Source organism: Populus alba, chromosome 11 (genome assembly GCF_005239225.2).
Source record: "Populus alba chromosome 11, ASM523922v2, whole genome shotgun sequence".
NCBI classification, from domain to species: domain Eukaryota; kingdom Viridiplantae; phylum Streptophyta; class Magnoliopsida; order Malpighiales; family Salicaceae; genus Populus; species Populus alba.
The window spans coordinates 18215372-18332260 of record NC_133294.1 but is presented as its reverse complement, the minus strand read 5'-3'; the positions used below and the strand labels follow the sequence as shown (position 1 = coordinate 18332260).

The 116889-nt window shown below is 32.0% G+C and overlaps 14 protein-coding genes, 1 long non-coding RNA gene and 1 other non-coding gene across 26 annotated transcripts in view; 8 read left to right on the top strand and 8 right to left on the bottom strand.

The window, feature by feature from the left end:
• The first annotated feature begins 2277 nt into the window (after window positions 1-2277).
• LOC118031333 (heat stress transcription factor A-2b) lies at window positions 2278-4123 on the top strand. The gene is made up of 2 exons (XM_035035706.2): window positions 2278-2747; window positions 3593-4123. Exons 1-2 carry the CDS (start codon window positions 2448-2450, stop codon window positions 3923-3925), a joined length of 633 nt encoding a protein of 210 aa, XP_034891597.1. The 5' UTR covers window positions 2278-2447; the 3' UTR covers window positions 3926-4123.
• A 2891-nt stretch (window positions 4124-7014) lies between these two features.
• LOC118031332 (pentatricopeptide repeat-containing protein At4g21705, mitochondrial) lies at window positions 7015-9301 on the top strand. Its single transcript, XM_035035705.2, has 2 exons — window positions 7015-7335; window positions 7837-9301. Exons 1-2 carry the CDS (start codon window positions 7090-7092, stop codon window positions 9073-9075), a joined length of 1485 nt encoding a protein of 494 aa, XP_034891596.1. The 5' UTR covers window positions 7015-7089; the 3' UTR covers window positions 9076-9301.
• Window positions 9302-10636: 1335 nt separating this feature from the next.
• LOC118031331 (monothiol glutaredoxin-S17) lies at window positions 10637-13591 on the bottom strand. The gene is made up of 3 exons (XM_035035704.2): window positions 13322-13591; window positions 13164-13238; window positions 10637-12065 (listed from the first exon to the last, which is right to left on the bottom strand). Exons 1-3 carry the CDS (start codon window positions 13490-13492, stop codon window positions 10833-10835), a joined length of 1479 nt encoding a protein of 492 aa, XP_034891595.1. The 5' UTR covers window positions 13493-13591; the 3' UTR covers window positions 10637-10832.
• A 3579-nt stretch (window positions 13592-17170) lies between these two features.
• LOC118031330 (putative nuclear RNA export factor SDE5) lies at window positions 17171-24311 on the bottom strand. Of its 2 annotated transcripts, none has more exons than XM_035035701.2 (12): window positions 24097-24311; window positions 22136-22715; window positions 21767-21792; window positions 20851-20928; window positions 20045-20118; window positions 19650-19900; window positions 18611-18708; window positions 18263-18319; window positions 17999-18066; window positions 17747-17853; window positions 17597-17667; window positions 17171-17471 (listed from the first exon to the last, which is right to left on the bottom strand). In XM_035035701.2, exons 2-12 carry the CDS (start codon window positions 22701-22703, stop codon window positions 17355-17357), a joined length of 1515 nt encoding a protein of 504 aa, XP_034891592.1. In that variant the 5' UTR covers window positions 22704-22715; window positions 24097-24311; the 3' UTR covers window positions 17171-17354. The 2 variants fall into 2 exon arrangements, with proteins under 2 accessions (XP_034891592.1, XP_034891594.1); XM_035035703.2 differs by having other exon boundaries at window positions 19650-19897; window positions 24097-24310.
• Window positions 24312-28363: 4052 nt separating this feature from the next.
• On the bottom strand, window positions 28364-28437 carry TRNAV-UAC (transfer RNA valine (anticodon UAC)). Its single transcript has one exon. It is a non-coding gene; the product is annotated as a tRNA-Val (tRNA).
• Window positions 28438-31903: 3466 nt separating this feature from the next.
• Window positions 31904-34057, top strand: LOC118031329 (tetraspanin-19). Of its 2 annotated transcripts, none has more exons than XM_035035700.2 (6): window positions 31904-32376; window positions 32791-32890; window positions 32987-33067; window positions 33160-33264; window positions 33616-33700; window positions 33793-34057. In XM_035035700.2, exons 1-5 carry the CDS (start codon window positions 32210-32212, stop codon window positions 33688-33690), a joined length of 528 nt encoding a protein of 175 aa, XP_034891591.1. In that variant the 5' UTR covers window positions 31904-32209; the 3' UTR covers window positions 33691-33700; window positions 33793-34057. The 2 variants fall into 2 exon arrangements, with proteins under 2 accessions (XP_034891591.1, XP_034891590.1); XM_035035699.2 differs by having other exon boundaries at window positions 31921-32376; window positions 33524-33700.
• Window positions 34058-35983: 1926 nt separating this feature from the next.
• LOC118031327 (sphingolipid delta(4)-desaturase DES1-like) lies at window positions 35984-39140 on the bottom strand. The gene is made up of 2 exons (XM_035035697.2): window positions 38729-39140; window positions 35984-37254 (listed from the first exon to the last, which is right to left on the bottom strand). The coding sequence occupies exons 1-2, from the start codon at window positions 38891-38893 to the stop codon at window positions 36424-36426; spliced, it is 996 nt and encodes a 331-aa protein (XP_034891588.1). The 5' UTR covers window positions 38894-39140; the 3' UTR covers window positions 35984-36423.
• A 6130-nt stretch (window positions 39141-45270) lies between these two features.
• Window positions 45271-49103, bottom strand: LOC118031326 (E3 ubiquitin-protein ligase AIRP2). Of its 2 annotated transcripts, none has more exons than XM_035035695.2 (5): window positions 48791-49101; window positions 47250-47400; window positions 47080-47146; window positions 46744-46978; window positions 45271-45703 (listed from the first exon to the last, which is right to left on the bottom strand). In XM_035035695.2, exons 1-5 carry the CDS (start codon window positions 48877-48879, stop codon window positions 45493-45495), a joined length of 753 nt encoding a protein of 250 aa, XP_034891586.1. In that variant the 5' UTR covers window positions 48880-49101; the 3' UTR covers window positions 45271-45492. The 2 variants fall into 2 exon arrangements, with proteins under 2 accessions (XP_034891586.1, XP_034891587.1); XM_035035696.2 differs by having other exon boundaries at window positions 45501-45703; window positions 46649-46978; window positions 48791-49103.
• A 7461-nt stretch (window positions 49104-56564) lies between these two features.
• On the top strand, window positions 56565-59578 carry LOC118031324 (uncharacterized). The gene is made up of 3 exons (XM_035035693.2): window positions 56565-58618; window positions 58829-58919; window positions 59227-59578. The coding sequence occupies exons 1-3, from the start codon at window positions 56639-56641 to the stop codon at window positions 59415-59417; spliced, it is 2262 nt and encodes a 753-aa protein (XP_034891584.1). The 5' UTR covers window positions 56565-56638; the 3' UTR covers window positions 59418-59578.
• Window positions 59579-59851: 273 nt separating this feature from the next.
• LOC118031325 (CBS domain-containing protein CBSX5) lies at window positions 59852-62017 on the bottom strand. Its single transcript, XM_035035694.2, has 2 exons — window positions 61554-62017; window positions 59852-60858 (listed from the first exon to the last, which is right to left on the bottom strand). Exons 1-2 carry the CDS (start codon window positions 61910-61912, stop codon window positions 60036-60038), a joined length of 1182 nt encoding a protein of 393 aa, XP_034891585.1. The 5' UTR covers window positions 61913-62017; the 3' UTR covers window positions 59852-60035.
• A 9177-nt stretch (window positions 62018-71194) lies between these two features.
• Window positions 71195-80915, top strand: LOC118031323 (splicing factor U2af large subunit A). 3 transcript variants are annotated; one of them, XR_004684512.2, is made up of 19 exons: window positions 71200-71403; window positions 71525-71700; window positions 71889-71996; window positions 73065-73132; window positions 73763-73845; window positions 73933-73977; window positions 74068-74127; window positions 75045-75105; window positions 75204-75316; window positions 75987-76102; window positions 76310-76408; window positions 76769-76844; window positions 77095-77183; window positions 78830-78896; window positions 78973-79071; window positions 79460-79541; window positions 80120-80187; window positions 80332-80640; window positions 80741-80915. XR_004684512.2 is itself a non-coding variant. In XM_035035691.2 (18 exons), the coding sequence occupies exons 1-18, from the start codon at window positions 71335-71337 to the stop codon at window positions 80467-80469; spliced, it is 1617 nt and encodes a 538-aa protein (XP_034891582.1). In that variant the 5' UTR covers window positions 71200-71334; the 3' UTR covers window positions 80470-80662. The 3 variants fall into 3 exon arrangements, 2 of the variants coding, with proteins under 2 accessions (XP_034891583.1, XP_034891582.1); XM_035035691.2 differs by lacking the exon at window positions 80741-80915 and having other exon boundaries at window positions 80332-80662; XM_035035692.2 differs by lacking the exons at window positions 73933-73977; window positions 80741-80915 and having other exon boundaries at window positions 71195-71403; window positions 80332-80662.
• Window positions 80916-84724: 3809 nt separating this feature from the next.
• Window positions 84725-88595, top strand: LOC118031321 (subtilisin-like protease SBT5.3). Of its 2 annotated transcripts, XM_073412450.1 has the most exons (12): window positions 84726-84891; window positions 85102-85211; window positions 85279-85376; window positions 85485-85649; window positions 85988-86090; window positions 86191-86473; window positions 86555-86722; window positions 86866-86963; window positions 87045-87287; window positions 87384-87495; window positions 87632-87845; window positions 87955-88595. In XM_073412450.1, exons 1-12 carry the CDS (start codon window positions 84811-84813, stop codon window positions 88509-88511), a joined length of 2232 nt encoding a protein of 743 aa, XP_073268551.1. In that variant the 5' UTR covers window positions 84726-84810; the 3' UTR covers window positions 88512-88595. The 2 variants fall into 2 exon arrangements, with proteins under 2 accessions (XP_034891580.1, XP_073268551.1); XM_035035689.2 differs by having other exon boundaries at window positions 84725-84891; window positions 86191-86722.
• Window positions 88596-94736: 6141 nt separating this feature from the next.
• LOC118031322 (subtilisin-like protease SBT5.3) lies at window positions 94737-98560 on the top strand. The gene is made up of 11 exons (XM_073412452.1): window positions 94737-94852; window positions 95117-95226; window positions 95294-95391; window positions 95500-95664; window positions 96011-96113; window positions 96211-96742; window positions 96887-96984; window positions 97066-97311; window positions 97408-97519; window positions 97643-97856; window positions 97966-98560. The coding sequence occupies exons 1-11, from the start codon at window positions 94772-94774 to the stop codon at window positions 98520-98522; spliced, it is 2316 nt and encodes a 771-aa protein (XP_073268553.1). The 5' UTR covers window positions 94737-94771; the 3' UTR covers window positions 98523-98560.
• Window positions 98561-107735: 9175 nt separating this feature from the next.
• Window positions 107736-109024, top strand: LOC118031320 (stem-specific protein TSJT1). The gene is made up of 3 exons (XM_035035688.2): window positions 107736-108069; window positions 108172-108412; window positions 108512-109024. Exons 1-3 carry the CDS (start codon window positions 107858-107860, stop codon window positions 108824-108826), a joined length of 768 nt encoding a protein of 255 aa, XP_034891579.1. The 5' UTR covers window positions 107736-107857; the 3' UTR covers window positions 108827-109024.
• A 1324-nt stretch (window positions 109025-110348) lies between these two features.
• LOC118031319 (uncharacterized) lies at window positions 110349-112447 on the bottom strand. Its single transcript, XR_012171281.1, has 2 exons — window positions 111879-112447; window positions 110349-111517 (listed from the first exon to the last, which is right to left on the bottom strand). It is a non-coding gene; the product is annotated as an uncharacterized lncRNA (long non-coding RNA).
• A 662-nt stretch (window positions 112448-113109) lies between these two features.
• LOC118031318 (mediator of RNA polymerase II transcription subunit 16) overlaps window positions 113110-116889 on the bottom strand; it is an 11009-nt gene continuing 7229 nt past the window's right edge. For all 5 annotated transcript variants that reach the window (XM_035035684.2, XM_035035687.2, XM_035035685.2 and 2 more), the window contains 5 exons: window positions 116598-116769; window positions 115823-116346; window positions 115383-115559; window positions 114848-115216; window positions 113110-113822 (listed from right to left, as the gene is read on the bottom strand). In XM_035035684.2, the coding sequence (XP_034891575.1) occupies window positions 113673-113822; window positions 114848-115216; window positions 115383-115559; window positions 115823-116346; window positions 116598-116769 (1392 nt within the window). In that variant the 3' untranslated portion in view covers window positions 113110-113672. The remainder of the gene's footprint in view (window positions 113823-114847; window positions 115217-115382; window positions 115560-115822; window positions 116347-116597; window positions 116770-116889) is intronic.

Below are 116889 nucleotides of genomic sequence, written 5' to 3'. Positions count from 1 at the left end.
GAGGGAGCCTAATCTCCTGAGTATATATGGTTGTTAACTTTTTAGAAGGAAAACATGTTCCATCTTATGGTTTCCAATACTTTCTATCGACTTTGGATAAATGCATAGTTATAAAGCTAGTTTGATTATGATTTGGTTCTGGATTATAAATTAGGTAAGTTAACTAGCGGGTCAAAGAATTGATCCAAGTTTATCGAGTTTTTTTATTATTTTTTAAAATAATGTTATTTTTTATAAATTTAAAAATCTAAAATAATATATTTTTTAAATAAAATTAAAATAAAAATTCACTAATTTTCACTCGAGTTATGAATTAACATACTGAGCATCTAAAAGTAACGAGGTCAACTCTCTTGACGATTCAAAAACAAACCCAACCCGAACTAAGTTTTGAAATTATGATCATGTTTGGGAACGTGGTTGAAACCGTGTTTTTTAAAAATTTTGATTTTTTTATTTAAAATTACTTTTTTATTTTTTTTTGGATTATTTTGATGTTTTGATGTCAAAACTAATTTTTTTAAAATAAAAACATATTATTCTAATACATTTTTAAATAAAAAATATTTTAAATAGCAATTACAAAGGCTGTCAAAAATATTTTTTTGACACGACACGGAATATAAAATATAAACTCGAATCATAAACTTAAATTGTAAAATCATAAGTAAAATATTTTAACTAATTATATATTAACAATTTCAATCAAGTAGTAATTAACAATATAAAAAATAAAAATAAAAATAAAAAAAAAATCCAAACACTTTTACTTTATTCACATTGATTTCTCTATTTCTTAGACAAATCAACCTACTTACTTCGTCATTTACAATAAACGAGTCCCTTCAAATTTGATAGACTATTTAACATTAATTATTCCAAGAGTCAAGCATGCAAATTTACAACTTTTATTCTATATAATTGCCAGCTAAAACAAAGTAATATATCAATTAATATGTTAATAGTTTACATAACAAAATTATGAATAATAAATGTGTATTTTAATTTTATGGAAATAAAATCCACAAATAACTTATATAATTAAAAAAATATATAATAATTATAATCAAAATTAAGCCTTTGATTATCAAATTGTGCAAGTTTTGCAAGATATAAATCTAAAACAATAAAAATGTTAAGATATAGATTATAAGAATGCATAATTTTATATTTTTTTCAAACTTGTAAAATCGGTTCGATTTTCCTGAGTTTGAATGAGTTTGACCGATTTTACTAATTTTAAAATTTTTATTTTATTTGACATATTAAATATATATTAACTCATAAAATTGTAAGATTTTAAAAATAAATTCGTTTTTTTTTTTTTTTACAACATTGGCAACTACTATTGTATTTCTAAAAACACGAGTCACTGTACTGACCTAAGAAGACGTTCCGAGTTTGATAAGTTCGGACAAATGTAGTAATCACAATCATACAGTGAATCACAATTCAATAATGGCATAGGCAGACATTATAGCTTGTAGGGACTTCTAAAGTAAGGTCAGAGTTCCCGGCCCTTCTTTTGATTAATTTTGTATTTATTTGACCGAGGGATTAGTAAATTTCTTCAATTTATTTATTTTTATTTTATTGGAATAAATTCAGAATATCACATCAATAATACGTGCGTGTTCAGTGTTTAAAAAAAAACAGTTTTTCTTTTTAATTTTAGTTTTTTTTTTTCCTTTTCAATTTTTCCTTTCTAATAAAAAAACTAGAGAAGATGTTCATTTATTGAAAACGAAAACAAAGTTTTTCATTAAAAAAAAATACATCAGAATTAGAATTGTATAATTCATAAAAATCAAAACCATAATTTATAATAATAATCTTAATATTTCATATCTATGATAATCTAACTACATAATATTAATCTTAATTATTTCATTCAAATTAAAAACTATAATGAAAAAAATTATATTATCAACTAAAAAAATCTTCATATTAGATTTTCAATAAAAACTAAACTTATATATGAAACTAGCTAGATAATATTGAGATATATATATAGAATTAATCTTTTAACTTGTACATAAAATAAAAAAAATCGTATAGTTCATGCTTTCTTTTCATTTATATAGATTTTAAAAAAACTATTTTTTCAATTTTATAAATTGAGAAGTATTACATTTGAAACTTTCTAACAGTTTTTCATTTTTTTTACTCCATTTAAAAATAAATTTTGAATTATCGCCCATTTTCTAGATAATCCCATACAATGTCCCATGATTATCTCCTTCCAACATCAGAAAGTTACATGCACCTAAAGAAACAAAAGGATAAGAAAATATTAAAATTAAATTCAAAAAAGAAAGAATAGAAAAGAAACATTCCACCTTCCACGGTGCTAGTAGTTTCCCAAGGCCGGTGTTGAAGATACAAGTAGAAAGCCTTGCCATTAACGAAACCTTTCGGATAATCATAAATCTACCTTAAGCTTAAACATGGCGGCCACTTTCTCTCAGCTTGACCAAGACACAACAAGCAAGAGTTCTTCAAGCAACACCAGGTCTCCAGGAACAAAATGCCCAGCTCCATTTTTATCCAAGACTTACGACTTGCTAGAAGAAGGCGGGGCTCATGGTAGCGATGATGATCATCCTCATGGCAAGAGAGTTGTTTCCTGGAATGCAGAGGGAAATGGGTTCGTAGTGTGGTCTCCATCTGAGTTCTCAGAGCTCACTCTGCCTAGATACTTCAAGCACAGCAACTTCTCCAGCTTCATCCGTCAGCTTAACACTTATGTGAGCAATTACTATTACTATATATATGCTTTCATCTCTTCAACATCCGTCAGCTTCTCCAGCTTTATCCTTCTTATCAAATGCTAGCAACTTTCCTCTAGACAAAAATGATCCCCTTTTGTTTTGCAGTTAGTTTCTTTTAGGGTTCACCATATAATATACAGGGAAATTCTTTTTAGCACGAGATGATGGGAGTTTTGGAATATTTTTTTATCTCCTTTTTGTTAATGATCTAATCCAAGTTAAGGATTATCGATGAACACCATGAATTATCATGATCTGAGGTGATTGATTGTTCTTATTTGACTGCTTAAAGTATAGGGTAAACAATGTCCTACTGCTAAGTTTAATGTAGTTGTTGTATGACTTTTACAATTCAATCATGTGGTCAGAGCCAGTTTTTCTCTCTTCTGACAAGGACTTTTTTAGGGAGCAAACCTGTACTCCATTTTTTCTTTAGAAACCTGCGCTTCAATTTATGCAAGCACCACAGGCTAGTGGTTATACTGTTTTTATGATCTACGTATAAGCTACTGTATATGGATTCACTTTTTGTCTATTTCTGTATGTTTTAGAGTGTAGGAAACACTGTTGTTTAAAGTATAAAGTATTATTTATCTAAAAATATATCAAAACAATCTTAAAATACAAAAAAAAATTAAAAATTTCCAAAAACGCTCCAGACATCATCTTCATCTTCATTTAATCTGGTGTCCAAATGGGCCTTGGTGCTTTAGTATATGTCTTTCATCTGTCAAACCTGGATGGCAACATTTTAGGCTCGGTGCCATGAATCTCGTGACCTTGTGATTTTATAGTGAATCTAATCATCTGAATTAAAGCAGGGATTCAAGAAAACATCATCGAAGAAATGGGAATTCAAGCATGAAAAGTTTCAGAGAGGGAGGAGGCACATGCTAGTCGAGATCATTCGGAAAAAATGCGAGCCTAGCATGTTTCCAACATATTTAAAGGCTTCTTCTAATCAAGAGAATGCAACAATTGACATGGAAGAAACTAATTGTTCGATGCTCATGGCGGAGAACAAGAACCTTAGAAGAGAGAAACTTGAACTGCAAATCCAAATAGCACAATTCAAGGCTCTAGAAACTAAGTTATTGGACTGTCTTGCTCAATACATGGGAAACCACCAGAACAAAACCAGGAGGCTATGTTAAGTTCTGATGAAATTACAAAAAAAATGGCGAAGGCCTAGGAGTGCTCTCTCTGCGGGTCTCCTTCCCCAGTATATTGCTTAGTCTCTAGTTTTACTTTTCCCTAAATATTTGTAAAATTAATGTGCTGATGAGAGAGAGAGAGAGACATGTTTGTAGTTTTAGTTTTTTAAGTAGATTTATGTAGAGTGTGTTTGGCATTGCGGTAGCTGTTGTGGTTGTGGTTTGAAAAAAGTTGTTTTTATAAAAAGTATTTTTAGTTGAGGTTGATTTGAAAAAATGAGTGTTTGGTTAAAACTGTGGTTGAAATTGAGGTTGACGAAAAAGTAGTTTAATGTGTTTGGTTTAAAAAATGTTTTTTCAAATTGAGGTTATAAAATAATTTTAAAAAATATATATTAATATTGATGGTTTTAAAATTTAAATATTGTAAAATTAATTACTCTTATTATATCATGAAAAAAATAATACTTTATATAAAATATTTTTTATTATTCTATTAAACTATTTATAATTTCATTACGTATAAAATTCATTCGATAAAAACTACAAAATTGATATTACTGTGCGAGTGAATTTAATTCACTCTATACTAGTTTTTCAAGAAAAAATTTCGAGAAAAAAAATATTATTCACGTCGCGAACGAATTTAATTCTGCAAACTAGTTTTTTTTTTTTAAAAAAAACAATATAATACAATTAACACATTAAAAAAAAAAAAAAAAACCTGCGTACAGTGCAAGTGAATTGCACTGTTCACGTGAACAGTGCAATTCACTTGTGAACAGTGTAATTCCTTGTTTTTTATTAGCCGCAGAATTCATGTGGGTCCCATACACAGTAAATCACTTTTTTTAATTATCAAACGACTACGAACTGCGATTTAAATAAAACACAGCCGCAGCCACGTAGACAAACGGACTCGTAATCTAGTTCTCTTGTGCGTTTTTTCTTCTACGTCTACGAATGTTGCTACTGCTTTGTTATTAAACCAGGACAACTAGGTAGCTCCAGTCGTAATTAAATAGGTCACTGGGTTTTTTTTTTTTTATATATATTTATTTAAGAAAAATCTGGGAACTATATCTTTTTATCCAGCTCAAAACTCATAACCTGGCTTTGAATTGGGTTATAGATTTATAGTTTCTAGTTAGATAGGTGATTAGCGCTATGTTATAAATTGAATCAAATTTAACTGAAAAAATAAGTTATTAATATTATATATGTGGAACGAGAAGAACAAAAAGCATGTTATAGAGTCATTGCTTTTTGCCGTGACACCATCCTACAACAAGAAAGAGTTCGCTAAGATGGTAAAGGCTACACGATGGCACCAAAATATACCATACATGCTTTTAAAATAACAATTTAAAAAGTAAATTAAACAAAATATTATAAAGTTAGTATCTCATAATTATATTTAATTAATTATTTTAATTTAATAAAAAATATTTTAAAAAAGCTAAATTTAACAAAGAACGATAAATAAAAAAATTCAAGATAACCCAAATTATTTACAAATTCAATGAAAAATTTTATATAAAGAAAATAAAAAAAAATTATACAGCCCAATATTCAATTAAATAAATGTTAATGAAACTGAAAAAAAATATGAGCTTAAAAAAAAAAAAAACCCTAAATAAAAAAAATCCACAAAATTACAACCCGTGATAGCTTATACCAGAACTCAATCAAGAAGCTCAATCCACAACCAATTTAATATTAAATAATAAAATTGAGAAAAAAAATTTAGAAAATTTACCTAAATAAAAAATAGCAATAAAAAAAATGATGATGAAATATGATAGGGTAAAAATAGGAGGAAAAATCATAAAAAAAAAAAAATTTAATTGTAAAAAGTATCTCAAATAACAATCAAAATAATAGACACCAAATTTGACAAAAAAAAAAAATATTAAAAAATGATAAAATTGAAAAAAAAACTAATTTTATAAATTATTTCAAATAAAACAAATATTAATTAAAACAATATAGATCAAATTTAAAGGAAAAATAAATTGAATGTTTTGAAAATTTAAAGGGTTAGACTCGAAAATCAAGGAGGAGGGAGAAAAAAAAAAAGGTTGTTGACACCAAATCAAAAGTCAGCAAGTCACATGGGCCATCTAAGGATGGAGGAGTGCCAAGACAATTCAAACGCCACCTTGAAAGCCATTGTTTGGTCGTCAAATTCCTCCTCACGAGTTGCTTGAATAATGCAACCACGACCTATGAGCTGACACTTGCATTGTATGTGTCAATCACTTTTGTAAATAATATTTATATTTATTAAATTGTTAAATTTGAAAATCTAGAGGGTTCGGGTCAAGAATGAAAGAGAAAAAAAAAAAAAAAAAAAGGTTATTGATATCAAACTAGAGGTTAGGAAGTCACACATGTTGTCTACAGATGAAGGAACTATTGAGATGATTCGAACATCACATTGATAGCCACCATTTAACCGCCAAACACCCCCTACAAGCTGCCTTAATGGTGTGGCCATAACCCACGTGCTGACGTATTCAATACACGTGTCAACAACTTTCTTAAATAATATTTATATTTATTTATTAAATTATTAAATTTTTTCTCGGTCAACTTGATGATAACTAAAAAACTAAGATGAAAATACAAAAAGCCCTTAGAAATTTTATTTTTAAGGATAATTTAGTTATTTCATTATATTATAAAAAGTGAAAATACAAAAAAGCTCCTAGTTGTTAGGTTATTATTATTATTATTTTACTTTTATGAGTAATTTAGTTATTTTAAAGTATTTAAAAATATTAAAAGATCGATTTATCCTCTATCAATATAATAACCATTAGACCATTGTAAAAAGACCATATGACCTTCATTGATTTTTCTTTGAAAATATTAAAATGATAATTATATATTTTCAATTGTAATGAATCTTGATCTGAGCCTATTATTTTCAATTATAATATATATATATATATATATATATATATATATATATATATATATATATTGTTTTTTTTTAATTTGTGATCATTTATCCTTAATTAAGCTAACTTGGAAACTACCGCTGATAGCCCAATAAAAGCCCAGCCGAGCTCTAAGACCCGTTTCTCTTAAACCCTACTGGCACAGCAAAAAAAAATCCACTGTTTCTTTTACCCTGTCTTTGCTGCGAAACCCTTACAATGAACACAAAACTAATCTCTAAAACCCTAATCCAAAATCAAAATGCAATCATTTCCAGATCTTACTACACCAACAAAACTAATAAAGCTACCCTGTACTCAAAGCTCAGTCCTTTAGGAAGCACCCCAAGTTTGGAGCCTGAGCTTGACAGTTGGATCCAAAGCGGAAAAAAGGTCAAGGTTGCCGAGCTTCAACGCATTATCCACGATTTTCGCATGCGAAAACGGTTCACTCACGCCCTTCAGGTTTTTCTCTTTTTGGGTTTTTCTTGTTTCTTTAGTGTTTTGTTGATTTGGATTTTGTTTGGCTGCTGAGAAAATGTGGGAAAGGAAAAGAAAGGAAGGTTGAAAATTAAACTAATTGTCGATCACTTTGCTTAATGGTCAATGCCATGTTGGAATTTTGCCTCAAAATGAGTTTTCACAGAATAAATGCTTGGCTATGTATGGATTTTGACCGTATGTGCATCTCAACCGTGTTGGTGGATGGATTGCTGCCTTTTTAATCTATATATCTTTCTTTATGAAAAACACATACAAATGTTTTTTTTTTGGTTGATAAAAGATGCAATGTTTATAAATGGAGGTAAATGAGAGCATAAATTTTTTATTCATTTGAACTTTTTGTTATTAATGTTGGCTACCAAAGAATTATTTAATTTAATTTTCTACTCTTTAGAATTTTTGTTCAGGTAATATATACTTTTATTGTATTGCCTCTAAGTTTGTGGCACTTTGTGGGTGCAGGTGTCAGAATGGATGAATAAAAAGGGCATTTGCATATTCTCACCAAGTCAACATGCTGTTCAATTGGATTTGATTGGTAGAGTTCATGGGTTTGTTTCTGCTGAGAACTATTTCAATAACCTGAGGGACCAGGATAAAAATGAAAAGACATATGGTGCACTTCTGAATTGTTATGTTCAGAAGCGTGAAACTGATAAGTCCATCTCGCATTTGCAGAAAATGAAGGAGATGGGCTTTGCCAAATCATCTCTCTCTTACAATGACATTATGTGCCTCTACACGAATGTTGGCCAGCATGAGAAGGTTCCTCAGGTCCTAAATGAGATGAAGGAGAACAATGTTTCACCTGATAACTTCAGCTACAGACTTTGCATGAATTCCTATGGTGCTAGAGGTGACCTTGAGGGAATGGAAAAGATGTTGAATGAGATGGAGCACCAACCGGACATTGTTGTGGACTGGAACTCATATGCTGTTGCTGCTAGTTCCTACATCAAAGGTGGCCTTACTGATAAGGCCATTGATTCCCTGAAAAAATCAGAAACAAGGCTAAATAAGAAAGATGGAACTGGTTACAATCATCTGATTTCACTCTATGCTGCACTAGGGAAGAAGACTGAGGTTTTGAGATTGTGGAATCTGGAGAAATCTACTTGTGAAAGGCCTATAAACAAGGATTATATCAACATTATGGCTTCTCTAGTGAAGCTTGATGAGTTTGAAGAAGTTGAGAAAGTGCTAAAAGAGTGGGAAGCATCTGGCAATTTTTACGATGTTCGGGTGCCAAATACCCTTATTATTGGGTACTCTGGTAAAGGCTTGTATGAGAAAGCAAAGGCACTGCTTGAGAACTTGACCGAGAAAGGAAAGGTGACTCTCCCAAACATTTGGGGCAAAGTTGCTGCAGGATTCTTTGACAAAAATGAGGTGGCCAAAGCTTTCAGTTGTATGAAGGCTGCCCTCTGCCTATATGAGGAGAATAAGGAATGGAAGCCAAATCAAAAGGTGATCAGTGGCATTTTGAGCTGGCTTGGTGATGAAGGTAGTGCTGAAGACTTAGAAGCTTTTGTGTCCGCGTTGAAGAATGTCATCCCAATGAACAGGGAAATGTATCATGCTGTATTGAAGGCACATATAAGAGCTGGGAAAGAAGTGCATGGACTGTTGGACGACATGAAAACATACAAGATAAAGGAGGACGAAGAAACTAAGAAAATCTTGAGCATGATGCAGAAGTAAATTCAACAACCTAAGGCCTTAATGTTATTCCATTGAGAACCACAATAACTCCCGTATTCAAATCAAGTTTGTTCGTGAGAGAATCATGCAACTGATGCAGCACTCCATTTTGTTTGTCTTGTTGCGTTGAGGCAATTGGTAGTTCACATTTATCAAGATTATTCCCTTGCTTGCTTCCAGTTGTCCATATGAAATTGTTCAAGCTAATCGTGATGGGTTTTATTCATATATGCCTGGTCCATTTAATTTATCAACAGCCTTATTTCATGCATAATGCATAGGCTGGAGTGCTGCTTGGGATTTGCTGTCTCTCCGTTCTTTCTGGTTTGAAGATAGATTTCTACCCCCACACAAATTAAAGGTGGAAAACAATCCTTCTCCCTTAAAAACTACTTAGAGTGTGTAGTTAGCAGATAATCCCATCCTGTACTTGTTCTTTTTTTCTTTGTAGCATTGATTGCTTAAAAACTTCAAAGATGCAAACATTAGATTTTAAGCTAGCAACAAAGCCAGAATTTGACACATTCAAGAAGGTAAATGCTAAGTCATAGAATACGAGGCATAATCCATGTCCAAGACTCAAAATACGAGACACGAACTAAGCCTAAAAATAAATGGGCTAGGGTGTGGATCCAAGCCCACAAAACCAGAATGTATTTTACCTCTTTTAGATATATAAACTTCCATGAACTAATCAAGACTACATCTTCATATTTTCAGCATCCTTATCACCTTTTTCATCATTTTTCTGTAAAAATTAACACCTTGTAGCCTCTACGACTTTGTTTCTCCTACAAGTTTACAAATTCTAGCATTATAGGGTCCATAAATTCAACAGATAACTTGTTTTATAGATGCTCGTGATTCTCAGTAATCACGTCAATTCATTTTCAACATCTTAACCTATTACCAGCTTAAAAGATATTATGATCGCTTGTGGTTTTCTTTAAATCTCCCCAAATACAAATATTATGTTCTATTGATTTTCAATATCATCTGTGTTTTCAAGTTTGCTTTAAAATTGGATTTTAAAGCTTATTTCCTTAGGCCTTTGAATCGTATTCTTTCCATACCTCCTCTGGGTTGTCATAAAAAGTTCTAAATCTATGACAACTGCAAGGACTTCAAATGCTTCCCTTAGGGTCTACAATCCGAGTGCATCCGAGCAAGATTCCTTCGAAGAAACTGCGCAATTATTAAGCATCTGTTGCTTCGTTCTTTTTTCCCGTAATGAATTTGTCAGAGTTCTTGAAAAATCCTCGTGTAAATAGAAGTTCATATGAAATAAATCGATTCTGTAATTTTCTGCTTCCTGCTTGGACTTCTAAAGTTTCTAGTGCAATACATGCTCTCATCCAAGCATCTGACCTCGTCAAACAATTAATAGTCAGGAAAACTTGTCTGTGTATTTGATTTCAGTTGAACTGGCAATATGACCATGTGATGAAACCACTTTCTTTCATCTTGCAAAGGAAAGCATGTACATGCCCTCCAATATTACCAGCTAGATTCATCCATCGTAAAAGCAATCCAAATCATACTTGATACCACTTGAACCACGTTGCAAGAAAAACTTTCATATTATAGCTTAAATCTATGATCTATCAGAAAACCAAGCAAGGCATCAGAACATTGGTAAGAAAGTATATTGTGCAATCTTCAGGCTCATCACTCATGTATAACATCAACAGATATCACTAACATGAGTAGAAAATTTAGGTTTGGCTGGTCATTATTTGAAAGAATCGATGTCAACCCTACTCGGATAGGGTGGATTTTAGTTCTCCATTGTCTCGCAGCTCCAGTATAATATCACAACCGCCTATTAGCTCACCTTTGTAATAAAGCTGAGGAAAGGTTGGCCAATTCGAGAAGACCTTTAGTCCCTGCCTCACGTCCTCATCTGATAAAATATCAAAGGACCCAAAACTGACACCCTTCTCCTTCAGGGCATTCACAACTTTGGAACTGAAACCACATCTGGGGGCATCTGGGGTGCCCTTCATGAAGAGCATCACTGGTGAAGAAGTGATCAGGCTCTTTAAGCGATCTTCTAGAGTCTCTTTCTGAACAATCCCTTTCTCAACCAAAATCCTTTTAAGTTCCCCACTTTTCTGCATCTCCAGCACAATGTCTGATCCGCCAATAAGTTCACCTTTGATGTACAGTTGAGGGTAACTGGACCAATTAGAATAGACTTTAAGCCCCTGACGGACTTCTTCATCGGTGAGAATATCAAAGCTCTCAAAGGTCACCTTTTCCTCTTGAAGGATTGCTACTACCTTCCCACTGAAACCACACTTTGGCTCGGTAGGTTTTCCCTTCATAAACAACATAACTGGGCCTGAATTAATCAGGCTTTCAAGTCTGGAGGTCAAGGTTGTGCTCAAGCCAGGGGATTGTGTACTGCTGCCCTTTCCATTTTCACTTCCACTCACTTTTGCCTCAACAGAACTAATAGCATCAATTCCATGATCTCTGAAAACTTCTTTTAATTCACCACTCTCATGCATTGCAATTGCTATGTCACATCCGCCAAGAAGCTCTCCTTTGCAGTACAGCTGAGGAAATGTGGGCCAGTTCGAGAACAACTTCAACCCCTCACGAACCTCATTGTCAGATAAGATATCAAAAGTTCCGAATTTCACAGTTTCATCCTTCAAAATATCAATAACTTTTTGGCTAAACCCACACCTAGGAGCTTCAGGATTCCCTTTCATAAATAGCATGATAGGGTGAGAGTCAATCAGCTGTTGCAATTGATTTTTTAATGCATCACTGAGGCCAGGTTGTGCTTGGTTTGCTTGTGCGGAGGAGCCATTTTCTTTGACAAACTCTTTGACTGTTTCAAGAACAGTAGGTCCAGCAGCCATTTCAAGGCTGGCAGGGGCTGCAGGTTCTCCAGGGTTAGCTGAGCCAGCAACTCTAGCAACTTTGTTTGCCAAACTGGAAGGATCTGCACCTTCCAATGTATCAACTGTCTTGCCATCCTGATGAAGAAAATGCATGAAATCGCTGGTTAGTATTCACAATGAGAACTATGTTTTCAGGAGACAAGAACAGCAGTAATTCATTCCTAGGTTGCTAAATATACATGAATGTAGACAATCTTGCAAAAACTAGAGTATAAAATTGAAAATTTTCAGGTCATTTTCTAATTTTTAAGAATAAAAAGAAGATGAAAATAGGCCCTTTACGGTAACTTGAGCGTGTGCTACATATCAAGAACTTTTCTGGTTTACATGGCTCGGAACTAGACATTGTATATCCATCTCCTTGCCGGATGCACAGTTCAGCCCAACTAAATCCAGACGTAGCAATTTTAAGGATTTCATAATTCGTTTGGTTTTGAGAAGTTTTGTAATACATGATTAGGCAGGCAGGTTTCGAAAATGAATGGTTTTGGTTTTGAGAAGTTCGGTGGCCTGATTAATCAGGTGGGTTTAAAAAATGTTCCAAAGCTAAGCCGCAAAACCCACAAACAATATCACATGAGTTGGATGCAAACTTAATCCAAAATTTATACGAGTATAAAATAACTAGCATCTTTCCACAGGATTATTAAACAGCACACAATAAAAGCATGCAAAGCATACAAAAAAATCACTACATCTCGTCTTTGTCTCAAAGCCCAGACAGCAGTACCATGTATTTCATGAATTCTAGATAGTTGTTCTTAAGAACCGATTTTACTTGGCATTACTCCTTTCATTTTACAGACTATAATAATGTGCTTCATGGATTTAATTTTGACCCAAATAAGAAATCCTTAAACCTGCAAGCTAAATGACTACACACTGCTCCACCAAATTATCACTTAAAACCATACGAATGACTTGCACAAGTGAATTAATAATTCAATTCAGTAATCCATCTTCTACAAGAGACGATTAGAATCATGAAACCCATTAAAACAGAGCAAAGTAATCAGTATTAACACAGCCAAAACATGTCCTTTTCTAAGACTACCATTACAGCCTAAATTTCAACAACAAAGCTGGATACGGATACTTACAAACAAAACATCAATAACAACCCAAAAGAACATAAAAATTTCAAAACCACCCCCTTAAAGAAAACGAAGATACCTTCACGAAAGCAAAATAAGGCACAGAAGACACTGAAAAGGCCTCTGATATCTCTGGTTGCTCCTCTGCTTCAACCTACGAAACAAAACCCACATCACCAATTCAAACAAAAAACAAAAACCCACGAACATGCAAACAAAGAAATTCACATTACATACCGTGAGAAAGTGGGTGTTAGGAAAATCAGTGGAGAGATGAGAAAAGACTTGGTCCATTTGTTTTGAAGCATCACACCATGATGCCCAGAAGTGAATGATTACTGCTTCTCCACTTTTGGTTATGTTATCAAGCTCAGCCTTTGATTTCACGTCCTTTACCGACCCCCTCATTTTTTTTTTAATTCCAGCCTGCAACCACACACTCGCAGAAATTTGCAGACACGCAGCAGAACTTCCCTTTCCTTTATTTATCAATAGAAACCTGTCTCTTTGTTTTTTCTTTTAAAAAGTGATTTTAAAATTTTTAAAATTTTAAATTATTTTTATAAATTATTTTAATATACAACTATTAAAAATAAAATTTAAAATATATATATATATATATATATATATATATATATATATATATATATTTCAAATTAAAAACAATATCACAATCTCAAACACTATTTAATATTCTTTTATTTTATTTGGATTTTTTACTAGACTATAATTTGACCCCATAAAATTCAACAAGTTTCAAATTCATCCCTTCAATTTAAGATTTCTTGTTTTAAGATCCTAAAAATCTCCAAAAGTTTCAAGTCAACTCCTTAATGTTAAGCAACTAGTCCTGATTACCATAAGTCCAAAGAGAATATTTTCTTAAAAAAATCATTGAGTTTATTTAAAGAATATTATCGAAATATTTTTTGTATTAAAAATATTCTTAAGATTTTAAGATTTTTCTTATTGAAGGGGATGATTTTTAAAATACTAAGGATATTTTGGATACAAGAGAATCGAAAAGAGATTTTTATAATATTTTTTTAAATGAGGAGAGGTATTTATAAATTCTTAAACTTTGATATGGTTTTGAGTATATTCAATTTTCAAAAAAAATAAAATTCCTTGATAGGGTTATTATTTTAATTTGTTAAATTTACTTTCAAAATATAATTGAATCTCATCTATGTAACCCAATAATAAAGGCATATTTGAATTGTATGGATTAAATGCTTGTTTTAAGTTTAATGTTTAATTTCGTTATTATTAACTACAAATTATCTGATACCTGACAAATTAATATACAGATTAGTGAGTCAAATGGTTTGGATATCTCATCTATGTAACCCACTAAATATTGCAATAATTTATTGTTATATGTTTCCTTTTTTTTATTTAGTTGCTTAAATTATAAGGTAAGTGCCTTATGTTGAAAATTTAGTTTTAAGACATTGTTAATTAGTATATTTGAGGCTAAATTAAAAATGAAACTCATTCATTTTTAGAGTTCAAATTTTGTTGAAAATTATTCATCATCATAAAATTTTTAATATGAAACATTTACATAAATAAATAAATAAATAAATGATCTTAAAGAATCATTGATTGGCAAGTTATGGAAAAATCCAAAACTCTCTAAAAACTTTCATCCCATGTAGAAAAGAAACAAGTTTTCTTTGTTTTTATATAATAAAAAAATAAAAAAAATAAAATTTAGCACAAAAAAACACTTACACTTTTAGAGGAGAAATTCTATAAACAAAATGGATTATGAATTTAAACCTAAATAGGCTCTTGCTCATGCTTCCGATTTTTGAGGCTATAAGAGATTATTTATTGCTATTAACCTTTTTTCTAGGCTTGGATTTGGGTTAATAATTTTTTGATCATGAAGAATTATTTTTCTCGAGTCCATGTATAAATCTCATTAACAAAGTTGATAAGTTTTTTTTTTAACCTAAATAGTATTTGGACTATTTATTAAGCTAAAAATACATCATATTTAAAGTCAAAATTATAATATTTAGTTTTGATTTATGAGAACTAATTAAAACTAATAATAAAAAATATATAATTTTGATAATTACTAATATTAATTTTTTATTAATTGTGGTTGCAAAATCCACTATAAAAAGGAAATTGAAAAAATAATTTTCAACATTTTTTTTCTTTCCAGATTTTACAACTCTTCCTCACCTTATTTTTAGTGTTTTTCCTTTTTATTTTTAACTTATATTTTAAGCTTTATTTACCTTCCAATTTTGAGCTCAAGTTTGGTTTTTTTAAGAGATAATTAAGTTAATTTTTTTATATTAGTTGAACTTATTTAAAAATATATCTAAACAAAATGATGTAATAATTTTAAAAGACTTAATGCAAACATGTTATTTATATCAAAAGATGAGTAATAACATTTTACAAAAAAAAATATTTATCCTTGACAATAAAACTTAATTATATTTAAAGTGCTTTAAATATCCTATTTTTATGTTTAAATTAATATATTATATGATTAATATATATGCTAGTGATTATAATTTCTTTTATATATATATATATATTAAAATATTTTTATTATAGTAAACAAAACATCCATGTCACTAGCCTAGGTAGAGCCCCGTGAAGTGGCATGTGATGATGCACAATTTGTTTTACAATACTGGTTATCTCTAGTAAAATTTTAAACCGGTAATTTCCCTAGGAATTTTTAAACGATCTAGTAATAGATTTAACTCAAGATTTATAAATTATAAATTTTGATGGGGTTACTTAATTAGCTCAGGTTCATTTTTTTAAAAAAATAATCAAAATAATATTGTTTTTATTAAAAAAATAAATAACCAATGAGTTGTAAAAACTTAGATTATATTATATTAATTGAATCATTTGAATTTTCATCTTCAATATTTATTTAAAAATCCGGCCTAATTTAAACTCTAAATCACCAAGTTCTTTATCAACATGTAGGCCATTGAGTTTTAAAATTGCTAAGATGTGCACGATTTTCCTCTACCGTACCTTAAACAAACATTAATCCTTTATAGGTGGCTCTAAATATGCCAAAAATATTATATGTCTAACAAATTCATAAATTCAATAAAAGATAACTTTTTAGAAAAAATAAAACAAACAAACACTAAAAACTAAAAAAAATACCCATCAATTTATGAAGTAAAAAAAGAGCTAATAAAAATTACACAAAATATTATATATAAAAAAGGGTTTGAACTCGGGAAAAAAAAAAATACATATGATGCTACTTGCAAATCTTTCATATTCAGCCGTTCATAAGGACTATCATGGCACCTTTTTTTTTTTCTACCTGTTTATTTGGAAATGTAATTATAATTATATTTTAAAGTATTTTTTATATTAAAATATATTAAAATAATATTTAAAAAAATATATATTTTTAAGATCCTGCATTAAAATGCTTCAAAATATAAAAAAAATATTAATTTTTAAAAAAAAAATTAAAATTTTTAAAAATACAATTTGCTTTTCGTTCCAAACATATCTTTTTAAGACAAAAAAACAATCACTTTTTTTTTTTTTTTTCCCCGAAGAAGCTCTTAGTATCAATTTGTTTTTATCCCAAATTGTCAGATAATTCAAATCCTTCAAGTCCTTGCTCAAAACCTACGAAATTCTCCCACGATCAAATTTGTAAATCACAAGAATTCCCAATTTTATTTTTATCTTTTTCATTAATAATTCCCAATTTTAAACCAAAAGGCAGCTTCAAAAGACAGCTTCACTAATCACTATCAAATAAAAAACCACCAAGAAGATTAGCTTTATGGAGTTGCAAGAATTTAAACAGAGAAATGAACTTAAATTCAGAAGTTGATTGAAGAGTAGAAACATTATTTATGCTCATAATTATATCAAACTTAACTTTTGATATTTTACTGAAAACCTGATTCATTAAAAACAAAAAAAAAAATTAACAATCATTAGGATACGGTTAACCTTTTTCTAATGCCATTAAAAGTATTAAGCACCTCAAGAAGGGAGCTAAAATCAAGAAAGTTGAAACATATTACTGGATTACAGAAGACGAGTTGAGAATACATCAAAGAATGCATCAAATGTTATTCTTCATTGCTTCTTTATAGCGTTTACACGGTCAACATTTTGATAAATAGTAACTTGTCAACAAATGATCATGAGTCATGACAATGATTCTCAAAAAACAAAAAAAAAAAAAACAGATGGTGGCTGCTTGCCTGCTTCTCAAGAAACCCACTTGATTCCATGTTGTGTACTATTTGTTGGCGAAACTCAAGCGCTTAGGGTTGATATCATCCAGTTGAATTAGTATTGTTCCAACATCTGCTCCTTTCGTCCAGTTTATCGATTCCTTCTCTAATAGCTTCATAATCTGCAAAAGTAAAGGGGGTAAGATATAAATTCTGTTTTGGATCCTTCGGTTGTGATAAGTAGAACTTGAAAAGGTGAATCATTTTTTGTCCAATCTCTCAAATAAAAGGATCAAAGCAATCTTACCAATCTCCTACGAGCCCCTTTTGTAACATCCACCTCATTTGTCTCAATGATGACTTTGAGGTACTTGAATGCTGAAGCAAGAAAATGGACATAGATAAGATGCATGACGAGGAAATTATGAGGGCAAAAGAAGGCATGATGATAGCTTACATGGGATGCCTGAGAGTAAGAGAAGATTACTCCTCAAGGAGCGTATTGCATCTTTTGCACCATGTTCATGCAGATCGAGCAACATCTGGTCTTGAGTCTCAACATTTCTGATAATGAAAGCAACCAGTAGATTAGAAAAAATGCGAGGGAAGCAAATAAAGATTTATAATGCAAAGAGAATAGAAAAAACAAAGAGTGCACACCATTAGATACTAAATGAAATGGAAAAAAACATAGACAAAAATCACTAACTTGGTTCCAAAAATCTTCTGAGTAGATTCCTCATCTACCTCATAAGCCTTGTCACGAAAAAAATTTCCCTGACATTTATAACTAAAATTATTATATTATCCAACAATACCTTCTAATTGAAAGTGACACAACTGAGATGCTGTTGAAACCAACAGCTAAAATAAAAAATATGTATCTTGAGTGCCGATGATGTTGCCAGAGAAAACAAAAACGTGATGACTTGTAAACAGACAACTTGCTTTGTGAAACAGTCAGAAACCTTACCTCGTCCATTAGTTTGTTTGCTCGCTCATCATCTCCCTTTGCAAACGCATCACCAGCCTGACAAGGAACATTCTTATTTTAGCATGACCAGACTAAAAAGGTGATAATACAAACCACATTGCAGATTTCTTATGCAAAATCCAGTCTGAGGTATCAAATTGCGGTAGCCTGTAGCTATTAATATTCATAGGAATTTTTTTCTCATGTTACTAAAATTATTAAACCATCTTACAGTATCATGACATACATAACCAAATTGATTCAGGAATTGCAAATTTACAAAATATGGGTATAAATGCCATTATCATAGGAGTCCAAATTTCAGGAAAAATAGAATTAGCAACTTACAGCTTTGTAAAATTCATTCATTGTGGTCCGATACTCCTTCCAAGCTTTACGAAGAAGATGGTAACTATCATCTTCATCTACATCTTCAACTGATAACACTACTTAGCATAAAGAGAAGAACATTAACAAACCAACCAAGAAAAAATTAACAAACTGAAAGGCCCGTATATAGCATTTTAACAAAAAACAAAAGTCTATACAGTTCACACACAAAAAAGAAAAGAAAAGAAAAATATATAAAGCTCAACAAGACAGGATCAGAACCATTTTTTTGCAGCAAGTGAAGAGGTCCATAAGCAATATATTACCTTTTCTTTTACAAACACGGATTCTTACTAACCCCACATGGTAACATATAAATGTCCATAGAGATTGTTTTTTGTTTCTTCTGATGAAAGAAGTAAAATTTATCAGTGTCCGAGACCTATTCAAAGTGCATCATATTGCTATTAAAAAATACAATATTTCAGGGGGGGAAAACAAATAGAATTTGCAACATGAGTTTACAAGCTGCAATGATAGGCCTGGGAGAGAGCACAGGCATGCCCATTTACAACATTTCAGAGCAACCAGAAAAACACCTGCCCTGAACTTTATTGCCTGATGCATCCCTTAGTTATCATCAAGCCATAAAATAAGAAGGAAAGAATGGTGCATATCACTGAATCAGTGCTTTAATTCATCCCAGAGAGAAACATTACAAACAGGCCATCAAACAATTCTAACTCAAGTGACAGTGAGCAAATATGAAAGAGAATTGTAAGTTCCCAGATCCATGCAAGAATATTTCAGTTTGTTTTTTTGTTTCTTTGGTGAAGGGGGTGTTAGGGACTAGCAAAAACATACCCAACGTGTTGCTCAGCGCTCCATGAATTAAAAAGCAATGTAGATGCAGCGAAAAGAAATCTAGTCCATAGAAGCCAAAAAAGGGGCTCCAGGTCCCAAATTTCTTCTGAATGAGCTACTTAAAGCATCCAAGCCTTCTAACTTCCTATACAAATTACTTCGTTAATGAAGTTCATCTCAAAAGAGTTCTTACCATGGTCATAATCTTGCAGAGAGTCCATAAAATCAGTCCTGTTCTCTAAGGTAAAGTCAGTAGGAGGTTCAACCACTGGCTCTCCATATACTATTGACCTCCTCTCAGCCTTTGTTATTCTTCCAGATAACTCCCCAGATCTCTCAGCACCATTAAAAAGTGAGGCCAAAACTTCCTTCTGGAGGTTGTTTCTCTCTTTCCCCTGGCCAGGTGATCCTCCCCCATTTGCATTTGAAATTCTATTTGCACTGCTGAGCAAATACAAGCAAACAAATGTATTATGACGTAAAATAATCAAAATGATAAGCTGATCTTTCCTTAATTATGAGAAAAGTATCCTATAGCTTAATAAAAGCAAATTATTTAACTCGCTGGAAATTTTGCAAGTATCATACCCTCCATAGGAACTCATAAACTGTAAATTTTTTTGACATGAAGGTCCTCCACTATTTGACTGTGCATCTGTGAACTGTAAGACAAAATTGCAAGAGGAAAAAGATATGTAAATCAAGTATATCATTATAACCCTTAAATTGGAGGAAGTTCACTTAATTTCAAAGATAATGTGAACCACAAGACAAATACCAACTTGTTGAGGGAGAAAAAAAGCAGCACAATTGAACAATTGACACATCCATATATTTCAATTGAATAATTAATTGCACACTTAAAAACCATGAAGCCAGTCATCATGAGCTTCTTACCACTAAACCTCTTCTTTAATACTAGGAAGAACTGTATTCAATAGACAACAAATTATTGAATTATAATCTCATACCAACCAAGAAGAACAAGAGTAGAATTTGTATCATATAGGACAAACAGGAAAGCTTTGGCATGTAAAATACTCTCCCAGCTTTACTCAAGCCTGTTTAGGAGTGTGGTGGCTTCTTCTCGGATTTTTTTTTTCATTTTTGATATCACCATATCAAAACATTGGAAAATACTAAAAAAAACATTAATTTAATACATTTTCAGAGCAAACGTGATTTTGAAACGCACCCAAACACAGTTGCAAACTCAATGCCAAACAGGCACTAAGATGCAAGACTAGTAACAGCTGACCTTGCCTAATTACTCAAATACTCAAGTTAACAACTAGTACAAACTAAAAGTTTCTCTGTAAGATATGCACTAAATGGTATGTACAATGATCCCTCAATAAATGAGGATTTTTCTAAACTGAGCTGGTCATGCTAACCTTTCCGGTGGATCTACCAACATAATTGTTCCTTTTGTCCAAAATCACTGCTGACATATTAAGTAGTTTCTCCATGCTCTGAAAGGTACAAAAAGAAAGAAAGATTTAGAAATGCTTAATGATAAGATCACATTAATTACAAACAAACTAAAACACGCAGTATCTTCATGAGTTACTTCATCATGCATATTAACTTAAAAGTTTCATCCATGTTCATCAACGATGTTTAAACATAGGTTCTTTGATACGCTCATTGAGGAAGATCAGGGTGAAGTTCATCAGTTGAGGCATCCTACTAAAAAGAACAGAAGCTTTAGCACGTGTACACTGGTAACACTCAAGTAGTTGGTTTGGTCATGATGGGTGGTTCCAGTTACATTCCACTTTAAAATCCCTCACAACAAACACCCTAAATATTATATAAACTTTTACAAGGTAGCCATACTTGTGGGCAAAATAGCATACTGAAAGAATGGCTTATTAGTCTAAAATATAAAAAACAACCCATGCACCAAAAAAACATTAATAGTTGCACAAATTTTAGGGTTTCTTGAAGGCGATCATGGTGTAATCATAAATTTTAACAATTAAAGCCCAAGCCTTGTGGCTAAAAACTCTAGCCTACTTTTTAAAGGCCTTTGTTCATTGTCACCGTAAATCAGTGATGCCTTTTAATCCTCTCAGTTAACTAATTTATAAAGCTCAACCATTGGAAGCAACCAAAAGTATATAATTCTGAATCCTAGGCAAGCAACAAATGCCAACCTACAATATGTCCCACCTATGAAAGCATCGTTTCTTTAACTAGCAACAAGTGTAATCAAGATTTGGTTGTGAAAATAAATGATAGAAAAGAGGGCATTTGGTAAAAAAAATCAAAATAGTCCTTGAACATTGAAGAGGACATTATACATACCTTTTGCATATCATACCCACATGTATCTGCAAAATCAACATAAAACCTGATTAGCGATCTGGTTGGATAGTTCATTTGCATATCATAGTGCAGGGTCGAATCTTTCAAGATCTAAATCCTCCATCCCATCTCAAATTTAAATCTTTAATTGATTGAAGATTTATGTTATTTACGAAATCATAGAGAGTAGGTTACACAAATCATATAGAGGAGATCTCACTTTTTATTAGAGAAAATCTCATCAATTTAAAACAGATTCCACTCATTCCAGATATTTTTAAAGGTAGAAGTTACAAAACAGCCAATTACTAGGGAACAGAAGGTTTCACAACAATATATGATTGAGAAAAGATTTAAAGCATTGTTTACCTAGAGCTTGTCGAATCATTTCCCTATCCAGCTGGAAGCCATCTCCTAGCATTTTGAATAAAAAATCTTCCATATCCTTGTGCATACGATCATGCTTTGATTGGGTTTGTTTAGGTTCTTCTCCCCAAAGTTCAGACATTGGGAACTCCTGTGCGTCCAATTTCAATGGTTTGGTTGCGACAGAAGAGCCATTGCCCGCTGTCATGGATCTAATGTAACTTTTTCCAAGAACACTTGAAACAGTGCCTCCTGAAACTGGACGCCATTTTTGTTTTACATTTCTGAACTTTCCATTTGCATCACATTTCTTCAAAATATAACCATTGGATGACTCAGAAGATCCTTCACTCAGCTTAGCCTCTCCACTGGATGAATGACTTGAAGAAGCAGAGGCACCTCCCTCCATATCTTGAAGCATTTGAACAGTCAAATCTGCATTTTGGCCTGCCTTGCAATAAGCAGATGCTATTTGTTCAAGAGAAAATTTAGAACCAAATGCCTCAAGCAAGCCCTCCAATGCCTTCTCCTCATCATCACATTTCAATATGTTTGAAGTAGATACTTCCATTTCAATGCACTACTGAAAAAAGGAGAAAGAAAATTTTTGATAATCAATTCAGCATATTTAATTGGAATGGAGAGACCATTTCAGCATTCACATAAACTATGTGAGAAAGGAATTGAACAATAGCCCTCACCAAAACAGCAGATGCATACACTAGAAAAAAGGAAAAAATGTCAGATTCACTAATTGCAAATTCAACCTCACATCCATACTACAGGCAAGACATGCTGTTTTCCCATCTGCATACACCCGCAAAACATCTAAGCAATAACAAACATGATTATAAAGCATTGAACTCATATGGGCCAACAGAGCAAGAATAAAAAAAAAAAAATTACCGAAATCAAACAAAACTATCAAAATAATGATACCAGTAACAGAAATGAATTTAATGAGGGTGGGGTGTCACAAAGAATTAATTTGAGAGAAAAATGCTCCATGATGCAAAAAAGAAACCATTAAAGCAACAAAAAATGAACATAAAAAGAGAAGCTAAACCCTTCCTAAATAAAAAACCCATCTCCCAAATAATGCATTCTGCATATAGTCTATACGCTTAAAAAAATGTCAATGAAGAAACAAATCACCATGAAGATGCAGCAGAAGTTGTGAAACCAATCAAAAGATCTATAATTTATATCCACTAACTCGTCTTTCTATTGAAGCAATCAAATGTAATTTAGAAGCAATTAAATTTACACTAAAACTGGATTCTACTTCCAACAGAAACAGACAATAGCATGCAGAGAAAAAATCCCAATTTGTTATTTATTTCTCAGAGTCCTGAAACATGTAAAGAAAATTCACGACCATTACATCCATATTATCAAACAGAACAAGAACCAAATTAAGCCAATAATAAAAGCAATAAAAACAGTGTAAATGAAAGGCATTCCAGTAGTGCTATAGAGGCTATGCCCGCGAATTCGACTTTGAATGGTAGCAGACAGAAACAAAAAGATATATCTTAAACTCCCCATCCCCCCCCCCCCCAAAAAAAAAAAAAAAAGTATGGAAGCCACTAAAAGGAAACAAGAACTGATAATAAACCCTCAAAAAAGAAACCTCATTTCTCCAAAATGACTAATTCAAAATCAGATTACCAGAAATGTAGTCTACTTATTTGACAAAATGTCCAAACCAAAAAAATTTGAATCAAATCGCATCAAACTTTGTATCCAAGTACCAGTCTTCGGCTACCAAATTAATCAAATTTGATTGAAAGCTATTAAGTCTACATCCATAAGTCATAAAAGATTCAAATTCCAACAGAAATAGAAGAAGAAAAACTCGCTTCCCCACAAGAAACCATTTTCACAAAAAAAAAAAAAAAAAAAACAACTGAAACCCAAAAAAAAATTATTTTTTCTAATGAGTGTGAACTGAAGCAACTAACCAGAGAGGCTTTGGCGTTGAGAACTTGTAGAGGGAGATAAGCTATTGGGCTCAAGAGAGGTTCTGGTCAGGGGTATGGTTTATATATATATAAGAAATGGAAAAAACATGAATATTGATTGAATAGCATTTTTATTTATTTATTTATTTATTTTGAGTATCAGTAAAAAAAATAAAAATGAAGAAAACAAAATGATTGCCTTTTGGCGCTCAATTGAAGAGTGAGTACATGTTTTGATTCTATTTTTATTTTAATAGACTTCCTTTTCGTTTACAAGTTGGGTTCTCTCCTCTTCCTTGCCGTCTCGTCTAAATGTGACAAACGAGTTAAAAAAAAAAAAGTGTTTGATAAAATTATTTTTTAAAATATTTTTTTATTTAAACATATATTAAACTATTATTTTTAAAAAAAAATTTATTTTTAATACTGGTATAATGAGACGATATAAATACAAAAATAATAATTAATTTGAATGCTACATGGAATTTAAAAGAAATCATGAGAAAGAAACTTCTTACAAAAGTTGCTTGGACGTGAAAAATTTTGTTGAGAAAATGAGTGCAAGGGTCAAAGGGGGCTCCATATGCATGACTCTTTGAAGAGGGCAAAAAAAAAGTGTTCAACACAACAATTATATGCATGTTACTTGGATTCAAAGATTACAAGTTATTCAATCATTTTAAAAGATAAAAAAAAAAAATAAAATTGTAGTGTTTGATTAAGTTGCTCTCTCATGTTACCGAGCTTTTGAAAATACTATTATAACTATATTTAAAAAAAATTAATTTTTTTTTTGTTAAAGATTAATTTATATATATAATTTCAATCGTTTTGATGTACTGATCTCAAAAATAATTTTTTTAAATATATATATATATATATATATATAATTTTGATGCATTTTGGCATGAAAAACACTTTGAAAAACAATCACAACCACACTTCCAAATATATCTAATTAGGTATACGGTATTGTGTTTCTCATTATGGTATTTTTTAATTAATTTTTTGTTTAAAAATATATTAAAATAATTTTTTTATTTATTTTTATATCATTACGTTAAAATCATCAGAAAACACTAAAAAAACATCTATCTAATATTTTATCAAGCAAAAACTATTTTTTAAAAAATAGTCAAAAGCATAAAGAAAAAACATTCTCAATGGAATTATAGTAGCTTCTACTTTTTAAAATATTTTTTGTTTAAATAATTATTAAATTAATACTTTTTTAAGGTTTTGTTAATGTGTTACTATTAAAATTAAAAAATAGTTATTCTATTATGTTTTTAATTAAAAAATATTTTTAAAAAAATATCATTCCTTCAATAAAAGATATTAGTTCAAGCTTTGATCTTTGATATATTTTTTTAAAAAAATATTTTACAAGGGGAATTCGATCTTTCTAATCAAAGTTACAATTTCAAGCTATCTTGAAAATCCACACGATTGAGCTTTGTTCTTTGATCATCATAAAAGCAAACACAACTATTAGTTTATCACTTTATTACACATTGATAAGAGCATCCATACAACATGGCACCTAAATTATCATTCAATTCTCAATCGAATCCAAAAAAAATTCAATTAAGTCCCCATTCTACCATACATTACTTGATCAACCTCTTATCAGTACCTTAAGATCATAAAAAAAGAGAAAGATTTTGTATTAAAGTGACATCATTTTTTGTACAAATCTTTGATGACGAGTTATTTGGGTAATGCTAGTCTATTCGATGGATGGAGGATCCAATTGGAAATATTTTTTGTTGGCGTAGCAATTTGAGAGTTTGGTGATAGTTGGGGAACAAATGTATTGTCTTCCCAAAGAAGTCGCAGCCTGATAATTATGGTCGATATCGCTGGGAAAGCATAGGGTCGGCAGTAGAGACAAGTAAACTGAGAAAATTAGAAAAAAAAAATAAAAAAAAATAAATTATGAAAAGAAAACTAATTAAATCTATTAAAATATTTTAAAAAATCAGCTAGTTCGATTCAGTTTTATAAATCTGAAATAAAAAAACTAAACTTAAATTGATAAAAAAACCAAACGGAAAAAATTGAACCAAACCCATTAAACCGAGTTAAACCGAAACTAAATCCATTACAAATTACAAAAAAAAAAAACCTAAAAAATAAAATAATTTTTTTAATAAAAAATAATCAAATTCAATTACAACCAAACAAAAACTAATTAATTAAGTTTTTGTTTTAAAATAATAGAATCGAACTGAAATTTTTTAACCTGTTTTAATTTTTTTTAAAATGTAAATTTGATTTGAATTTTTTTTTAATAAAAACCAAATCAAACTAAAAAACAGGTGTAAAAGCATGAAGGCATGTTGAAAATGACATAGAGGCAAGCATCAAGATACCTTCAATATGAAGGTGCTTCAACATACGGGGAATCTCCTTTCGCTTTCTTTTGACATATCCATCTGCGTTAAGGTTCTTCTGTGCTGGCTTCCTCCTGCAGATTTCCTTTTAGGGATTAATTGGAAGATTTCGTAAATTAAATCATTGCTCAAAATGATCAACGATTCTGAATATGGCGTGGTTCATGTATCGAATCACGTTACTTGCTCCTGCATGAACGTATAAAAATAGTGAAAGCATATTAAAAGAAAAGGCTAAAACATGTGAGACAAATATTGAACATATATTTTGATTTAATGTGGAATATAATAATGAATTGATGATTTTGCCCTTACAAAAAATCACAATGAGCTATTGCCTTTGAAAGGGTAAAATAATCTTTTCATTTTATTCATTTATACAATAAAATTACTTTATTACCTTTTAAAAAAAAAAAACATTTAAGCTTTTTTTATATTTCACTTTTTTGCTATAATATAATGACTCTATTGCCTTTGTAATTAAATTTTTAAAAGCCTAATTAAAGAGCTTATTCGTCATTTCAAAACATGTATTTTTTTTTGTAATAATTTCTTAGCCTTGGGTAATATTGTACTTCAATAAATAAAAATTTTAAAAAACTGCTTACGATTACTTTGCCGTCTTCAAGCAGCATATGCGATTGACTTTAATAATCAAAACTATTATTTCATCGTGTTATTTGATTTGTCTTGGCCTTCTTTTCATTTTTATTGTCATGCATGGTCAATGAATCTTCAATGCCGTGAAACCATCTTTTTTCTTTTCTTTTCTTTTCTCTTTCCATCTAAAAATCCACACCAAGCCTCCAAATTTACAAATCAATCCTTCGAGATATTTTTAATTTGATTTTGTCCCTCCTTTTTTATTTCTTTTTATTTTTAATCCTTAAAGACTTATATAATTATTAATTTTAAGACTCGTAAAATTAGTTGAGGTACACACAAAATAGTTCGGACACAAAATAGTTCCTTTTTTATTCCTTTTTATTTTAATTAATCTCTCAAATTTTATTTTATTTTTAATTTCATCATTATTTAATTTTTAGTCTATTAGATTTGATCTCTATTATTTTTATTTCTGTTTTTTTATTTAAGATTGTTTTTTAATTTCTTTTCCTTTTAATTTTACCCTCCTTATTTTTTAATTTTTTTCATATTTGATGCTCATTTTTTATTGCTATTTTTTTTCTTTGGTAAGTTAAGTTTTTAATTTGCATTTGGGATCTTTTTTTCAATTTTATTTTTTAATATTAAATTAATTAAAAAATAAATTTTTTTAATTGAACTTGGATCTGTAATTTAACGAGCTATGAATTTAAAATATTAACTCAAATTTATAAGATTTACTTGGATCAATTATTGTGGATTGAAAGAATTAATTTACTGTATTTTCCTTACAAAAACCTTCACACTTATTCTCCTTCAATTATTGTGCATTAGTCATTTTTTGATTAATCAAGGTTACTACTATCGTTTTACATCTTTTATGCAAAGTTAAATTGTTAGAATGTTCTTTAACAGAAAATAACAATTAACTTGAGTCTAATGTATTTTTTTTTTTTGAAAAAAAAAATCACTCTTAAAGCTTGACTTTAGAAGCTTAATAATCTTGGGAGAAATTTGATCTTTTAATTAATATTGATTTTTGTTACTGGTGCATGGTATACTTGGATGAGGACTGAATCGATCTAACAAGCGATTAACTACTCTCCAACGTGTTACATTTATGCATTCAAGTTCAATCTGCCATCTTTACCATGCATTTTTTCTATGACATCGATGAAATTGTAAGAATTTTTCTGGTTTGGATATTTAAGTTAGTAAATGTATAAAAAAAAAATATATATATATATATATATAATAAAAAGGAGTGTTGCTGCCCAGGATCGAACCTGGGGACCTTTAGTGTGTAAGACTAACGTGATAACCACTACACCACAGCAACCTCTCTGCCACGATTTCTTTTATTATGGATCATATATAATAACAAGCAACTCTCCTCTGCTGTTATGGTCATTTGCAACCATAATGCAAGGCCATGAATTGTTGCGAGTATCTATATACACACACGCACATACTGCATGCCTTTGATAAGCTTATAAAATTTTAAACTATAATTTGAAGTCTCTGTGATAATCTACAGCTCAAAATCATGCATGTGTTGCCTAGACATGTTCTTGGGATATCAAGATTTGATGTGGTTGTAACAATGGATGTAGCCACTTTGGATGATCGATAAGATATTGTAAGGAACAGAAAGGTTCACTGGTACACCACTAGCAACCATCTGGTGAGCCTCTTACTATTTTATATATATATATATATATATATGCCCTGCAAACCTAACAAATTTATCACCAAATCCTCACAGAATATGACAGTTCCTAAGATTTACCCTACGACACCTAGCACAGAGGAAGAATGGTCCGAAAGAAAAACTTAAGGTGGGATAGCTGAAAGTTATTCTTCAGTATCAACATATGCAGAGACAGAAAATGAGGCTCAAAGTGAAGCTGCGATTCTCCGAGAACTGGCACAATTTATGCGGGAAGTTACAGTTGACGTGGAGGAAATTGAGGCTGCCATCAAAGAGATTTCTGATAACATTGCTGAATTGCTCAAGACGACCCCTCCAGCTAGGTCTAAGGAAACTTAAAATCTGGCTCTGGCTCTGACTCTCACTCTAAACTGATCAGCTTGGAAGCTTGAATGATTGCATTTCATATTCTTCCGGGTGCTGGTTGACGGCAATATGTTTATGTTTTTTTTTTTTTTTGAAGTAGTTTTATGTTATGGGTTTTAAGTTGTGTTTATTTTCTAGTGCTGTGTAGGATTTCTTGAAATCTTAGGATGTAGTTTTGCATTATGAAGCTTTTTACCCCTATTTTTGTTGATGAGAAAAAGGGAAGACCATGTTCGGTGGATATGTGTTAGTGTATGACGGATAATGTTAATAGTTGGATGATTTTGCTCGAATTTATGCATGATGATAGGTATGATAATGATTTTTGTGGTTTTAAATCCTGAGAATTAATCCTGCTTTTATCCCATTAAGCACAGTCTTATAGCCTTGTTAAAGATTTTGAACAGGATTGTCATTTAAGGATAGAGAAATTTGAAAGAGGCAGAGCTGTTGTCCCTGCATGTGTTCTTCGCAAACAAGCTAATGAATGCATGAATGACTTGTTTCTTGACTTCCATTTTGTTAAAACATTTTGATTTGAAGGTGAGAAGAACTGTCACATTGATAGACAAATTGGAGATTAAGAATCAATAGTTCACATGGGCCAAACAGAATTCACAGAATAAATCCTTTCACTTTATGTTATAGAGAATCTCATAATGTGCTTGTCTTTACTTCATTTGGATATAAAGGAACTTAAGATGGAAAGATTCAAATATCTTTTGTTGATATTGAACTGTCCATTTTATTGTTAATCTAAAAAATAGATTGCAGAATTCCTTTATCTTGAATAACTTCTGTGAGGCATTCTCTTGTCTGATATTTGCTAAAATTGGGATCTGATCTGATTTCATATAACTGTTGATTGTATTTGTTGTTTCATGCTCTATAGCAGTGATTGAATCCTGCTGTTCTTTTACTAGCGAATGAAATTTGATTCATTTCGTCAAAGAGAAAAGGATAATAATGTTTGATTGATCAGAATGTTAATGATGTATTATTACAAAGGCTTGATGAACTTCAGGTTCGGAATTTGAAACTCCTTTGCAGGTTCGGTTGGATTAATTGATAGCTTGTTCAAGATATGTTCTTGATTATGATTGATAGGTGCATCTCTGCATGCATTTTGTTTTGTCTTCAGATTTTATGTAGGCGTGCGTTTTCTTCAATAGAAATGTCTTCAGGGGGCAGACATGCCTTAAACTTGTATATCTATCATATGAATATATGCACTTTGATAAGGAAAGTCTAATTGTTTTTAATATACATGCATATTTGTGTTGCTTTGAGGTTAATGGCTTGTCCTTATCAAAAAGGAGGAAAATGCTCCTCGGACAGTTTATCTGTTGGCTTGCTGTACTAAACAGGCTCACTACAGAGGTCAGACAAGTTCATCTGGGGAGAAGTCTCGATCCTACTTGCATGTTTTGTAATGCCCATCCAAAAGATGTTGGCCACATATTCTTCACCTGTCAATTTACCAAAAATTTATGGAATGCCTTCAGCAGGAATGAGGCATTTACAGACAGATTGGTAATTTGTTGTGCGAGTTCGAATGGGAAAAGCAGAAATCTTAAAAAATGGTGCTTTCTATCTGTAGAACTTCTCAGGATTTCTTCTTTTGCATATGTTTAAATTGTTTGGAAGGAAATAAATAGCAGGATCCATGGTGTTTATCACTCCACTTTGAATGTTTTATTCAATTAGATTGTCAATGTGGTGGAATTCAGATTGAAGAAATCAAGAACTCTTCAGGAAGCTATGCAGAGTTCTCACTGTTCTTGCTTGTTAAGTTCCTGAAAATCGCAAAGTCATATCTATTGATAGCTGTTTAGCTTGTTTTCTTTAAGTTCCCGTGTTCCAAAATTCTTTGACAGTACGGTGAGATGTGGTTGAAACTGTGTTATGTCTTGATCACAGTTTTGAAAGCACGTCACAATTTTGCATAGTTCTATTATTGAAAACTGTCTCTCTAAACCTTAATTACCAAAAAGCTACAATTTGTTAAAAAACTTAAATATACTTTTTCAAACACAACCACAGTACTAAACACATACTAATAGTCTTGTATAAGGAACATTTCCTGATTCATAGTTGATTTTGCTATTGAAATCAAGAACTCTTCAGGAAGCTAAGCAGAGTTCTCACTATTCTTGCTTGTTAAGTTCCTGAAAATTGCAAAGTCATATCTATTCTTGCTTGTTAAGTTCCTGAAAATTGCAAAGTCATATCTTGTTTTCTTTAAGTTCCCGTGTTCCAACTTGTTTTTTCTTGACCACAGTTTTGAAAACACACCACAATTTTGTATAGTTCTATTATTGAGAACTTTCTCTTTAAATCTTGATTATCAAAAAGATACAATTTATAAAAAAATTTAAATTTATTTTTTCAAACAGCAAACACAATACTAAACACATACTAATAATATTATATAAAGAACATTTCCTGATTCAAAGTTGATTTTGCTAATGAAATTGCCTTCATTTATCCAATCAAAATGTCAACCATCTCTATTTCGATGATCCAAAACCATTAACTTCATTGAATTTAATCTTGTTTTTTTCACTGCGAAGTTACGAACTTTGTCCAGTTGCTATACATAACGACAAACATAATAAGAACTCCAGTCCCTATTTGCCAACTTGGAAAGTGAGTCCAGCCAAATACTATAAAACAGAGAGTTTCCAAGAAATTTCCTAGCCTTATCATTAGTCAATAATGGCTCTTTTCTGTAAGCACCTTGATCATATCACATTACAGGACTTGAATAAGAAAAAGAAGAAAGAAAATCCAAGTTTGAAACTTTGTGTGTTGCTTTTACTTAACCACTTAAGAAAAAGAAGGCCCAGTTCTCCATAGCCAGTGAGAATTTATTTCCTAAGAAAATCATGAAAGCTTGAACCATTTTATGCCGGTTTTTCTTTTCTAAGAAAATTTCTTCAGTCCTTACCATTTGATTACTAAAATTTTAAGTGGAGTTTGTGCTTTGAATTCCTGCAAGTTCTTGGAGTATTGACTCTAGACTATTACAGCAATGGCAAGAGTTGCAAGGACTTGTCTGCGGTCAATATTGAAAATTGTGAATTCGACTTTGGGACTTGTTGGCATAGCAATGATTCTCTATGGTTTTTGGATGCTTAGAGTATTGCAGAGAGACATGGAAAGTCCATCTTTTGATGATTTTGATTCTACTGCCCTATGGTAAAGGCTCTCTCTTTAGAATGCTCTTTACTCATGTTTTTGTCTGTCTGGTTTCTCACCATTCGAATATTTTCACTGTACTGTCCCATAGCAGCTAGTCTACCATTTTGATGCTTGCTTTTGCACTTAATTGAAACAAGATCCCCGTAGAAGAAAAGGATATTTTTTGCTGAAGCTTCTTTTCCACCATGTCTGTCACCTGCTTGCCATATAGAGTGGAGCTCTCTGGCAATTTCTTGGCGGAGTAATTGATTATGAATCTAGGAATTGTTCCTCCTCACTACTGCTAGAAAAAGTTAATTTGTAATTTATGATTGTTAAAAAGTTTCCCTTTTTTGTGCACTTATTAAAGACCTTTTTTTATATAATTATGTAAATTTCTGGAACTAGCTAACAATTCTTCTAGAATTGCAGGTTCATATATGCTTTTCTCAGCATTGGTGTTGCCCTGTGCCTAGTTACATGTCTAGGCCATATCTCTGCAGATAGCTCAAATGGGATTTGCCTTTCTTGTGTATCCTTTTTCAAGTCTGGTGAATCCAAATACTACATTTCATGATAACCAGAGATTTTGAAACCAAATAATGTTGTTGGTCTTAATAGAACATAGTACATGGTGATTATCTTCTTACTTCTCTTACTGGAAACATTAGTTGCAGCAGATATACTCCTAAATTCTGACTGGGAGAAGGTGCACTGCTCTTTGAACCTCCTCCTACTTCCTATCTTCCATGATCAACACCCTACGTATTTTTCATCTTATACTTGGAGTTGTTCTATTAGGATTTACCTGAGGATCCGACAGGGAGGTTCCATGATTTCAGAGAGTTTGTGGAATCTAATTTTGACTTCTTCAAATGGATAGCCATGTTCATCATCTTAGTTCAGGTACTTTCCTGGTGTTTGATTTCTATATTTCAACTGAGCCATTCAGAAGTTTTTTCAAGTTGCGGGAAGCAAACTTGTTGATGAAAGTAATTTCTTTTAATTACCCGACTAACCATTTGTTGATGGCCGTCTTCCTCTTTGGAAAAGGAAACGAACATTGATGAAAATCCTGTTTTGGCACACGATTTTTAAATAGATACGCTTGGCTTTTAGCAGTTAGCACCCCACTATTTACGTCCTTTATGGGTCTTGTCTGAAGGGATTTTCTATATTATTGGCAATGACTTTAAGAGCTCTTGGACCCAACAATGGATCCAAATATGACATTGACGAGGAATACACCTCCGCCAGGCTTCCACTCATCAATCCCCATTCACAAACACCTCCGTACGTTGTCGGCGAGCCACGGTTTCCGATCAAGAATGATGCATGGAATGTAAGGATTCATTTTCAGTTAACTATAGGTCTTTTACTGGTAGCTTGTGATGTAGCAGGCATATAACATATATTTCTCATCCTTCTTCTCAGGCCAACAAGTGAAGGAAAACCACCGTATTGCAATCTGCAGTTTGATACAGAGAGGCACGAGAGCAGGGATCATTGTCGAGACAGCCATTTTGGTTCGGTGGAAGAGCTTGGGATCGAGAGAGGAATTGATGGAAGCTACAGGCATTTTCTAGTTACTAAGAATTATGAGCAGCACCTCAGAAGCTTTTAATCAAAATACCTAGCCTGTGGTGTGCATCACCAGCACTTGAAATTGTTTGCAATGCTATGTTGGAGTATTTCTACATCTCTAATAGTTTAAATCCCAGAAGATTTAGTTGCAGAGAACACAGAAGATAATACTTGAAATCTATTTGTATGCTCCAAAGAAGCAAAGCATTGAGGCAGGCACTCAGGGACTGCAACTACCAGTATGAGCACTTGGTTGCACTAGAAACAAAAATAATTTCAGCATCAAAACAAATTCAATTCGGAAGGAAATCCAACTCACAACAAATAAGATTGTATCTCAATTGTGTTTGGTGACAAGAAAACAAAAAAATAGTGATAAGAGATTAAATAAATAGTCAACTCGGTTTTTAGTCTAAAACTATAGTAAAAGAGACCAACTCCTCAAGAATGGAATCTAAAATAGTAAGTTGGCTAAATTAAAAAAAAAATTATACTGAATTTGAGCCAAACTAAACTTAATCCATGAATTTATTTTTTTTAATTTGAGTAGCTCAAACTATTTTTTGTTAATAAAAAATAGATCCTTATGTTAATTTTAACAATATATAATAGTTTAGAAACATGACACATTTCGTAAACACAAGTGATTTGGAAAAACAAACAAAAACCTGAGAGAAAAAAGTAATGCATGACATAAGAGATTAAAAGAAGTAATATAGAGAAAGAAGAAGCCAAAGAAAGAGAATAAAAAGCTGAGGCAGAGAAATAATGTGGTTTGAAAAAGTTTGCAACTCTATAAATTTAATTTAATTCATCAAAATATAATTATAATCTTAAAAAAGTTACATCTAAATAATAAAGCTCAAATCATAATTAAATTTGGATTTAAAACTCACTAACTAATAAAAGTTCAACAAAAAAATATAAATTAAAACCCAATAATAAAACTAAATAACAATCAATAACTTGAACTTGGATATCCTCACTTTCTCAACTAAAGAGTTAAGAGCTAGGATATCCTCCATCATTGATGATTATGCAATTTCATAACCTATATCTTAGATTTAGTGTCTCCCCAACTCTTTCACGATTGACAAAACTCAACCTTATTTAGAGAAATTGAAGGCATCTCCAATAATGCTTTCAAGTATCATGATCATGTAACGAGTTGTCTCTTTGATAATCCAAGTATAGTACTATAAATCTGGTCATCTAGTCATAAAATAAGGTTCATTGAATCTTATCATCCCTAATAAAAACAATGTGTGTATTCAAGGTAGTATTAATGTTATTTTATTTTGTGACAAAGATAAGAATAACAGTGTAAGGGTTTAAAAGAATAATCATTAATAAGATGTTGTAATTTATGTATAAATATTTGTCTGGGTAATTGATAACAATTTAGATGGTTGACTAATTTTTAAATGATATTTTTTAAGTCTAATTTGTATCGTGAAATAATCTTTAACATTAAATACATCATGATACTCAAATAAATCAACTTTAAATTTATATTGTTCGTTACTTGTATGGTAAACTCTACATACAAAATAAATAAATGACTCAAATATTCTAGTGAAAAGATACATCTTGCATCTTAAGTTTGTGACCATAAACATTATATAATTGAGAGTGAAATGGAACAAATACTATTTGAATCCTAGTGAATATAGATTGGACATAACACAATGAATTAAGACCTTCATTATCCTTCTTATCATGAATAAAAGGTAAGAAACAAAGCATTTGGAAGCTTGGGAGTTTATTCAAAATCTATGAGATGTTTGATGCCAAGTATAAAAGGTGAAGAATCAAGGTGCTGAAGGCTGCTCAAAATCTGACATATTAAGTGTAGAGCATGGGAGGCAAGGAATTACTTTATAAGCCCTAAAAGATCAATTAATTTTAAGAAGAATTCTAAGCCTATAAAAGATATTAAAAGTAGTAAAGAGGAAAAAAAAAATCTAAGAAGAAGAAGAAGCTAAAGAAAGAAGAGAAGATTGAAAAAAAAAAAAAAAAAAATCAAATAGAGGTTGGAAAAGTCTACAACTTGCAAATTTTACATTACATTAAAAAAAATTGTAATGTTCAGAAAATTACATATAAAAATAATAAAATTCTAATTAGAATCAAAGCTAAACTTAAAACTCATTAAATAATAAAAATACATAAATTAAAGCTCAATAATAAAATTAAATAACCAAGGCTTAGATGTACCCAATCTCCCAACTAAAAAAATACAAACTGAGCTATCCTTCATCATCGATCATATATGTGCATAACTCATATCTTAGGTTTGATGTCCCCCACCAAGAGACCTGTCTTTTACCAAAAATAGTTCACGATAAAAAATTAAATTCACGGACTAAGTTCAGTTTGAACCAAACTTCCCGGCAATTTTGAATAATTTATCATAGTAAATTTTGCTAGTTCCTTTTTCTTTTCTCTCGACAGAAGATTATGCACCGGAGATGGGAGCAGCTATTCAGATTTCTTTGCAGTGCCCGGCGCCTTTCTCTTCATCCGGCTGAAGGGTCCAACCGTCCTGTCCATAAGATACATGTATATGACCTGGCTCCAAGATTTATACGACTCTAAGCCCTCGTAATATTCAGGTGCAATATCCTTCACCTTGTGAAGCTTGCTCCCTGGAATCCTCGGAAAATCATGGTGCTCATTATGGTACCCAACATGCCAAGTCAGAAGATTAAGGGGGCCATAGTAAGAATATGTCTCTTGCTCTGGCTTGAAGACATAGTGTTCTGAGATGAAATGACCAGCCATTGGGTGCATACCACCTCCTACGAAGGTGGAAAGGATCAAATAAGCCAAAGATCTCCAGCCCCAAAAATAAACCACGGCTGCATCAAGGGCTATCTGGATGGAAAAATTAATGAATTCCCAATAACCAGGGGGCTTCGGTTTGATAAATAGAGGTCGCAAAGCATAGAAGAAGAGTTGCAGCATGACCCATATGGATTTTGCGACGACATTTGTCACAAGAAGGGTTTCGGCACGGCTTGGGATGTCCATATCTATGCCATCGACTCCTTGAAAGCGGTGGTGCTCAAGGTGATACTTTTGGAATGTTACTGACATGGGCACACCAACAGGAAGATTAGCAAAAATACCAAGACACCTGTTGTAGACTGGAGTTGAGAAGGCGAGATTGTGGGAGAGCTCATGGATGGCTAAGAAAAGGTTGTGGTTGAGGAAAGAGCCAAAGAAGTAGGCTATTGCCAGCATCTTCAGCCACCCAGCATCGTGAAGTAAAGTAGCGGTCCAAAGCTGGAGTGAAACAACCACAGTAATCTGCAACACCGTGATGTTAACATCATGAACCATGTAAAGAGCATACAGTAACCAAAACAATTTTCATTTATGAGTGTTTCCTCAAAATAGTGTGCATAATTGATGCAAACAAACTAGGTTCCAAGCACTGTTTATGTTTTTATGTATAATTGCTCAACAGTTCTAAATTCATCTTGTACAAATTAAATGGGAAATCATGCAATAGAGAAACACAATTGGTTTTAATTATCTCCTCATTTATTTTGCAGGATTTGGTATTAAAACATATCAAACCAATCCACAGAAGAAAAATGAATGGCATTGCAAGGCATATGTCAGACACATTGTTTGTTCCCTAGTAGAAAGGAAAGGGAGAAAAGTAACTTGAGGGTGATGTCTACTTTAAGATCTCGTTAAATCATATAAAACCTTGCATGATTTTGATCGAAGAAATGCCTTGTTTGATTCCCTCAGAACCTCAAAACATGTCAAACCAAAGAAGATGAAAAGTCAATCCAGAAATATTGGAGAAACTAGAGGACAAGGCAATTAAAAATCAGAGCTAGTTCTTTGATGTAAAACCGAAAGGCAACCAGATGCATTCCCAGTTCAGCAAACAATGCTTAAATGGTTCAATCAGAAATTATCCAGTAATTCCACCCATTTGGATTGTATGCACAAAAAGTAATAAACGAATAAAAAACTGACATTCTCGTGCTCTCAGAAAATAAAAAGGAAAACAGGTCAAACTAACACAAAGCATTATGGAAAGAAGTTGCAAAACAAAGCTCTGCTATTGCAAAAATATGAAAGAATATATGTTCATGTAAATAACAAGAAATCTATAGGAGCAGTTGCTCTGGGGAATTATCAGCAAACAAAAGCATTAACACGATGAGGCCACATATGCTTGGCTTCATATTTCCGAAGAAAATAACCAGGTAATTTGAGAGGCTATCCTATATTTTGTTATGAATTTACATCATTACGACATGCAAAATTCCGAATCCAAACAAAAAGAAATCTCTGTATTGACAAAAAAGAAGAAGAAGAAGAAGAAGCACTGTTAACCAAATGTTAACAGAATATTTTAGCACATACATAAATAAAGCAAGTGCTCGTTTTAGAACTTGCAAAACATCAAGCTGCAAAAGAAATTCGAGCCAAAAACAAAATGTATCCATCAAATCTAGCCAAACATTAAACACCCTGATTCAATTCTCTCCAAAAAGAAAAATCCCAAGAATAATAAAATGCCATTGAATCTGAAACCAAAAAGGGTACCATTATAACGAATTGAATGTACAAGACAACATGAACAAACAAAATTAACAACTTTGACATCCATAAACATCAAAGCAGAACACACGGACAAACAAACAACATTAACTTTCGAGATTAACCCCACAAATCCACCAACATTATCTTAGATCTAAACGCATTTAATGAAACCAAAAGGAAAAACAACAATGCACAGGAAGAAAGAGTAGGGAACCTTAAAAAAAGCCCAAGGATCAGGTCCAAAAAGCTCTTTAATTTGAGGGTATTGAGAAAGGATCTGTCTTCTCCTAGAAGCATGAGGTTCATCTGTATAAGACCAAAAGAAGTCAGTTGCCATGACCCCCTCCTCCTTCTGCTCCATCTCCTCTCCCATCCCCATCTCTCTCTCTCTCTCTCTCTCTCTCTCTGTCAAGTCTGGAACTTTATTTCTTCCTCGATGTTTTTTTGGCTCCTTGGATTATTTGCTTATTTTTAAATTGGTGGAAAGGAGAGGAGAGAATTAAATGCATGTTAGCATGATTGACGGTGATGATGATGTATGCATGTGAGTCTATCCTCTCTCCCCCTTTCCTACGTTGGTGTCTGTAATATCTGAAATTGCGGGGTTTCTAGTTTTTACAGGGTGGAAGTAGGGAGGGGTGTTAGCACTTTGCTGCGTTAGCATATAGCCATTAGCCAATAGCATGGACGTGAGGAGTGCTGCTGTCTTAGCCAATAGCATGTTCGGTTTTGGACACGGACGCCTGTTCCTTTTCTCGCTACCCTACATCATGACCCACTGACGTGAGGGTGAGCTTCCTTTTTTGCGCTTCTCGCTTGTCTTTATCATTTAAGATTTTTCTGCCACAAATTTAGGTGCCTCGCACATCACGAATGTCGATGGGTGTTTTTCAAAATTATTAGACTAGTCATAAAAAAAAATAAACATAGATTGTGTAGATTGTCGTATTAACAAAAGTTATTTATAAACATATTAGTGTTTATATAAGTTTAAATATATTAAATAAAAATTTATGACAATATAAAAATATAATATTAGATTTCTAACATGTATATTAATTATACATATACATGTTTAAATTAAAACAAAGAAGGATAGTTATTGAAATACTTTAAAATAATAAAATTTTTACTATTGTTAATGATAAATCACGTGTTTTTAAGGCTTTATTATTTATAATTTAATGCAATTATAATATGTATAATAAATTTTTCAAGATATAAATATTAACTATTTTATTTTTTATTAATTAATAAATAATAGATACTCATTGGATAATCAAAACTTAATTGATATTTAAATTTTTTATTCTACACATAATGAAGAGTATAAATAACAATAGCTCCGACATGTTTATACCCATTATCATCCTTAGAGCTAATGTGTTTTTAAAAAATCTAACTCTCCCATAAACACAAATCAAATAGCTCAAATATATTTATTAATATACTAAAAATCCATACAGACGTTATTATCAAAACTTAAGTGATTGTACTAATATACTAAAATATATTTATTTTGAATTATATATTTATGAACAAGTGATTAGAGCTCGAATCTCACAATGATGGGAGCTCCAAACATTAAAAATTTACTATTGTTTTCAATGAGCTTGAAATCCTTTTACTTATAGTGCTATAAAAAAAAAGGATGTCCTTAAACCGTTTACAATTTATTAAAGATTTAGATTTTCTTAAAGTTCCTCTCTAATTCCTAATGAGACTTGGTTCTCAAAATGAAAAAACAAATTCAAAGCAAGTGACGTTATTTTACCTGTTTTTATTTAATAAATAGCCCTAATTAACATGGAATTTACTAAATTGGTTATATATATTATTTATATATATAACTATTTTCTTTTTGCTATACAAATGAAAGGCAGCTAATTCTACCCTTGATATAGGATCGTTATCTGAAAATTATCTACGAAAATGTCTTCGTGATTAATGAAATCAAGCGCGTATGAAGTTTTCAGATGTTATTTCTGGTCAATAAATGATAAGTTATGCTGCTGTGGATTAGTCAGATTAATAGTATATTATTGCAAGCCATGCAGTAGAAAATCTCAGGACTTGAATTACTTTAAAATTTATTTGTTTTTGTGATTTAAAAATAATTTTAAAAAAATAAAAATATTTAATTTTTTTATTTTAAAGCAATATTATTTTTTGTATTTTTAAATATTTTAATACACTAATATAAAAAATAATTTTTAAAAAATAAAAAAATATATTATTTTAATATATTTTCAAATAAAAAATAATAATAAATATATTTTCAAATACACTTTAATATCTGCGTAGCCGAATATCGAAAAGTCACCTTTCAAACATTTATTAGGAAAAGATCAACAGGGAAATTTCCAAACTTTTGAAGTGGGTTATCCAGACCTTTCTAGAATCAAAGATTCATGAAGAAAACTTGTTTTTTTTTTTTTTTTTTTTTTAATCTTCTCGGGAAAGGGATGAAGAACACAGATCAAGACAGAGTCAAACATTTAGAAAAGAAGTTTGATAAAATGAAAAGTCAACAGGGTTTAAAGTTTGATGAAATTCAAAGAGTTTAAGTTCCATCATGCAAGATTGTGAAATGTGAAGAAAATCTCAAGTTCAAGTTTTGAGTATACCGTCACACGCTGTTGGAGTCAATAAAAAACTATTTTTAAGTATCAACCAACAATTTAATTTTCTATTAAATGCATATATATATGTATATATATATATATATATATATATGATGTGGTATTAAAAGTCTTGATAACAAAATAAAACAAAAAATAGTATTCAATCTGTGGAAGTTTAAACATAATTTTTTGAGTCGGTAATTATACTTCTTTGATTCAAAAAATACATCAGGACTTTTGTTTCTCTAGAATCACTTAGATAATAATAGTTGAAGCATGGAGTTTAATTGACACATCTTTTAAACTCTTGCTAGAAATTCATCGAGGTCGTATAGGGATTGTTTCACATGTCAATTAGTGAAGCATAAAATCATGTCAATTAGTGAAGAACACTGCCATAAAATCATCAAATATAAATAAAACAAAAAAACCATCAATAAATTAAAGTGATATTTACTAAAAGAACATAACGTCATTGTTTTATGTAGTGAATATCGAGAGAATTATATATGAGAATCAGGAAATGAAAAAAAATAAATAGACAGGTACCCCATTTTATTTCCTCAAAAAATATTACATGTCAATATTATAAACAAAATTACTGAAGAAAAATAACCGTCGCTAATATTTGTTAATGAATTCATTGGTAATATTTAAGTTATAACCTACGATTTTTTATCCCTCTCTTTAATTTCTTTTTTTTTTAATGCAAGAAAAAAAAAGCATCATTCCCTCTCATTTTGTCATAAATCAAACTTCTCATCATCATAAATTTAACCACCCCAACTCTTAGTTTATCAATATTTATATTTTAGTTTAATTTCTTGAATATTCACTACATCAAGTAAGCAAACCTACTCATTTTTTGTTAATATTTTTTTGAAGTAATATTCGTTCAGTTTCTGCAAATCTGGTATTTCATCATCTCTTTAGTTTCTGCAACTTGGTATTTGCATTTTGTTTATGTAATTTTTTTGTTTTAGAGTAATCATATAACTTCGAAAAGATATCTGTTTAGTTTCTGTAATTTGATATTTTGTTTTTCGTTGCTTTTACATTTTGGTTCTCTGTGATTGTTGATTATGGCTACTAAAAGAGATGATTTGTTTCAGTCTATGAGTGTAAGGTTGGATGGAAAGAACTATTTGTATTGGAGTTATATAATGCAAAATTTTCTTAATGGTAAAAATATGTGAGGATATGCCAGTGAAACCTATGTGGTACCTAAAAATACTATAGAGAGAGTTGTTGTTTTGATAAATGCATGAAAAGTAAACAATGCAAAGATTATTACTTGGATTAACAATTGCATTGAGCATTTCATAGGTACGCAGCTGGCGAAGTATGACATAGCAAGTGAGGTGTGGGATCATTTGCAAAAATTATTCATGCAATCAAAATTATTAGACTAGTGATGAAAAAATACATATGGATTGCGTAGATTATCCTATTAAACAAAAGTTATTTATAAAAATTTTAGTGTTTATACAAGTTTAAATATATAAAATAAAAATTTATGACAAATATTCTTTTAATAAAAATATAATATTAGAATTCTAGCATGCATATTAAGTGTGTGTATTTAAATTAAATTCAATAATATTACTTGTTGAAACACTTTAAAATAATAAAAATTTTATTGTTGCCAATGGTAAATCACATGTTCTTAAGGCTTTATTATTTATCACTTGATGCAATTATAATGTTTACAATAAATCTTTCAAAATATACATATTAACTATTTTATTTTTTATTAATTAATAAATAATAGTAGATAATAGATCCTCAAAACCCAACTAATTTTTAAATTTATTACTCGATAAAAAATGAATAGGATATAAATATCAAGAGATCCGACATGTATTAATTCATTATCACCCCTAGAGCTAATGCAATTTTTTTTAAAAATCTAACTCTTGGCGCAGAATACAAATCAAATGGCTAGTTGATTCATCAAAACTTAGGTGATTGTACTAGTATACTAAAATATGTTTATTTTGAATTATATATCTATGAAGTGGTTAGAGCTTAAATCTCAAAATGATGGGACGCTGTTTTTATTTAATAAATAGCCCTTAATACGGAATTTACATATACACACACATACATCAAACATGTTCTTAATTTACTAGTTATTTTTTTATATATTTGAATCGAAAATTATTTAATCTGTATAATACTTGTGTTGACAGATAAGCAAAGGGAGGGGGGGGGGGTCACACGAAGCTAGCTTATTTCTTTTAAAAACACCTTCAATGCCATTATTAATATCTTGACTGCCCCTCTTATTTGTTTATAATGCTCATTTTTCCTTAAAAAAATAAAATAAAATAAAAAATATATTGTTTGTTAATATTACAGGCCTAAATTCTGATTTTTTTAAAATCCCAAAAATTGACATGCACGTATCAGTATCCAACCCTGCTCCCCGGAGCGTGAACAAGGGAGGCGTCCCCGCCTTTGCTTCTCGGCTGCCACGCCATGAAAGATGGACGGTGTACCTCAAATTCATGGGCCGCGAGTCCGTGACGCTCTGTGAATCTGTCCCTGTACTCGTACAAAAATTCGATTCAGCATGATCTTTTAAAAGTTGAAAAGGGCCCTACGACATACCATTAGGCTGCTGTATAAAATCTCTGAAACAAGATACCACGTTGAGCTTAAAATAATTAAAAAATATATTAATTTAAAATAAAAAAAATTCAAAAAATTTTTAAAAATATTTTTGAAATGAAATGTCAAATACACAATTTATCTGTTCGTCCAGTATGAGCTTCACTTCCAGTTGACATGCCGTGTTTTTCGTGAAATTTAAGTTTTTTTAAAAAATTAATTTTTTTATTGTTTTAATATATTAATATAAAAAATTGGAAAGTACTCTAAAAACTACAGTTTGTGAACTAGATTTCTTTAGCTTTAAGGAACAACCTAGCAAGTTTACAGTGAATCAGAAAGAGATTTTTTTGTCCCAAGAGGTTAAGTGAGGTGGAGAGAAATTGCTGAGCTTTTATAATCAAGCTTCAAGCCAAGCCAAGGTTGTTAAAAGCCTAATTTAACTAAATATAAGCTTATGTGTGAAATCATTTCAAAAAATTAAAAATAAGTAAAATCGGATTGAAATAGGAGTAAAATTATTAAAATCAGTGAAATTATATAAAATCATGATTTTACCATTGATTTAACGATTTTATCATAATCTAGTCTCTTATCAAGCTTGTTTAGCAATGTGGTTGTAGTTGTTTTTTTAATAATTTTTCATGTCAAAATACATGTTAATAATTTTTTAAAATTTTTTAAAATTATTTATAATATTAGTACATCAAATTATAATACTAAAAATATATTAATTAAAAATTAAAAAAAAATTAAAAATATTTTTAAAATGCAGAATACGTGTGCGGTTCAGTGGTTGCTTGTCTCTGTACTTTGATTATGCAGCAAAGGACGTTTTCTCACAGCATCACTCTTTTGCTTGCCACCTGTCTTCTTTTATTTAGATAATATAGCATTTGCTTTTGTGCTGGGATATGTTTTTTAGTTGGTAACTCTTTCTCCCTTGAAGAGTTAACAATATTCCTCGATGATTAATATAATTTGATAATGCAATGTATGCCAAGGTGATAAGTGAGAGTTAAACCACAACATCGATGTTCGTCATCAACAATAAAAAAAAATGATTTGTTGGATTAGAAAATTAATCACATGAGAATTTTATTTTAAAGCATTAACCCAACGTGGTTAATTGTGCTTGGATAATTATTAATATTTAACCTTAAACGAGTTAAAATGAATTAATATTTTTAAAAATTGATTAAAAAATTAATAAAAACAATAAAATTTATTTTAATTTATATAACGTCCCAACAAATTATTTGTTTTAAATTTATTAATTATTAGTTAATAAAAAATTAAACTTTTTATTTGAATCATATATTTTAAAATGCTTCGAATTATATATGAATTTTTTTATAAAACATATATTTTAAAATATTTAATCTATATATGAATTTTTATTTGAAATATAAATTTTTTTTTAATATATTTTTAAAATTCCTTCTAATTTTAATCCAAGTTTATTTTATATTTTCTTAAAATCACGATTTTGAGAGACTTGCTTCAAGCTATACAAGGATGTACAAATGTGCTCGATACAATTTTATAAAACCCTGTCTTTAACTAAATCAACTTCACCTGCCAACCCACAATAACTCGGGAAGCGGGAAGACACTGCTGAAATTCTTGGCGCCATAACTTTTGCCAAATGAATTCCAGCGATTATGTTATATTATGGAAAGGAAGCGTACTGCTCATCCAAAGACCATATCAGATGGCGATTCCTGGCTGTACTCGTCACCTATCTTATATGAGAATCATACAAGTCGAAAAGGTTGTCAGGAAGAATCAGCGGCAGCTTATCTACATACATGAAAAGCCTTCTAAGATTCTCTCTCGTCACGGTGGCCGTGTCCACAATGTCCCGGCTGTCGGTAAATACCCAGAGATCTCCCGAGTTTACTCTCTTGAGACTGTCACGACAGAAGGGGCATGTCTGGGACCTTGCTCGCCTGCAATTCATTGCAACATATCAGTATTTTCAGGTATGGTGTAAACATAAAGAAACAAAGCAACGACCAAACACAGCATAGAACAGAGAAAGAGCTAGGCACTTGCATCTGACAAATACACCAACCAGAAAACATAATCAATAAGAACAATATTCAACTGATGAGAATTCGAGGTGGAGCCAGACACAAAAACCTTCTGCATTCTCAGCCTGCAGCAGGCCCAACAACTACGCATTCCATCTTCATGATGAGCTTTACAAGTATCATAGCGTGGGAAGAAAAGAAGGATGATAGTCAAGACAGACAAGGTCTAGAAACCTATCATAAATCAAGGTTACAAAGATAATGATGGTGAAGCCATGCCACTTTAACAAATTTATTTGAGTGACTAGAATGACAAGGCTTTTTGCACCCCAAGAGCAAGCAAGCCTCAAATTGCAGAATCAATTTCATGGTCTAGGCATTAGCCAGATAAACCTGCCTGGTATCATTATTGAATTCTTACAAAATTCCAACTTGAATTACCTGCCTTTCCAATGATTACAGAAAAACGAGTGTAATGGGATCACTTATACATGTTTCCTCGGAAATAAAAATGATATAATTCTAGATAATTCGCTGATGAACCTGCGGAAATTTATCTCCATTATTTCAGGCTGCTGATAGAGTCCTCCGGTACAATGCACAACAGTTATTATAGCATTTCCTTTAAAGTCACAGCCCAACTGTAAGCCAGGATAGGATGCCAAGGATCTTGCTAAAGTCAACTGCCATGAGCAAGAACACCTTATCTTTCCCTGGTCAGGGATTCACTATGATACATGTAACTACAAATAAAACAGAATTGAGCAATTCTAGTTTGCTATTGTATTTCACATTTAAGTGTAGAGATTGAAACCTGCATTATCTAACAGGATAAGAAGACAGCCTAATAGAAGCATATACCATGTGGTTGACACAAAAACTTGGCCAGCCTCAGAAAGCAGCAGGCTAACTCCAGTACTTCAAGAGGAAGGGAGAGACAGGGGGGGAGAGAGTACCATTCCCGGTAACATTTCAAGCACATGGCATGGTTGCAGTTGGGCAGTACTATCTTGCTATTCATCTCCATGCATATTCCACACTCTTCTTCTCTTTCAATGTCAATGTCAGTATGCTGCCTATGTTCCTCATCATCTCTTCTTCGGTACCTTTCCACGCATACTGCCTTCTGCTTCTTATCTTCTGTATCAGTGACCCCTCTTTGAAGTTGCAGTAAAGAGGGATAAATCACAGCTGGCCATAGTAGCAATGCAGATTATGATAACATGGAGGAACTAACTTATGTGATTAGAAAATATATTACACTTTAAAATATTTGGAAGATAGAAATTTACCATAGAACTCCTTGATGCTTGCTTTTCTTTCGTGAGTGAACATGGTCGTTGTGCCATCCACATAAACCTGAGGCATGGGGAAACAACCAAGTTCAGGCTTTTCTATGATTCAGTTAATTAATACTAGGGAAAACAATTCCACTGACTAATCTAAATTAACAAAGTTCAACCTTATAAATTAGGATCCTTAGCAGTCCAAGTGCACCTGCAAGATGGCAGTCTGTCCACTGAAAAAGGAAAAGAAACAGGTTTGCTGCTGGAGCATATGACATTCTCATCTGAAGACAGGCTCCATCATAATCCCTTGAAAAATCTGATGCCCTGCGCCAAAGATTGAAAGATAAAAATTTAAACAGACATAAAAATCTAGCAATAGACTCAAGTTAGCAAGCTCATAATTCTTGTCAGTAAGATACAGAAACTGGTAAAATGTATGAGCATGATAAAAGATAAAAGGAGAAAAAATTCAAAGCATACTTAAGCATAACCCCTGCCCAAATCCATCTTAGTTTCCCTTGACAATTTTTGGCATATGGGTCCACATTAATCAGGAATTTACATGACTTAACATCAAAGTTTTAAAACATTTTAAATATGTTGTGAACGGAAAAAATGATTAAAAAGGATGCTCTGTGCAAAAACATCCATTCTGAAAATCCCATGGAACCGGTAAAGTCTTCAGCTTTCAAAAACTTTAAAAGAACTGGTTGGGTTGTCCTTTACACAACTTAACTCACGCTCCAAATGACAACATCTCTATGATCCAGGTATCATTAACAAGCACATCTAAATACGTGACTGCATTGAAACATGATAGGTAGGAAGAGGGGGCGGCAATAAATAATCCAACCACGGGGATCATATCATTATAAACAACACAAACACAGTGATGACTCTGTTAAGGAGGTGGATCCCATAAATCATGTGAAGCCAAGTAAACTCAGCTTATCAAGATAAAGAAACTAGCCCCCTCTATCCTTCAACACAAACACAATGCCTTACAATTGCTAAAGCAAATGCAAAATGCAAAACCCATATGGATATTTTCAACCGGGACATCTTTGAAATGACATTTCAAGTTATAGGCTAACACGGAAAAGTTCCCAACTTTAACCACGAGAATCATTGCAACAATTTCACATATCACAAACTAATAATCCAGGAATTAAAACAATCGTGCTTGATGCTTGCCTTTATCATGAAATACAGCCACGCCAAACACAAAGTGAACAATCTAAACTCAAAAGCTAACCGCAAGAATCAAAAGCCGTAAAAAAATCCATCTTGAAAAATCTAAATACACAGAGAAGACTTGCAACATTTCAGAGAGAGAGGGTAAAAAATAACTTGAAATTAGACTTTGTCAAGCAAATTTTTCATAACAACAACAACTGGATATGTTAAATGACAATTCATATAACTCATTCTGAAAAAAAAAAAAAACGAAAAAAATCAGTAGTAGTGGTAGTGGAAGTTAAATTCAAATAAAAAAACAAAATTTAAGAACAAAAACCTAAAGAAGTTGAATTTAAGACCACAAAAAAATATATTTTAAGAACAAAAAACCAAAACTTCATCAATAAAAATGCAAAAAGTCAAATACTTCTATCATTCCATTCAAGCACCAACCAACAGAGAAAAACAATTCCGAAGAAAAATTCACACACAAAATGTAACAAGAAAACCCAGGAAAAAAAAAGGAACAACTTACAGAGTATTAGCATGTTGAAGATCAGCTTCAAGAACTTTAATAGAGTCCTTAAAAGACTTTGTCATAGATCCTATATACATATCTCTCATTAAAAACCTCAAAGCAACCGGATTCTCTCTTTCGGCTAAAAACCCTGAAAATTTTTCTTCTTTTGTCTCCACCAAAACCTCCTTTTCTTGTTGTGATGGTGGGGTTGGTTCTTCTCAGAGGAGCTTCTTCTACTCTGTTCTTGAAAGGGAAGCCATAGACAGAGAGAAGACACGTGGATTAGAGAGTGGGATGTCATGGAGCTAGCGTTGAAAATTTAAATTGTTTTTAAAAAGGAAAGAAATTTACTAATTTCGAAGATGATTCAAATGGTATTTAATTGAAACCAACAAGGGTATAAGCGTCCATTAAAAAAGGACAGGCTGATTATTTAATTCCTGACACATTTTAGGATTAGGTGGTGTTTGCTATATTCATAGGAGTTACCTGCTTCCCCTGTTCTCAACAAAAGAGACAAAAATTGTTTTAAATATTTTTTATTTAAAAATATATTTAAATTTTATTTTTTTTATTTTTCAAAATATTAACATATTAAAATAATTTAAAAATATTAAAATAAATAATTTAAAGCTAAAAAAAATTAAAAATATAGTTGAACCGTAATATCAAACAAATTATTCCCTGTATTTTTCATTTTCTTTGTTTGAATTTTAAAGATAATTTTAGAGCAATTTTCTTTAATGAATCAGGTTATTAAAATAATTTGAACATGATATTTAATTTGAATGAATATTAAAAAAAACCTCATAAAATTTGGTTTAAATTACAATTATTCATTACCATTTTTAAGTTTATACACACATTCACACTTAATATACTTCTAGAAGAAAATTAACAAAAAATATCTTATTATTTACAAAAAAAAAATATTATTATTTAATGACTAAAAAACTCATATTAAATATTACAGCTTTGTCATTAGATTAAAATATATATATATATAAAAAAAAAACAATAGCCACGTCCTTCAGTTTTTTCTCCTCTCTTTTCTAAATTCTAACCCTAAATTCCCAAATAATTGCTGGAGGAGCCAAGAGTTACAAATAATAATCGTGGAATAAAAACATGCTTTTTTTTTATTTTAAAAATATTTTTTAAAAGAAATTAAAAATATTTTTTTTTTTCTTCATACTAATATTTTTTTATATTTTTTTAATTTTTTTGATGTATTAATATCAAAAAATAATTTTTAAAAAAATAAAAAAAATATTATTTTAATATATTAAAAAAAAAAACCACTATAAAAATAACAATTAAACACGTAATAAATTTACGATGAGGCTGCGGGATTGTGGTAGAGCACATGCCATTTTTAGCGCCAAACACAAGATCGGAATTCCTAGCGCGCGCGCGAGAATCCTTTCCTTCACATACCCGGATTCCCCTTCAAAAGGCCTAGATTCTTATTGTTATTGATATTGGGATAGTTATTAAATCCGGTCTAGAATTGATTCAATTAAAAGAGCTTGATTTTTAATTTAAAAAAATAAAAAATATATATTTAATATTTTAATATTTTATATAAAAAAAATTCATGTGAATATAAACTATATATATTATAAATAATAAAGTTTAAAATAATATTTTTAAAAAGTTTTTTATCTCACATTAAAAAAACATAATTTTTTTCTTGTGAACCTAAAATATATATATATATATTAAAAATTTCAAATTTTCACATTAAAAAAATAAATTTTTTTTTTTATGAACATAAAATGTGTGTTTGTATATTAAAAAAGTTTCAAATCTCATATTGAAAAAGATATTATGTTATTATTTTAAGTTAAGTATTTAAACCAAAAATATACTTTTTTTCTTGTGAACATAATATATATATTAAAAAGGTTTCAAATCACACAATAAAAAAAAATTTTTTTAAAAAATATAAAATATATATACTAAAAAATAAGTTAATTTATAACTTCACCGATCTCTTAATAAATCTAAACTGATCCAATCATCAAGTCTTAAATCAACCAGTCAGGCTGGTTTTGCTGGTGCGAATTTAATAAATGTATATACAAGTGTCATCTGGATTTACTTCTCTCGTCTCAATCTCTCAAACTCTAAATTCAATTTTTTTATTTCCTTAACTCGGATTCTTCCTTCCTCGAATGAGTTTCAAAACTCATTTCTTGTTTATTTGATGATAAGACTGTAGTTGTTAAAAATTTGTTTTGAATATATTTATTTACGAGGGTATTATAATTAATTTGTTAAATATAAAAAGTTTTTATTGATTGAATACATAAATTATAATTTTTTAAATAATAGCAGTTAATCATAATTTAAACCAAAAACCTTTTATAATTATTGTCAAAGAGTTATTTTAACTCAAGACCTTAATAATAAAAATAGTAAAATTCAAACTCATAATTGTTTGGTTAATATAATTTTGATAAAATATCAAATAATTAATTTAATTTAATAATTTAAATTATTAGGTGAGATTCAAGATATGATTTATATAGCTTTTTTTTACATTATTCTATTTAATTTTTTTAAAAAAGAGTAAGTTAGTTTATGGCTTCATTTGTATGATTTTTTTATATGGAAATGCAGGCTGCACCCTAGAATTATAGAAAAAAAATATTTATTATATAAAATTTGATTTCTATGCGTGAGTTACTCTAAACTAGTATTATGTGTCAATTCAATAAGATGGAGTGGACAAAATCTACAAAGTGAAAGGATAAATTCTTATATATAAGAGAACACCTATATGTGAGAATAAAATAAAAAGAAAATTGACAATTTTATTAAAAATTCTCTAACCACCTTGTTTACAAAGATTTTTTTAACTTGCATATTTAATTGGATGAATTTTACAACTCGGTATTGAGTTATAAATACAAGATCGGCTTATAATATTATTTTAGATACTTAGGAATTGAGGTTTTTTTTATCAAGAAATTATTATTAATAAAAATAATAATAACTCAAAGTTCGCATTAGTTATTTTATATATAGATAATATACGTCAAGATAAATTTACTTTTTTTACAATGATTGGTGTATTTTACTTGCATGACTTATAAGGCTGGAGTAATTTTATAAAAAATAAATTGAAATAAATTATAAAATTTAATTTTAAATAAATTAAATATTAAAAAAATAAAATTAAAAACTATATTGTTCTAATGAACCATTTTTATGAGGAGAAAAACAATGATTTACCCTCCTTGGGACAAGATAAATATACTCTTTTTTTTTTTTTTTTTTTTTGTAATGTCTAGAAGCACAGGGGTAATTTACTGCCCCGGCTCCTAACAATTACTTTACCATCTAAGATTAGTATTTTACTAGGCGATTTTTAGATTGATATTCATGTAGAACTAAGTTTGAGAGTCATGTAGTCCTAATAAATCCCATCGAAAGCTTAGAAAAATAAATTGAAATCTTAATTTCACAATTTAACATGCATAAAAATAATTATTTTAAAATACCAATATACCCCATATCATGTTTTTACTAGTACAATCATTATAACTTCTATTTGACAAATATAAGGGAACATGTTTTCTTTTATGAGAAGGGGAAGGTAAACTCCCTAATGAAAGTATGGTTAGCAACTTACCTTAACTCCTAAGTTACACCAAACATTTTTTTTTTTAAACCATTTTTTCCACCAAACAAACACAGCTTTAAGGTAGGAATTTGTAGTGCAGTAAAAAAGATGCATCAGTCCATAACTGTACATATAGTCTTGAAACCCGGTACGGCTCGGCAGGTCAACCTAGAATCCTACCGATCTGAGACTGAAATCAGACCGAATTAAAAAAAAATAGAAAAAAAAAACTCAGTGTAAGCCAGCTAACCTAGTTAAGATCTAATTTTAAATTCATTGATTTTTATTTTATTTTATTTACTAAAATGATGTTATTTTAATTTTTTATTTTAAAAAATTATCTAACCAATTTGATAATCTAATTAAAATTTAAAATCTAGATCTCGAATCGAATCAGTTACTCGACCGGATCTTAAAACTAATACCGCACGCTATCCATTTTCTCTCGTCGATATAATGGGAACACCCGCTTTAGTTGACTCTGTCTACCACTTTTACCCTTGCTTTCGGTTGCCTCCAGGAACTACTGATCGTCACTTATTTCCTCATAGTCGATTATTGCCCTACATTTCCAGTTTATTTGCTAATATACCCTTCACCCCTAAAATTTGTTTTGTGACTTTTGTCTCGAAAAAAACAAGTAATGAAAAATTAAAAATTAATATTCTTTAACAATCAAGTGTTTAATTACTGTCCATAATTTACATTTTATTATTGCAGAAAAACTCTAAATCGTATGGGGTTTTTATTATAGCCCATGTTACTCTAATACCAAACATATGGTACGGTGGATTACCGCAATGTTTTATTTTTTCTTTTGTTATTAAACTTTTTTTTTTTATATATTTCATCTTTATAAGACCAAATTGTTGGTGGATTTAAGTAAATTTGTTAAGAAATAATAAAATTTAAAGATAAGGAACTAGAGTTAAAAAGATTGAGAAAATAGATGACATTTTTTAAATTAGTATTAAAAGTTTACTTTATTTTTATTTTTCAGTTGATACAATTTTTTATTTCTTAGATCTTTTAAAATTTAATTTTGATATAATTTTTTTTTAATATATTTTTCCATTCTTGATTCAAGAGAGAAAATAAAAACTTACTGAATTTTAATTGAAAAAAAATCTTGGTTAACAACAATTTCAACTATTAAAAAAACTTAATTTTGTTATTAATGCGTTGTATTTGACGAGAGAGATTTTTTTCCTTTAATAATATAAAAAAAGAAATCAAATATGAGAGAGTATTTTGTTTTTTATTTGGATTTAAGTTTTTATGATGTATTTGAGATTGTGGCAATAATTATGATTTAAAGTGTTTTTTGCTTATAAATATATAAGATAATAATTTTTTTATTTTTTAAATTATTATTGATATTATCACATCAAAACATTAAAAAAAAATTAACAAAAAAAAAAATATAATACACGTTCCTAAAATTGTCTTCTAGAACGGTCAAAACTTAAATTTTACATAGTTTTATCTCTAAAATTTAAAATTATTAAAGGCAAGATATTTTATTATTATTATTTACAGGGGCTAGCCTCACCCTGTCTCCATCCCTATATATATGGTGAATAATTAATATATATATATCATCTCGTGAATAAAATATCATTGTCGGATAGATAAGCATGTCATTGCATTGTCCCTTTCGCTATTTTCCCTTTATTATCATTGTCTGATAAACCGATTTTATTACATTTATTATTATAAAAAAATATATTTCTTTTCAATCTAACATCACAACTAACGAATATAAAATCCGGGTTGGTTATAATTTTATTTAGTTAATTCGAGCTAGCTTACTTTTAAATTTTTAAATTACAAGTTTTTCTTCCTAATTTAATTAATTCAAATTAATTTATTATATATATATTTTTTATATTTAATTTTATCATTCTATATTTAATAAAATGAGAATTCAGATACATCACTTATTTTTATTTACAAAAATATTTTCTCAACATGTTATCATTATTATTTTTTTAATTTGATATATTTATCATTATTATTTACTTTTTATTGCCTAATTAAAATAAAAATAATTTATTTAATTTAATTTAATATACAACTTGGGTCGTACATTTTTTATTTCTTTGTAAAACATATTTGCACTCCATAAACATAATTTTTAAGTAAAAAAAACTTGTCCTGTTGCACAACGAGACACGACTAGTAATAACCATGCTTTAAATCATTACAAACATCCATTAAATACTCATTGGTGTTTAAAATTAATTTTTTTATATGTTTTAGATTATTTTAATGTATTGATTTTAAAAATAAGTTTTTAAAAATAAAAATTTTTAATATATTTTAACATAAAAATCATTTAAAAAAAAAACTATAATTACACTTCCTAACATCTGTAGTAATCAAAATAAGGGCAACCATGTCTTTTTTTCTTTCATTCCAAACTCTTGCCAAACTAAATGCATGCTATACTTCGCAATTATTGATCAATCCTTTTCCTTTTGTGATCCCATTCTCCTTCATCAAGTTACTGGATGTAGAGGCATCATTCTCAACTGATAATTGAATCTTGGTAGATAGCTAAGCTCATCATTGTTCATCATCAAACTCATGATGGATGATTAACCTTTGAGTGAGTTCATTCGAATAACAGAGTTAGGAATCAACCCTTATTATTTATTTATGGTTATCAAACTTGATCCAGGATTGATTAGATTAAGAGATCGGGATCTGAGTTACATGGTTTGACCTGTGTCAATATAAAAAAATAAAAAAATATTTAAAATTATAATATTTTATATAAAAAATTAAAAAAAAAATTCATGTTAATAAAATAGACTATATATTATAAATAATTCAAGTTAGCACAGGCTTATCCTATTTTAAAAGTGGTATGATCCATAGGCAAGTGAAGTGGTTGTGAGGAGAAGTCAAGAATGAAACCAGGCGATGCATTGGGTTTAGCCAGTCAAGAGCTGGGCCTGACCGAGACTAGTAGGATGTAAGCTTCAATTCTCTTGCGGCCCGTGTGGCATTGGCTCATGCTTGAGGGCCAGATCATGCTCCAAATACTGGGCCCTTCGTAAGATCATTCCTAAATAATAAAAAAAAATCTTTAGGGTTACAATAATTTTTTAAAAATATATCAAAATAATATTTTTTATTTTTTAAAGATTAATTTTAATATTAAAATATAATAACATAAATAAAAATTTATTTTAAATAAATAAAAAATTTAAATTTTGATTTGAAATGGATTAAGTTGACTCAATTATAAAAAATAAAAGATTTGAAATGGAAAACAAAGAGTTAGAGTTAGAATTAAAACTAAGGAATCTAATTGTTTTTTTATAATTAAAAAATAAAAAATAAATTTGTAAAAGAATACGTGAAAACATCATAAATATATTTTTCAAACTTAGTATATTTATAATCTTCTAGTTCTACAAATTAAAAAAATATTACATTTGAATATAAAATCCAATCTTTTCCTTTTCTTACCCTAAAATTTTAAAATATTAGAGAAGTACTTAATTCTAATCAACCTCTAGTGTTTTTACGAGAGACTACAACATTTACCAAGGAAAAATATGACAAAAAAAAATTAGTTTTTTTTCTTTTTAATTACAAGATAACATGCGAGAAATACAAATATAACATCAAAAAATATCAATTGATTATTTAAAAATTATGATAGATATTATTTTTTAAAGTATTTTTTATTTATAAATATATAAAAATATATATTTTAAAAAAAATTAATGTCAAAATAATATAAAACATATAATTTTTTACTTTAAATTATTATTATTATTATTATTTAAAGAATAGCGGGCTTGTAATGAGTAAAGGGCTGTTTAGGAACGCGGTTCAACCTGTGTTTCTAAAAAATTTGAATTTTTTTTTTGCTAAAATTGAGTGCGGTTTGTATTTTTTGGATTGTTTTGATGTGATGATATCAAAAATAATTTTTTAAAAATAAAAAATATATTATTAACATATATTTCGGCACGAAAAGTTATTTGAAAAACAATAGTTATCATACTGTGAAAGACGCTATAAATTACGAGGGTAGAAGCAGAACATATGATGTTCAACGACGTGTCGTCTTCTTTGTTTCCCTCTGAGGTCCCTTCCTTCACTTCTCTTCTCTTTAAATGTGCCTAACAAACTAACCAACTGAAAATTCCTCCTGGGTTGCAAGTGTAACAACAAACAGAAAATTTCCACTTCAAAATCAACAAAATTCCCAAATGAAAACCCTAATTTTTATAAACCCAATTAATTGCGCAGCTCCACAATCCCCTCCTTCAATTTTCCTCTTTCATTTTCAATCACTTTCTCGAGAAAATAAAAAATCCCTCCTTCGCATTTCCCATACAAAAAACCCTCTGTTTACTCACAAACCCCGACATTTCTCTCCAATCCAAGCATCTGCTTCGGACACTTATAATGGCTGGCACGACTTGGGACTCATTGGTGGTGACTCCGTCAACTCGGGTGAGTCAGCCCAGTTGAGGAATTTTCTAGTTTCTATAGGAATCGATGATAAAAAACATGTCTTTATGTTTATATTGGGTATTTTTTGTGCCCTTGCAATTTCTAGGGTCAGGGTTTCTTCAATTATAGTGTTTCCAGCTTCTGTTTTGGTTTTTGCTGTTGGGTTTTCCTTTGGGTTTGTACGTGGGGGGAGTTTTAATGAGTTTAATGTGAATGCAATTAAGAGAAAAGCTAAAGAGGAGTTTTTTAGGGTTTATAGTGATAGGTTAAGGAGTTTAGTGGGTTTTTTTGATGGTTTTGATGTTAAAGCTAGTGACTTGAAGAATGATATACAGAGAGCTATTGATTCTAAAGAAATTAAACTGGGTGATTTGGAGAATTATGTTGATGTGATTCAATCGATAAAGGCTTCGGCTTTGAATGCGAGAAATATTGTCCAGGCAAATATCGTTAATTCAGGAAATGTTAATGGTGTGTTAGTTGAGAATCAGAAATCATCTTCAAGTATGAAAGGTAAGGAGATTGGTGAAGTTGGGTTTGAGTTTTTACAATTTGTTGGGGGTTTGTTTGGAGAGAAAGCGGTTAGTTCAAAGAGTAACAAAGTGAAGGAGAAAGAGAAAGAGAAAGAGATTGCTAAGCAGGGGACTGCGAAGGGTGTGGAAAATGATCGAGCTCAAGGAAATAACTCGACGCCAGTTGTTGAAGAAGAGGTTCTTAATGCTGTTGATAATGAGAAAGCGAATAGGGATTTCCTTTTTTCTCAAGGTTCAATGAATAAGTCTGCTTTGAATTTGGATAGTCAAAGGACTAGAATTTCGGAAAATGGAAAGGTGAATTTGGGGGATGTAGGTGGGGATAGAAAAAGACTTGTTAATAATGAAGAGTATCGTTACCAAAATAACAGGTTGCAGTTCACAGGTAATGATGGTGTTTATTGGAAGATGGATCAGAATAATGAAACTGAAACATGGAAATCCCAGGATAATCTATTTGATTCTGTGGATTTTGGTGTCAGTTTAGAACAAATGGAAACAGAAACTAACTTCGTGCAAAAGCAGATGTACAGGAAATCCTCCAGAGCTTACAGATCCTCGCACACCTGGAAGATGAGTGAAGATGAGAGTTACAGGTCTCAACTCGAAGAAGGGTGGGTGGATGATGATTTGCATTTAGGTGATCACCAGTCAGTACCTGATAGTGAAGTTGTTTCGTCTTCTTCTTCTTCTTCAGTGGTTTCAGATGACGTGGTGTTTGATAGGCACCTTACAGAAGCTAACAACCTTCTGAAACAAGCCAAGGAGTTTCTAAGGGGAAGGAGTGATGAAGAGCATGTAGAAATTATTTTGCACAAGTCTGCGAAGTTACTTTCCAAAGCCATAGCCATGAAGCCCATGAGTCTTTTGGCTGTCGGCCAATTGGGCAATACATATCTTCTTCATGGAGAACTAAAATTAAAGATTAGTCGCGAGCTGCGAACTCTCCTCTCAAGAAGGGATCCGTTTTATGCAAATGATCATGGTGGAATACTCAAAGGTCTAGACGAACAGGTAATGAAGAAAGATAAAATAGCATCTGTACTTGTAAATGTGTGTGAAGAGTGTGAAGAACTCCTAGTTGAAGCGGGCAGAAAATATAGGCTGGCATTATCGATTGATGGGAATGATGTGAGAGCCTTGTACAATTGGGGCCTTGCCCTCTCCTTTCGTGCTCAGTTGATTGCAGATATTGGACCAGTAAGTGTTCACTGGCACCTTGAAATTGTTATAATTTTATTGTTGATTCTGTATGTACTGCTAAGGCTGCTTGGTTTGGCCCTTCTTGTACAAGTGTCCATGTAATTAGCTCAGTTAGGATTTGGACTACAGGAATAACCTTTCAGGTTGCAGCTTACTTTTAACAATTCAACATCCAGTGCTGAATCTTCAATCTTTTTTGGATTTCAGGAAGCTGCTTATGATGCTGAGAAAGTGTTCTTGGCTGCAATTGACAAATTTGATGCCATGATGTCCAAAGGCAATGTCTACGCACCAGATGGTGAGTAACTTTTTTTCTTTAATAAAAGTCAATCGAGTTATAAACTTGTACTGGAAGGATCTGTTTGACAAAAGATGATATCCATTTAAGACAATCCCAAAGGGAGAATCATGTCTTACCTGGAGTTCCAAGGAGCATGGCACTGTATGAGTTGCAAAGATAAGATTATCATCAGATTGCCAGGATGAAGTGCTTTTATTTGTGCAACAATAAATTGAATCCATTCAGAAACAACAAAAAGGAAAAAAAAAGTGGCGTGTCAAGAAAGTGTAAAATTATACTGAACTTTAACATTGGTGGATTGCAGCCTTGTATAGATGGGGTGTGGTATTGCAGCAGAGATCCCGTTTACGGCCAACTAATAGCAGAGAGAAAGTGAAGTTGCTGCAGCAAGCAAGGAGGCTCTATGAAGATGCTCTTCATATGGACTCTAGCAATCTTCAAGTAAGAGAAGCCTTATTATCATGTACGTCTGAGCTCAATCGTAGGCTATTATAATCACTTTGAAGCAAGAGTTGATTGTTTCAATGCTTTCCATTTGTATCCCATCCTCATTCTTTCCAGTTTCAGCTCACCAGCTAGGTTGTATTCTATGTATAGAAAACAATACCCAGATAAGAAAATAAAAGGGTGAAAAGGTCTTGCTTTTTTTTTGTTTTTTTTGGCTGAGTCATTCTTCATCATGCTCAAGTAACTGATAATATCTCCTCCTTTTCTTCTCTATAACCATGCCATTTGTTTTCCGGGCATCTTCAACAGGGACATTTGTTAAAATTGTTATTTTAATATATTTCTAAACTAAAATAATTTTAAAATATAATCTCTATCACACCCCTAAAAAGTAATTTAATTCATTGCCATTATATATTTTCTTCTTCTTCATCTTCAAATTACAATTGTAAAATTGTAAAGCGTTGAATTAATTCAGTCCATCATAAGAAGGTCTCATTGTCATAACCAATCCCAGTTCTGTGATGTCCATTTTCATAGTTGCTTAAAATATAACGTTTTCAAAATTATAAATATTAAATTGAAAGAAAAGAAACCATTGAGCAGAATGTTGGCATAAAATCAAAGTTTTGGCTCTTCTTGTTTTACGTGACTGATTCTGAATGCTCACGCCATTGACTTCAAACGTTCCCGCAACACTTTAATCATTCCTGCGAAGGTGACAACACCAAGCAAAGTGCCATCCTCTTCAAGAACCCATGTGCAGCTTACACGATGTGAAAGAGCCTGAATCATCACTGCCACCAACGAGCTCCATGGATAGCACACGACTGTCTGGGCGGTACCCCTCACTCCTGCTGAATTCCCAGATACCCCCCCACTCCTTCCCATTCCAAACTCTTCATCTGATGAAGATGAAAACGATGACATTGATGAAATTCCTGATTCCTCTTCTATCAAGTCCAATGCAGGTCCTAGATTCCTCTCTTCCAGTCTTTCCTTCACCAACCTTAACAGGTCCTCTGGTGGGTCACGGCAGTCTATGTAAGCCATCAACTCCCCAGCAGAGAGTGTTGCGATTGCAGCTGCCACTGTCTCGTCACAAAAGTTCAATGTGAATGGTGAGATTTCGCCAATCAACTTACCATCTGTATCGAGAATGGCTACAGATGTTTGTTTAACGAGGGACTGGGAGATCAAGGGCAATGCAGAGGAGGCAGGGTCATCATAATGGACAGTAAAGAAGGATTCAGAGTCAATGAGGCCGAGGGACTCGATGGTGTGGTTTGGAGTTGGAGAGAAGAGGCCAATGGAGTTGAGGAGGTAACGGATTATGTCTTCCTGAGCCAGCCAGCAGTACTCACGGTTGTTGTGGAGGGTGGAGTTGGCTGCGGATTTGTACATCAGCTTCTTTCTTGTGAATGGGTTGCGAAGAGGTATCACAAGGTTCAGTGCCCCTCCAAGGATGGCATCTATGGCCTCCAACAGGCTGAGAAAGAGCAAGAGAAAATCATTAGATGCGCAAAAAGACACGATTAAGACAGAGACAGATTAAACAGATCAGAAAATCTCAAAGAAAAACAGATACAACTGCTGTAATAGTAATGAGAGGGTGGTAAATTCATTGTCAAATCCATTAAATAATTACATTCTTTATGGCAACGCGTCTTTCTTATGTAGAGTTCACCCTACAGAAAGAGATGTTGAGCGACAACGCTCTCCGGCAGCCACACATCAAACACTCCAAAATTTGTTCCTTTTATGTAATTTTTCCGTGTGATCAATTAAATTCCTGTACTTAGTTTTCGCATATTAAATTCATCCAGATTTTAAGTATTTATGCATCACATGAAAAATCTATAAACATAGAAGTTTCACATAAATAAAAAATTAATACCGACAAATTCTTGACACGGACAAGTTATGTGGGGACATTTCAAGTCAGCTTGAGATTTTTTTGAAGAAAAAAAATCCAACCAATACGTAACCTAACAATGAACAGGTAAAACAATATAGGTGGTGTGATGATAACAATTAAAAATATACAAGATAAAAATAAAGATTAAAAATATTCAATTCCGGGACAACCACATTAAAAAAAAACTCCAAATTCCCTAAAAAATCAGCAATTGAAAATCCAAATCTCAGAAAGAAATAAAAAAATCAAGAAATGAATGAACATGCCTGGCATGCGGTTCCAGGTGCCTAACAAGTCCAGGAATCTTAGAATTTAAAAGCACAGAGACCGGTTCTTGAAGGGCTTTTCCCGGATTCTTCAAATTCTCTTCTACAGACAAGAAGCAAATCACATCCACCAAGCAAACCTTGCTAACGCATTTACATTCTTCAAAGTCAACCTGGATCGATATTGGAGAGTTGCAATGGTGAAGGTGATCACAGCTCCAAACGCTTAAAAACAAATCACCAGATCTTTTGAGAGCAGACAACGCGTCACCGACGGTTGCAGAAGCTGACAGAGAGCTCAACGCAGGTTTTCCAAGACACAGGTCAGATACCTCATTTGATAAGATACTGACTGCCATGCACAGAAAGAATTTAACAGAGAGAGAGAGAGAGAGAGAGAGAGAGATATGGAGAGACAAGACGGCCTGATGGTGTTGTTTGGAGAGAGAAGAGGAAGCTATGTGAAGGGTGAGGTGGTTTTGGATTATTTATAAGCAAAGTGTTTTTTACTTTTGGTGAGATAGGTATAGAATTTTTTTAAAATGTATTTTTTATTTAAAAATATATTAAAATATATTTTTAGAATTTTTTAATATTAATACATTAAAAAATATTAATTTAATATTTTCTTCCAGTTTAATGAATCTAAATACAGTTTTAACTGCAACGTCAATCAATCGTTTCTTCATATTTAAACCAAACTAACATGAAAGAGTAAGTTTGTCTTTTTATATAGTTATTGTTTTGGATTTTATATAAATATTTTTTTTATGGTTAATGAATCTAATATAAATATTGTTAAATCTGATATAAAATCTAATATAAAATACCTACATTAGTATTACACATGCAATATATATATATATATATATATATATATATATATATATATTTCTTTGAATAGTTACAATTTTGGGTTGTGTATGAATATAAAAATATTTACTCTATAGGTTATAAATAAAATATAAATATTATAAAATCCGACTTGGTATTTAATTTAAGTTATATAAGGGACTATTTGGACTCCCTTCAAATTACAGTTACAGGTAACATAATACAATATATTTGTGAATTAAGATTTAATTTTTATTAGTTGGCGATGGAAATTTTTATTTTTCCTAATTTGTAGTTATTTTTCTTTTTAAATACAAACCAAAATCGTGGTTTAGATTTCAAAAATATAAACCGTTGATTTTGTCAACCCAAACCCCATACCTAAACAGAAGATTTAGCATGAAGTTGATGTTTTCTAATATGGAATCCGATATCTAACCCCATTGTGGTCCCACAATTAATGAACATTCAAATACATAAAAAAGAAGATCCAGGTAGATATGCTGATTCTTTCACGCGTGCTTTGAGATAGAGTCGAATGGTGATTATTTTTTAAAATAATATTTATTTAAAAATATATTAAAATAATATTTATTTTTAATATTAACATGTGAAAATAATTCAAAAATATAAAAAATAATTTTAAATTGAAAAAAAAACTCAAATTTTCAGGAATCAGTATTTAAAATGCAATTCTAAAAGTTATCTCAACATCCTACAAAATTCTTTTAGTAAAATAAGTTTTTTTTTTTTTACCCAAATATTTCAAATCCTTTTAAAGGATAAGATTAGTCCCATTCATGATTAGTGAATGTCATTTTTAATAAATGTGTTTTCTATGAATCGAACTTGTATTCTTATCTTTATAGGAATATAATAGCGCCTTAGCCGTTAGACTAACACCTTATTAATAACAAAATAAGTTTTGAGTCCTTGGAAATTTCTCTTTTATATTTGTTTTTTTCATCTGTTTAAATTTGGCAAAAAAAACTAGATGTATTTTGAAAATATTGTGGTTTGGTATCATTTTTAGAATTCTATAATAAAAAAAAGTAGTTTGAAAGCAAAATAAGCCCTAGAAAGATGTTTTTGTCGAAATCATATCATAAAAGTCAATGTATTTAAAAATATATTAAAATAATATTTTTTTTATTTTTTAAAAATTATTTTTTAAATTATTATCTTATCACAAACCAAAGGCTACGGGTCTCTCACATAATGAAGGTGTACGGAGCCAAGTTTCAGGGTGGAATAATTGCTGGAAAGCTTACATCAAGCCAGCTTGCTGCAGAAAGATAGTTAAATCTCTACCAAGGAAATCCCCGGACCCTTTCTTCTGGGAGATATTTCCATACAAGAACAAGATGTGATTCACAGCAACCATGATCGATGATCATGTTCTCTCTCTCTTTAACGTTAATAACAGAGAGATAGAAGACCTTAATTATACAGAGAGAGAGAGAGAGCCATGGTTTCTTCCCTCCACCGAGCTCTTGAATAATATTCTTTCAATTTCTAACTCATCAGAGTAATAGATCAAAGGCGTGCATGCCTGTTCTCGTCTTCTCGTCTCTTTTCTGTTCTTGACTAATGGCATATCTTTTCGAATATGTTGTTTAATTTGGTTAATTTTAGCGTGAAGGAGATGGCTTGAGCTTCCATGGCCGCACAATGCTTGTGGCAGCAGCTCAGCCAAGTTTCGCTGCACTTGGAGTCGTCGTTGTCGTGCATGTTTGGGATTGAGGTTGAACCGGCTTTTCAGAAAATTTCAATTTTTTTTTATTTTGTTAAAATTAAATGTGATTTGTATTTTTTGAATCGTTTTAATGTGCTGATATCAAAAATAATTTTTAAAAAATAAAAAAACATTATTGGAATACTTTTTGGAAGAAAAGCTATTTGAAAAGTAACTGCTACCACACTTCCAAACACCCATCGACAATACTCTATGATTCCACTATTTGTTACAGAACATGTTTGAAAAGGACGAGGAAGAAGAATAGGATTGCGATTTTTATTGCTGAAAATATGAAGCAAAATTAAGAGCTTTAAATTTGTTAACAAAATCATCTCGATATCAAGTGATTTGAGATGGTTTTTTTAATATATTCAAATCTTACTAGTTTATTTTTAATTCTAGATAATTTTATTACCCCGCAAGAGTAAACTCATACTAGTTTTTTTTATTAAAAATTTAATTTAAAGAAATGTATTAAAAAATTAATATAAGAATTTAAATTTTTGAATTGAATATTCATTTGATAAACCGCCTTCTGGCTTCAAGCCAAGGCTCCATTGTTTCTCGCACCGCACAAATCAACATGGCCCGAGCGAGGGCGGTCATTGACATTGTGATAGATTATGGAAAGATATCACGTGAGATGTTTATTATATGATTTTTATCTCTAGAGAAATTTATACTTTTTTCACTGTTTATTTTTGTATTTTAAAAATTTTTTAATTTTTTTTTACTTTAATTTAATATTTTAAAATTATTTTAATGTATTAATATTAAAAATATTTTTTTAAAAAGTATATTATTTTAAATATATTTATAAATAAAAAATATTTTAAAAAATATCCTAGCAACGAAATGAATACCTTCACAACTTACAAAGGGAAACCGCTAGGCCGGCTTCTCTGACCATTTATACTTTCTACCATTTTGAACGCGTGTCTAGTAGCCTGTCTCGTAGCTCATCAAAGCTGTAGAAAAATGCAGGCTCGATGCATATAATTCATTTACGTGTCCGGTTCTCTTGTAAGAATGATTCTTGATTATTAAAATATTTTTTTATATAGATATATTAAAATTACTAAAATAAATATTTAAAAAAACATTAAACATGTTAAACCGTCAAAATAAACACGCGACATTGATAAGACTTTTAATTTTTACGAGGATATTGTTAAATTGCTTGGTACAATTTTGACCATGGAAGACCCAAAACAAGACTAGATGAGAGAACTAGTTGGCCTGTTTGGTAATGGATGTGGCCATAGTTTTTCAAAAAAATGAATTTTTTTTAAAATTAATTGTTTGGTATCTAATCACTTTTACATTTTCTCACAGCCAATATTGAGAACTGTTATTTTATTATATTTTATTTTTGTTACCTTGTTGAAAATTGGTAATTATAAAATATGAAAAATGGAAGGAAGAAGGCTTCTATATGGTTTTTTTTATCTCTGTAGAGATATACAATTATTTGTCACAATTATAGTGACTTCAACTATAAATATTATCTTTGTATATTATAAGATAAGATAAGAATTTCTCACAATTTAAAACTGATAATTATGAGCTCTTCTTATTTTTTAAAAAAGTATTAATTTGATATTTTAATGTAAAATATTTTTTAATTTAAGAATATATTAATTTTTTTTTAAATTTTTAATATCAACATTTCAAAATCATTAAAAAAACTAAAAAACAAATCAATCATCAAACACAATTAAAAAAGCAATACTAAACCGGCAAAATGGAAAAATCTAGGGATCATTGAAAGAAAAAGCCCTGTACATAACTTGGTCCGGCACACACAAATTAATCCAGTGCTGTCTCGGCAATGACGTTTAGTCGCTGGGTCCACCACGTGTTCTGACGTGGCAGATAAAAATGTTGCAGGCAAGTCATGGTATAAAAAGAATTATATTTATGCGCGTGCAGGCAAAAGATAAGTAGACTTGGAGGTGCACCAAGTGCCCGTGCAACTGACAGTGAAACGACACGTCTGTCTACCATGCCTCTGCCATTTTTAGACCACGTAGTAAGTGTTTGGCTTTACAGGAAAAGACGGTCCACGTGATGGCATGCCTCGATTAAATTTTCATGTCAAGATAAGTAGAACACATGCTAGGTTGGTTCCACGATTTACAGAGTAAATTCATGACTAAATCTAGGTAAACTAGCATGATACCTATAACTTTGACGATATGGTTAAACTGTTCAAAATCTATTTAGGTCAAAATTTAAGATATATTTTTTGAAAAAATTAAAACAATATTGCATTAAACAATAAAAAATAATAGATTCTAATTCAACAATAAACTTCCGAATTAACTCTTAATAATGATGACACTTTTTAAGATTGATGTGAAAGAGTTTGAGAACTATATTTGACTTCCACTTCCTCGCAGGTCGAATAAAAAAAAAAAATTAAGCGGATAAAAATGTATTTTTTTTTTATAAAGCAACAACAAGTAATAAAAACAAAAATAAAAAAAAAATATAACATTATTAACCTATTAAATATATCACCCGAGTCATTTGACTAAAATAAATAAATTTAGTAAAATATTAAAACTTAATTTTTAACGAACTAAATATTAAAAAAATAAAATATAAAATATATACAAACTTAAAAAAATAAAAATTATAAAAAAAATAAAAAATTAAATTTGCTTAGATCGTAAAAAAATTACTACTGGGCGACACTCAAGCGTAGAATGCGTGATCAAATTCCTCACGAGATGCATTAAAATCCGTTGAAGCCTCTCTAGCATCTTTATTTACGAGTTATGACATGGTGGGCCCATGGCATGTATAAATCTTAGAAGGTGTTTGAGAGTGTGGTAGCGGTTACTTTTCAAATATTTTTCGTGTCAAAAAACATGTCAATAATGTTTTTTTTTATTTTTTAAAAAAATTATTTTTAATATCAACACATCAAAACGATCCAAAAAGGTACAAACCGCACTTAATTTTAACAAAAAATTTTTAAAAAAATTTGCAAAAAACAGGTTGCACCGCAGTGCCACACGACACAAAAGATATAATTAAATGTAAGCTTTGTTGTAAGCTTCTACATAGTTCAACAATGCTACAAGCGTGCGTGTGTGCTTCTAGAACTCACATGATATTTTAGACCATATTTGTTTCTTGAAGAGTAATTTTTAAAAAAGTATTTTTCAAATTTTTTTGTGTTTGTTTATCATTAAAAAAGTTAGTTAACAAAAAAAATTTTTTTATCAACAAAAAACACTTTCTAGTCAACGAAAAATACTTTTCGGTCAACAGAAAACACTTTTCCAGTCAATTTCAATAAAAAAAAAATTTGGCTTGCTTTCAGGAAAGTGTTTTTCTTTTAGCTATGTTTGTTTTCCAGAAAGTGGTTTCCAGGAAATCACTTTCCAAACTTTCTTGTGTTTGTTTGTCATTAGAAAAGTTGGTCAATGGAAAATACTTTCCAGTAAAGGAAAAAATTTGGCTTGGTTTTTAGGAAAGTGTTTTCCTGAAAAATTTGGGGGGAAAACACTTTCCAGAAGTTGTGAAAAATTTAGAAATGTTCATTATTTGCTAATTATATCAAATTTGATCCTCAAACTTTTGATTGCTATATATATTTTATTTTGAATATTTAATTTTCAATTTCATTTCTTAAAATTTTATTTTTATATTAACTTTGGTTCTTATTTTTATAATTTCTATTTGCTTTTTTCTTATCATTTTTTTATTGAAATTTTTTATCTATCAAAATTTGGTCCTCATTCTTTTGATTGTTACTTATTTTATTTGAAATAATTTATGAAATGTTGATTATTATTATTTTAATTTCTTCATCTTTCATTTTTTTTTTAATTTTTTAGATTTGATCTCTATTATTTTGATTATTATTTATTTTATTTGAGATAATTTATGAAATTATATATTTTTTAATTTCATTCTCATTCAAATTTTTAATTTGTAAGATTTGTTCTTTATTATTTTAATAAACTTGAAAAAATAAAATATTAATAAGTTATTTTCCAGCTCATTTTCAATAACATAACCAAAATACTAGAAAGTGTTTTCCAACTTATTTTCTATTACACTACCAAATATCGAAAAATATTTTCTTGGAATTCACTTTTCAAAAAAAAACTACTTTCCAGTAAACAAACGATGCCTTAAGAAAATATATCACAATAAGTTTATAGATTATCTAATTCTTACATTATGGTTTGTTCCATCTATTTTCCTGAAGGAAGAATTACACCTGGCAGTCTATAGAATTATACTTAATTATCGAGTTTTAAAAATTTATACCTTGTAATCTAAATTTTATTGTATGTGTAAAATCAGATTTCTCAAACATGGGAAGGGAGTATGGTCATAGAACGAGTCTCGAACCCGAACCGGTCAAAAACTGGTTTATTAATTTCTAGCCTCGTATTGATTCGGCAGCTCGATTGGAATATATAAAAGGAGGAGTTCGTCCCATATTTCCTGGTGTGCTGCTTCCTGCCACTATCTTTTGAGTTGGTTTACATTTTATATCTGATGATACAAAAAATTCAATAAAAATTACTTGATTATTTACAGGTTTGTTATTATTTTTACATTTAATGAGTAAAGAGCCATTGAACCTCAAAAATAAAAATAAAAACCATTTTTTAATTTCGTAACTTTTTTTTAAAAAAAAAAGAGTTGTTGCTCCCGTTTCATAAATATTACAAAAATGTCATTATTTAAAAAGAAACCCCATATTTCAACCACAATCCAAACAAATTAAAACAGGAAAAAAAAAACCCTGCATTTTAACCTTTGGTGCTCGAGAGGTGTTTGATTTCCTGTTTTTGCATCTAATTTTAACCTCAATTCATTGAATTTTCAGTTTTGTCTTGTTATCTTCACGAGTATATCAATAATTTCATGAGGATTTATTCTATAAATCTTTTGATTACCAACTTTATTAGGATTTGGAACGTTTCTCACCCTAGTTTTGTGTATCATACAAGAGAAAATATACAAATTTTTCCCAAAATAATTTTACACTTTTATTCCTTGCAGGTGTTCCTGGAGTACTCCGATACTCTGGCTATGCATGGGCAAGAGATGAACTAAGAGCGTGTTTGGCAGTGTGGTAGCGGTTGCTTTTCAAATAGCTTTTCGTGTCGAAATACATGCCAATGATGTTTTTTCATTTTTTAAAAATTATTTTTGACATTAGTACATCAAAACGATTCAAAAGGTACAAACTGAACTCAATTTTAGCAAAAAAAAAAAAATTGAATTTGAGCAAAATACCATTTGAAACGCAATGCCAAACGGTGTCTAAATGGGATGAAATTCAGAGGAAATTAATACTGGACTGCATCTTGTCAAAACAAACATTAAGAGAATAAAATAAGAAAACTCTGCCTGTAGAAACCGGCAAAAATTATAGAAAAAGCAAAACATCTGATCATTAGAGATGAAAACAGCTATGGTGAAGAAGGTATCATTATGCATATCCTAAAAAAAAAAAACAATATTTGGAGCACCAATGGACACTGAAGAGGCCATAATACAAGTAGGTGCCATTTCTCACACCGCAGTTCCTGTGGAAGCAACAGGAAAAGTCAAGGGGTTGTTGAGAAGACAACATTGGTGGCTCGCGTTATAGTGCGATTCAGGCATCGCTGATTTTTATTAATAAAAAAAATTAAATTATATGGGAGTTCAATGTAACTTCAATAATTTCTTGAATAATTTGGAGAGTCTAAATGCAATCCAGACTACCATAAAAAATATAGATGGACTAAAAAAAATAAAAAAAACATTATTTTTTAAAAATATTGAGGCGACAACATATTAAAATGATTCAGGTAAATCCAAGTTAATTTGTTAAATCTACGATCCAGATTATAATAAACCAATATAAAGTAAAACAAAACAAATTAAGATGTCTAATTTTCAATCAACTCAATGTTAAATGATGAAATTAAAAAAAGAATAAAAAAGAACCGGAGTTAACTTGTTAAACTCATGACCTGAGTTATGAAACTATAATAACATCATAAAAAGTAAATTAAAAAAAATATATTATAAATATTAATTCTTAATCAACCTAATATTTAAATATGAAATTGAAAAAAATTCAATTAAAAAGGACAAAAAAATAACTTGAGTCAACATCAATTAATTTGTCAAATCCATGATCTTTGTCATTAGACTGAGATAACTTTATAGAAAGTAAAAAAAAAAACCAAATCAACTTGGATTAACGCACAAAACCCATGACCTAGGTCATGACACTATAATAACTTAATAGAAAACAAACTGAAACAAATTAGAAAGTTCACTTACTAATAAATTAATTATTGAATGATGAAATTAAAAAAAAATTTCAATATAAAAAAATATAATAAAATAACCCGAGTTAACTCAGGTTAATACGATAAAGAGCAATAAAAATAATATAATAATGTCAAAGATGTTCATGCTTGTGAGGATTTTGTAGATTACGGTGATAGTTTTTAGTAATAATGATAATAATATTAAAAAAAGATGATAATAATGAAGAAGAATAAAAATAATAATTTCAACAAAGATAATAATGGTAATGGTATTATAAATTATAATAATAATAATTGTTGTGATAATGATAAAAATGATGATATGATAATGTTGATAATTAATATATTACATAAAAAATTCAAAATAATAACATAAATTTAAATTTTAGTGTTTACAAAATCTGTTATAATTATTGAAGTTGTTCACAGTAAAAAATAAATGCACACAACAGCGTGACTAAACACATTTTTTCTTAAGAAAAGAGAAACAATAAACCAAACACCACCTTAGCTCTATGATAGCTCTATGATTCTTTTATTATACATTGTCTTATATTTTTTTAAGAAACTAGCAGTTATTATTCTTAAAAAAAAAATACAAGAATTTACCCAAAACCCAGAACCTACACTGCTTGTAATAAATAAGCAAGAATCGAGGACTGGATGATGATAATAATAATAATAATGTACTGGTGAAACAAGGCAAGCCATTTGAGCCCTTTACATAAGAAAACCAAGCTTAAGCCTTGAACATGGGCTTCTATCTTAATTGTAATCTGGGCTTATCACGCAATTGCAGGCAAGAAGGGCTTTTGTTTTTTAATCCATCTCACTTCTTCTCTATTTAAGCCAGGATTCAAATCAAAATCACAATTAGGGTTCTTGATTTCTCAAAATTTAAGCTACAATGTCTTCTAACGAAGCAGGATTCGATGAAAATGGTGATGATCACACTGATCGCGTCTCCCGTTACAGGGTACCACCATTTCTTCTTCTTCTTTGTTTCTTCTCTACAAATTTTAAAACTCTTAACTGTACTAGAAGTACACCCCCTTTTCATTTTCCGTAGATAATTTATGTCCTTTTTCTTATGTTAGACGCACAGTTCTCGTGAATCTGAACATGATAGGTCAAGGACTCGCGGCAGGGAAAAAGATCATGACCGCTATCATAGAGGCTCTAAGGATGGAAGTGTGAGGGATGATAGAAGAAGAGAAAAAATTGGTGATTTTGACCGTCATGAAAGGAGTAGCCGCGATCGAAATTATCATAGGTTAGAATTTTCGCAATTTTTTTTTCTGCTATATGAAGTTCATTGTCGTGTTATTTTATCATTGTTCGGATATATTTAATTGAATTTTGAGCTCATTAGATACGAGATTATTGCTAGTCATCTATTTTAGGATGATTGTTGGCGTGGGAATGATATTTTGATTATGAATATAATTGCTCTTTTCATAGGCACCGTGATTATGATGGTGATAGAGACAGAAGGAATGGAAATAGATCAAGTTCTCAATCGCAGGGTAGATTTCGGAATCGATCTAGGTCGCGTTCTCCTTCAAAAAGGTATGTGATTTCTGTAATGTTAATGTGCAACATACATACATACATACATGCATATTTTTTGAGATTGATCCTTGTAATGAAATGTATTGTGTAGATTGCCGGCTTGTTTACTGGTTAGCTGGTCCTTTTAATTAATTTAAACAGCTCTTGGAAAGTGGGGGCTACCGAACCCTGCTATAGGTTTGCTGGTGTTCAGTACAATCAAAGTTTCTCATAGCACTGACTGTTAGAAAAATACAACTGCAATTTCTGTTGCTGTTGTGGTTAAAATTGCACCTAGCTCACTTACACATAGTAAAACTGCAACTTTTTACTATGATTTACCATTCTAATCTGCTTTTTCTATCATATGAATTTCCAGGTGTGCCATTTCTGGCTATCTTAATGATGCAGAACAGCCTTGGGGGGCTGTTCTGAATCTGACTCTTAGAGGTTGTTTAGGGTTGTAATGTTTTGGATTAATGCTAGAATGTGAGGAAGGATGCATATAGATTCTCGGAGTCACACCTAGAGGATGGAAAAACTTAAGCTTCACACCTAAGCTCTTAGGAGTCACACTCAAGGGGAGATTGAGTCGCAATCAAAAGAAAATTGCTATAATTTAATTCATCAACTGTCACTAAAATATTGAAACACGACGAACCATTATATAGAGATGCTTGTACTCCTAGTCCAACAAAGACTTATTTTCTATATAAGAAATCTATGTAGAATAGGAAAAACCTAATAAAGCTAATTACTTTAGAACTAATAGAATACTAAATAGAAAATAACCTAGACCTGGAAAACTTTTAGATTTTCCATCAAATCTGAAAATTACAGAAATATCCTTATCTACCTCAAGACATTAATATTGCTTCTTTTGTTGTGAGCATCACTTAATCTTTTTCATTTTATTGCTGTTTCATTTCTTTTCTCCCCTGTTCTTCTGATTAATTACCTATTTTGATTATCTTATTCTTGTATGGAACATTAATCTAAATTTTTTGAAACGTCAAAGCTCAAATAATAATTCTTAAAGATGATATTGTTTCATAATGATGTTCTTAAGGTTAATTTTGTTGACAGCAAGCGGAAAAGTGGTTTTGACATGGCTCCATCTATGGTGGGCATGCTTCCTGGTACTGCAGTGACAGGTCCGCATCTAGTTTCTGCCTCATGTATACATAGGTTCTTCCATTCAAGTAAAGTGGGTTCTTAAAGTATTATATTTTCAGTCTGCTATTGCCCGCCACATTCTAGTCAATTTTTAATTTTATTTTGAAAGACCCTTAATTTCATTTCCTTTTAGTTTTTATCTATTGTTTACTACCAAAACTAAGAAGCATCATTGTGTTGTTTGGTTGTTGTCTGTTGTTTGTTTGTGTTTATGTTTATCACTTGGGTAAGAAGGCAATGTTGGGCTACATGTCCCACTCTGTTACCCATCGGAGTGACCACTGTAGATTAATGGTCAACGGAGAACAATGCATCAGTTAGCTGGATCTTGTTCGTCCTCAACTGACAAGAGTGCCATTTGGTAGACTTACAAATATTTCCCTGGCATCTCCAGAGATGGAATTCATTTCTTTATTATTTGAATCGTGTAATTTAGGTATGAGATAGGCTTCTTTATCTAGCTTTATGACGAAGTTGATAACTCTGAACTTCCATACATCTGATGTCATTAAATTTATTAGCAGGTTTTTTTTTATCTATATATAGCAGAATTTCTTCATCCTTTTGGCTCCCTGACTTATTCCTCTATAATTACTTGTTCATTTTAGTTAATGATGCTGGGCAACTGCCAAGTGTTCCTCAAACAATGCCAGGAATGATACAGAACACTTTACAATTTGGAGCAACACAGGTGCACTTCACAACTTTCATTGTTTTTGTATTGATGTATATGTCGTGCACTTTTGTGCATATGATTTTCTCCTATTATGTGTTACAGTTTGGAGTTCTTCCATTAATGCCTGCCCATGCCATGACCCAGCAGGTGGATATGCAATGTTGCTTATTAAGTAGCTGTAAATAGCATCTATCTATGGAATCTCTGTCACGTATTCTCTATGTTTCTATCTTATAGGCTACAAGGCATGCACGTCGTGTATATGTTGGTGGTCTCCCCCCCTTGGCTAATGAACAGGTTCAATCTCAGTTTTTGGTTTGCTGTTTGTGCGATTAAATACATTTATAAAATGTTTACATTCAACATTTAGAACTTGTACTTTGAGCAATGCAAAATGCTTTTATAAATACATGATTGTGTTTGTTCTCACATTGTCTTTTTGTCACCATCTTTTTTTCCTATGTGAAATTGCCAGCATCTTCTTAAACTGCAACTTTTTTTTTTTAATTATCTCTTATAATTTTCATGGTTATTATGTTGTGAGTGCATTCTACGAGTTATCCCTCTTGTTATTTGATTTTAAAAAACTAGCAAGGACCGATGCCTTGGGAATTTTAAGTACCCGTTTGGCATTGCGGTCAAACCTGCTTTTTGAAAAATTTCATTTTTTTTTTTGCTAAAATTAAGTGCGGTTTGTACTTTTTGGATCGTTTTGATGTGCTGATATCAAAAATGATTTTTAAAAAATGAAAAAACATTATTGGTATGCTTTTCGGCACGAAAAGCTATTTGAAAAGCAACCGCTACCACACTCCCAAACACCCTCTAAGACAAATGCTGTAAAAGGATTTTGTAGCATTCAAAAGGCTAATTGTTTTCCAAGCAGTATTATTTTGCTACAAGTTTAGTTCAATAAGTGGATCTTTGAAGACATCTTGTTTTAAAAGCTCCATGTCCAATGATTTCTTTGAGAAATATTTGTAGATGCAGCTACATGTCAGGGTCTAACATTCTTGCTGTTATGTATTGAGGGGATATAATATTGTATTTTCTTAAGGTTGTCTGTTCATGATGTTCTATGACTGGTTGCAGTCAAGAGATTGGATTTATCATTTTGAATCTTTTGAATATTTCTTTTCTTGTTTCTTACCAGTATTTAGGGTGATTTCCTTGCAATATTGGAGCATTAAATGGTTTCTTATGTTTTGAAACAGACAATCGCAACATTCTTCAGCCATGTTATGACTTCAATTGGAGGAAATGCTGCTGGTCCAGGTAGTTGAGCTTGTCAGTGTCTTTACTAGAGTTCCTCTGGATGTATTTCTAAAATTTTCATTTAATCGCGGTGCACAATCCGATGTTTTCACTCGCAGGTGATGCTGTGGTGAATGTATACATAAATCATGAGAAGAAGTTCGCGTTTGTGGAGATGAGAACTGTAGAAGAAGCAAGCAATGCAATGACATTAGATGGAATTATTTTTGAGGCAAATGATTCTAAAATCTTTTCCTTTATTCTTGTCACATAGTGTTAGTAAAGGAGCAATATGTGATATTCTGCATTATTATATAATTCTTTCCTCAATCTACAGGTGTATTAATTTAATATTAAATGGAAAATGGTAGTTTGATGGATAAGACTCATTTAGCATATGGATTTGATACTGAAGATGATACACATTAGTTTTCTTAAACCAATGCTTGCCAAATTTTTCCTGTTGACTATCGTTAACTTCTTTTATGTGTGAGACTTTGTGCTTCAGCTAGAAGAAGTATTAGCAGGAGATGGTTAAGTAGGTTGTAGCTTATTATCTTATTCATCAAGAAAATGTGCTTTTAGATGTGTAAAAGCTCTTGTGTATCCTGTGACAACGGTTAACTATTCATGAATTGACCTGGTATGCTATCTGGCAAGAGTGAACTATTGCAAATATTTGATTAGGATAATGATATATTTTGGTGGTCTTTTAATCCACATGCTGCAGGGCTTGAATTAAAGATGTTGTGGGTAAGAGCTGGTTAAAAAGTTTCTATATGCTTTAATATTTATTGCCTTCATTTTCATGGATGTGAATCTCATAAATTCATTTCTATTTGTCCGTACTACTTTGCTTGATCTTTGATCTCATAAAGTTCATGCATCTTTGATCTTTCCAGGGGGTTGCTGTGAGAGTTCGGAGGCCTACAGACTATAATCCATCATTGGCTGCAACACTAGGTCCTAGTCAACCAAGTCCTCTCCTTAACTTAGCCGCTGTTGGTCTCGTACCAGGGTAAGCAAGTGCCTCATTATTGTTAATCTGAAGATTGGCTCAGCATCTATTTGCATTAATATGGCATTAATGATTATGTAATTTCAGCAGGAGCTTGTCTTGCTGATTGTGTTCTTGTTTTTGTTTAGTATAATACGCCATTATCCATTTGCATTGAGAAGGATCTTCCTGTACTTTTGGTCTCCTTATTTATGATCTGATTTTCAGTACAATTAGCGGAGCAGAAGGGCCTGATCGTGTCTTTGTGGGTGGATTGCCATATTACTTTACCGAGTCACAGATAAGAGAGCTGCTAGAGTCTTTCGGGTATGAAGTTTAACCACGTTTGTCTTTCATTTTCAATTTTCTTGCTGCAATGGTCTTCTTTGTGTTTTTAGCTCCTCATATATGCCTATTTGTTTCTGCGTTTCAAAAGCACTTTTGAAAAAAATTATTTTTTTTTAGTTTTTTTTATTTACTTCAGATTAATATGTTTTTAGTGTTTTCAAATCATTTTGATGTGCTGATGTCAAAAATGATTTTTAAAAAATAAAAAAAAAATCATTGGCATGCATTTGGGTACGAAAAGTTATTTGAAAAGTAACCGCAACCACACTCCCAAACAAGTTAGTCGGTATGCTAAATAGATGTTTTAACTGTTGCAATGGTTGCCTTTGATCTATGCAGACCTCTCCGTGGTTTTGACCTTGTGAAGGACAGAGACACTGGGAACTCTAAAGGATATGGTTTCTGTGTCTATCAGGTGAGTGAATTCAAGCATTACATTCATTTGGTATCTGTCTCAACAGCTAAATCACATTATGTTTTGATCTAAATAGTATCTTGATTGCTGAAATTCAATATAGCTTCTCTCATCTTAGGTTGGATTTATAATTGGTTGTTAAAACCTTTGTTGTCTAGCTTGTTTTAGATTATATATATAAAAACTAGGGTATAATGTTGGGGTGTCATTTTTTTTTCCTAACTGGTGAAATAATGTGCAAGCTCTTCAGGATCCTGCAGTGACTGATATTGCATGTGCTGCTCTAAATGGCTTGAAAATGGGAGATAAAACTTTAACTGTCCGTCGTGGTACTGAAAGGTTAGTTTTTTTAGTCAAATGAGCCAAGAGTTGCCTGAAATTTACACTATCATTCCTCATGCATGCATCAAAATTTATGCTCCTTTTTTATGTTACCTTTCTACATGCTTGTACTGCTATGGTTTTATAGGGCAGGCTTGTCAGTTTGTGCAGATTTTCTTTTTACAAAACTTGGTAGTCCCTGATTTTTTTCCAAAGTTGGCACTGGTGGAAATTATGCCTGTCTATGACAGGAGTGTCATTTAAAACCAATCTGCTCTCTCAAGCTTACTGGAAGCGTAGTCTTATTGCGTTGCTGATTTCCTTGTACTTCAGCAATAATGATAAATTTTAGACTTGGGATTTTTAGATTCCAAAATGACAAGTGACATTTGAGATTCACTAATGTTGAAACTGTGCAACGGGAACAGAAATTGTGCATTTGCATGCTAGTGTGTGTGTTTGTACAAGTGCGAATATTAAAATTTGTGCTTTTACAGGGAGAACAAGAGGTCTTTTATGTTTTCCTTCCTCTTCATCAATCTTCTAATGAATCAGTATGGATTGCTGATTGGAGGATGTCCCCATGAATAATTTTGATTGGTGTTAAGTGGGTCATGTGAAACATAAAACTTTTGAGGAATTATTCAGATAAATTTGATTGGTTTCAAAGGGGGGTGGAAATATTTTTTCTCAATCAAATAGCAATTGTATTCTTATTTGGCCTTTATATTTTTGCTTTTGTTGACTGTGATTTTGTTTTAACCTTTCTAGGTTTATTAATCCCCATATACACTAGAAGCCAAATAAGATATTGGAGATAAAAAGAAGCTCAAGGAATATCTAGACATGACTGGAACATGAGAGATGCACAAAATAGCAGTCCATGACTTCTCTTGAGACCTCAAAGAAAAAAACTAACCCTCTCCGAGGTGTCATGGCTCTTTTGTGCAATTTGTTTAATCTCACTACCATCACACACCTAACTGATAGGGTTGTTTGGACTGTGGAGGGGACATTGCCAACTTTGGCGATGCAGCTGGTTGTCTCTGTATCACATCTGTTGTCAAAGGCTGTGAGCAAAGGGTGGACAGTTTGCCTCTCTAACTCTTGAAGTTTGATGGGTATAAGTGAATCTCATGTATCACTCAATGATTGAGACCAAAGATGTACATGTGTGTCTTGGGAGAGGGGGGCGGGGGGAGACCTGAAAATAATTATCCCATGGACTTCCTTATTTAAGTTGAAGATGTTTTTTCATTTTGAGAATCCACACGTTAAGGTCAGTTAAGTTAAAATGGACTCATTTTGACTTGTGGATGTAAATTGAAGGCAATATATTAATGCATTTCTGTCAATGAAATTCATTTTTCCATCCCTCCTTGTTTCACACGTATCATAGGTGATGTGAAAACAAGCCACTATAAAGAAAGGAATGAAGAATGTGTTGTATTCATTAAAATTGAGAAGAAATAGTAATGCATGAAGGGACTTGAAAAATTGGTTTCAGAGAAACATAAATTTCTTGTACCGCACCTATCTGCTGTTTGTTCCATAGACCCTTAGCTATGAGAAAATGTGCATGTGTGGTTTCAGATTATACTCGTGCATTAATTTTTTAGTTCATTATTTCTGTACACTTAGTGGATGCATGTTGCCTGAAACAGTGGTGGGCAGTCCAGGTCAGAACAGGAAAATATGTTAGCTCAAGCTCAGCAACATATAGCTATCCAGGTAAAAGAATATGTTTCTTCTGTTTTATTTACTCTTAAAACTATGATCGAGGCTCTCATATGGTTTTGGGTTGCAGAAAATGGCCCTTCAAGCTGGTGTTATGAATCTTCCTGGAGTAGGGATACCATTGGCGGAATCTTCACACTCTCCATCTAAAATTTTATGCTTAACTGAGGTGCCATATATCTTTTTTCTAGTTTGTGATTTTATTTTCTTCTTTACTAGTATTACTCTTACTCTACCACTACCATAACCCTCTATTTAAAGAATGGGGGAGAAGAAGAGGAAATAAACAGATCTCCAGAATGCTCAGAAGGGAAGCTTGTTTCTTTAGCACTTTGATGTTTCCCAGTTCCTTCATCCCCAGATAATGCATGCCATGATATTTCAGATGTTTGTCCCCATGTATACTATATTTGCATATCGCACCAGCGAACTTAGATCATCCATCCTTCAAACGCACACCTTGTTTAACCATCAGTTTTTTCATCCTTGGTTTAATGGATGTATGCTGACTGAATGATTGATAAATCTAATTCTCTTTTATCATCTTTCTGATAAAGGCAATTGCAATGGAGGTACTAGCAGACGATGAAGAGTATGAAGAAATATTAGAAGATATGCGGGAAGAATGTTGTAAATTTGGTATGCACATAATGATGAAAATTTACTTTTGTAGATTAGGACAGACTATATGTTGCCTTGCAGAAAAAAAAAGATCTTGCCATGGAAATTGCTATTATGCTTGTTTCTAACAAGGTTGTGTTTGGTTTTTGGGTTAAAGGGGGTTGAGTCTTCGCTCGTTAAAATTAACTTCTTTTAACCGTGTTTGGGAAACTTTAGGGGCAGGGGAAAAACTTTAAGGGGTTAATACTTAATTCCTCTATTTAATGTTTTTTATTCAAATCATCATTCATTCTTGTCTTTTTCTTACACCTAATATTGGGTCGCATGGATAATCATTATTTATTTTTTAAAATTGTATTTGATTTAATTTATTATTTTAAAAATCTATTGCACCCTACCATTATGCTTAATTTATTACACAAAAACAACGCTTCACCCTTCAACTACTTTTTTACACCCTTGACAGCTCTCATTCATTAACACTTAACATCCAATTATTTACCCTGAACCACACACAACTTACGTATGTAGTTCTTTTGTTTGTGCAGTTTATTACTGCATATTGCAAATAATAATAAGTGCTTGGCTGTGATTAGGAACCTTGATCAATGTTGTTATTCCTCGCCCAAGTCAGACTGAAGAGCAAATATCTGGTGCTGGAAAGGTATATGGTTTTCTTGTGCTGCATATTCTAAAAATTTTCAAGTTTACTGCCCAGTTTGAAAGGAAGAGGAAGTGTTCTAATGAAGTTAGTTGCACCAGAGAATATGAGATGTTTTATAGCACCCTGTACTCGTGTTTCTTGCAGGTGTTCTTGGAGTATTCCGATACCAGTAGCTGTGCAAATGCAAGAAATGCACTAAATGGGAGGAAATTTGGAGGAAATACTGTCAACGCGACTTATTATCCAGAAGACAAGTATCACAATGGGGATTACGGTTTTTAGTAAACCTAGGAACACCATTTCCATTCTTAAGTTTTATATATGGCAATTTATATTATCAAATCATTTAGTGCCATCTGTTAGCAGCTACTTCATGCGGAGAGGTCTCAGATATGTAGATATGATTTTATGTGTCAACTGACAGCAAACAAAAAGCATAATCTGATAGTTAAGGTGGCTTGTTCCCCGTTCATTATCTCCGCCCCTTTCGCTCCATTTTTTGAGCAACTTGTGGACTAACATTACTGCAAGGCCACCTGCATTCTTTTTCCAGGTGAACCGGCTTTTATGCCAATTTTGGTGGTGGACCGCACAAAGAATGCACCGACAGTGGAGTGTACAGGGTTGATCGAGTACCAGGAACTTCTGTTTGTTGATGAAACGCAATATTGTTCGACCTTGCGATTTAAGGTGTGCTTGTTTACATTAAAAAAAAATACATTTTTTTTTTGTTTTAAATTAATTTTTTGGTATTTTTGTATCATTTTTAAAAATAAAAAAAAATAGTATTTTAATATATTTTCAATAAAAATATACCTATAATGCTAAAGACTATTCTGGACTCTAAACAATGGTGTTTTGCATCTCTAAAAGGTTTTTTGGAAAACAAATATTAAAAATAATTCAATTGCAAATATTTTTAGTCAATTTTTAAAGTTTAAGTTTGGAGAGAAATATTTTAACCTTTGAAGGGGAAAATAGCACTATCAATTCATGAGGTTCATGAATGTTGCTAACACCACCATTCCATAACTGCTCACTGCCTTATTAATTATTATTTTGTCATCTCATTAAAATATAACCATGGTTTTACTATTATTCACCATGTAAAACCTTCTAAGACTATCACCATCATCTTGTTATTAAAATAAATAATATTTTATCATTATTATCACCATTTTAATTACTACAACAACTACTATCACATATAACCATTATTATTATAAATTAGCCTATGGTTTAATTATTTTATTTACTTTGCAACTAAGTTTTTTAATATTATACTTTGCAACTTGATCAAAACAAATTTTAAAAATCAACAACGAAAAATAAAATAAAAATCCTCATGTATTAAAACAAGAAAGACACTACACAATTTATTTTCCGTCTCCATGCTAACTTTCTCTCCTTTCACAATTGCTTCATCAATCAAATCAAGCTCTTTAAATTGAAGCAAGCTTTCCCTCTCCTATCACAGCTATTTTTCAGAGGATATCTGAAATTGTAATAATAGTTCATTTTCAGAGTATTTTTTTTTTAAAAATGCATCTAAAAAGATATATTTTTTATTTTTAAAAAATTATATATATATATATATATATATATATATATATATATATATATATATATATATATATATATATAATGCCCAAAAAAAAATCTGCTCCAAGACTTAAATTTTCTCCACAAAAAAATGAAAAGATAATTTCACTGGATAAATCTATTTAAATCAAGAAGGAAAGTTTTGCATGGTTGCTATTATTTGAAGTTTCTCTTTCACATTAGACTAATTCTACATATGCACTTTAAATGCACACGTAGAATCATTCAAGAAAACAACAACTCGCAATCGAGTCCCAAGTTGGAGAAGTTGATGTGAGTGCATATGTAGAATTAGTCAAATGTGAAAGAGAAACTTCAAATAATAGCAACCACGCAGCACTGTTCTTCTTGATTTTATCTAGATTTATCCAGTGAATTAGGTTTATCACTACTATTGATAAATAATGTAAATTAATTCAAATAAACATAATAACCAATAATATAATTAAAATGCTTAAAATAAATAGGTAAGTGAGAATTTGCAAACTTGATTTTTAACATGGTTTGACAAGTCTACATCCACACCTCAAGTATTAAATTGTACTTGAGTATTGTATTATTTTTTTTTAGTTTAACGTGAGTGTCCGGGCCAGCTTGCGCGCGCCTCGACTAATCCGCTTGCGCGCGCCTCGACTAATCCCACGGGCCCTGAAGTTAACGACCATGTAAGCCTTCAGTGGCCATCATATGAGCAACCTAGAGCTCGAACCTGAGACCCCAGATTTCCATCTAACTCGATTCAAAGAGAACCAAATGACTTGGAATTATGGAAATTATGGGGGGGCAAAACAAAATAGTCAATTACACAGATTTTATTAACTGTAAAATGCAGTCTCCATAGTCCTATTAAGAACGTGAAGGACACAAGGGCCATACTCTTCCTTACAGTTGGTTTGGCAGGGAGGTTTGTTCAGAAAATATGAGAATTGTTTATTACAGGAAAAAAGAAGCAGCACACTAAATAAAGAAATACACAAACACACAGAAACCAAAAATTAGTGAAGATGGGTGATACTGATACAGACAAGCAACATGCAGCTAACACTGAAAGAGAAAGAAAGCAGACATCTAAGAGAGTCAGAGAAAAAAGATGAAAGGCAATTTATCAAACTCATTTACCAGATGTGATGACTTCCCAGATGATGGGTTGAAAGCAGAAGATAAGGCAGCTAAAGCTGAAGTCCTTTGGGTTGGTCCTCCTTGATTTCCGTTGGACCTTTCCTGCAAAAAAATGCACATTGTTGTCAACATCAACACCACATGTAAGATACAACTTCTTCATTCACACATACAGGGACAACAAGAAAAGCGAGTAAATGACAACTTGGAATGCAAATCCTATTCTCGACTGACAGTCTCCTATAACCAGATAATTGCTGTCAGTAAAAGATGTATGCCCGTCAATTAAAATAGAGAGAATAAGAACGAGAAGAACGGAAACAAAACAAAGGTAGAATATACCTTACCTTTGTACCTAGCTCTTAAAGGTTTATAAAAGTGATTTTGTTATCATAAATAACTCTCTCAATAGAGTGGATAATACAAATTAAATTTTTAATATCTTCAGTGAAAATAAGATTAAATACCTTTGTGCTAGAATATGAAGATTTAATAGGACCAATTATATTATAATCAATGATTGATTATTTAGATGTTGTTTTGCTCTTAAAGTAGCTTTTATATGATCTAGGTTTGGATTTTTTTTTTCTAATATCTTTTTTTTATAGCCATTATAACCTCACTGACGATTAAAACGACTAACCAGTTCAAATTAGTCAAGCCAATCAGTTGATCGATTCCTTTAAAATTCTTAGATGTTCATCACGTATGAATAATTGATCGACTGATTCATTTGGTCAAGCCAAACAATCAGCCTGTTTATTTAGAATTCTATATTTATCAATTTTAACTTGGATAAAATTTTAGAACCATCTATAAGGTTTTTAATCAATTCTTTTATGTATCATAGTGAAGTGTGTGCATTCATTTTAATTGTGCTCTCAACATGAGGTATACAAATTTACATAAAACACTAAAATTAACACTTAATTCTAAGTCTACAATATGCTTCTTTCTTGGATTTCTTGATTTCTTCATGAAATCCTTTATGCTTGTTGATATGATATTTATATAAACCTGCTTAAATATTTTTCTCTACCAATCATATTATTAGTTCAATTTTTATATTATTTTTATCATTAATATATATACACATAAATGTGTCATCTAAAAGTCAACATCAAGAACAATCACTCATTACTTATATGAAAACTATATAGAATATTGATAACAATATGTATTAATTATTAATATGAACTAAACAAATTATTGATACCTAGTTAACTAGTTATCATTGGTTGAATTCAAAATTATTCAATCTATTTTATTAATACCCTTTAATGATTATAATATTTTTTTTCTTTCAAAAAACTCAATTTCCTTCAAATTTACCTAAATTTTTAACTCATCAATAAAATTTACAAAACAAATAGGTAAATTTGCTTATTCAAATAGGTAAATTTTGTCTGTAATATTGACATGTAATATTTTTTGAGGAAATATCAAGGGATACTTGCTTATATTTTTTTTATTCTTTGATTTTTACCTGTAATTCTCTTAGTATTTACCAACATAAATAATGATGTTATGTTTCGTCAATAAATTTCATTGTAATTTATTGATGATTTTTTTAAATAATATTTCTTTTTTTATTTGATAATTTTATGGTAGTGTTATATGTTAATTTTACTCTTCAGAATTCTCAGGTCATCACATTTTCTACTCACTTACATGGTCATATGATACTTGGACATGCTCAGATCCTGATATCTTCTACTGCATGGCTCGCAATAATATACTATTAATCATTTATTGACCAGTAATAACATCTGAAAACTTCATATGTGCTTGATTTCATTAATGACGAAGACATTTTCGCAGATAATTTTCAGATAACGATCCTATATAAAGGGTAGAATTAGCAGCCTTTCATTTGTATAGCGAAAAAAAAGTATAGGAAATATGAAGATTATTTCTGCTCTGTTTCTTCTTTTCTCCGTTTTGTCCTTTCTGCAGACCAGTCCAATATTAGCTGTGAAAAAGGCAAGTATCATTCTTGACCTTTGATCATCATGTCCTTTGCTTTCTCAGTTGTTTACTTTTATACTAATGCAATGCTTTTGCTTGCCATGATCAAAATAAATTAAGCCCAAGTTCTGAGTATATGCCAAGGTCTTGACATGTACAAGAGGGCGCTAGAGAGCATGTTTTCTGTTATTTTTCCGATGATAATATATGATTTCCATGGTTCAGTCTTATGTGGTGTATCTCGGGAGAAATTCACGCACTTCTAAACCTTCAACCTTGGGGAATGATGGAACGACGGAGTCCCACTATGATCTATTGGGTTCTTGTTTGAAAAGGTAGTGACAACTAATTTCATAAATATTCCATCTCTATTGCTGTACTGATAAATTGTGAATTAAACAGCAAGGAGAAAGCTAAAGAAGCAATATTTTATTCGTACACAAGTCATATCAATGGCTTTGCTGCAACCCTCGAAGATGATGAAGTGGATCAATTATCGAGTACGAAAACATGGCAACCTGATGATATTTTCATTCCTTCTGCTTCATTTCACGGTCTAACAAATACTCGGATCTTTGATTGTTTACTGTTCTTTCCTGTCGTTGTAGACCATCCGGAAGTTGTATCAGTTTTTCCAAATGAAGTAAATCAGTTGCATACAACTCGGTCATGGGAGTTTCTTGGACTAGAGAGAAATGGACATATCCCTGCTGATTCAATCTGGTTAAAGGCAAGATTTGGTGAAGACGTAATTATTGGAAATCTTGACACTGGTAATCTTACTTGTGTTTGACTTGGAAAAGCGTATTTTATTAGTTTCATAACTACTGCTTTGTTTCATCTTTGGACAAGCTGCGAGCTTCAGCTTTGAATGGTCCATAAAGACTGCCCTTGATGTATTTTATTAGCTCTAGAACGTTAATATTTAAATCCTCGTTGCGCCTGCCCTTAATGTTTTATCGATGATGACACATCTTCAGAATGTTTCATTAAGCTATCCACTGGTCGGCAACTGCTTTTGATTGGTCCTCTTTTCTTTCTGTTTTCTTCTTCTTATTAGTTGTGTAACGTTTCAATTTTCTCTCTTGATTAATTCGTGGTTGATTGATAGGTGTCTGGCCGGAATCAGAGAGCTTCGACGATGAAGGAATGGGACCAATCCCAACAAGGTGGAAAGGATATTGTGAAACAAATGATGGGGTTAAATGCAATAGGTTTCTTTCTTCGCACGCGCTGATCTAACATTATTAAGAACAGTGAAAAATGCTTCTTGATACAAGTTCTAAAAAAAGAAATCAATGTCATTACTTACAGGAAGTTGATCGGAGCAAGGTACTTCAACAAGGGTTATGAGGCAGCTCTAGGCCATCCACTTGATTCATCCAATAACACCGCAAGAGACACTAATGGTCATGGTACCCACACTCTATCTACAGCTGGTGGTCGCTTTGTTTCAGGTGCCAATTTCATAGGATCAGCAAACGGGACAGCAAAAGGAGGATCACCTAATGCACGAGTTGCTTCATACAAGGTGTGCTGGATGGGTTGCTATGACGCTGATATATTGGCTGCCTTCGACGCTGCTATTCAAGATGGGGTTGACATTTTGTCCATTTCACTTGGAAGGGCACTTGCTATCCCTTACTTCAGAAGTGGTATTGCAATTGGATCTTTTCAGGCTGTTATGAACGGAATTCTTGTAGTTTGCTCGGCTGGGAACTCCGGACAGTTCCCTGGCTTCGGAACAACTTCAAATGTAGCTCCGTGGGTTCTCACCGTCGCGGCTAGCACAATTGATCGGGAGTTTCCATCGAATGTTGTCCTTGGAAATAACAAGGAATTCAAGGTTAGTATAGTGGATGATCCAGTCAATTAACTCTTATGTTTAGCATATGAGCAACAAGAAGGTGTCCCATTTACACTCTACAACAACCGACACAGTTCAACTGTATCATTATATCTTGATTCTTGGAATTCGTTTATAAACAGGGCACGAGCTTTAACACCAATAACCTGTCAGATACGAAGTATTACCCTATAGTTTATTCTGTGGATGCTAAAGCTGCAAATGCCTCTGCTCATCTTGCGTAAGCAACCGATTCATGTTGACTTATTGGCTATTCAATTGAGCATCTATATGTATATCCTTATGCATTTGTGATTGGCAGGCAAATATGTTATCCTGAATCCCTTGACCCAACAAAGGTAAGAGGAAAGATTGTGTATTGTCTTGCTGGTATGATACGTGGTATCGAGAAGAGCTTGGTGGTTGCTCAGGCTGGTGGTGTTGGGATGATCCTCGCTTATCAATTTGCTGACAGTTCAAGCATACGTCAAGATTTCTTTGTTCCTAATTCAGTTGTCTCAGGAATTGATGGTCTTTCCGTTTTATCTTACATCTACAGCACAAAGTAATTAAGCTCTCTGTACTAATTGATTGGTTTCGATCTTTCAAATCTTGTAGCAAGTCAGTATTCTTTATAACCAATATGTTTTTATCTTTTCAGGTCACCGGTAGCTTATATAAGTGGCTCTAATGAAATTGGAAAAGTGGTTGCACCAGTCATGGCTTCCTTTTCATCAACCGGACCAAATGAAATTACACCAGAGATCCTCAAGGTATGCTACAGGATTCTTCTCTATTCTATGATCGGTTATTTTGATTTAAGAAAAACAACAGGAGCTATTGTTGAACTTTGAGACAATAAATGCCCCTGTTGTGTTCATAACATCAAAATTTTGTTCAAAATTCCAGCCAGACATCACTGCACCTGGAGTCAATATTTTAGCTGCCTATACAAAAGCACCAAGGCGTTTATCCCGGCTTATAGACCGGCGCCCTCTTTCCTTCAACATTATATCTGGGACTTCAATGTCATGTCCCCATGTTTCTGGCGTTGCTGGTCTTCTCAAAACCATGCACCCTGATTGGAGTCCAGCCGCAATTAAGTCAGCAATCATGACCACCGGTAGTTCAGCTTCTATATGGTGTCTCTCCACTATAGTTTCTATATTATGATTTTATTTAACTTCAAATTCAACATTCTAACAAAACTTTTGGTGTTTGTGATGTTGCAGCTAGAACCGGTAGCAGTGCTAGACAGCCAATAGCCGACGCTTCTGCTGCGGAGGCAACCCCCTTCAACTATGGTTCAGGACATCTGCGGCCAAACCGCGCGATGGATCCAGGGTTGGTCTATGACCTAACCACCAAGGATTACTTGAATTTTCTGTGCTCCATCGGCTATAATGCAACCCAGTTGTCAATATTCATCGAAGAGCCATATGCTTGCCCACCGAAGAATATCAGTTTGTTGAATTTCAACTATCCTTCAATTACTGTCCCTAATCTCTCAGGAAATGTGACGTTGACTAGAACCTTAAAGAACGTGGGAACTCCAGGATTATACAGAGTTCGTGTCAAGAAGCCTGGTGGAATAGTAGTTAAGGTAGAACCAGAGAGTTTGAAATTCAGCAAGCTAAATGAAGAGAAAACTTTCAAGGTCACGCTGAAGGCTAAGGACAATTTGTTTGACAGTTCTTACGTGTTCGGAGGGCTCACATGGTCAGATGGTGTGCACCATGTCAGGAGTCCTATTGTGGTCGGGAATACAGTTAACCCAACTTTGAATTAAACGCCTTTGTTCTAGCTTGTCTAAGATTGAATTACGTTAAAAACAATAATGTTTTATCAATGAAATAAACAAGCATTCAAGTAATTCATTTTCATTTTTTAAAAGTTTTAAATTTATATTTGTACTATTCATGTTTTAATTAATTTAAACATTACAAGAGTAGATTACAATTTCGCTGGATTGGGTTATTTTTTTAACAAAAAAAAAAATACAGGATTTTTTGAACTTTGTTTTACATAAAAAATCATAATTATAAATCCAGAAATTTATGTATGCATTCAATTAAATTAATTGAGAATTATTTGTGCCAATAAATATAAAAACAATTAATAATAACTAAAGACTAAACTAGAAAAACAAAGAAATAAATATAAATCAAGATATTTTATTTCACAGCACTGGTCATGTACTCGGTTGTGTTTAATAATTTTATTTATTAGAATTTATTTTTTATTTAATCAAACAATAATAGAAATAAACACATATACAAAAAGAGATTGAATAAAATCAAAGAAAAAAAAAAATATGCAAGGTTACATCTTGCACATATTAGGAAAAAACAAATATTATCATTATATATGTGAAAACCAAGTAAAACTAAATGATAATTAACCAAAGGCTAAATTGAAAAGTTGAGAGATGGATGTGAATGTAAATGTAGTCATTTTAATAATTTTATTTTTTAAAACTAATGTTTTATTTAATAAAACGATAAAAAAAAACATGTAAAGAAAAACGATTGAATAATTGTTTTTTTAAAAGTAAAGAATATATGCCTCCTAATATGAAAAAAAAAAGTGCAAATCTTATTTGTAAACTACTTAAAAATTAAATCACATTCTATTAAAAAAACTCATAAAAATTTGTTAGAATTAAAAAAAAAAGGAAATAAAAAATTAAATAAAAACTCAAAATTGAAGGATGGAATTAGAAGGAGAAAGAAATAAAAGGACCAAACAAATATGGACAAAAAAAACCCAAGCACGTGGGCTTAGCTTGAGTGGCCCAGTGTGTAGGAGCTTAAAAAACCCAGGCGTATAGGCCTTTCAATCTAGGCGTGGGGCCTGGGCTGAATTTTGTTTCTTTTAAAAATAATGGTAACCTATCATTTGTTCTTATTGTTTTTTTTTAAAAAATAAAAAAGCATCAAGCCTATTTTTCGGAGACTAGAGGATCACTAGAAATTCGTGTCATGGGTTTTTTGCAAAAACAAAAATTAATTTTTAATTTTTTTTTTTACCCAAAACACTTAGAAAACATACTCCTCACTTTAACAAACATATTCATGGCCTTAAATAACACAACAAACAGCCTAAAAACCTGAAATCGACTCGAAAAAAAAGAAGAAAAAAAAAGGAGATGGGAAGGATGAAGAATACTTATGTGAGACTTTTCTCATCAAATGAAACTCATTGATTTCAAAATTGATATTTTTCATTGTCTAAATTGAAGTCAACCGATACTTTTTTTCTTTACCATTAGAATATGATGACTTTCTCTCTACACTCTCAAATCAAGAGCCAAAAAACAAGAAAGATAGAGTTTGGATCAAAATTGATGTTTTGAAAACTCAAGGGACCAAAAAATTAAATTGGAAAGTATAAGGATCAAATTGAACTCTTTTGCGAACTTTGAAGTTGATATCTATTTTACTTGTTTTTTTCACCGTGGTCCTTCATCCATCAATATTGCCCTTGTTAAACAAATCAAAGCCAAATGACTATCAATTTGGCCACAAAAAAGCTTAATCAATGAAAAAAGAAAAATCACAAATGGCAATCCATCATGAATTATGTATGTGAATTGTGGCGCAGGCTATGGTGTGTTTTTGCCCACGCAAAATACAAAAAAATCATCACAACATAGTAACCATAACATATACCATAAAGACTTTACTCGTACAACTTTAGTAGAAAGACAATTTTGTATCCCATAAGGGCAGAAGTCCAAATAACACAAGAGTTCATTTGAAAAAGATCTTGGCATAGCCAAATATATCAGCACAAACATTACATTTCTTTAAAATGTGCTTCAGTGCCCACTTTACCTCCGTAAATCAAGTGTATCCTTTTTCCAGGCCAAATCTAGACCCTGTCTAATAACCATGACTTTCACCTGCAGATCAAAAGCTTTAGTAGTATGACCCAAAAGTTCTATAACCAAGTCCCATAACAAAGAGATAATATGAGAGACCTTGAGGCAAACCTCAAAAGATAGGCTAGGAGGAACCAATTTCACTAGCGTCTCCTATGAACCAATCCCAAATTACCATGCAAAATCCTCTTTTAATTATGTACAAGCTTTACAAGTAATTTTCCAAGTAGAAGAGGTGGACTGAGAAAGGAGGTGATGGAGATCGCTCATCATGAGATGAGTATTTATTCTATAATAAGAATTTTCCCTATATGCCAACTGAGTTTTCCTAAAAAGAACAATATTTTTACCTCCTTGCTAGTATCACCTACATGCTTGAATTTTTTATGTCCCAATTCTAAAATTGAATGCTCGTTTTGCTCAATCATTTGACCTCATAGAAGGGCTAAACATTTGTGGAAAATGATTTGTTAAAAGTGCAGCATGGTGTTGGCAAACAATTGAAGGATTTTGTGTAAAACAATCACATCAAATTTCATCTCTACCACTTCCAAAATAAAATGACTTCTGCGCTAAAAACAATGCTACGGGCCATTATAGAAAATTATACCATACTTTAAGCTATAACAGGATATAACGCACTATTCTTGTCACTGTAGTGCTACAATGGCTTTGAAACGTTACCTTTCGTCTCTCAAGTTTTTATTTTATTATGACTTGGTACCTAGAGTTTTAATTTATAGTTTTATGTTTATCTTTAAGCTTTATTTTCATTATTTTCTGGTCACCAGATTCTAAAAGATGAAAGAGAAAGTTATCATAAAATATTTAGTCAACTACATTCTGATCATCAAAAAACTAATTTTAATGTCAATAGATTTATCTTAGAGATGAAATTTCAATAATAATGATCCCTTTAACCATCCCAATAAAAAAATAGATTCAGGTAGAGAATTATGGTTAAAATGGGCTCAAAATGCTATTGTTGTTGCTATGATTTTTATTTTTTTTGCGTTGAATGAACAACACATCGTCCACTCAATATAAAAGGATGCAGGAGCACATGCACTTTCCCTTTCCTTTTTGTAGACTAAACACCTGGATTTTTTCTATTAAATCCAAAATGTTGTCGTATGAATTGTTTTTTTTTTTTTTAAAATATCATTCAATGTACATTATATTTTGAATTCATGATTAAATTACTTTTTCACATAAAAAATGCTTGGACATTCCTTTTTGCATTAAAAAAAAAACAATCTAACCCTCAGAACAATGCAAACTAATAATCTAGTACTTTTTAAATTAAATTAGATCTTTTAGATTTATATTTGCAATCACTTTTTTAACAATTATATGTTAGCCTAATATGCAAAAAAGAGTTTGCAAATTAATATTCAATGAGAATTAAACAATATTGTGATTGTTAATTTTTATATTGTTTTAATGAATTTCTTTTATTTTGTATGTAGTCACATAAAAATTAAGATGATAGTTTTTTTAAGTATGATGAATTTTTTTCTTAAAAAGAATTTTATTAATAAAAACAATATGTTTCCATTAAAAAAAAATCACTTCATGAAAAAATTGTTTTTCACTTCATTATTTAAATTTCTTAGATTCTTACAAATACTCATTTTAATTATTTATATTGGATTTATATTTAAAAAACAACATTGTTAATAAAAAATATTTTTTCCTTCGGAACCAAAAAAATACATAAATAAGAAATGGGGGCTTCAACTTAAAAAATGCATTTTATCTTTCACAATTTAAATATTTTAGACCTTTACAGATATTTATTGTAATCATTGAATAATTAAATAAAATTTATCTTTTGAAAAGCACCGTCAACATGGCACAAGTGTAAAAGCTAATTTATTGCTATTTAGCTATCCCATTATATTCTTTTGTGGTTCTAAACTGTATTTTTTTAATTTTATAATAATTAGAATTTTTAAATTTAGTGTAAACACTCACACCTAATTGTATAAAAAGAGTATAATATGAATATTATAATATCATTTGCATGTGTGTATCTCTCAAATTTGTGCACAGTGTGTTGTTTAGCTTTCTGTCGATCATTGTCCAAGGTTTTATCCACTTTATAACATATATTCTAAAGGAGTCAGACTCTATGGGCTCTTTTTTTATGGGTTCACCCTAAGCAGCATATCTAGACTAATTTCTTATCTTTCATGGGCTTAAATATCTTTTTCTGATCCCAACTCTCTTATAAATTTCTTTAGGACCTCACGTGATTATCTAGTTTTTTATACTGGATCCAATATATATTATTTTAAATAAAATATAATTTAAAATATCATAAAAGTAAAATTACATTTCACCTCATCTTCTACATAAAAGGATAAAGACTCGTGAGCTATAAATACCCCATGAATTCTTCAAGAACAAGGTTCACAATCTTTTCTTTTTTAATATTTTTGAAGTCTATTTCTCTAAAATATAATCACACTTTCTTTCTTTATAAGTTATTGACTTTACCATCAGAGAATTCTAACATCCATTAAATAGAATCTTTTGCAGGTATCAGCTACCAGGCACTATTTATTACTACTAAAGCTACTGGTCACCTTGACTTATCAAGTATCATCTGCTACTACCACAGTCATCGGTCACTTTAATTTACCTAGCATCATCTATTACTACCAACCACCTAGGCTTTTCATATCATTTATTAAAAAAAAAATAAATCAGATTGTTTAAATTAAAAAATTAATTAATTATTTAATATATCAATTTTATTCCTAAACATGTTGAATAGTCATTTAAGATAATATGGAATTTGTTACTTTTCCCTTACTAGTAAAGTGGTAAGGTAGAGCGCTCAATTATAAATCATCTTTAAGCACTCCAAGTTTCCTATTTACGGGTAGTCATTTTACATGTTGGTTTCATTGTTTTTTCTGTTTTCAATTCGATTTTTTAATGTTTTTGTAACATTCTCCTTAGTTCCTAAACATTACCGTATAAACATAATCATGTACACGTGCACGCATTAAATAATATTTTATTATGAAAAAAAATAATTCAAAAGCTCACACTATTAAAAGGGAATGAGAACAGAATGGATAAGAGGAATTTTTTTTTTTAATTTGCTTACTTGGTACGGTTAATATTAAAAAAATTAAACTAGAATACATATATTAACAAACTGAAAATTAGAATAACCAGATTTATAATAATAAAAGCTTGATTTCTTATAAAAAAGAAGAAGAAATGAAATAGAAAGATAGAAAATCTAATATGTTATAATTTAAATATTACCAATGAATTCACTAACAAATATTAATAATAGTTATATTTAATCTATAATTTTGTTTGTAATATTGACATGTAATATTTTCTAAGAAAATAACAAGAGGTTACCTGTCTTTTTTTTCTTTTTCCATTTCATTTCTTCTGGTTATAAAACAGTAAATCATGCATGCCACTGTTATAGAACCTGCTTAGCTGAATTGACTCGGTTTCATCTGGTTAGAAATCTAGGTTGAAAAGAACATCTACTTAAATGATATTTTAGGGCGCTGAACGTCTTCTTTTCTCTATTCTTTCTTTGAATGGTAAGCAACCACTAAAATAATCAAATATATATATAAATAAACAAAAATAAAATAAAACCAACATGAAGCTAGCTAAACACCAAATATTCAAAACAAGCATGCCATGCCAACTTACGCATGCTTCAAAGGGGTGATTGTCTTAATTATCCGAGTCATGAATCTTCGATTCTAGAAAGGACTGGATAAACCCACCTCAAAAGTTTGGAAATTTCCCAGTTGATCTTTTCCTAATACATGTGTGAAAGGTAACTTTTCCTAAAAATAATAAACTATGTCTTAATACATTTCGCTAGTCGGCAACGCAGACATTTTCTACTGACTTACATGGTCATATGATACTTGGACTTGCTCAAATCCTGAGATTTTCTACTGCATGGCTTGCAATAATTTACTATTAATCTGACTAATCCACTAAGCAGCAGAACTTATCATTTATTGACCAGAAATAACATCTGAAAACTTCATACGCGCTTGATTTCATTAATCACGAAGACATTTTCGCAGATAATTTTCAGTTAACGATCCTACATAAAGGGTAGAATTAGCTGCCTTTCATTTGTATAGCAAAAGGAAACTATAGGAAATATGAAGATTATTCTGTCTCTGTTGCTTCTGTTCTCCCTTCTGTCCTTTCTGCAGATCAGTCCAATATTAGCAGTGAAAAAGGCAAGTATCATTCTTGACCTTTGATCATCATGTCCTTTGCTTTCTCAGTTGCTTACTTTTATGCTCATGCAATGCATGCTTTTGCTTGCCATGATCAAAATAAATTTAAGCCCAAGTTCTGAGTACATGCCAAGGTTTTTTGACATGTAACAGAGGGCGCTAGAGAGCATGGAATTAAGCACCGTAGTGTTAAAACCTACTCTCAACTACTAAGCATGTTTTATGTTATTTTTCCGATGATAATATATGATTTCCATGGTTCAGTCTTATGTGGTGTATCTCGGGAGAAATTCACGCACTTCTAAACCTTCAACCTTGGGGAATGATGGAACGACGGAGTCCCACTATGATCTATTGGGTTCTTGTTTGAAAAGGTAATGACAACTAATTTCATAAATATTCCATCTCTATTGCTGTACTGATAAATTGTGAATTAAACAGCAAGGAGAAAGCTAAAGAAGCAATATTTTATTCGTACACAAGTCATATCAATGGCTTTGCTGCAACCCTCGAAGATGATGAAGTGGATCAATTATCGAGTACGAAAACATGGCAACCTGATGATATTTTCATTCCTTCTGCTTCATTTCACGGTCTAACAAATACTCGGATCTTTGATTGTTTACTGTTCTTTCCTGTCGTTGTAGACCATCCGGAAGTTGTATCAGTTTTTCCAAATGAAGTAAATCAGTTGCATACAACTCGGTCATGGGAGTTTCTTGGACTAGAGAGAAATGGACATATCCCTGCTGATTCAATCTGGTTAAAGGCAAGATTTGGTGAAGACGTCATTATTGGAAATCTTGACTCTGGTAATCTTACTTGTGTTTGACTTGGAAAAGAGTATTTTATTAGTTTCATAACTACTGCTTTGTTTCATCTATGGACAAGCTGCGAGCTTCAGCTTTGAATGGTCCATAAAGACTGCCCTTAATGTATTCTAGTAGCACTAGAACGTTAATATTTAAATCCTCGTTGCGGCTGCCCTTAATGTATTATGATATTATCGATGATGACACATCTTCAGAATGTTTCATTAAGATATACACTGCGCAGCAACTGCTTTTGAATGGTCCTCTTTTCGTTTTGTTTTCTTCTTCTTATTAGTTGTGTAACAGTTTAATTTTCTCTCTTGATTAATTCGTGGTTGATTGATAGGTGTCTGGCCGGAATCAGAGAGCTTCGACGATGAAGGAATGGGACCAATCCCAACAAGGTGGAAAGGATATTGTGAAACAAATGATGGGGTTAAATGCAATAGGTTTCTTTCTTCGCCTGCTCTCTAACATTGCTAAGAACAGTGAAAAATGCTTCTTGATACAAGTTCTAAAAAAAGAAATCAATGTCATTACTTGCAGGAAGTTGATCGGAGCAAGGTACTTCAACAAGGGTTATGAGGCATCTCTAGGCCGTCCACTTGATTCATCCAATAACACCGCAAGAGATACTGATGGTCATGGTACCCACACTCTATCTACAGCTGGTGGTCGCTTTGTTTCAGGTGCCAATTTCCTAGGATCAGCAAACGGGACAGCAAAAGGAGGATCACCTAATGCACGAGTTGCTTCATACAAGGTGTGCTGGACGGGTTGCTATGACGCTGATATATTGGCTGCCTTCGACGCTGCTATTCAAGATGGGGTTGACATTTTGTCCATTTCAGTTGGAAGGGCAGTTGGTATCCCTTACTTCAGTGATGGTGTTGCAATTGGATCTTTTCAGGCTGTTATGAACGGAATTCTTGTAGTTTGCTCGGCTGGGAACTCCGGACAAGTCCTTGGCTCCGGAACAGCTTCAAATGTAGCGCCGTGGGTTCTCACCGTTGCGGCTAGCACAAATGATCGGGAGTTTCCATCGAATGTTGTCCTTGGAAATAACAAGGAATTCAAGGTTAGTATAGTGGATGATCCAGTCAATTAACTCTTATGTTTAGCATATGAGCAACAAGAAAGGTGTCCCATTTACACTCTACAACAACCGACACAGTTCAACTGTATCATTATATCTTGATTCTTGGAATTCGTTTATAAACAGGGCACGAGCTTTAACACCAATAACCTGTCAGATACGAAGTATTACCCTATAGTTTATTCTGTGGATGCTAAAGCTGCAAATGCCTCTTCTCAGCTTGCGTAAGCAACCGATTCATGTTGACTTATTGGCTATTCAATTGAGCATCTATATGTATATCCTTACGCATTTGTGATTGGCAGGCAAATATGCTATCCTGAATCCCTTGACCCAACAAAGGTAAGAGGAAAGATTGTGTATTGTCTTGCTGGTGTGATGCCTGATCATGTCGAGAAGAGCTTGGTGGTTGCTCAGGCTGGTGGTGTTGGGATGATCCTCGCTGATCAATCTGCAGACAGTTCAAGCATACATCAAGGTTTCTTTGTTCCTACTTCAGTTGTCTCAGGAATTGATGGTCTTTCCGTTTTATCTTACATCTACAGCACAAAGTAATTAAGCTCTCTGTACTAATTGATTGGTTTCGATCTTTCAAATCTTGTAGCAAGTCAGTATTCTTTATAACCAATATGTTTTTATCTTTTCAGGTCACCGGTAGCTTATATAAGTGGCTCTACTGAAATTGGAAAAGTGGTTGCACCCGTCATGGCTTCCTTTTCATCAACCGGACCAAATGAAATTACACCAGAGATCCTCAAGGTATCTCTATTCTATGATTGGTTATTTTGATTTAAGAAAAACATAGACGAGTTATTGTCTGACTTTGAGACAATAGATGCCCCTGTTGTGTTCATAACTTCTAAATTTTCTTAAAAATTCCAGCCAGACATCACCGCACCTGGAGTCAATATTTTAGCTGCCTATACAAAAGCACCAAGGCGTTTATCTCGGCTTATAGACCGGCGCCCTCTTTCCTTCAACATTATATCTGGGACTTCAATGTCATGTCCCCATGTTTCTGGCATTGCTGGTCTTCTCAAAACCATGCACCCTGATTGGAGTCCAGCCGCAATTAAGTCAGCAATCATGACCACCGGTAGTTCAGCTTCTATTTGTTGGCTCTCCACTATAGTTTCTATATTATGATTTTATTTAACTTCAAATTCAACATTCTAACAAAACTTTTGATGTTTCTGATGTTGCAGCTAGAACCGGTAGCAGTGCTAGACAGCCAATAGCCGACGCTTCTGCTGCGGAGGCAACCCCCTTCAACTATGGTTCAGGACATCTGCGGCCAAACCGCGCGATGGATCCAGGGTTGGTCTATGACCTAACCACCAAGGATTACTTGAATTTTCTGTGCTCCATCGGCTATAATGCAACCCAGATGTCAATATTCATCGAAGAGCCATATGCTTGCCCACCGAAGAATATCAGTTTGTTGAATTTCAACTATCCTTCAATTACTGTCCCTAATCTCTCAGGAAATGTGACGTTGACTAGAACCTTAAAGAACGTGGGAACTCCAGGATTATACAGAGTTCGTGTCAAGAAGCCTGATGGAATATTAGTTAAGGTAGAACCAGAGAGTTTGAAATTCAGCAAGCTAAATGAAGAGAGAACTTTCAAGGTCACGCTGAAGGCTAAGGACAATCGGTTTATCAGTTCTTACGTGTTTGGAGGGCTCACATGGTCAGATGGTGTGCACCATGTCAGGAGTCCTATTGTGGTCGGGAATACAGTTAACCCAACTTTGAATTAAACGCATTTGTTCTAGCTAGTGTAAGATTGAATTATGTTTTGTCAACGAAATAAACAAGCTTTCAAGTAATTCATTTTCAGTTTTTTGAAAGTATTAAATTTATATTTGTGCTTTCATGTTTTAATTTAAACATTACAATAGTAGATTACAATATCGCTGGGCTGGATAATTTTTTTAACAAAAAACAAATATATTGGATTTTTCAAACTTTTTTTCACTTAAAAAAATCATAATTATAAATTAAGAAATTTATTTATGCATTAAATTAAATAAATTGAGAATTATTTATGTCAATAAATATAAAAACAGTTAATGATAACTAAAGACTAAACTGGAAAAATCCGGAAATAAATGTAGATTAAGATATTTAATCTCACAACACTAGTCATGTTCCTGGTTGTATTAAATAATTTTATTTATTACATTTATTTTTTTATTTAATCAAACAATAATATAAATAAATACACACACAAAAACTATTGAATAAAATCAAAGAAAAAAATATGCAAGGTTACATGTTGCACATATTAGGAAAAAAAAATATTATCATTACATGTGCAAACCAAGTAAAAACTAAATGATAATTAAACAAAGACTAAATTGAAAAGTTGAGAGATGGATGTAAATGTAGATGTAGTTATTTTAATACTTTATTTTTTTAGAATCAATGTTATATTTAATAAAATGATAATAAAAAAAAAGATATGTAAACAAAAGCGATTGAATTTTTTTTTTTAAAGTAAGGCCACATAGAAATCATGTCTCCTAATATGAAAAACAAATATTCAAATTTTATTTGTAAACTAAGTAAAAATTAAATCATATTCTATTAAAAAAAAACCTCATAAAAATTTGTTAAAATTAAAAAAAGAAAAAAGCAATAAAAAATTAAATAAAAACTCTAAATTGAAGGATGAAATTAGAAAAAATAAAAATAAAATGACCAAACAAATATAGACAAGAAATGCCCAAGCACGTGGGCTTAGCCTTGGTGGCCCAGTTTGCATGGGCTTAAAAAACCCAAGCGTGTAGGCCTTTCAATCCAGGCTTAGTGTCTTGGTTGACTTTTGTTTCTTTTAAAAATGATGGTGACTTGTCATTCGCCCTTGTAATTTTTATAAAAATAAAAATAAAAAAGCAAGTATCAAGCTTATTTTTAGGAGACTGGAGGATCACTAGAAATTCAAGCCATGGGTTTTTTGCAAAAACTAAAATTAATTTTCAACCTTTTTTTAACTCAAAACACTTAGTAAACATATTCCTCACTTTAACAAACATATTCATGGCCTCAAATAACATAACAAACAGCCTAAAAACCGACTCATAATAAATAAAAAAAGATCCTTTTGATTTTAGATCTACCATTTTAAGAGATGGGGAGGACCGATAACACTTAGGTAAAACTTCTCTTATCAAATGAAACTCATTGATATCAAAATTGACCTTTTCCATGGTGTAAATTGAAGTTAACCGAGACTTTCTTTCTCTAGCATTGGAATTTGATGACTTTTCCTCTCATCTCTCAAATCAAGAACCAAAAAACAAGAAAGATAAAGTTTGGATCGAAATTGATGTTTTGAAAATCGAAAGGACTAAAAAAATAAATTAGAAAGTATAAAGATCAAATTGAACTTTTTTGTAAACTTTGAAGTTGACACTTATTTTACCTGTTTTTTTTTTTAACCGTGATCCTTCATCCATCAATCTTGCCCTTGTTAAAACAAATCAAAGCCAATTGACCATCAATTTGGCCATAAAAAAGCTTAATCAATGAAAAAAATATCACAATGGCAATCTATTATGAATTATGTATGTGAACAGTGGCGTAGGTTATAATGTGTTTTTATCCATGCATTTTAATAGTTGTTAAGAACCAGATTTAATATGTTTAATTTCATAGTACAACAAAATCATCACAGCATAATAACCATAACAGATACCAAACGGACTTTACTCCTGTAACTTTAGTAGAAAGACAACTTTGTATTCCATGAGAGGCAGAAGTCCAAAGAACACAAGAGTTCATTTGGAAAAGATCCTGGCATGGCCAAATATATCAACACAAATATCACCTTTCTTTAAAGAGTGCTTCAGTCGCGCTCCGTAAATCAAGTGTATCCTTTTTTTAGGCTAAATCTAGAACATATCTAATAGTCATGACTTTCACCTACATATCAGAAGATTTACCAGCATGATCTGAAAGCCTATAACCAAGTTCCATAATGAAGAGATGATATGAGAAACCTTGAGGCAAGCCTCAAGAGATAGGTTAGGAGGAACCAATTTCACTAGCGTCTCCTATGAACCAATCCCAAATTACCATGCAAAATCCTCTTTTAATTATGTACAAGCTTTACAAGTAATTTTCCAAGTAGAAGAGGTGGATTGAGAAAGGAGGTGATGGAGATCGCTCATCATGAGATAAGTATTTATTCTATAATAAGAATTTTCCCTATATGCCAACTGAGTTTTCCCAAAAAGAACAATATTTTTACCTCCTTGCTAGTACCACCTACATGCTTGAATTTTTTATGTCCCAATTCTAAAATTGAATGCTCGTTTTGCTCAATCATTTGACCTCATAGAAGGGCTAAACATTTGTGGAAAATGATTTGTTAAAAGTGCAACATGGTGTTGGTTAACAATTGAAGGATTTTGTGTAAAACAATCACATCAAATTTCATCTCTACCACTTCCAAAATAAAATGACTTCTGCGCTAAAAACAATGCTATTGGCCGTTATAGAAAATTATACCATACTTTAAGCTATAACAGGATATAACGCACTATTCTTGTCACTGTAGTGCTACAATGGCTTTGAAACGTTACCTTTCGTCTCTCAAGTTTTTATTTTATTATGATTTGGTACCTAGAGTTTTAATTTATAGTTTTATGTTTATCTTTAAGCTTTATTTTCATTATTTTCTGGTCACTAGATTCTAAAAGATGAAGGAGAAAGTTATCATAAAATATTTAGTCAACTACATTCTGATCATCAAAAAACTAATTTTAATGTCAATAGATTTATCTTAGAGATGAAATTTTAATAATAATTATCCCTTTAACCATCCCAATAAAAAAATAGATTCAGGTAGAGAATTATGGTTAAAATGGGCTCAAAATGCTATTGTTGTTGCTATGATTTTTATTTTTTTTGCGTTGAATGAACAATACATCGTCCACTCAATATAAAAAGATGCAGGAGCACATGCACTTTCCCTTTCCTTTTTGTAGACTAAACACCTGGATTTTTTCTATTAAATCCAAAATGTTGTCGTATGAATTGTTTTTTTTTTAAATATCATTTAATGTACATTATATTTGAATTCATGATTAAATTACTTTTTCACATAAAAAATGCTTGGACATTCCTTTTTGCATTAAAAAAAAAAAACAATCTAACCCTCAGAACAATGCAAACTAATAATCTAATACTTTTTAAATTGAATTAGATCTTTTAGATTTATATTTGCAATCACTTTTTTAACAATTATATGTTAGCCTAATATGCAAAAAAGAGTTTGCAAATTAATATTCAATGAGAATTAAACAATATTGTGATTGTTAATTTTTACATTGTTTTAATGAATTTCTTTTATTTTGTATATAGTCACATAAAAATTAAGATGATAGTTTTTTTAAGTATGATGAATTTTTTCTTAAAAAGAAGTTTTATTAATAAAAACAATATGTTTCCATTAAAAAAAATAATCACTTCATGAAATAATTGTTTTTCACTTCAATATTTAAATTTCTTAGATTCTTACAAATAATCATTTTAATTATTTATATTGGATTTATATTTAAAAAACAACATTGTTAATAAAAAATATTTTTTCCTTCGGAACCAAAAAAATACATAAATAAGAAATGGGTGCTTCAACTTAAAAAATGCATTTTATCTTTCACAATTTAAATATTTTAGACCTTTACAGATATTTATTGTAAACATTGAATAATTAAATAAAATTTATCTTTTGAAAAGCACCCTGTCAACATGGCATAAGTGTAAAAGCTAATTTATTGCTATTTAGCTATCCCATTATATTCTTTTGTGGTTCTAAACTGTATTTTTTTAAGTTTATAATAATTAGAATTTTTAAATTTAGTGTAAACACTCACACCTAATTGTATAAAAAGAGTATAATATGAATATTATAATATCATTTGCATGTGTGTATCTCTCAAATTTGTGCACAGTGTGTTGTTTAGCTTTCTGTCGATCATTGTCCAAGGTTTTATCCACTTTATAACATATATTCTAAAGGAGTCAGACTCTATTGGCTCTTTTTTTATGGGTTCACCCTAAGCAGCACATCTAGACTAATTTCTTATCTTTCATGGGCTTAAATATCTTTTCTGATCCCAACTCTCTTAGAAATTTCTTTAGGACCTCATGTGATTATCTAGTTTTTTTATACTAATCCAATATATATTATTTTAAATAAAATATAATTTAAAATATCATAAAAGTAAAATTACATTTCACCTCATCTTCTCCATAAAAGGATAAAGACTCGTGAGCTATAAATACCCCATGAATTCTTCAAGAACAAGGTTCACAATCTTTTCTTTTTTAATATTTTTGAAGTCTATTTCTCTAAAATATAATCACACTTTCTTTTTTGATAAGTTATTGACTTTACCATCAGAGAATTCTAACATCCATGAAATAGAATCTTTTATAGGTATCAGCTGATAGAACTGAAGCAGGGGAGAGAATCGCTTGCTTATATTATTAATAGAAGGCATATATATATATATATATATACAGAGGTGAAGCTAACTGATTTCTCTACGTTGCAGGAAGACTAGTTCCTGAAGATTACAAACTGTTGCAGCAAGAGAGTCCTAGTGAATAACAAACTCTCACAGCTATACATTGGATTACTATTAGTTAACAACTGGATTATTATTAGTTAACATGCCCCCTCAAGATAGGCCACGATCTGAGAGGCCAATCTTGTCACGAAACAACTGAAATGTAGAGGTTGACAATGGCTTTGTCAGAAAGTCTGCAAGTTGATCAGCAGAGGAGACATGAGCTACACGGAGCTGACCAGTTTGAACACGATCACGAATGAAATGATAATCCACGGCAACATGTTTCATGCGAGAATGAAAAATGGGATTGGAACTTAATTGGGTGGCTCCGATGTTGTCGCAGTATATCACAGGTGAAGATGAAAGAGTAACACCAAGTTCAAGAAGCAGGGATTGTATCCAACATAGTTCAGCAGCAGTGGCAGCAACGGAGCGATATTCAGCCTCTGTTGAAGACCTGGCAATGGTCTTTTTTTTCTTTGAACTCCATGAAATTAAATTACTGCCAAGATAAACTAGATAAGCCCCGGTGGATGAATAGTCATCTTTATTGCCAGCCCAATCAGCATCCGAAAAGGCATGAAGTTGATCAGTAAAGGCATAAAGATGTGGTGATGAGTCACGATGCAACAGAAGGCCCTTGTTCAGCGTCCCAACAAGATATCGCAGAATTCGCTTAAGAAGACTCTAGTGCTCATCAGTTGGACTGTGCATGAACTGAGATAATTTGTTCACAACAAATGACACATCTGGCCTGGTTAGGGAAAGGTACTGAAGACTTCCTAGAACTTCACGATATTTAGTCAGGTTATGTAAAGGTGAGCCAGACCGTAATGAAATAGCTGAGGCAAAACTTGGAATAGGAGTGAGCACTGGTTTGGCATCCAACATGTTGAGACGAGTAAGCAGGTCTGTAATGTACCTGCGTTGAGAAAGTAAAAAACCATGTTTGTGGGAAAGAACTTCAACCCTCAAGAAGTATGATAGTCTTCCAAGATCCTTAAGAGAAAATCATTTAGCAAGGCTGGAGACAAATTCTGATAAAATGATATCACTGTTGTCGGTGACAATAATGTCATCCACGTAAACCAGTAGAAACAGAACATGCTGAGGACCATTAAATATGAACAAGCAAGGATCAGAGTGAGAGTTGCGAAAACCAGAATCCAACAGAAATGAACGCAATTCATGATACCAAGCCCGGGGTGCCTGTTTAAGTCCATAAATGGCTTTTCGGAGTTTGCGGACAGATGACGGATTGTCACGATCAACAAATCCAGGAGGTTGAACCATGTAAACAGTTTCAGAAAGATGACCTTGAAGGAAAGCATTGTTGATGTCCAGCTGCTGAAGAGACCATCAGCGACTGACAGCAAGGCTTAGCACTAAGCGAACAGTTGTTGGCTTGACAACAGGGCTAAAGGTCTCATGATAGTCTACTCCGGGACGCTGGTGGAACCCTTTTGCAACAAGCCGTGCTTTAAATTTGTGAATGGAACCATCAGAATTTCTCTTAATGCGGTAAACCCACCTGCAACCAACAATGTTAGTGATACCATCAGGAGGAACAAGTTCCCACGTGCCATTGCAAACTAGAGCATCATATTCTTCAGACATAGCAGCACGCCAATTTGGATCTTTAAGTGCCAAATATATCAACACAAATATCACCTTTCTTTAAAGTGTGCTTCAGTTGCGCTCCGTAAATCAAGTGTATCCTTTTTTTAGGCTAAATCTAGAACATATCTAATAGTCATGACTTTCACCTACATATAAGAAGATTTACCAGCATGATCTGAAAGCCTATAACCAAGTTCCATAATGAAGAGATGATATGAGAAACCTTGAGGCAAGCCTTAAGAGATAGGCTAGGAGGAACCAATTTCACTAACGCCTCTTATGAACCACTCCCAAATTACCATGCAAAATCCTTTTTTAATTATGTTCTAGCTTTACAAGTAATTTTCCAAGTAGAAGAGGTGGACTTAGGAGGGAAGGAGGTGATGGAGATCGCTTATCATAAGATAAATATTTATTCTATAATAAGAATTTTTTCCATATACCAATTAAGTTTTCCCAAAAGAACAATATTTTTTGCCTCCTTGCTAGTACCACTTACATGCTTGAATTTTATATGTTCCAATTCTAAAATTTATATGGTCATGATTAGTAACCAATTGGGTTTTTTTCTGTCTATATTTCCCTCGAGTCAACCTGTCTATTCTGTGTTTATTTTGACTACTTTGAAAGTAGTCACCTCTTGATGAGACTTATTTTGATTTTTATTTTTGTGAGAGTAATCTCCTCTCGATGAGACTTGTTTTGATTTTAAAATTATTTCGAGGGTAGTCGTCTCTCAAAGACACTGTTTTATTTTAAATATATATATAATATATATATATATATATATGGTGTTATTTATCTTTATAAACTTAATATACAAAATCAAAAGAAAATAAATTTTTCAATGACTTTGTGTTATAAACATTGTAAAGAAAAGGTAATTATCATAACCATTTTTTTACCTCAATTTGTTTTTATATGTTTTCAAAAATCATACTTTTAGTCCATATGAGAGTTATTAATTGAAACATAAATTAAAAAAATATTTTAAAAAAATATATCAATTAAAAAAAAATAAAAAAATAATACTCAAATGTTGTGGTTTAACCCACTAAACCTACAATTATAATCATGAAATTAATAGAATTAAATAATTTTTTAATTTAAATTTATATTTAATCTAATAAAAAAAAAAATCAATGAAGATTATTTCCCTTCTTTTAAACCAATGCTTGGGTTAATGTCCTTTCTCTTTATTTATTTATTTTTTTCCTTTATTTATAATGACAAAATTAATTAGAGCTGACAACCACCGGTTTGGGTTAGAGCTGCTTCATGCCATAGCTATCATACCCGGTCTGGGGTTGACCCGATCAAGAGCTAGATCTTAAATTTCATGAGTCAACCTAGATTAACCTGAAAAAATTAAAAAATATATTTAAAGTTTTAATATTTTATATGAAAAAAAATAAGAAAAAATAAATGTGAATATAGGCTATACATGTTGTAAATAATAAAGTTTAAAAGAATATTTTAAAAAGTTCTTATCCCATATTTAAAAGATATTATGTTATGCTTTTAAATTGAAATATTTAAACAAACAAAAAATGTCCTACATTGAAAAAAACATATTTTTTTTATTGTGAATATAGACTATATATACTAAAGGGCTTCAAATCCAATATTGAAAAGATATTATATTATCCTTTTAAGTTGAAGTATTTAAACCAAAAAGTTTTTTTATCATACATTAAAAAAAAACATAACTTTTTACTTATGAATATAGAGTATATATACGAAAGGGTTTCAAATCCTACATTGAAAAAATAACTTTTTTCTTGGGAACATAGAGTATATATACTAAAGGGTTTCAAATTCCGCATTGAAAAAACTTAACTTTTTTATTATGAATATAGAGTGTATATATATAAAAGAGTTTCAAATTCCACATTGAAAATATACTATGTTATCATTTTAAGTTAAAGTATTTAAATAAAAAAAAAATTTATCCCACATTAAAAAAACATAAATTTTTCTTGTGAATATAGAGTATATATACAAAAGTGTTTCAAATCCCACATTGAAAAAACAATTTTTTTCTTGTGAATATAAAATATATATACTAAAGGGTTTTAAAACCCATATTGAAAAAAGAACACATTTTTTTAATATTTATATAGTGAACTTTAAAAAGTGTTAATAATTAACTAAAAAAATATGAAAAAGAAAGATATAGGAGAAATATTACATTTGACAAAAAAAATTTGGGTTTTGTCCGGGTTGACCTAGTCATGAGTCAATCCGCTTAGTTGACCGGGTTTTATCAAGTTATTATACTGGCCGGTCTTTTAAAAAACCCGGATTGATCCAGTTATCAAATTGACCTGTCAAACCGGACCGGGTTGATCAACCACCGGTTTGGGTTGGAGCTGGTTGATTCAGACGCAATCCAGACATGGCACGCGTTTTTTAACCACTTGCCTAAGTTTGCCGACTCATTTCTCAGTCAGCGTCAGCTCACCTCATCTGGATAAGACAAAGACTAATTCCCTCGTTTCATAAATTTTTAATGCTATATCCTCGTATAAAAAATCTATAAAAAGAGCGTCAGCAGCCTCACCGGTCACATGCTTTTCCTAAATTAAATCATTGAATATTCTTAGAGCAAAATTTAAGGAAAAGATTATCTTTTTATTTATCCATTTAACGAAAGTATATCTTTTTTTTGGACAAAAAAAAATTGTGGGATCCACAAGTTTGGATAATGCTGCCACGCTATGCCACTATAACTGCCCTAGCACTATATATAGAGAAGCAAGCCTCACTCATTTTCCACCATTAGTATCCTCTTGAGATTCCCATCATTGTTATTTTTCTGCTTTCAATCTCATTGATTAAAAAGATTTCTGGGTTTTTTTTAGCATTTAAGGGTACCTAGAAAGAGAGAGATGTTGGCAATATTCAACAAAGGGTTAGTGAATCCACCCCAGGAGCTGTACAGCCCAGCTTCCTTATGTTCGTCGAGAAAACCAAAGCTTCCTGAGGAGATTGTGAAGGATTTTGTCTCCTCTGATCCTCCTAATGCTTTCTCAATGAGCTTTGGAGATGCTGCACTGCTTGCTTATATTCAACCAGGAAACTCTTACCCCAGACACCAGAGGTAAATTATTACATCTCGATCTGATCTTCAGCCTTCACTCTTTGTTTTTGTCTAGTTTAACGTAGCCCGTGTGAACTGATCTTGAACATGACGGATTTGCAGGCTGCTCTGTGGATTGGATGGCATATACTGCGTTTTCTTGGGGAGCCTGAACAACCTCTGCAGTCTCAACAAACAGTATGGGCTATCAAAGTGCACCAATGAGGCTATGTTTATCATTGAAGCATATCGGACCCTCCGTGACCGTGGCCCCTATCCAGCTCACAAGGTTCTTCAGGATCTGGATGGCAGGTTTGGATTTGTGGTCTATGATACCAAGGCTGGACAGGTGTTTGCTGCTCTGGTAAGCTTAAGCCACTCTAGAAGCTCTTAAAGAATGGATGAAATTATGTTTAATGACTGTGGAAAATGGGAAATAATTTTGCAAGCATTTGTAATGCAGGGTGAAAATGAAGGTGTTGGGCTATTCTGGGGTGTTGCAGCTGATGGGTCAGTGGTGATTTCTGACGACTTGGAGGTGATAAAAGGAAGCTGTGCTAAATCATTTGCTCCATTTCCATCAGGTTGCATGTTCCACAGTGAACAGGGCTTGACGAGCTTTGAGCATCCAAGCAGCAAAATGAAAGCAATCCCGAGGATTGACAGTGAGGGAGCAATGTGTGGGGCTAGCTTCAAGGTTGATGTTCACTCTAGGATTAGCAGCATGCCTCGTGTTGGTAGTGAAGCCAACTGGGCTTTGGGAGGTTCAACAGCCTAACTAATCAAAGACTGCAGTGATTTTTAGATTGATTTTGAATTCTCTGTTTTCTTGTTTCCAGCTTCCTGTACATGTTCCTAATCCTAGATTGAGATGATTAGTAGCGATGAATCTCCCCCCTGGCAATCCTTTAAAGCTTTATTGCATTTTGTGTTTTCAGTTTTCATGTTTATATTACTCACGTCCTGTGTTTCTCAACTTTTTCTCTCATGCAAAAATTATAATCAAATCTTAAATCTATCCAGAAACATTATTTTATGCCTAGCAACTTTTTCTGTCTGAAGGCATGCATCGTGATGCCTACCTAGGTTACAATTCGTGAATAGTGGATAGTGTACTGGAAGCAGATTATTAATGAATGCCAAGGATCCAATCAAAAATCATTAGATTCACAGATTCGAAAGCCTAACTAGCTTTCATGATACAGGTAGAGTTTCATGAATCACGATAAAAATGAGTTCAGTATCTCACAACTGAAAAACGCCATGGCTGAATTCTTCTTATCACAGTAAATGCTCGCAAAAGATGTTTTATACATCAGCACTCCTCCCCAATCCTGGAATCATCTTACAGGAATCCATCTGGCCTTGCTCCTGGGAATGGAGAGATTAGTAGTGAAGCACAGCAGCAAGTCATTGAAGCAGCTGCAAGGTGGGACAAAAAATAGTCCACGAAGGTAGTTGAACAAGGGCTTTCTGTATAAATTGATGAATGGACATATTAACACATTTTGCTCCATGGACTCCTCACAACACAGAAAGCAGACAAGGATTCATGTCTTCGAATATCTGCAACAAGTGAGAGATCCAACGAGTATGCAAGGATTCATAATAGCAGCAATTAGATCATGCATTAAACCTGAACTGTCCACATGATGAACTGGAGGTGACTAGTTGAACAAGATAAATAATCTAAAGCTAGATTCAGATCTCATATTCAATGTTTTACATGCATATGATTTGCCAAGGATAGAAATTACTTCTTTGGAAAAACAAAATCTCATTAGAAGATAAATGCTAACAAATGCATTTCGATGTATAAGAAAGGCAGCAATACACATGCAGTGATTCCCAAATTTTGATAGGGCTAAAGATGACTGCCGATTCAATTTAACCTAATAGAATTTTTTGGTAATTTTTGCCAAATTGACTGTTTGAATAACCATCCATTGAGCCACATATTTAGAGCATCGAGCAGAACAAAATTAAGGAACATCAGAATATGGTATTCAAAATTCTAATGGTCACTAAAAACACAGCACCTGGCGTACATAACTAACCCCTAAATCAGACATTGGGTTGTAAGTTTTCTCTGATTTGTCAAATACTGTAATGCCTGTTATTTTCTAAACTCCAACCTTAGTAGCAATGGGGTTCTGCAGAAGTGAAAGCAGCAAGAAGAATGTGAATTCTTTTTAGAGTGAAGTGTCGTTAAAATAATGCACTGTAAAGGTTCCTTGCTCAAAGACATCCAGAATAAACAAAATAAATTTACTTGCAAGAAAGAGAGACATCCAGCACCAGAAACAAAATAAACAAGTGGCTTGAATATTTCCCTGTCAGCAGCATATGATCAATGGTAGAAAAGATTAAAGGTTTGACAACATCAGTATCGCTCAGGATTCTGAAAGTTCATGAGAAAATGCAATCACGTGCAATGAAAATGAAATGGAGAATACAATTTGTTGAGTTGAGGAAAGATATCCCATATGATACATCTGTTACACGCCTGGATGGAGAATCATCCTCAGATTTTTGTTTATCAGCTTTTAGAATTTTTGCACTCTAATTTGGAGCAGGCTCAAACTCAACTTGGTCCATATAAAGATTCGTATTTGTGACTCTCAATGCATGCCTCCAAGTACGTAGTTTCCTGAAATACAAAAAGCAGCATTTATAGGAAGGATAAACAAAATGTGAAACATACGCAAACGCCACTTATTATAAAACTTGGTCATTGCAGATACAATATATCTAAATTATGCCAAAATAATTCAGAAAGTAATAAGAAAAACTTTGAAGAATCATTATTGATTATAGAATTGTTAAACAAGAAAGACTAGTGAGCTCAGTCGAGCTGAATAAACCATACAAATTGATACCAGACTAGAAAATTGATCTTAGGTCAGACTCAAAAGTCAAAAGTAGCATAACTGAACAGTTTCAAGTAAAAATATACTATTGCATAAAGGGTCTTCACATTACAACGACGCTAATTTTAGCTTGCACCTATCCAGGATTAACATGTCTAAGACCATGTTGGCACCAAACACAGCTCTCTTTCATTAGAGCTACCCAAATAAAACTTGCATCATCCATGTACTAGCCCCCACGTTAGACGTTCGTTATTTCAAAAACAAGAAAGAAAAAACTAAAATTTTATTCTTTGTTGCAAATTCAAGAAAGAACTTTTAATACTGTAACTGGTAACGTGTTTGTGTTCATTTCATTTACTCTGATATTCATTCACAAAATCTAAAAGCATCCCAAGTTTATCTAGACAGGATCTTCACTTACAGTAGAAAAAAGCTGAACATTACCTTGACAACGCGGACCTGCCAAAGAAATAACAGCACAAAAACCAACTGAAACATACCCGGAAGTTTCTGAAAACACAAGCAGCAAAGCAACACTGCCTCCAGCACTGACCTCACGCAATCATTTAAATTTAATGACACCGTTCACACATTCTCTGCACAAGAAACATACCTTAGTCCTAAGTGAAAGCGAATTAGCAACAATAAACTAGAAAAACTGCGGAAGATACTTCCTTTCACCATTACCATCACTATACAATGCAGTACAAACCAACCTACAAGTCACAACACCACACACTACCATCAAACAACAAAACCACTGTATGTGCATCACACGCGCGCATAAGATTAAAAAGAAAAATTCACATATGAGCTCCGAGTTCTTTCACATCATGTTCAACAATAAAATCATACGACCACTGGCTCGAATAGATTCGACCGGTGCTTTTGAGGAATGTAATAGTAAAATCCTTAGTCTCTCAAAATCACAGTATAGTAATTAAGAGATTAACTAACCTTAATTATATCGTCTCTAACCTCAAAATTATAACTTTTATTAATGCTAATGTAACTACGACCCGTCTCTCCCAAATAAATAGCCATACGCCCAAAAAAATAAAAAAAGGATGGTTTTAGCAAGAGAAAAGGAGAAATTTTGGAGAGAGGGGGGAGGAGTGGGACCCGAAGGACTTAGGGAGGACGAGGAGGCCAGAGAGACCGAAGGAATCGAAGGAAGAATGGAGGAGGAATCGAGAGCGGTAAGTGAGATCGGAGGAGTCGGAGAGGTGGGAGTTGATGAGTAGAGGGAGGTGAGTGGATAAAACAGGGACTTCGAAGATGTCTTTACCGACGAAGATTTCGGTGGGGTCAAGAAGGAGAGCGGTGTCGACGAGGAATGAAGGATGACATGATCGCATAACACGAAAGGCTAGTGATCGAGTCGCTGGAGGTGTGCTCCTCGTGATTTTGTTCTTGTTGAATTATTATTTGAGAGTTTTGTTTGAAATTTTGCCAATGAGGAGGAGAGAAGAAGAATAGAAGAACAGCTAGCAAGCACAGGGAGGAGGGAGGGAGGGAAGGAGAAGTTGGAGGAATGAAATTGATTTGCTTATACGGTGTCGTTTCATTTCCAAAATGACGTCCATAGACTAAAAGATAATTGTTTAAAAAAACCCAAAGACAATGTGGATACACATGTAATTAGATATTGAGACGAAGATAATGTGAACATAAATATATTTAGTTAAATAAATATACATAAAAATAAATTTATCTTGGTATAATTTTGAAATAAATTTATATAATTTAGAAATATAAAGTATATAAAAGACATGTTTCATATATAATATTTTTTTATTTTTAAAATATTCATATAAAAAAACTTTTAATTGCAAACTTATCCTACTAAGATTCGTAAAACAAAAGTAAAAACAATAAAATCTATTTAATATCTTTTTTTTTCCCGTCTTTTCTGTCCAATACAATAACCAAATAATTTAGAAACTACTTAATAAAAGTTCGAGCACTTGGAATTATCATCCATTTAAATTCAACTAAGAGTAGATAAAATTGTAATGCAAATACACAAAAAGCTCCCTCTCCTAAACCTCATGTCTTGTACTCCTACATATAATGCTCACACAATGAAACATTTGATAATTAATTCAAAATGCTACGGTTTATAAGCTTTCAGCTGTTACAGGCGTACTTCTTTTACATTAACAAGAAGGCAAGATCAAAGACAAACTTTTGTTCTGTTAAAATAATTTAGTTTTTATTAGAAGAAGCTGCAGCTTGAAACCATGGGATCCAAACTAAATGATTAACGTTGTACCTCGTAAACATGGATCTGTTGTATTTACAAGTAAAAATCCCTATCCTGATCAACTGTTCATTATCTCTACTTGTATTTCATTATTAAGCAAATGTTATGGAAATACTGGGAACCATCACTAATGGAGCTGTCCTGCAACATACCCCGAAGCCTTCCCATCCATCCTTCCAGAAATATTGCAGTCGAGCTGAATACCTTAAAATAAACACCAGATAGCTGATGCAGAGGAAGTATGAGTAGTAGTTTTGCCTCACATCTTGGATCACGGTTGAGTTTCCAATCTTGTAGGGCAACGGTCCTCTTTTTTACTTCCAAGCTCCAACCAGCAACTAAGAAAAGGCAACAAATGCCCCAAGTCTGCATCATCTTCTGATTAGCAGTCAAGAATCAGGTAAGTTATGCAAGCACAGCCTTGAATTGATTGTCAATAAATAGAAAGAAAAGCATCTGGTTAACATTTGTAATCGCAGCCTCGTCTATACAACTCGAACCCATGTACCCCCGCACATCGGACAGCCGTAAGCCCAACGGCTGATCCACCAAGCCTCTCTTTCATTATGGTTAGGTGGGTTTGCCACGGCACCTGTGGAAGCAAATGCTGAAGTCTGCCGCAAACATCTTATACACTGCATTAATAGCAATGATGTTACGTTGAAACACGTGCAGAGCAAGGAATGGATTTGGCAACAAAATAAACATAAGATTGGTGATATGGTAAAAGAAAAAAAAGAGTGGATAAAGTATGCTATCTCTGATAGGAACATATTATGCAAGAGAGAGATACCTTGTCATAAGCTAAACAGTTTGTATGTTTCATTCCATTGAACCAGAATTAAATTGAAAAGAGCGTCAGATCATTCCTATCTTATGAACCACAAAAACAAAAACCTAATGATCACCTCTTGACTATTCATTCTCATGTCCAAGAAGAGATACAGGAGTACTACTCCTTCACTCACATTAAAGTGGGAACCGCGAGTGATTATCATGGTGGGTCCTACTTTTATGTGAGTTGGGGAGTACCTCTCACGGATTATCTATGAGCATTTTTCTGCTGCTGATATCAATTCAACAAAATCATATATCTCCAATGATGTCATTAATACCACAACCTCTAAAGAAACATCCATATTAGAGTGGATTTACGGATTATGCATGTCCAATAATGATACATCATTAAAGATAAGAAAAAAAGATGATGCAGAGGGATGATTGTTGGTTTCCTTAACACAAGATGCACTTGGACAGAAATTAAATTGCAAGATGCATTTACAGCCAACTAGATGTCTTCCACTTCATGCTTACCAAAGAAAGAGATTCATAACACGAGGAATTCCTTGGTGGGACTATCCATGTACTATGAACAGGAATAGGGTACAACTAAGTAGGTATTAAAAGAAATTGGGTTTTAAGCACATTGTGGATATGGCAGTAAATAGGGCAGAGCAGGGGAATAAATTCTCATAGCTTGCCACAACTAAATTCACTTCAGGGCTTAATTGCGTTGAGTACCTTCTTTGAGACACTTGACATAAAAGCTACCAATGACATAAAATTGGATTTTCTTTTGAATTCAGTGATCCTACGGAACAAGAAGGCTGAATAGCAGAAAAATTCAAATCAGAGAGAGAGGAGAAAAATGGAGAGAGACCTTGTACCAAACATCTTCATGACCAGTCTTCCACATCGCAGTAACAACATCTCTTCGAGATCCCATTATGCCAAGATAAGCTCCCAGGCCAACAGAAGTGTTCAAGCCAAAAGCTGCATCTCTCTCAGACAGTCTGCGCTTCCTTGGCCATAAGCCATGAGCACCATAATAAACATCACAGTTTTCAAGTGAGCTGAAATCAAGTGGATCTGAGTTAAGCTTCAGAGTATCATCTGAACCCATATCCTCAGCATCAGACCAGGGTCCACCAAACATATTGCGCCTGTGCCACTCTTCAGATGGAGGGTGGAGTTCTAACTCTCGTAGTAACAGGCCAGCAGCATCTGCACCTCTAGGCCGTGGCATGTTCTGTGGATTTCATAACAAAATTTAACATAAAGTCAACAAAACAGTCGTTTTGTCAAGAAAGGGAAGAAAGAAAAGCATGGGGAGGTTTATCCCTATGAAAAAGGAAAACAAATTACTTTGAAACCTCCTTGGGTCATTTACAAGATTAAATCATAAGCATGGATACCTGCATATGTGGACCAAGAGATGCTTCTACAACCTCTGGCAATACTGTATAATTGCCATCAATATAATGCAACCGCACCTGGATATTGCTGCTTCCTACTTGAGAAACTGGCAATGGGTGTGCCAGAGTTGCTGTTCGCCGACAAAGATCCATGAGAATGCGGAAAAGGACCTTCACCTGCACGAGGCAATGAATGAGCCTTTATCTGAATATAGGGCACGAGGGCACCTCTGCTGATTGATTAATTAATTCCTTAACCAATAGAATTATCAGAAAGTTTTTGGATGCCCAAAGACAGTGATTGTCATGGAAGTTAAGCAGCTTTTTCTCCATTCGTACACCAGAAAAAATATATTTAGCCAGACAGGCAACCAAAAATCTAATGAAGATTGTTCATAACATGTGAAGCCTAGAAGGAATTAAAGAGCACCAGTATTTACCTCTTCAAAACTGTATCCTTGGCCGGCATTGCCACTGCCTACTCTGTGCCTACCAGCAGGTCCATCTTCGACTGGTTTAGTTCCAGGCATTACTTGACCACCTCGAGCTGTCTGACCTTCATCCAACCTGACCATAGCTGGTGCTGGCTTTGAAGAAACAGTGTTGATCTCCTCCACTTTGCCAGGAGCACCAGATTGAGGTTTTTGCACGTTTGTATCAGTCGAATTTCTCTGTGCACTTCCGACAAGGCGAGGTAGTTGAGTTCGCCGAAAGAAAAAACAGAAAAGCAGGAGCTGGCATAATCTGCGGAGGAAATGGCAGTCACCAATGAGCCTAACTGCTGGTGTTCCAGGAAAAGTTCCGGTGTTAATGCTTATCGGCATAACGGAAGATGGACCACTTATGGGATTCAGAGTTGAACTGGTCACTCCATCAGTCGTGCTACTAATCTTACCAATGGCACCTTGAACCCAAGCTTGCATCTGAGTGCTTCCAGTGGAACTTGTAGAGCCACTTTGACCACCTGGAGAAAATGTAAAAAAAAACAGAGTGTTGATCACAATAACCCAGAGAGAGCAGAAGAGAGAAGAAATATACAAGATCTTCTGGAGACATTTCCCCAGCAACTGTTGCAGTAACCTCTTAATCAGTAAAGATCAAATTGCAGGCATTTCACCAGCTTTTGAAGTCAACACCGCATAACTTTAGTAAACACAAATTATTGAATAAAGGTCCCCCCTTTATGTATCAGAACACTAGACACTGCATACTGACCCTGACTTGGTGCAGGAGATGCTGAACTTTGAGTAGGACTGGTCACCATATTGCGGTTACTGCCTATGCCTGCTGTAACAGCATGACTAGCCAGTGTGCGACAGAAACTTGAATAACGCCGTAGACGTGTGATAAAATGTGAAGCTAGATCAAGAACTGCATCAACATAAGCCTGCATGAAATTCTCATGGTTAGAGAAAATCATCAAATCGGTAAACCTGCATCATCATAGGACAGATGTTTGAGCTGACTGTTGGCAGGGAAATATTCAACAAGCACAATCTGAGTGCTT

Bases quoted from the DNA above. Each gene is read 5' to 3' on its own strand.
- LOC118031329 (XM_035035699.2), top strand. From the start codon at position 32,210: ATGGCAAGAGTTGCAAGGACTTGTCTGCGGTCAATATTGAAAATTGTG. The intron at 32,891-32,986 runs GTATCCTTTTTC...AATAGAACATAG, and splicing joins ATGGGATTTGCCTTTCTTGT to TACATGGTGATTATCTTCTT. The intron at 33,265-33,523 runs GTACTTTCCTGG...TCTTGTCTGAAG, and splicing joins TGTTCATCATCTTAGTTCAG to GGATTTTCTATATTATTGGC.
- LOC118031333 (XM_035035706.2), top strand. From the start codon at position 2,448: ATGGCGGCCACTTTCTCTCAGCTTGACCAAGACACAACAAGCAAGAGT. The intron at 2,748-3,592 runs GTGAGCAATTAC...GAATTAAAGCAG, and splicing joins TCCGTCAGCTTAACACTTAT to GGATTCAAGAAAACATCATC.
- LOC118031326 (XM_035035695.2), bottom strand. From the start codon at position 48,879: ATGAGAGATATGTATATAGGATCTATGACAAAGTCTTTTAAGGACTCT. The intron at 47,147-47,249 runs GTTGAACTTTGT...CCCATGCCTCAG, and splicing joins TAAGGATCCTAATTTATAAG to GTTTATGTGGATGGCACAAC. The intron at 45,704-46,743 runs GTACTCTCTCCC...AATGAATTGCAG, and splicing joins TTGAAATGTTACCGGGAATG to GCGAGCAAGGTCCCAGACAT.
- LOC118031320 (XM_035035688.2), top strand. From the start codon at position 107,858: ATGTTGGCAATATTCAACAAAGGGTTAGTGAATCCACCCCAGGAGCTG. The intron at 108,070-108,171 runs GTAAATTATTAC...ACGGATTTGCAG, and splicing joins TCTTACCCCAGACACCAGAG to GCTGCTCTGTGGATTGGATG. The intron at 108,413-108,511 runs GTAAGCTTAAGC...TTTGTAATGCAG, and splicing joins GACAGGTGTTTGCTGCTCTG to GGTGAAAATGAAGGTGTTGG.
- LOC118031325 (XM_035035694.2), bottom strand. From the start codon at position 61,912: ATGGCAGTCAGTATCTTATCAAATGAGGTATCTGACCTGTGTCTTGGA. The intron at 60,859-61,553 runs GCATGTTCATTC...GCTCTTTCTCAG, and splicing joins CACCTGGAACCGCATGCCAG to CCTGTTGGAGGCCATAGATG.
- LOC118031321 (XM_035035689.2), top strand. From the start codon at position 84,811: ATGAAGATTATTTCTGCTCTGTTTCTTCTTTTCTCCGTTTTGTCCTTT. The intron at 85,650-85,987 runs GTAATCTTACTT...GTTGATTGATAG, and splicing joins TATTGGAAATCTTGACACTG to GTGTCTGGCCGGAATCAGAG. The intron at 86,723-86,865 runs GTTAGTATAGTG...GTTTATAAACAG, and splicing joins GAAATAACAAGGAATTCAAG to GGCACGAGCTTTAACACCAA.
- LOC118031322 (XM_073412452.1), top strand. From the start codon at position 94,772: ATGAAGATTATTCTGTCTCTGTTGCTTCTGTTCTCCCTTCTGTCCTTT. The intron at 96,114-96,210 runs GTTTCTTTCTTC...CATTACTTGCAG, and splicing joins GATGGGGTTAAATGCAATAG to GAAGTTGATCGGAGCAAGGT. The intron at 97,520-97,642 runs GTATCTCTATTC...TAAAAATTCCAG, and splicing joins TTACACCAGAGATCCTCAAG to CCAGACATCACCGCACCTGG.
- LOC118031327 (XM_035035697.2), bottom strand. From the start codon at position 38,893: ATGGGGATGGGAGAGGAGATGGAGCAGAAGGAGGAGGGGGTCATGGCA. The intron at 37,255-38,728 runs GTTCCCTACTCT...ACGGTGTTGCAG, and splicing joins ATCCTTGGGCTTTTTTTAAG to ATTACTGTGGTTGTTTCACT.
- LOC118031323 (XM_035035691.2), top strand. From the start codon at position 71,335: ATGTCTTCTAACGAAGCAGGATTCGATGAAAATGGTGATGATCACACT. The intron at 71,404-71,524 runs GTACCACCATTT...TTCTTATGTTAG, and splicing joins ATCGCGTCTCCCGTTACAGG to ACGCACAGTTCTCGTGAATC. The intron at 76,409-76,768 runs GTATGAAGTTTA...TGATCTATGCAG, and splicing joins GAGCTGCTAGAGTCTTTCGG to ACCTCTCCGTGGTTTTGACC.
- LOC118031330 (XM_035035701.2), bottom strand. From the start codon at position 22,703: ATGGAAGTATCTACTTCAAACATATTGAAATGTGATGATGAGGAGAAG. The intron at 20,929-21,766 runs GTATGTATAATG...TGTACCTTTCAG, and splicing joins GTGGGTATGATATGCAAAAG to AGCATGGAGAAACTACTTAA. The intron at 20,119-20,850 runs GTTAGCATGACC...TTTGTCTTACAG, and splicing joins TTGGTAGATCCACCGGAAAG to TTCACAGATGCACAGTCAAA.
- LOC118031332 (XM_035035705.2), top strand. From the start codon at position 7,090: ATGAACACAAAACTAATCTCTAAAACCCTAATCCAAAATCAAAATGCA. The intron at 7,336-7,836 runs GTTTTTCTCTTT...TTGTGGGTGCAG, and splicing joins GGTTCACTCACGCCCTTCAG to GTGTCAGAATGGATGAATAA.
- LOC118031324 (XM_035035693.2), top strand. From the start codon at position 56,639: ATGAAAACCCTAATTTTTATAAACCCAATTAATTGCGCAGCTCCACAA. The intron at 58,619-58,828 runs GTAAGTGTTCAC...TTTGGATTTCAG, and splicing joins TGATTGCAGATATTGGACCA to GAAGCTGCTTATGATGCTGA. The intron at 58,920-59,226 runs GTGAGTAACTTT...GGTGGATTGCAG, and splicing joins CAATGTCTACGCACCAGATG to CCTTGTATAGATGGGGTGTG.
- LOC118031331 (XM_035035704.2), bottom strand. From the start codon at position 13,492: ATGAGGGGGTCGGTAAAGGACGTGAAATCAAAGGCTGAGCTTGATAAC. The intron at 13,239-13,321 runs GTATGTAATGTG...TTTGTTTCGTAG, and splicing joins CTAACACCCACTTTCTCACG to GTTGAAGCAGAGGAGCAACC. The intron at 12,066-13,163 runs GTATCTTCGTTT...TTTCTTCATCAG, and splicing joins CTTATTTTGCTTTCGTGAAG to GATGGCAAGACAGTTGATAC.